This window comes from Xenopus tropicalis, chromosome 1 (genome assembly GCF_000004195.4).
Source record: "Xenopus tropicalis strain Nigerian chromosome 1, UCB_Xtro_10.0, whole genome shotgun sequence".
NCBI classification, from domain to species: Eukaryota; Metazoa; Chordata; class Amphibia; order Anura; family Pipidae; genus Xenopus; species Xenopus tropicalis.
The window spans coordinates 118889960-119011814 of record NC_030677.2 but is presented as its reverse complement, the minus strand read 5'-3'; the positions used below and the strand labels follow the sequence as shown (position 1 = coordinate 119011814).

The following is a 121855-nucleotide window of genomic DNA, read 5'->3' as shown; positions in this document are numbered from 1 at the left end:
CAAGGAAAAGCTTCATCACTAAGGGGTCTCTCATTTATTATAATTACTAACCTCAGACCCCATTACAGTGCTCCTCTTTGTGAAAAAAAAAATCACTGCCCTGGGGTACAATTCTAGAAAGCACTGTGCCTGCTGTCTGAGCTCCCTTGTGGCTGCCCTGGGCCATGTGCATGTGCAGAAATCAAAGGGGTAAATTACCACATAGAACACTGCAAAGTAGAACACTGCATTTTTCTTTGCACCTTACACACTGCATGTTAACTGCATTAGTCAGCTCTGTATTGGGGGGGGGGGGGGTGTCACAAGGTGCAGCCCACAACAGGGCCCTGTCCATACCACCTTTTTCTAAGGGTCATACAGGGCTGATTCCTACGCTAGCATCAGCCTTTCCATGTGCCTGCATCTCTATAGGGAAAACAGCACATTCAGTGCTTCATAGGCAGGGACACAAGTATTTCCCCACTGTCCTATCCCTTTAGAGCAGTGCTGTCTAACTTCTGTTGTACTGAGGGCCGGAATTTTTCCGACCTACGTGGTGGAGGGCCGATAATGGAAGCCAGTTTTGACCACTCCCCTTTTTGAAACCGCACCCACTTGAAACCACAACCATGTTATCACATGACCATACCCATATTAATGGTTGTAGTACAGCAAAAACCTGCCATACTCTGCCTGCCCTACCCTGCCTGTGTGCCATACTCTGCCTGCCCTACCCTGTCTTGGTGTGTGCCATACTCTGCCTTCCCTACCCTGCCTGTGTGTGCCAGACTCTGCCTTCCCTACCCTGCCTGTATGTGCCATACTTTCACTGTGTGTGCCATTCTTGGCTGGTTTGTGCCAAACTTGGCCTGTGTGTGCCATACTCTGCCTGCCCTATTCTGCTGTGTGTGCCATACTCTGCTTGCCCTATGCTGCCTGTGTGTATGGCACACACAGGCAGCCTACTGTGACACAATGCTGGCACTGCTCCTACAGTCTGCACAATAACTATATATTAAAAAACGTTTTAATTGCAGTACCACCTCAGTATATGTTCTTTTTGTAGTATGCAGGGATTATTTGTGGGTTTCTACTGCTCCTGAGGTGTGAAGAAGTGAACAATGGGGGTGATTACAGCCTGATCCTGAGGTGTGAACACTGCAGGGGGATTACATATTTAAACAATACAGCCTGATTACAGCCTGAATCTGAGGTGAGAACCATGCAGGGGGGGCAGTTAATCACAGTACTGATACCATTTAAAGCTTACACAAGAGTAAGCCACCAAAGCAGCCAGACAGGTGGGGGGTCCGCCAGTTGGACAGCACTGCTTTAGAGCATCCGGAGTGGGTCATAAGCACAGGCCAAGAATCAGCCCAGTGTGGCATTAATCTAAGGGCTTGTACACACAGGCTTTTTAATGTGTTTTTGCATTTCGTTTTATGCGTTTGCGTTTCACAGAGGGATACTTGCTGCATATATACCCAATCAAAAAGACAACCTGTCACTAACAGGCCTGGATTTGTGGCGAGGCCACAAAGGCCCAGGCCTAGGGCGGCACAAATTTAGGGGCGGCATGCCACCTTGCATTGGGGACCTCTCCCCACTGCTCCATATGGGAGTTTAAAAGATTGCTGGCGCACTTGTGCCCGCGCGGGGGGTGGTTGGGCAAATGAGGGGGGCGGCCTCGGGGTGCCCAGTCAAGAAATCTGGCGCTGGTCACTAAAGGGAGTCTTAGCAAAATAGATTACTACTTGTAACTCTGGTGTACAGTGGCAAGCTGTGTTTTCTTACTTTACTAAATATGTCTCAGAGTTGTTACCTAGATATTCTACACTGCGCTGGCATTTGACATTGCCTATTCGGTTCTTGTAATCTCTGTAGCATATAAACTGACTAATTAACCCTCAATGGCAAAGCAGTGTTTCACAGAGATCAAGGATAACATAAAAAAAACAATTTAAGGTCAGAACATTCAGCTATTCATAGAAGCCTGGAGGCTCTACCAGGGTTGCCCAACTGATATTTCAGGGTTCACATGAGGATGTCCAATTTTTTTTCAACTAGACAACTCCATAACTACATATTTTAATGTCTGTGTAATCCTTTTATCATCTAACTTTAAAACAAGTGGTTCTGATATGGCATTCATTATCCAGAATGCTTGGGACCTGTGGTTTTCAAGATAAGGGTTTTCCCATAATGTGTATCACCATACATTTTCTGCTAAAAACTTTTATACAAATTAACCCAATAGGATTTTTTGTCACCAATACAAATTTATTCAGCTTAGTTGCCATTAAGTATAGGTATGGGACCTGGGGTTTTCTGCATAAGAGATTTTTCTGTCATTTGGATCTTCTACCAAAAATCACTTAAAGGAAAGTCATTTTGGCATTTTACGGCCAATAGATTTGCCACATTAGTGCAACCTAGAATAAAATATTTATTCTGCAGAAACCATAACCATACCTGAGTAAACAGCTTTAGAAGCTTCCTCTGTTTGCTTAAGATAGCAGCTGCCATTTTAAGTAGCGTCCTGCCTGCAGTCTAGACCATATAGCTCAGATCACACATTCCTAAGGGAGTTCTTAGCATTCTCGTGGGAGGGGGGAGCAGAAGAGGAGAGAACTGCACAGACTCTGGCCACCGGAACTATGGATTTTTTTGAGAGAGGAAGTCAGACACTGGAACATCATGTTTACAAAAAAGAGACAAGAAATCTTGTTTCTTTTGATAGAGGACTCAGTGCAGCATTACTGTAAGAGCTTATGGGGTTATGGCTGTATTTACATAGACCTTTCTGATAAAGCTTACTTAGTTTTTACCTTTCCTTCTGCTTTAAACATGAAATAAACCCAATAGGATTGTTTTGCCTCCAATAAGGATTAATTAACTCTTAGCTGGGATCAAGTACAAGCTACTGTTTTGTTATTACAGAGAAAATAATTTTTGAAATGTTGAATTTAAGCTATTTCTAAGTATGTTACAGAATGTTCTATTAGAAACTCTTCTAATATTTGATAGTTTTTTTTTTAATTATTTGCTTATTTCTTCTGCCACTTTTATACTTTAATATGTAGGTCAGTGACCCCTGGCAGCCAAAAATATATTGAGAAGGTTAGATAGAGTGATTAAACTAATATATACACACACACACACAGTAAAATACATATAGAAGATTTATTGATACTTAGCACAGTTGCTGAGGGACTCCACCATACACAACGGCTCAGCAGCGATCCCAAAATAACCAGGAAGTCCAGGCTGAAAAGATCTTCCCCCCAAATGAAGCTTTATATATGCTTCCCCCACACAGAATACAAGAAGAAAAAATTGCATTCCTTGACTTGCTAAAAGCTCTAAGGGTGTTGTTCTGTTCTCTCTATCTTCTGCTGTGAATCACTTATTTTCTTTACATATGTGAAGCTACAATTTTATTGTTAGTGTTATTTTCAATTTCTATTTGGGCCCTCTGTCTTTCAGTCTCTTATGCCAACCATTGTCTGGTTGCTAGGACAAACTGACCCCTAGCAACCAGATAGCTGATGAAATTCCTCACTGTAGGACTGCTGCACAAAAACCTAAATTAAAAATAAAAAATTTACAATGGAGACTAATAGCAAATTGTCTATATTTTACTAAAATTTACTTTAAAGTTGAACTCCCTTTTTAATGAAGCGTTGCCTATAGACTCAGATCAGCAACACTATAAATACTTTATGGAGTATACTTTATTAAGAAGGCTGATACAGATATAAAATGACAGGAAATGGTACACAAGCCTGAAAGTATGTATAAAGTTCAATGACCGAGACAAAGCAAAGTACACAACAGGAGATGTTGTAACAGCAATGCAACATGTGACTCACTTAGGGAGTTTTTGTGTTGGTGTCATTCTTAGTAATAACCTTTGCTCTAATTATTTTCTACACTTCTGTCTTATTTCTAAACAGAGACAGCTTTATAGGAAAGGAACCACTGAAAAAGATGTTTATATCTGCAAAGCTACCAGAGATGTAAGCAAAGTGATTTTTTGCTAATTTACTCATAGCTCGTTGTTGGAAAAGCTTCATTTGTGTCACATGATTTTACTAAAAGCAGTCTGCAAAGACCATATGAGCTGGCCTATGGATCTCTGGAAGGAAAATGCAGACATCCAATTTATATTAAAGCAAATTAATGAAATGCCAAATAATTTCAGATTGGCAGTTGCTCTGCTCATTTAATTATTGGAGTGGCTCTTATTTAACCTAGCACAAGAGTTCTTTTACTGTAAAAGTACCACAGAAAAAATACATTTACTGTATATACAGTGGAGCAATAATAGGGGAAACAGGACCCTGGGCCCGGACCATGAGCTCTGCTTCCTCTGTTGTTGCAAGCGGGTGGTGGGCAAGTGGCCAAGTAGGGTTTGCTACTCTGTGCTGCACCCCTCCGAAGTTGTTTTTTCTTTGTGGGGTTTGGGCCTTGGCAGAGATATTACACCACTGTGTATATATGTACAGGGCTGCCATAAGTAACCTTGAGGCCCCATTCTACTAAGTTTGCAGGACCCCTGTCCCATGGGGGGTTCAATTATTAGCCCACTGGTTACCTGGGGCCCACTGGGTGATGGGCCTTGTCCCTAATGGTTATAAAATAAATAGGACCAACGCCGGATTTGTACTCCGGGGGCGCCCCGAGGCCTCCCCCAGTCACACCCTCCTCCCCCGCCACGCATGCACATTCACTTACCTGCCTCCGCTCACACATGAGCATTTGTTTGTCCTTTTTAAATCACGTACGAAGCATTGGGGAGAGGTCCCCATCGCTCCGTATGCGAGTAAAATTTTAGTGCGGCTTGGGCAACCTGCCGCCCCCCAAATTTGTGCCGCCCCAGGCCCAGGCCTTTGTGGCCTCGCCACTAATCCGGGTCTGAATAGGACAGCATGTAAAAATGCTATGCATTTATTTTAATATGCATTTCTGTTTAGCACTGGGAAGGGTATTCAGAAAGGCTGTGGATACAGAAGATGAAGAGAGGAGGAGTAACTTAAAGAGTGGATAGAAGAGGCCAGAATTAAAGCTATATTTCTACCCCGTAGATTGGCATCTGTGTGTGGCTTTTTACTTCTTCTGCTATACTCTGCATTTGGTCATAACAAATGACAGTTTGACTGATACTATAAATATTGATCAGCATCAATATATATATCAGTTTTGGCTCAGGCCAACTCAAAGAAAGACAAGTCTATTGAAAGCTATGCTATGCAACTTTTTAGTTAGTTTCATAAGTATCTGTATTGATAAAGCCTACTGTCCTGGGACTTTAAACTCATTTTTGAGGGTAACCAGGAAAATCTAAAAGGACTGGATCTGATTTGCTGTGGATCATTTGATGAATACCAATGAACATCATGAAATAATCAAAGCTGGTCTATAATAATCATTGGTAAGACCACCCCATATATAAATACTGAATAATATACTGAATAGGTAAAATATAGCATTATTGTAATTAGGAGTTACAGTGATGCACAAAATATTAATAGCAGAGATAAGACATCAATAACAAGAATTGATACACTATTAATATGCTGCACAACAGCAACGTAGATATAATAAAGAACTGAAGAGTTGCAGAAATGTCAGCCGACCCTTGATCCCTTTAGGGCGAGATGGGCAGTAGTCCCGGGCCCAGTCAAATTTTAATGTGAATGTGGGGCTGGCTGTGAGTTACATTATCAACATAACGTCCATAAAACCTTCTTGACTTGTCTAGAAGCTTATGTAACTTATGTATATAGCAATGACAAGCCAAAACTGTGTGGGCAAACTCCACTGACCACCAATGAATAAAAAAATTTAAGGTAAATTCCACTGCGCCCCTCAATCGACTGTCTGACTTATTAACTCATTAATTAATAATTTTAACTATTATATGAGCTACTACTGACTAGTTATTAGGCCCCACAGCAAATCATTGGGCCCATAAACTTAAGCAATTTACGTAACTTAGACAAAAACTTCCGTATGAAGCAATGACAATTTAGAGCAGTGTCTCCAGTGCCCCCAATAAACTGACAGACTTATTTGAACATTAATTAACTGCACCAATTATGTGAGCTACTTATTGCACAGCAACATCAGCTTTTTATATTGGTATCGGTTTACTGAACAAATATCTCCTATGTGAACTTTTCCACAGTGATCACTGGGCCCCTAAACTATTGGAAAAAGACATTTACTATATATTAAAGTTGTTTATCAGTCAAAGTCCTACTGGGCCTCCAATAGTTCCAGGGCCTCCCAGCAGCTGCAGGGTCTGTTTCCTGCTCTTCAGTTAAGTATTTTGGGGGCTTGTATCATAGTAGCTGTGGTTAAAATGCACACATCCATCAAGTTCAACCTTTTGTCCTAGCAAAACCTTCTTACATTGTGTAGCACACAAAAGAGGCCTGGCCAAAAAATTTGGTACTACAAGCTTGTGGTCATGGGTGACAAATAACTTGTACAAGGCAAAGTTTCTGATGGTGGCCCCGATCAGGAGCTTAAGGGATGCACACAGTACTGATAACTATAACATAAGACATGACAGTTACTGAAGAACAGGAGTAGGGATGATGATAATAAACTGCAGTAATGCACATGGTACAAATATACTAACCAGCAGCGTTATAGCAAGACAGTAACAGACACATACATATCTCCTAACACTCCTCTTTAAACAGGGACACTACAAATGCATTGCACAGAGCTGTCAATCAAATCCAGATGGTGCAACAGATTTTTAAATTATTAACATTATTATTAACACTTATTTATAAAGTGCCAACATATTCCGCAGCACTGTACAATAAGTGGGTTTCGATATGCTTCCAGTGTCTCACCTTCCTACTGCGTAGCACCAACTGTAGAGGCGCATTGTACAAACACCAGAAAATGGTTGGTGCACGTGGCCATAGGGCAATAACACAATGAAAGTGAAGCAGTTGATACGTTGCAGTGTAGTGTTTGTAATTCAGTCTTTCCAGGCTGGACCCAGTGGATGTATAACAGGTAGTAAGCAAATGAAGCTGCAGAAGCCTGTCGTTCTGTTAGGAGCACAACCAGGGATCCTTGCACTCTTTTCTACTCCCACATATTTTGAAAGGCTTACCCAGAACCTTAATTTTGGCAGGATTTTTCAAGCATTTGCAACTCCAAGGATCTAAAGGCAGAGGAGGCTGGAAAATGAGCATTAGTCAAAAATAAATGGAATGGAATAAAATACAGGATAACCAAGCATAAAAAGTTCAGTGAAGAAATGCCTGTGATCCACAAAGCAACCCCACCACCTGGAGAAGGGAATACCACTGCTACATGAACACCACCCATGTTAAAGCAAGTGGAGCAGGGATGCCTTGCAGGGAGAGACAGACAGAGAGGCTGAAAGTCCTCTTTTTTGTGAAGTTGCCATAATGGGAGTAGCCCAAAAGAAAACATAAGCTTGAAATCAGGCACACCTATTAGAAAAAAGGAAATCGAGAAGTCACTCCTTAAGGTGTTTTAGGTTATTCATTATGCTTTTAATGTGTCCTATCAGCTGCTAGGAAGGTGGAGATTGCTCATAGATAAAGGTTGCCATGGATAGCCAATTAAAGGCTAAATAACTAAAGGCTGATTATTAGCCTTAATCAGACTGACCCATGACTTGTATTTAAATGCCATCAGCTGACCTGGATATGAACAATATTCCTATGAGCCTGATCTGCCAAATCAGTGTGGTTGTGCTATCAGTATGTTGGGCCATAATGTACTTTCATCTGCCCTTGGTTTATTTTGCGCCTCGACTCTTCGTGTTTGAGGTCAACATATTCAGTAGCGCAACCCAAGTTTCAGTGATTTAGAGAGAAAGATGTGAAAGGAACCACTTTCCCCAGTTTGCTTTGTACATGAGGTGCATGCATGCTGTTTGCCATTAAAGAGCACAGAACCAGGTCTCAAATGATGTGTTTTTTTTCTCCAAACATTTGCTTTGTTCTGCAGATTTGAATATGGCAGTAGTGGCATTCTGCAGTTTGTGCAAGTTTAGATCAATCAGTATTATTCTAAACATGTAAAAGTATGGGACCTGTTATCCAGAATGCTTGGGGCCTGGGGTTTTTCAGATAAGGGATCTTTCTGTAATTTGGATCTCCATACTTTGTCTACTTAAAAATCATTTAAACATTAAATTACCCAATAGGACTGTTTTTTCTCCAACAAAGATTTATTATATCTTAGTTGGGATCAAGGACAAGGTACTGTTTTATTAATACAGGAAAAAAAGGAAATCATTTTTAAATTTGAATCTATGGGATATGGCCCTCTAGTAATTTCTAGATAACAGGTTTCCCTGATTACGGAGGTTTTCCAAAATATAGTGCTGTGGCAGACTGGTCTAGCCAAGTACAGTGCGATGGATAAAAGCTAAATATAGTAATGAGGAAACAGCTATGTGGCATGCAGCAAGTTAAAGTTCATATGGACACTAGATATTGACTAACTGTACTTTCATCAGAAATGAGACAATCAAATGCTAAAGTTACAGCAGTGTTGTGTAACTGTCTGAGATTCAGGGAAATCATCCGATCGTGCGCTGCATGGAGCAAGTTAGAGCCGAGCCACCTTTAGATTCACATCATAAAAATATTAATTGCACAACAAACCATTACAGCAGTGCAATCATCCTGTCATGTTTCTAAACTCAATAGGCAGGGCAGTGAAGTCACCTTACTGTGTAAAAGAAATGATGACAAGCACAATTCTTGTATGTTGCCTCCTTATTACATGTTATCAGATATTCTGTTCTTTCTGTGCCTTAAAAATGAAATTCAGTGGGGTGGAATATGTAATGGGGGGGGGGGGGGGGGGAAGATGAATTTATGACAGCTGCAGCTCTGTAATTGGGGGTATGAAAATACACATTCTCTCAAGGGAAGAGGCTAACTTTCTGTCCTCAGGCCCTGCTTTGTAACAGCACAGGCACAAGGGGCAAGGTTAGGTACTTTATGCAAACAAGACACATACAGGTCCTTCTCAAAAAATGAGCATATTGTGTTAAAGTTCATTATTTTCTGTAATGCACTGATAAACATTAGACCTTCATATATTTTAGATTCATCACACACAACTGAAGTAGTTCAAGCCTTTTAGTGTTTTAATATTGATGATTGTGGCATACAGCTCATGAAAACCCAAAATTCCTATCTCAAAAAATTAGCATATTTCATCCAACCAATAAAAGAAAAGTGTTTTTAAAACAAAAAAAGTCAACCTTCAAATAATTATGTTCAGTTCTGCACTCAATACTTGGTCGGGAATCCTTTTGCAGAAATGACTGCTTCAATGCGGCGTGGCATGGAGGCAATCAGCCTGTGGCACTGCTGGGGTGTTATGGAGGCCCAGGATGCTTCAATAGCGGCCTTAAGCTCATCCAGAGTGTTGGGTCTTGTGTCTCTCAACTTTCTCTTTACAATATCCCACAGATTCTCTATGGGGTTCAGGTCAGGAGAGTTGGCAGGCCAATTGAGCACAGTAATACCATGGTCAGTAAACCATTTACCAGTGGTTTTGGCACTGTGAGCAGGTGGCAGGTCGTGCTGAAAAATGAAATCTTCATCTCCATAAAGCTTTTCAGCAGATGGAAGCATGAAGTGCTCCAAAATCTCCTGATAGCTAGCTGCATTGACCCTGCCCTTGATAAAACACAGTGGACCAACACCAGCAGCTGACATGGAACCCCAGACCATCACTGACTGTGGGGGTACTTGACACTGGACTTCAGGCATTTGGGCATTTCCCTCTCCCCAGTCTTCCTCCAGTCCGAATGACATGCAAAAGTTGCTTTCATCCGAAAAAAGTACTTTGGACCACTGAGCAACAGTCCAGTGCTGCTTCTCTGTAGCCCAGGTCAGGCGCTTCTGCCACTGTTTCTGGTTCAAAAGTGGCTTGACCTGGGGAATGCGGCACCTGTAGCCCATTTCCTGCACACGCCTGTACACGGTGGCTCTGGATGTTTCTACTCCAGACTCAGTCCACTGGTTCCGCAGGTCCCCCAAGGTCTGGAATCGGTCCTTCTCCACAATCTTCCTCAGGGCCCGGTCACCTCTTCTCGTTGTGCAGCGTTTTCTGCCACACTTTTTCCTTCCCACAGACTTCCCACTGAGGTGCCTTGATACATGCTAATTTTTTGAGATAGGAGTTTTGGGTTTTCATGAGCTGTATGCCAAAATCATCAATATTAAAACACTAAAAGGCTTGAACTACTTCAGTTGTGTGTGATGAATCTAAAAAATATGAAGGTCTAATGTTTATCAGTACATTACAGAAAATAATGAACTTTAACACAATATGCTCATTTTTTGAGAAGGACCTGTACATAACAACACTTCTAGTTTTCTTCTGGAACATCCTTTTTTTCCCTGGCTTTCAACTTTTCCTCCCTCTCCCTTTAACCTGTTCCTCAGTTATGTACTTATCTCCCAAATGTGATTGTCTTCACATTCAACTTACCCTTTTTGGAGAACTCCCACCCCCTAAATTATACTTCACACTTCCTTTCTTCTCTCACATGTACTATCCCTCCTTTATATTAATCTATGCTTTTCCCCAATCTCACAAGTAGTTAGTTATGGCCTCCACTGGCATGTCTGCCTCCAAACCATTGTACTATTAATAGCCTTCAGCAGTTTGTCTGTTAAGCTAGATCCTTGGTCCTGTTGCAGTTGCCCCACACAAAGTATTAAATGCTTTTAGGGGGGGCAATTTAAGCCTCCATAATGGTTTAAAGCTATTAGTAAAATGCACAGGTGACCTGCCCCCTTCATATGTAGTGCTTGCAGTACGAGATGACTTTTATAAGGCAGCATGCAAAAGAAAAAAAGGAACTTTCTTTACCATAAAACTAAAATGGAATTCTCCCCACAGGAACAGAAGCATTTTTTTAACCCACACAACTTGCTGAACTGTAGATCTGCACAAATTCTCTCCATTAGCAACTTGTACTTTGATTCTTGGCATCATGCAGGGGATGTGCAGCTTTGCAAGTCTGACTGATACACATGAGAAAAAGCTACATTAGGAAATTAACTAAGCAGCCTGAAACCTATTCAGTGTGCAAATTATAATGTAAAGCTTAACTATAACTGTGAAATTCTAAATTAATAAAGTACAAATGGCACATAAGTATCCACGGTTTATTTAAAAAAAAAAAAAAAAAACCATGTCATGGAGCAATGTCTTTATACTTCATATATCTATACAAAATTCTCATAACAAAACATGAATTGTAGAAATTCAGATCTGTCCAAATGTACAAAATGAGAAATACATTTCCTCAGACTACAAGCATATTATGAGTATAGGAGATACATTAAGGTCTGGACAAAGTGCAAAACTCATTGAATTTTTTTAATCTTAAATCAAAAAGGTAAACATATCTAGACTCCATTACAAACATTGGTGTAGTTAGAGTAATCCTGGTGTTCAGCTCTGAAGGCTTCATGAACTTTTGCTGGATTGAATTTGCATTCCCCATTTTTAAAGCACGGCTAGAATGTCTATTTTAGTGCTAAATCCACCAGCACACTTCTGTATGGCCAGTGGTACTGGAACTGACAGAGGCTCTTGTCTTGCACAATAGAACACTATTAAAAGTTCATGAATGTTTACATGTTACAGCTAAGAACATTTTCTAGGAAGGCACAGGTTCTATTCAGACAGGTCACAGATTATGGCGAGGAACATCTGAAGCAGCTGAAATGTGGATACTAAGAACAGTAGGGAATGTACATGATAAACTCAGGGTGAGAGGACTTTAGAAATTAAAATACATGTACAATGATTGTACCTCTACACAGCTAAGGATATCTTCCAGGGGAAATCAGCCATTGTATCTGTAGCAATACAGATATGATTAGAAACCTGAAGTATCACTTTCATGTATTAAGTGCTTGTTATTAACAGCAGGAAGTGCAAACCACCTTTGGATTTCTTATTTCAGGCACAACACCAGACCGCAAGGCCTTTAGAAAGTCAGATATTTGAGTTATTGGGCAGAACAATCAAATGGGTTTATCTGTAGCTAAGATGTACATTTAAGAGTGCCTTAAATGCCTTTTCTGTTTGGAGATGTTAATTTTATATAAAATGCAACTTTACGCTGTTCGGTTGTTGGTAAGGGACCGAAATATAAAAAGGACGTTTCTGATAAAACCCAATCAGCCACTAAAGTACTGTTTGTCCCACATGGAAGTGGGTTTCATGTAGTAGTATCATAACCTATAACAAAAAAATCATGCACTAACATATTGCATAAACTAGATTAAATGTCAGAATGGGCAAGTGTAATGCATGGTCAAGGTTTTGGTAAAAATGCCTATAACAGATTGCAAACTATTGCAAAAGAATACAAAGTGCTGTCAAGACCACAAATATTTAGCACAATGCTCTCATAACTAAGTGACATCAAAACAGATGTAAAATAACATTCTGTTTGGTCAAGACATTTCTATCTATCCACTTACAAGTTATTTACAATGGTACAATCCCCCACTTTAGATCAGAGTACACAGAGTACACAAACATTTAGCTTAATAGGGGCTGCCAATGTTCGAAGCTGGCTGGCTACAACATTCATTTTGGAATCTTATTGCTAAGACAACTCCTTTATCAGCAAGGCAGGTTAAATACAGGGGTGGGTAGAATCCTTCCTCACAGCCCTACTCCTGTGCCATAACCCACTAAGGCAGTGCTGTCCAACTTCTGTGGTACCGAGGGCCAGAATTTTTCCGACCTACGTGGTGGAGGGCCGATAATGGAAGCCAGTTTTGACCACTCCCCTTTTTGAAACCGCACCCACTTGAAACCACACCCATGTTATCACATGACCATACCCATATTAATGGTTGTAGTACAGCAAAAACCTGCCATACTCTGCCTGCCCTACCCTGCCTGTGTGCCATACTCTGCCTTTGTGTGTGCCATACTCTGCCTTCCCTACCCTGCCTGTGTGTGCCATACTCTGCCTGCCTACCCTGCCTGCGTGCCATACTTTTACTGTGTGTGCCATTCTTGGCCTGTGTGTGCCATACTCTGCCTGCCCTACCCTGCCTGTGTGTGCCATACTCTGCCTTCCCTACCCTGCCTGTGTGTGCCATACTCTGCCTTCCCTACCCTGCTTGCGTGTGCCATACTTTCACTGTGTGTGCCATTCTTGGCTGGTTTGTGCCAAACTTGGCCTGTGTGTGCCATACTCTGCCTTCCCTACCCTGCCTGTGTGTGCCATACTCTGCTTGCCCTATGCTGCCTATGTGTATGGCACACACAGGCAGCCTACAGTGACACAATGCTGGCACTGCTCCTACAGTCTGCACAATAACTATATATTAAAAAAACTTTTTAATTGCAGTACCACCTCAGTATATGTTCTTTTTGTAGTATGCAGGGTTTATTTGTGGGTTTCTACTGCTCCTGAGGTGTGAACAGGTGAACAATGGGGGGTGATTACAGCCTGAGCCTGAGGTGTGAACTCTGCAGGGGGTGAACAATGCAGAGATTAAAAGGTGTGAACAGTACAGGGGATTACATATTTAAACAATACAGGGGGATTACAGCCTGAATCTGAGGTGAGAACCATGCAGGGGGGGCAGTTAATCACAGTACTGATACCATTTAAAGCTTACACAAGAGTAAGCCATCAAAGCAGCCAGACAGGTGGGGGGCCACACAGAGGGGGGTTGCGGGCCGCCAGTTGGACAGCACTGCACTAAGGCATTTGAAGGCTATGACTGACTAAGGCAGTTGTTCTCCTCATTTGAGGTCCAACATTTGGATTGCTATATTTGACCTTCAAAATGGGCTTCTGGGAGTGTCATGAAAAGCAAACAGGCTCTCTCCATAATCTGTCTTTGGTATGGGCCCCAAACCAAGACTCTAAGGGCTCTGGCAATTTCTGCGATTTGCCGAAATGGCCTGCGCAGCGTGCGCCATCCCACCGGCGACTTACATTTTCGCCGGTGGGATGGTAGTTCGGGGAGATTAATCGCCCGTGACAAGGGAGATTTGTTGCGGCCGACTAATCTCCCCGTGTGCCAGAGCCCTAAGCCCCACTCCCAGGGAACCAATGCTCTAAGGGCAGGGGCTGGTGGAACTGGCTGGCCAGGCACACTACAGACATACCATTAACAGCAAAGGTTGCAGCAGGAGATGTCAGTGTATACTAACCATTTAAGAACCTTTGCCAAACATGTAAATTGCACATTGACATTTACTTTACCATCATACAATTACCATTTTGTGTGACAGTGTTTTGAAAAAATATATATAAATGTTTAAAGTACAATGGATTTGGTTTCCCATTCCATCCCTCTATTAACTATTATTTTGGACACATATAAAAGAAATTTAATTGTGATGATAGTGCCTCTATATTCTATGAAACCTAAAGCATATTACAACAGAACTTCTTGCCACGAAGAACAGTACAGCATTCAGCCAAAAACATAGGCATTAGGTTTCCAGCTTGCTTGTTTAAGGCAGAACATGAAGAATTTGCATTGTATAATAAGAAACAAGGTTCATGCCACCATTCGTCAAGCCCTTACCACACAGGAGCTATAGGATTAACATTAACTTTCTCATTTCTACCAATAGGCATTTCCGCTTTGGGGAAAAAAAATTCACAATTGGTAGACTGCAGACATTAACGCAGTCCTGCCCTGGCTTGTTCTAAAACATATGCAACAACAGTAATATGAATTGTTGCAAACTGCTTTCTATTGAAGAAGAAAGAGAGAGATAGAGAAATTGGCCTAAGAGTTAGTAATCATGCACTGAACAAGAGAACATATCGCTATGTGGGATATTGCAAGCCCTAACTCCTTGTTTTCAGAAGGGGCAATCTAACAAATGTACTCTCAAAAATAAATGACATGTTTCCTCTGATACTTCCAAGCAGAAGAAAATAAAGAATGATACTGCAACAAGGCTGACTGAGGCACACATATATTCCGGCAGAGGATAGCCAAAAAGAAAGGACTTATAGACTTCTATAATCTCCTGTTATGTCCTAGCCTTGATTGGTCCTCCCACATCACCCATTATTCTATAAGAGAATGCTTGTACCATACAAACGTCCTCCAGACTTGGACAGTCCATCAATGGCCAAGTGTTTAGGTTAAGCATACTCTACAAAATCAGACAATTGCTTGCTTACTTCATAGCAACATTTAAATAATTGGGGCTAGTGGCCCTACTGGCTAACAACCATGTTTGCATTAAAACTAATTCCTCTATATTTTCTTTTTTTTTTTTTTCCATATTTCAAGTTACTGAATTAGAACTTACATTTGCTTTCAGCTTTTTACTGCATAGCTATAATTATTGTAGTGGCTCGTTTTGTGTAGAACCAAATGAAGAATGTAGTGTTTTTTGGTTAAAAGACAGGACTAAGTCAATGATGTGATTCACAGCTTGACTGCATACTCATACAGAGAAACCAGGCCAAAGCTAAATTTATCAGAAAAACAAATTCCAAAAATGAATATAGAGATTTTGACTAAAATTCAATCAGCATATTAAACAGAATAATAAAAATAGAATGGTGTGCAAATTAACGGTAGCTACACAAGCTGAACAGGCCTTGAAGGTGCCTCAGACTCAGATGTACAGGTCTGGAACAGATTAACCATACATGTAAAGTATCGGCAGTGGCAGAGTTTACGGTTAGACCTTTAGATTTAGGGTGTCTCCAACATTGCCAAAATCATGTTTGCAGTCACCTGCAGTTCACCTTGTGCTTTCGTGGAGAGCAGAAATTTACAGACTATTTTAAGATACCACAGTGGACCTTTGGTATATTTGAATGGGACAGATGAAAAAAAGCTGCTTTTCTAACAGTTACAGGATCATAATAAGACAATTATGGATATTTCTCCTTGCATGACTTGCCTTTCAGAGTTTGATGCTGATACTGCTTGTGAGAAGCTTCATGTTATTACATGGTTAAGGCAACAGTGATCTTGCCACTGGTACACTTTCTTGGGAGACTATGTACAGTAATCTAGTTTTATTTCAAAATAATTAACAGTATGGCAGGTCCCACTCATACCACAATAAATACAAAGGAGTAGATCAGATATTATAAATTGCATATCCTAAGCCTGTGTGTTTTTATGAAACTGTTATATGAAAAAGTAAAATGAAACACTATCTGTAAATAAGGCATATTTTCCCTTTAAAAGGCTGCATTAAGCATTGGTCAAATACCTGTATCAAGACCAACAGACTTAATATAAGGCACGGTATCTTTTGGAGTGTAAACAACTGGTTTAAAAATGCTTTAAAAGCCTTCTACCAATCACTTGAAGTCCCACTGCTCTGGTCAAACCCTGCAGTTGGACCAATTAGCAAATTATTTAAAATAGTATTGCTTAAATTATACCCTTCTTTGTGACATTCAGATCCGGAACAAAAAAAAAATGTATATCTGCATTACAAAGACAATATTGTTCTTCATTGTTTTCTACAGTAGACTATTTCCCGTTGCATGCAGAAAAATCAGTACATTGCACAAACTCTTCTGCTGAACATCGCTGCACCAGTTGCACACCTGTATGGGACTCTGTTCAGAAGAGAGGTGGCGTAGAAAAAAAAAAGAAAGGCTTCACACTCCTTGAATATCCTCCTAGTTATGACTGGTCCAAATACATGGATAAGACTGATATAAAATAAAACGCAACTTGTGGTCTATACAATGACTTCAAGTTCAGAGCCCAAGTCACAGCTCTTACGCCATCCAAGGGACAAACCAGAATCCTTTAAAGACTACATCTGCTTTCATATTAGGGGCGCTCCAAAGATACTCCTGCAGCATTCCACCTTCTTGCTTGGAGGCTGATCAATTTTCTGCATTTTTTGCTGCATCTCAAGAGGGAGCTTTTCATAAGCGATTCTATATTCATTGTCAAAGGCCTCTGTAATAAAAGGAAATAATGGATCCCCTTTGTTAAGGCTGTAACTTGTTTTCAGAATTCACAGTGATCTTATTACCAAAAGTAAAAGCTTAACTTAAGTGCCTTGGCTAGAATCAAACCTAAGAACCCCAGCACTGAAAAGAAACAGTTCTACCCATTGCACTACTATGCTGCTATTCTGCTTATTAGCAATTGCTTCTAAACACAGGAAATCTTATATGCAAAGCTCATGGCTTTCAGAACCCATAATTAATTAAGTTTCTCTAAAATAAAGTGTAGTAACGGAAAAACTATAACCCCAAACAATGCAGGTCTCAATAAAATACATTGCATATACAAGTTCATATGTAAAACCCTGCTTAATATAAATAAACCATTTTCATAAAAATATACTTTTTTAGTAGTATGTACTACTAGGGTAATCCTTAATAGAAAACTGCCATTTTAAGAATGAAGGGCCGCCCCCTGGGATCATAGGATTCACAGTGCACACAAACAAGCCAAGGCACACATACTGCTAGGCCCCATCAGCCAATTAATGGACAGAGTTCTGCCTTTTGCTTCCACACTTCAATCATGTGATCTGATCTGAGAAAGCACACAGCCTATCACTAAATGGTGAATCAAGGTAAAGTAAAAGCATGTAAAAGGCCAATATTTACGGATATATAAATTCCAGTTTGGCAAGATTCTTTAACAGGTCACTTAACATAATATAAAGTATCTGTTGGTTAAGTATTCATTCTGGGGGTATAGTTTCTTTTAATGATGAAATACAAAATATTCATATTTTGAAATGTAGTCATTAAATGTCTTGCTAATGAACCCTCTTACCTATGTCGATATTTTCTCTTCCAAGAGACACCAAAGAAAGGTACAGTATTTCTCTATACAAGCTCCTGTTAAAAAAAAGAAAAGAAAATAATCATTAATTTAAAGCATACATACATGGCCTCTTGTTACAAACAATAAGTATAATGTTTTGTTAGTAGGGCACAAAAATACATTTCAAGATTTTTTATACTAGTGTTGTACAGGGGTTGGGGTTGAGCAGACAGATATTCTTTATTTTTTCTAAATGTTTACCTTTGCCTCTTTCCAGTTGTGCTGCATTTCTGCAGGAGCAGGCTGATAGGCCTAAGGACGTCATTATGCTGGATACTAAGCGTAATGCTTTCCAGTAAATTGTTGGTGCTTTGTTGATCATATGGGATAGGAGAAGCCTTCTTCTTGATATTGTCTATTGAGAGAACCAGAGATACTAAGGTTAAAAGTGATAAAGCTTCCATGTAATACTTTAAAAACAATAAATCTAAATCTGTTTTTTTTCCTTCTTTTTTAATAGGTGCTAGTTAAAAACTGAATTGGTTTATTATTAATTTTCGCAAATCTAAACATGTAAATTATGGTTTGGATTTGGTTTTGGATTCAGTCAAATTCAAAATGTATTTATTTGATTCATCTGTACAAATATTGTCATGACCAGTGGCTGTGAACAGGGCTGCAGTTCATCTGTATTTAAAGGCTCCACTGTCTTTGTGTACCATACAAAAACGGTTTCTAAAAAAAGGGTGCGACGGCCCACTTCCCAACAATGGGTGATGTTGTACAATGTTATATAACAAAGGGGTTTGGTAATTACATGTGCAAATAAATCATAAGTAGGAGGGCGTTAACTGTACCATCAATTTCCTTTCTCTTAAGTCAGCAACAATAATGTATAATAATAAAACTGTCTGTCTGTTATTCTCTTCTGGAGCCTCTAATAGTTGGTGCTTTTTTTACATTGCATGTACATTTTGAAAGTATAAAGGCAATAATTTAGTGACATTTATTTCAACAGCTAATTTTTTTTTTGACTCAAAGTTTATTGAGTGTTTGAGCAAAGTTACATCTTGCACAGAAAGTAGTAAACATTTTTAGATATATAACAGTAAAAAATTACAAAACATATCTTTAGTCATGTACATTTATGGAAGGTTTTAGTTCGCTTATTTCAATATAATCTAGATAGTGTTACATTGTGTTGGGTTGGAGGCAAATATATCTTAGAATTGAGTAGGCTTTCATGTGTTTGATATCGTTGTGGATTGGGCATTGCGCCAGGGATCCCAAATTAAGGCTTGTTTGTTTTTGCATTCCGGTGTGGCATCTATCATTTTTTCCATTGTTTCTCTGTAGTTGACTTGTTGGATTAGGTGTTGAAGGTTCGGGGTGGCCGATTGTTTCCAGAGTTTTGCGATGAGAGAGAGTGCTGTATTGAAAATGTGAAATAAAAGTTTTTTGTTTGGAGCTGATATGTCCGGTGGGTATAATTGTAGCAAAGCTATTTGAGGTTGTAGAGGTAGATTCCATCCCAATTTTTGTTTGATGAGGTTAAAGACCTCTATCCAGAAGGGCTTTACTGCTGGACATTGCCAGCACATGTGCAGAAGTGTTCCTTGTTGGCCGCATTGTCTCCAGCATAGAGTGGGATATTGTGGGTTGATTTGGCTTATTCTTTTGGGTGTCAAGTACCATCTGTGTGTTATTTTTGTGTGCACTTCTATATGATTTGTGCAGTTGGTTGCTCCTTTGTATGCTGCTAATATTTCCTGCCATTGTTCCGTGGTGATATGAAGTTTTTCAACAGCTAATTTAATAGATAAGTTAATGTTTACAGTAAAAGAAAAAAACAAAGCTCTTACCCAGGGCTCTAAATTTGCTGTAAAGGGGCTCCCCGGGCTCCTGGTGAAGGTTTATGTTGTCCCACAACAGTTGTATATAGACTAGCTTGCTGTCCTGAGATAGAGATGATAGCGGGAGCTGCAGATGAGAGAAGGTGACAGTTCCATAAATCACACACAGACCTGCAGCTATGAGGGTGAAGACACACTGGGCAATTAGTAGCAACTACTTTTTCATGGCTACTAAATGCCAAAAAATACCCTGCCATAGACAATACTGAGAATTGCCTCTGCTAAAACATGTTGAGACTGTTATCAGTAAATGATCAGCATTGTCTATTTTAGTAGCCACTACAAGTAGCTGTTACTAGTAGCTCCATGTGTCTTCACCCTGACTATTGACCAATATCTGCCTCGTAGCACTGTAGAGCTCTGTTAGGCAGCAGTATGTTGGAAGTTGCCAGTTCATGTTTTAAAACAAACTTGCTGCATGGGCAAAGTTTACATTCATACTATATGGATTCCTGGGAAAGAATGGTTACTCAGCCTTGAGTTTGAAGAAATGAAGCGAAAACCCTACTCAAACATTACTGCTATTTCATGTTTGAGACAACGGCTCTGCTTTGTTCACTGAGCAGTTCCATGTGCCTGAAACAGCTTAGCAATATCTACATACAGTGCCCTGAGAACCTGGAACACAGCATCAATACACAGCTGCAAGCCAGATTGTCTCTTTTGTTAGCAAAAAAAGAATTCAAGACCCCTGTACAGCCTTGATTTCATTTTATGTCAGGAGTAAGATCATTATTACACTAATATCGTTATAGGAATAAATTAAAACTACAATGAACTCAATAATGAAGGAAAAATCTTGCAAAATATCATATCTTAAAAGAGACACATTTGTGATATCACCTTAACTGCCATAAGCCCCAGAAATAAGTCAGCAGGTACCTGCACCCCTCCATTGCAGTGCTCAGATGAGAGGATGAGCCCTGGCAAATTGCTGGGCAGGTCCAAACGTCTAAAGAACCAAACCAGGTTCCAGAAGATAATAGGATGCTGGTTAATAAAAGTGGATGTGTAGATGACATGGTCGCCCTCATTCTCCAGCAAAGATTCCAGCTCCTTGCGTAGGACAAGGGGACTAAGGTAGGGGACGGAGACAGGAGGAGGGTTGTGCCGCTTTTCCAAAGGATCCTAGGTTAGAAGACAAAGTTTACACTTTGTACAGAGTACATTACTGATATTTCTCTTTTACAGAAATACTAAATAATAACAGACCCCACATTCTGACAACTGGCAATGCAGTAAAAATCTGCAATCCTTGACATCCAGACATCAGTAAATATAGCAATCTTACTAACTCCCTTCTACATAAAAAAATAACTTGGAATGCTGAATGTTCTGCAATGCATATTTTATATTACAACCACACATTTCTATGTCGGTGATTTTAAATCACTATGGTGTGCCAATATTACAGAATTTACAAAATATGAAGGAAAAAGGTAAATGTAATTAATTATTGAACATGATACATTCTAAATGTGCCTTGGTCTGTTAGCAGGGATAATAAAGCTTATGGCATGCAGGGAGAACCTACCACAGCTTCTTGCAGGCTGTTGGGAAGACTGACAGTGGAAATTCCATGAGAAGGCCTTTGGGATAAGTCAATGTTTTGTAGAGGCCCTCCTACGCTGTGACTCCTAGTCAGTGACGCTCCTCGCTTTGGTGCATTGTTTGTCTCAGAAGACTTCATGGTTCCATCTTCTTCAGCCTGGTCACTGTTAGAAGTTAAAAAACAAACGAAAGAATGTTTTGGTTATAGGGTAGTAAATGTTATATTGTGACACTATGCCCTGCTACAAGATAGGGTAGGGCAGGACAGATAAAAGATCTGAAAACATTTTGCACAGTAAAATGTTTAGGTCTGTAAACTCATATAACAGTGGAAAATGGATGTTTAATACAAGTATTGGAACAGTTACACAGTGCCAAGGTACCCCAATTTGCACGGCAGGGAGCACAAAACTAGAATTTAGCATATTGTTCCTAATTGTAGAAAAAGAAAAACCCTTGCTCTGCCAACCTCCAGCTTGAGGATTTGGTATAATGTGTCAAATTAATAGGCATTGATAATAGGTTCTGCATATTATTTTACAAAAAACAAAATAGTTTTTTTCTGACACTCAATTTTAACCCTTTAAACGCTGAGCACGTAGCTCCTACATGCTGGCATAAAAAGGCGTTAGGCGACACGCACGTAGGAGCTACGTTTTCTTTATCCTGCGCTCGTTTTCTGTGCTCGGCGCTTAATCCGAGCGCAGAGAACAATCACAGGATAAAGAACCCCCTAGAGAACGAGCAGAGGGGGGTAACTGGTGGCCCCTGGGGCGCGATCGCCCAGGGGCCCCATAGGAAACGCCAGCTCTCTTCCTTCTTCCTGCGCTCCCCCCCTCTGCTCCCCTCACTTCCTGTGCCGCCCACTGAGGATTCTTCAACGCAGCTGCTGCAGTCCCTGGGTCTGATGTCTCCCACCAGCGATCTCCAGCATCTTGACATGGGGTAGGTGTCACAAACACACACATATTACACTAATACACACTTATACTTACACACACACACATACATTTTTGGGAGGGTTTCACACCTTCACAGCACTCACACTTACTTGCACACACACACACAAAACACATTTTGCCATGCGTACACACACACTTACACACTTACGTAATTTTGTAATTTTTTTTTTTTATTGCATCGTTTTTATTCTTGCCTGAAAAAAATGTTTTATTGCCATTGCGGATAGCGTATTCGCTAAGCGCACTGCGCAATACCTTTTGTGTATTATTTTGGTGTTTTTATTACATTTTCTGTGATTTTGGTGCATTTTTAGTCATTTTATTGCATTTTTAGTCATTTTATTGCATTTTTAGCCATTTTATTGCATTTTCAGTTATTCATAGTTGTTGTTCGGTTGACTTTGTCTGTAAAACTAATTTGCCCAAGCCAGAATACTCAAACTGTGATTCTGACTGCAGATATCACTAGGAAAAAAACCCATTGATTTTATTTTTTATTTTTTTGGATTTTCATATTGTTCTTTGTTACTTGTCTTGCACATGGACATTTTGTCTGCTTTATTTCCATTTGGCTTCCTCTGTACCCCATGTAGTTTGGTAAATCTAGGCATATTGGGCATCAGACTGTTCAGCAGACCCCTGGCATTCATATTTAGAGTGTTATGTTGGTACATTATGAAATGTGGTGGTACATAATGGGGCAAAATGCAAGCTTTGTGCCAATTTTCAGAAATGTCACAAAAACCATTCTGTTTAGGATAGCTTTGTAGCTTGGTAGTTTGCAGTAGAAAGATGTATTTACCCATTTTTGTTTTGTCAGAATGTGTACTTTCGGAAAATGTATGGTTTTCTAGGGTCTCCATACTGTTAGGGGGTCTTATGGCACATAATGCACATACCGGGTGCAAAAATTGCCGGAGCGTCATATGTGAAAATTTATATGCACTATTTTTATTTGGGTGCCCCTGTACTCCGCATAGTTTGGTAAATCTATGCATATAGGGCATCAAACTGTTCAGTAGGCCTCTGATGTTCCTATTTGGGGTGATTTGCCTTTGTAGGCAAGAAATTGTGTGAGATAAATGCGGCAAATTGCAACATTTTTAGGCAATTTTCTGAAATGTCATAAAAACCACTAACATTAGGAAAACTTTGCAGATTGGTACTTTGGTGTAGAAAGGACTCTTTACCCATGTTGGATTTGTCTGAACGTGTACTTTCCAAAAATATATGGTTTTCAAGGGTTACCCTACATTTCTGCAGTTTCTATCCCACATAAAACTGCCATGTGTTTATGAATTAGGTAAAGGTAAGCCATGAAATTAGTGTGCACAAGGTATATTTTGGGGTCTCTAAGTGCCATGTGCTTTGATAAACCTATGTACGCTGGGCATCAAACTGCTCAGTAGACCTCTGGGGTTCATATTTTGGGTGTTTTATCTTGGTACATAATGACCTATAGAAAATAAGATGATGCATATTGGAGGTTTGAGGTTATTTTTGGAAAACCTTTGCGGCTTGGTACTTTGGAGTAGAAAGACATGGGTACCTATTTTAGATTTCCAAAAATATATGATTTTCTGGGGTGAGCGTACTTTTTACCAACTTTATCCCACACAAAATGATGTAAATGTGTTGATTTTGCAGAAGCTGAAATGACAGAAATGATGGATCATATGGGGGTATGTTCATATTGGGGCCCCTATATGCCACATACTTAGGTAAACCTATACATATTGGGCATCAAACTGTTCAATGGACCCCTGGCATTCATATTTAGGGTGTTTTATTTGGTTACTTTATGACCTGTAGGAGATAAGATACTATAAACAGGAAGCTTTGAAGCGATTTTTAAGAAATTTCACAAAGTTGGATAAAAGCCAATAACTTTAGGAAAGCATTGCGACTTGGTAGTTTGGAGTAGACAGACAGTTGTACCTATTCTGGATTCCATAGAATCTGTTCTTTCTAAAAATGTATAATTTTCTGGGATAAACCTTCTGTTAGTGGAATTTTTGGACCTTGAAATCTAAAGTATGCAGCTTTGTGAAGCAGTGCTTTGGAAATTTGGTAGTGTACTGCTGGGAGTTTTTGACCGATGCAAGTGAAAAATCTCCATAAAACTATATATAATTGGTATTGGCACGTTCAGGAGACTTGGGACATTCCAAATCGGTTGTATTTTCATGCATAAAATCATTTTTGTTTCCGGTGTATGTGTTTATATTATAGAAAATATTATTTTTTTTCATTTTTTAGACATTTAGAAGCCTATATCTTGTTACATAATTGGAATTACAGAAAAATTCCACCATATTTTGAAAGCTAAGTTTTCCTGGGTAAACTAAAAGTCCCCCCAAGGAAAGGCCCCAAAAGTTAAACAGTGCAAAATGTTCAAAAACTGTCTGGCAGTAGAAGTTCCACTTTGTTCAAAACAGCTGGCAGTGAAAGGGTTAAAGCATGAAATGATAATAGATCTTTGTTCTTTCTGTCCTTACTAAGTCCTGCTTTAACCCTTTGTAATCCAGAGTGATAGGGGCTGATTTATTAACGCTCTACTTTTGTGGTGGAAATTAAAAATATCAAGCAAGTGTAAATAAAAAAAACAAAAAACTTTTTCTGATGACAGAGCCACTTGTTAAACAAGTTTATGCAAATTATTAAATGAAAAAGTGTTTTGTTTTTTAAGTTTTCTAGTTAGTTAGTTAGGTGTATGTTATCAGTTACCTCTGCTGAGTGTCTGTATTACTTTCCTCTGCTGTGGTTTGGGGAGTAGTGGAAGATTCCCCAAAGCTGATCAGGTCACTGGCTGTAGATTCTGATTGCAGTTTACGCTCTGACGAATCTGCCATTACCCGAAGGTTACTGCCATGAAGACTGTCTCCTGAGTTACTTGGCTTAAGAAAAAAGCTGAAACAAAAGAATGTGCTTACTAAAACAGTGCTATATGGATATTAAATATTATCATTTATTTATAGAAGTTAGCAAGTTACACAGCGCTAGCATTAGATTTAAAGTGATACCACAGTGTGAGGAACATGTCACATATGGTGTTTTATCTAGGTGTGTTTTTTAGCCCTAACAAGTACACAGTCAAACTTAATGCATTTGAAATACAGCTCTTCCTAGCGATTAAACAGATGAGCCTGACATTTGTTGGAGATAAGTTTTACTGTTTTGACTGCTTTGGATCCTCTGCTATGAGACAATGGAACCTGCAGTAGCACACACATCTTAAGTCAATCCGGGACACAGATTCAACTATACATGTTCCTGCTAGCAGCAATTACAGAAGAAGTTTGGAAGCAGTGAAAGATGGCACCTGTTAATTTAACCCTGGTGTGCAACTCAGAATTTTTATATAAGGCACATACATAGGGACACTTCAGACAGGTGTTACAGGGAGAGGTGGTCAATGGAGGGGGCCTGAGTTTGGGGGCAGGGATAGGTCCCCCTTAAAGGTGAAATAAAGCTTTACAAAGAATTATGCTACATACAGTATTATGTTTTGAGCTTCTTAAAGCAGAACTAAACCCTAAAAATGAATATGACTAAAAATGCCATATTATACAGAAAACGAACCGCACCAGCCTAAAGTTTCAGCATTTCTATAGTAGTAATGATCCAGTCCTTCAAACATGTCACAGAAGCTCACCATCTTGGATTTTGTTAAAAGTGTCTGTGACTCTCACATACTCAGTGTGCTCTGGGCAGCTGTTGCCAAGCTAAGCTTAGGGGTTGTCACAAGTTATCAAGCAAAAATTGAGGACTTCCTGTCATAGAAGCTGATGCTACAGGGCTGATTATTACATCTTGCACTGGTATCTGCCAGCTGTAACTAAATTACTTACTAATCAGCCTTATATTGTGACATTTATATTCTATATATACAGTATATTTTGAGTCAGTCCCTAAGCTCAGTAACTGACAGCAGCACAGAGCATGTGCAGCAATTCAGCAGAAAAGAAGATTGGGAGCTACTGGGGCATCTTCAGAGGCACATATCTTCTCTGCTAAAGGGTTGAGTTTGCCTTGGGCTGGTACAGAAGCCCAAAACATAATGTGCAACATTTCTGCCCTACGTCTTTAGTTAGGCTTTAGTTCTCATTTAACTATCATGGGATGACCACAGCACTTTAGCATAGAAAATGTATGCCTCCAAAGAAGCTCCAAGTACTTTAGAATCTTCTCTAACAATTCTCTGGGCTGTTGTTAGTTACCTATGGGCAACACCTGGGCATTTATGTCCTTTTAATTAAGAGTGCACCACCTGTGGGAATGAGAGTATATTATTACAAAGCTAATTAGTTTTTAATTTAGATTTGCATTTCCTGACAGCTCAGAAACCAGCTAATTTTCTGCTTAATTCTGCTTTTTATTCTGTTTGACTGCCAATTAATTATCTTCATGATAAGTAAAGCATGCAGGAATATAGTTTGTTTACCCCATGCTATGTTCTAGCCCTTACATTTGCACATGTAATTTAGCAAACTCATTTTGCAGAAAAAACTAACATACAAACCTTGCAGTACCACGAAGGTCTTTAAACTCAATATTAAGAAGTGGTAAAAAGGGTCTTTTACAAAAGGGACAAGTAGTATTTAAGTTTGAGTCATCAAAAGTCCATCCAGCCATTATCTCTTCATCATACACAAGTGCATCACAACCTCGGCACTGAGAGCAACTAGACATCAAGACCTGCAAATCAAAGATGCAAGCATGACTTAAAAGGTCTAGGGCCAACAGTAACATAATATTATTTACATTTAAATACTCTCCTAGACAAATAAATAAACATAATTTAGAAATCACCACATTTAGAGATACTTAATGCCAAAAACAAAATACTTGTTATATTGGTGCCTGATTGAGTCTAATGCAGCTCTAGCATTAATCAAATATTTGACACTGTCACTGGGCTGCCTGCCACAGACATAAACTTGTGATGAAGACTGGCAGATCTTGGCCCAAAAATTCTAAATTTGTGCTTTTATTTGGCCAAATCCATCTTTCACTTCAATGGCAGACAGTCTCAGTTGTAACAGGCATTTCTCCACTGGTATGTCAGCCTAATGTGCTAAAAGCCTTAGGCCAGTGGCACACTAGGCTAGTAAGATCATTGTTATTTTCCTATGGTAAAATATTGATGATCAACTACAGTCACTGCTTCCCATTATATGCAGGACTTGTGGTACCGATATTCAACCTGAAATGTGAATTTCTTTGGTTATACCTTTTCCTTTCGTTTTACAATATTATAGGAAATGATCAGCAGCAATTGGCCAAATTTGCTTCCAGGACCATTCACAGTAAATATTGGAGAGTGCCTTAAATGTACTCAACCTTCCTAATGCCGCAACCCTTTAATACAGTTTCTCATGTTGTGGTGACCCCCAACCATAAAATTATTCCTACGGCCATCAGAAATATGTGTTTTACGATGGTCTTAGGCGACCCCTGTGAAAGGGTCATTCAACCCTCAAAGAGTCGCGACCCACAGGTTGAGAACCGCTGCCTTAAAGTATCCCATAATATGTTGCCTTGGGATTTGAAAGGAGACCCAGTCCTCTGCATACTTATTTGGAACTGGAAAACTAAGATATACGGAATGTGTTAACAATGGACTGTGCGAGCAATGTAAAAGACAGCGAATTGCAACAATGGATACATCTGTCTTAAGCAGGTGGATTACAGCAGTTCTGGTATTTATATAGACTTCATGGTATTTGGAATTCATAGAAATATTACAGGAAACATGACGACTTGGAGCCAAGGCTGTGTAAATTTGGGGCTGATATTAGCTTACCTTGTGTGTATTATTTTGCTTATATTACATACATAAAAAAAGTTTTGTGTTCACTGAGTGTGCTTTAATGCAATGGTTCTTGCAATTATACACTTTGACCATGAAAGGAAAATATATATATAGTATATAAGATAAGTGATTTACCCCTCTAAGAAAGGAACAAACTAGTAATTTACATATTATTACTACAAAATAATCCAGTTCAAAAAGACAAAGACAAAAATGCACTAGTTGGAGTATGGGTCCAGGTGCCCATGGCCCAGACCTTCATTTGCAGTGACTGACACAGGCTGTAACCCAATTTTATTCTGCTTTTATGAATAGAGTGCCATTTTATGACCGGTCACTTACTGATTATGTCACTTTTGAAGAAGCCCTGGGTGTTTTTTCTATTTGTTTTTATATTAACTGGCATTGTTTGCGTTTTTGTACTTTTGTGGTTGTAATTTATATTTAAAGGAAAACTATACCCCCTGAATGAACACTTAACCATCAGATAGTTTATATTATGTTAAGTGACGTATTAAAGAATCTCACCAAACTGGAATATATATATCAGTAAATATTGCCCTTGTACATCCTTTTCCCTTGATCCACCATTTAGTGATGGGCTGTGTGCTCCCTCAGAGATCACATGACCAGAAATAATGCAGCTCTAACAGAAACAGGAAGAAGTGTGGAAACAAAAGGCAAAACTCTGTCCATTAATTGGCTGATGGGACCTAGCATGTATGTGTGCCTTGGCTTGTTTGTGTGCACTGTGAATCCTATGATCCCAGGGGGCAGTCCTTAATTTTTCAAGTGACAATTTTCTATTTAGGAGTACCTAATAGCACATACAGGTTTGGGACCTGTAATCCAGAATGCTCGGGACCTGGGGTTTTCTGGATAAGGGATCTTTCTGTAATTTGGATCTCCATAATTTAAGTCTGCTAAAAATTATTTAAATATTGAATAAACCCAATAGGATTGTTTTGCATCCAATAAGGATTCATTTTATCTTATTTGGGATCAAGTAAAAGGTTCTGTTTTATTATTACAGAAAAAAAGAAAACCATTTTTTAAAATTAAAATTATTTGCTTATAATGGAGTCTATGGGAGATAGACTTTCCGTAATTCAGAACTTTCTGGATAACAGGTTTCCGGATAAGGGGGTGCCATACCTGTACTTCTTAAACGTATATTGTTATGAAAATGGTTTATTTAGATAAAGCAGGGTTTTATATGTGAGGTTGTTTATGCAATTTATTTTTATAGAGACCTACATTGTTTGGAGGTATAGTTTTTCTTTAATAAGCTTTATTTTAGAGAAACTTAATTATTTAAGTTTAATTTTGCTACTGGATATTTATGTAACAATTACTTAAAAAAGCAGCACTATCAGCAAAAAACGATAAACGTGACCTATACGTGACCATTCATGCAACTCTAACAAGTAACACCTGTTTTGAAGAGTTGCATGATACTTTGGTAATCCTTTCAAAGTAACTCCGCAGCATTCACACCTCTGTGAGTTTCAGATGTCACCTCTCTGAAGAGTTACAAAGTGCCATTGTGATTGGATTAGTGGAAGAGTATATATGCTGAGGACTTCCCATACCAGTCAGTTGAACTGAAGAAGCTGCTTGGATGAGTAGTGAAACGTCTTCAATGATTAATTAACAAGTCCAGTTGCTTTAGATTTATTTATACTAGATATAGGTGACCTATAGGTAACTTTTTATGTAGATGAATATTCTGAAAAGTAATTTTTTCATGTCAGCATCACTTTAAAGATTTACTCACCTCCATTGCCCAGTTCTGAAATATGCTTGACAAGCTGGTGCTGTGAGAGGATCCTTGCTCTGATTTTTCAGACTCTAGAACCTTTGATGCTTTCCCCTGTACAGATTCATCTATAATCAAACAAAAGGTAAGCTATTTATATATTTCCATATAGCTAAGCTAAGATACAAACGCTTAAAGAAGTTGTTCACCTTTAAATTAACTAATAATATAATCTAGGCAGTGATATTCTTAGACACATTTCAACATATCTTAATTTTTTGTGTTTTTTTTTATTTAGCTTTTTGCTCAGCGGCTTGCCAGTTTGGAATTTCAGAGCTATTGGTTGCTAGGGTGTTTACCTTAGCTACCAGACAGTGGTTTAAATTAAAAGAGGGACTGAATAGAAAGATACATAAAGAAAGTAACAATCACAATAAAACTGTAATCTCAAAAAGAAATAATTTTTGACTATCTGGGTCAATGACTCCCATTTGAAGTGGAAGGCATATAATTCAAAAACTATAAAAAAAAATAAATATCAGACCAATAGTAAAGTTGAAACAGGACATTCTATAATATACTAAAAGTTAAAGTAAAGGTGAACCATCCCTTTAATTTATTTCCTGAATATCCACATCAGCTCAGTAAATTACATCCTGCTAATCTCTAATATTTAACTAATAAAAGGTTTTAGCACTTCTACGACTTGACTCCAGAAATAGTTTAGTGCTAATATATCTCAAACTATATGCAGTAAATAAATAAGAGAAGGATACATGAGCAGATGGGTTTTAGAGCTTATCTTACATTGCATTTAGCTGTTGGCTGTGGAATATTTTGCAGTATTCCTATGCCAAAGAGAAAAGAAGAAAAATCTAAATTGCCCAATAATGAGACCTACTTAAGTAGCTGTGCTTGCTTGTGTCTCCACTGCTGCTGCTGCCTAAGCTGGTATTGCTCTGTGTCAGCTCATTGCCAGAAAGTCCATTTGAAGGCATCTTGAAGGAAAGATTGTCACCAACACCAGACTCTTGAGGTCTTACAGGAAAGTTAGACTGACCTCTCTGACTTTGACTTTCCTCCTAACAAATTAAGAAGCAATATCACTTAAGTGTCATCATATATTAATCATTCATTTAATTGGGTTTCCTGTGTGTCAGGATTTGGCCACAAAATTCTTTTCTATACTGATTAAGAATTTGTAGCTCTTATAAGAATAATGACATTGGTTAACGTGTCATTAAAAATATTTTGTTTTATATTTTTGATTTATTAAAAAAAAAACCCACAAATCAAGGTTAATATAAAATACAAACCCGGGGTATATAGTTTGTAAAATTAAGCTCTAATAAAATACATTAAATACAACTACTGTTTGTATCAGGCTAGTTACTATGTAAACTATTTAGAGCATTACAGATATTACATTTATTTAATGAACTCAGTGATAACATGAAATACACAAACAAAAGTTAATTTTAAACCTTCAAAATAAGATATTTAACATTCTTTTGAAATTGCTGCAGGATATTGATCAACACAAATTCACTGCATAAAAAGTATGATACTTGCCTCATCATCAGAGTAGCTATAAGCGGATGCAACAGCCCCCCAAACTTTACTTGCTACAGTGGCTGCCTGCTTCATGCCTGATTTCAGCACATCCATTTTAGGTCCTGTCAGAAGGTTGTCAAATTTTAGCCCAGGAAAGGAGTTAACCATCGAACCCAAAGAGCCATGTGGGGAGCTGCGGACAAGGGCAGTGAGTGAAACTGATCGTTCCTTTTGGTTGCGTAGGTGATGCTTTGGACTGCTAGTAAAAGTCTTGGATCTGGATACAGCTGAGTTCTTCTGGTTTTCACTCTGCACTTCTGATGGAGGAAAAGAGTCTACGGGTAAGCTAGAGCGCCGCTCCAGGCCAGCTTGGCTGTGGTTCCCAGATTCCCTTGCATTGCACTCCTGTCCTCCTAGCTCCATACTTGAAGACTTGGAGCCAAGAGGACTTTTCAGGTTCATGTAACTTTCAATCTCATCGGCCAGATTACGTGCCACAACAGGGGAAATGTGCTTTTCCTCAGATGGTGATGGCTCTTTCTCCACTGTCTGTGAAGCCATTAAAGATAGAGGGTCAAGACCCTTTTCTACCCCTTCTCTTTCTACGGATTTAGTGAGGCCATAAAAACTATGCCTTTTATTAAGTTCACTTATAAGTTTAGGAGTATCCCTGAGAGCAACGCTGTCTTTCACTGTGCCTATAACAGAGTCCCCAGCATCCACTGTGCTTTCCTCTTTCACCGTATCTAACTGATCAGATGGCCCCTGCAGTCGTGAGGCTGTTAGCTCCTCAGTCTCTGTGTCAGGTTTTTCATCTTGTTCACAAGCTGTGCTATCAGATGTCTGACAGACAGACTGTTCACCTATACTTTCAAAGCAGAATTCATTCTTAGCATGCTGGGGTGGTGGTGTCTTTGAAAGAGCTGCAGTAAGTATTTTTGCATCCGCTCCCATCTTTATGGCAATTTCATTAGTGGTTAGGTCAAGACTGCCTTTCTTTAGTAGCATACCAGCTCGGCTCTCTGCGCTGAAACTACAGCTTCGCTCAGCAAACATTTTCTGCCTCTTTTGAGCTCTCTCACTGGACTTCTTGTTTTGACCTTCGCTGGAAAACACATGGTCTTCCCCAACATCTGAAACCGGGGATAATGGTCCAGTTCCACCTCCTGCAACCAGTTAATTGTCAAAAGTTTGTATATGGATGAAAAAATACTTGATTTGAACATACAAGTAGATGACAAAAAGATGGCTCACCGGTACTGCTTTTCCTTCCTGTGCTGTCAAAAATTCCAGAAGGTACTTTAACAATGCTACTTGCACAAGGAGGTGATTCAGGAGGATTTGGAACCTCAGAGGTTGAATGTAATTTTTCTGGATGTCCTTCACTAGATACTAAAAATACAATAACAAAGTCTTTCTTAATCACATGCTCCACAAGACACTCTAAAGACAAAACAACACAATAAACAAAATAGGAAAAATGCATTAAATTATATTAACCGGCTGTCCATTTTGGGATTAATACAGTTACTTGTTTGCTAGAATGGCCAGCCTGGTTTTTGGTTGCTGAGGTTGCTGCCTGGGCTTAACTGTGAAGCATAATCCAATTGGAATTTACACACACTATCAATGATAAAACCTTTAACTTGTAAAATAAAACACAAACCGTAACAAAAACCTGAGATATTTCTTAATTCAAAGAATTCACCAGTTCACCCCAAGCCATATCCAGTCATGTTGTCCCTTAACCTACTGCTATCTGTGATGTGAAATGTTTATTCAAAGTAAACCTCCCCTTATCTGTGATAAGAGTCAAAACAAGGTTTTCTTCAGATAATAAATATATGATTGGAGTTCACAGATATTGATCTGGTAGGCTGAAAAATCCCATTTGGCGAGGACAGCAGCAGATTTCAGATGTGACCCATGAATCTGTACAGGCCCTCCATGTCATCTGATCACTTGCCTGGTGGCCAAATGATTTAAGCGACTCATCTGACCCACCACATGGGTGTCCAGATCAGTGAAATATGTGTTTGTGTTGCATCCTTGACAGACAAGCAGATCCTCCAAAGCAGGGGTCCCCAACCTTTTTTTACCCTAGTGCAAAGGTTGGGGAGCATGCAAGCAAGAAAAAAACTTCCTAGGGGATGACCAATAATAGCTGTGACTGGTTATTTGGTAGGTCAATGTGGACTGGATAATTACAGTAGGCTTTGTTAGGCAGTTTAGCAGGCTTTGTTTGACTCATTAAAAATGAGCATCTGCTTTGAGGCCACATTAAAAGGGTTGTGAGCAACATGTTACTTGCGAGCCCTTAGTTGGGGATCACTGCTGCACAGTATGGGCAGCTGGAATTGTAAGCTTCACTTGTAATAAGTCCAGTATAGCAAGCCGTTATTGCTTTTATCATATTCTTTTCAAATACACTGCTATTTCCTTTTTAGCATATACACAATAAAAGTAATGTATGAAGTAGGGATGCACCAACCAATTTCTTTGAATTTGGCCAAATCCATGATTCTGTATGTAGAGTGCACACAGCTTTTCTGAATACAATTTGTACCTGCTTCTTTAACTGAAGGCAATTTGGTCTTTGGCTGTTTGAGCCTTTGTGTACTTGAAATGCCAGGGCCTATTTTGGACCTCAGTCTAGACCTGACCCCTACAGCTGTGTAACTAGGCTTTGAGCTTTCTATTACCCCATACTTTTAAGCAGAAAAATTCACTGCCATTACACTTGTGCACAGGCTATTCTATCTAAATTCTATACTCAGCTGTGCACTGAAAATACAAGTTAAACATTTTCACCTGTTGGATCCATAGAGGAAAGTGAAGGCTCATCACAGTCTGGTGTGTGTTTCTGCTTTGCTTTAGCGTCTGTTTCTGCTTTGTTTTTCTGATCAGAACCACTCTGAGCATCATCTGTCTCGACCTTGTCTTTGGAGCCATTTTTAGATGGACTCTCTGAAAAAAAAATGTGCTCAGTTTTATTCTGTATAATTTCTAAATCTCGCAACATCTATTCAGCAGTGAGTAAGCTGGTACATAATGCTTCAAATGTGTCTATAAAACACCTATTGAAAGAATGAAAGAAAGCACTTTGCGAAGAAAAACAAAAAACCCCACACAAGAAAGGTAAGTGATAGTGTGAAGGATGCTTTCCAAGCATAAAGTGTGTGCACATGACACAAAAAAGACTGTTAACATTAGATATAGAACAGATAAACCTGGGACTAAAGGTGGCCATAAACAAGCAGATTTAAGCTGCTGATTCAGCCCCTTAAGTCAGTAGCTTGTGGGGCATTTCAAAAAATTGGTCACATATTGATCAGTCTGGTTTAAAAATCCCATCAGGGAAAGGACAACATTGGCTCGTTGATGTTGTCCTTACTCTGATGGCCCACATTCCTGACACTTAAATAATCATTTCGCCAGATGGCCATAAAATCAGATCAGCCCAATATCACCCACCTCAAGGATCCTTCTTTGGCGACCTTGCCAAACAAGTGGATCTCTTAGGGGCAGATTTACTAATCCACGAATACGAATCACAAATGGGAAAAATTCGGATTGGAAATGAAAATTTCTCAAGATCGCAAATATCCCGAAAATGCTTACGAAAAAATCGTATTACTCATGATAATATCATATTGGCGATCCGAAAGTCACAAAATTTTTGTGCTGACCATTGTTGTAAACAGTGGCAGAGCCTTTCTGAATTTTTCGTGTGAGCGCGAAAAAAACTGCAAGAATACGCTCAGAGCGTTTCGTATGAACGCTCCGAGCATTCGTGTCTTAGTGAATCTCCCCCTTAGTGTGTTGCCAGCTACGTCAGATCGTTTGTTAAAGTCTGGAACAGGTTAGAGTTGGGACAGGGATATATGAAGTTGACTTGAAATGTCCTGGGGCAGATGCTTTGGCAATGCCTTTTACCATTACGTGGTGGATTTCTGTACCATTTTGTTGGTAAATTTACTGTAACTATTTCTTAACTATATTATCTGTCATCTTCCGTTGAAGGCGCCCAAGCAAAATCTGTGTCTAGGGCTGAATCGTCAGGTGGAGGTAGAATCTCTATTGTTTCTACCTCCACACCATATCTGATGATTCAGCCCTGAACGTCAATGGAGGGAAAGATCGCAATTGGTACATGTATCTTATGTACCTTAAGCCAAATTTTCATGTTAGGAGCAGACACGAAAAAGCATGTGAAGTGAGAAATTAGATTATAGGTTAGCAGCCCATCACAAATACCTGTGCTAGAATGGTTATCAGTGGAATCAGTTCTGATTAGATCGCGCACGAAAAGGGTGTGCTCCCCAGAGTTAGAATCGTTATAATTATCCACTTTTTGTCGGCTCACAGCATTGCCATCATTTGCATGTGCAGCACTTGGAAGCGCTAGAGAGATAAGAAAGGTTATCATATGCATTAAATAGTTAAAGCAGCAAAAAAAAAAATCAAATCAAGTCTTGTAAGTGGGTAGGCTAGCTACAAAGGAGAGCAACATGACTTCAAAGTATTGTACATGAAAGGCAGGTGGTAACATATATTAAGGGGCAGGTACTTACTGCAAAATTAATGAAAATGCACATATATTATCATCCAGGGGGGTCTCTGATGACAAAGGAACATGTACCAGACATTAAAGGGAACTAGTGACAGTTTGTGAATCAGTGAGTGAGTTAAAAATTGCCCACCAAACAATCAAACACAAGCCTTTTAAGCAAAGGGACATTTTTAATTCTAAGAACCATATTGTGAAATGCAGATGGAGGCATCATGCAATATTTGGGGTTTCTTCACTAATGATCACTTTACCTGATGCCGAAGAGGACTCGGAAGATGTCTGTGGCTTCTTCGTTGCCCTTCGGAACTGAGCCAAACCAAACACCACATTGCGCACTTTTGTCCATAGGAAGTTTCCACTGCGATTACTGCTTGGCCATGGGCTGACCAACACAACCTGACCCACAGAAAACAATCATGTTTTTTTAAACTAATTCTCATTTAGAAGAGGGATTGAAGACCTACCGTAAGTAAAATATCAAGGTGATACTGACACATTCCTTTCACTTTACCACAGCTTGTTGGTACTAACCTAAGGTTTGCCATCAGCTTGAAGCCCCCCCCCCCCCCCCCCCCCCCCATGCCCTTCTTTCTTATCTATGTCAGACACCAACACCTCTTTCTCTTACTGTGTCAGTAAGATCAGGCTTGGCAGCCAGACAAACTGGGACATTCTATCAGTGCCCTAACCATTTGGTAGCACTAGTGCCTTGCAGTGCTGGAAGAGCTGGGGAAGGGACTATAAGACCATGGGCACACAGAGCATTTTCTCTGCTTCTTTCAGCCTGCGTTATTTTGCAGCCTGAGAGAAGCAGACAAACTCCTTTCTGCATTCCTGTGTATCGGCATTGGAAAGTACAGCCTCTGCTTTAGTGCAGGTACACGGAGTGTTGGCTCAAAAATGTCTGCTTTCGCATTTTTTAGGCCGATCTCTACTCCTCTCCTTGTACCTGCACTCAAACCGAATCTGTACTTTTCAGTGCCGATAAACGGAGATTTGGAAGGGATCGAATCCCCTTCTCTCAAGCTGCAGAAGAAACACAAGCCCATGGCCTAAGGCACTGTGTAACTGTGTTAGTGATATATAAATAGCAAATATAGAACAAGAAAAGTATAAGACCAAAACCTTGTTCTTTGAATACTTTTATTAAAAGTTCAAGTGGCCACATTACTTTATTCAGCAAAGGCATTCTCCATTTAAAGCAAAGACAGCTGCACCCTACAAAATATAGGACTATGCTGCTTTTCTGTTGTTGTTGTGTGAAGACAATGTTTAAAAATGACAACCCACATGTAAAAATGCAAACTGAAGAAAAGTTGTGTGTAAAAGATGTAAAACATTTTCTTTTTAGATATTATCTATGGAAAGCACAACAACAATATTTATAAAAAGGGTATATTTTCCATATTATCATATGATAACCTGTCCTATTTACATAATGATTTCTTGCATTTATAAAATCTGAAGCAACATCATATATTAATAATATGTTTTTATATTTACATTATATATTCTAGTGATAATGAGAACTGTGCAAATTTTAAGAATGCTAGGGAAAATATCATGTGATAAGTATAAAAAAATAAATAAATATTACATTATATATATATATATATATACATACACATACAGCTTATCCTGTATATTATTTTATGTCTTATAACCATACCTTATTATAGTAACCATAGGTAATTGCATTTGGCTGTATCCCAGCGTTTTTCATCTCAAATAATACTCTCACTGCCAGAGCAGGGTTCTCCCAAATGCCACACAGTTGCATTACCACTCTGTAACACACCTTAGCAAAAAATGAATAAATAAATAAATAAAAATAAAACAAGATAAAAGGCTATGGTTAAAGGTTTTATTCTTTAATTAAACAACCTATAGGTCTTTCGGTATTTACCGGCTAATATTGTGGAATTTCCTTGCATTCAAATGCAATTTTACAATTTATAGCTGTACCTCAGACAGCATGATTTGCATGAAACCAGCAGAGGTGTTCATTTCTCACTTACCAAAGGTAAAAGCCTTAGTGAGTTATGAACATACCCTGCTGCTAAACTACATGTTCTATGGGTGACAAACCATTGTATGTAACATTGCCCTAAAAGAGGACAGCCAGCTGCTGCTAAGAAATCTTTGCAAACTACTTTAAGAGCAAGTTCATTCTTAGAGGTGGGCAGTTTGTTTTTTTCCTTTACCAAAACAAAGCAGATTTTTTAATGCAAATATATTATAGATACTATAGTACTACTATTATTATACTATCAAAAAATATATATATATATATATATATATATATATATATATATATATATATATATATATATATATATATATATATATATATATATATATATATTATATTATTAAGGAAAGGCCATCTCCCATAGAGTTAATTTTAAGAAAACAATTACAATTTTTGAAAATGATTTCCTTTTTCTCTGTAAATAAAACAGTACTTTGTACTTGATCTCAACTAAGATATCAAATCCTTATTTGTAGCAAAACAATCCAATTGGATTTATTTCATATTTAACTGATTTTTAAAGTAGAGTAAATGTAAACATACATAGCAAGATTTGCTCATTTGGCATGGTCACCAAAGCAAATCTTTCCCATGGTATGCCCACCTTGGGTGGCCAATATCGTGGTAATTACACTTTAAGGGGATACAATGAAATGGATACAAGAAGTCGGAGGAAGGACCACATCAATGTGCAATCCTCAATCAGTCAAGAAAATCAAGCCTGCCCAATTAACCTCTGGATAATTTTCAGCCAGAATATCATTGGGGGAAGGCCTGTCGGAGGGCCCTATACACATGCAGATAAGTTGCAGATAAGTCCCTTAAATCTGCCTGTGTCCGGCCACCTTAAAATATGTATACCCCTTATGCAGAAAACCCTAGGTCCCAAGCATTCTGGATATGCTTGGATAACAGGCCCATACCTGTAATATTATAATATTGATGGGAGCCTATAATTAATTTTTTAGTTTTTGACTTGACTAGATCCCTTTTTCAAGCTGACTATAATCAGCTTGAAAAAGGAACTAAAATGTTCTGAAAGCTTGCTATGGTTACCGTATTTTTCGCCGTATAAGACGCACTTTTTCTTCCGCAAAACTGGGGGGGAAAAGTTGGTGCGTCTTATACGGCAAATACACTGAAGGAAAGTGAAAAATTGTAAATGCGCTTACTGTATTTACTCGCGCAAGCACAACTTCCCATATAACTGTTGTGTTGCTTGTTGTGCGCACAACGTGGAGTGCGAGCACTTTCTGCCTGCAGGACATGCCATTGAGGAGGTACATCTGTACGTTCACAGGGGGTGGGGGCACGCCAGCTAGTGAGGCAGTTAGAATCGGCTCGTGATAGCTGCAGGTAGGAATGGAGAGCACACACGCTGTGACACTGGAGGGAGAAGGGGGGTTGATTTGGGCAGACTCTTCGTCACAGCTCTGAGAGCTGTTATTCATTCAAGGGTTAACTGTGGCCGGGAGGAAGGAGGAGGGGGGCTGAATCGGGCAGATATCCTCTCACAGCTCTGAGAGCTGGTATTTACTTAAGAGATAATCGCGGCTCGCCGCTACTCAATCAAGTGAGACGGCAGTAGTCAGCTGGGGATATGGTGGTTTTGTATTTGGTTCAGAATCTTTTTTTTGTAGATTTTCCTCCTTTAAAATTGGGTGCGTCTTATATTCCGGAGCGTCTTATATGGCGAAAAATACGGTATCTTAGTTAGCCAATAAAAGTATCACCTTTATTCCACTTGTTATTTTTTATTTCAAAAGGGTTAACCTGTAAACATTTTGACTGGCTAATACAGTACATCACCTTTTCCTGCATCTTAAATTATTGCCATATTTACCTTGTTACACACAAACTACATTTGTCCCATACATATAACACACCAATAAAATATATTGTTAAAAGTGAGTTTTTAGTATTGCATATTCAAATTTATTTAATGGAGGAACTCTGTATTTATACCTTGTATAATTAGAAATGTACTGATATTTCATAAATACTTACCTCATCCAATGGATCTACATCAGTTTTCCTCATCTTAACCAGCACATCATAAGCCTTCTGAAGTGCACGTGCTTTTGAATGTGATACCTTAACATAAACAGGCAGGCAAATAAACCACAAACTGAAGCACTGGCTGAAGAGACATTTGCCCCAAGCAGGATCGTTGCTAAAATATTTTCTAGCTAACTTGTGAGCCGTTTTGATTTCCTGAAGAAAAAAAAAAATCTTTAGTATTCTTATTTTTAAAAGTCTAAATAACTTATTAAAGATGTTACACAAAAACAGCTGATTGTATTAGACAAATAACATATAAAAGCACCATATAATTTGACTGGTGAAGTCTTAGAGAGCCATGCTGAAAGATTTTTTTCTATATGACAGATATACCCCACTTGTCTACAGTGCTATAAAGGGGAATTGCTTTAAATGTACATCATTTAAATAAAGCACCATTTTATGCACTCTTATGCTCATCTTGTTTGCTTAGACATGGGGACCAATATATAAACAGATCATAAATAATAACATACATAAAAGATTTGTAATAATATGTGGGATCTATCACACTGTTTTGGATTTATATGCTTAAATGATGCTTTGCCCTCCAGTGCTATCACAAGGAATGGAGGAATGCTTCCTTAGCTTAAAGGAGAATGCAAGTCAAAATTTAAAAAGCATACTGCCCAATAGTCCTCCTATTGTTTAGTAAAAACACCACACTTTTGGCTCACCTAATCAAATATTTACTCAGTCACACTTACTTCACATTTTCTAGAACAGGCAGCCATTTCTAAAAAGGTATTCTTCCTTCCTTTCCCTCCTTGCTTCATACTGCACATGTGTTTCATTCCCTCCCCCCCTCCCCTCTGCCAGATCCGCTTCTGATTGGCTGGTGGGCATGTGTAGCTCAGAACAGGAGACAGGATCAAGTTACACACATGCTCAGAGAATAGGAAGGCTGCCGCTGGCAGCCTACAGTAAGGACAGAGAGATTTCAGTGATGTCACTGTAGTCTTCACACTGCTGTAGGCTGCCAGCACCATATCTCAGAGAAGCAAGCAGGGATCTGGGAATTTAGATATGCAGTAAGTACTTAAAAAGAATGCCTTTAGACTTACTTTTAATTTATATTAACCTTTCCTTGTCCTTTAAGTAATAACACCAAGCAACTGTTAGCCATACATTTTGTATTACAAAGCAAGAATATAATACACAACAGTTAACAGTTACCTAAATCTAGAAATATACTAAACCTGTTTTGTCCTTTTTGCAATAAATGTGGGGCTGCTTGCTGCTCTGCTACTCTTAGTATTCCCATTGAAAGTAAGATATTGATCACGTATTCGGTCAAAAAGAGCGTAGTCTAGTCTTGGAAAGTTTTTGTAGCTAGTTGTGAGAAAACATATATATTTTATTAAAATTTACATAAATATATTTATTCCTTCAAATAATATTTTCACATTATTCTTTTTCTTTTTAAAAACAAAAGAAGCAAGACAACTCTTACAAGTGACTACAAGGAGTAACCCCTGAGGAAAAAAACTAGAGCATCCCCCAAGGTTGACCAACATTTCGTAGGCATACTTTAATGACACAAAGGAATGGTGATCTTGAAGCAGCAGACCATACAAGGGCTGAATCTGCCTGCAAAACACAGCATATTGGCCCATGCAATGTCAAAAGCAAGGAATTCCTAACTGGCATCTAATCAGAGCTCAGCCAATCTAAGTGGCTGGAAAATACCATCAAGTAAGGACAGCATCAGGCTGAGGATGCAGCAGGCCTCCAAAGAACAACCCCAATGTGATCTAATGGCTCACCTATATCTTGGGTGAGGGTCAGGTCCATCTTCCGGCAGAGGCTCAGGTGGCATTATAAACACAGTGTGCTCGCTCTTCTGTGAGTCATCTAGCTCAATCAGACGAGTGTCTTCTGGAAACTCCAGATCCCCCTGTTAAGTAGGGAACAATACTTACTCAAAATATCAGAGTACAAAGAAATGAAAAAGAAGTTGGAACTTAGAAGAAAGGACAGCAATGGCATTTAGTAATCTCTCTTCCCTCTTTGCTGAAGTAAGTTAATCAAGGAGTGAAAAATCTGAAAGCAAAGCTGTATGAAATAAGAGAGGCTCAAATAAAAAAGGCTCCTTTCGCTGCTGAATGATCCTTCACCAATTAACCATATTTTGGAAAGAGCACATGAATGTAAGGTTAATGACTCAAAGGGCTGCTTTAGGCACTTTTAAGTAGCCACACATTGTTAAAGAACTCAAAACATCCCCCATGGATTTAAATTGCAATCACGACATGTGTTCTTGCCAGTGCTAGTCAGGCACAATTTTGGGCAGCTATTGCCAGACAAGCCTTCGTATGAGCACTTATCAGGAGACTGTAATGCAAGTCTGTGGGAGGCTGTTTCAGGTGATATTATGAAACATTTTTCCATTACTAAAAATGAATCACTTTAAGTGCTGGAAACAGCCCTGTGTGACCATGTACCCAAAGAGGTGGAAGAAGAAGATATTCCATAGTAACTCTATTTACATACCTTATCACCTCTCTCCACTCCTTTATCAGGAAACAACTAAACAAAGTAAAAACTCTGTTAATTACTTTATCCACACAAATACTGTGCAATGTCTCCTACTAGTGGCAAAAAAATTAAATGTCACACTGTATTTCCATTTTAACAGTTGGATTCCATCTTTCCTTGTTTTTTTTGTTTTTTTTTTTTAACATCTACAAAGAAGTGTAGTAATTCTATTACAAGAAGCCAAGGAGACACCATGCCTGTCAATGGAGCTATAGGTGGGGGAGTGCAGAACAGCGGATGTGCTTTCCTCCATCTAGGTAAAAGAGTAGAGAGTGGAATGCATATGATCCGCTATTCCTGAATATGTGGAATAAGAAACTGCAACCTTAGACACCTCACACATTGTTAGTGGGGAATAAAATCTGCCTGTTGCAGAGCATTTTTAAAAACAAAAAGAAACTGAGTAAGAAAGTTAGTTACAGAAGCATTTTGGCGACACATGAATAATGCCAGGTAGAACCTGGGATCAATACCAAGAACAGACCTTGCTTTATTTTGGCGACAAATCTTTCCCCGATATGCCCATCATGAATAGGCGAAATCAGACTAATTTGATTGTTTGGTCCTACAAGTACACCTGTCAGGGCACATGGCGGTTTTGTGTGCAAAGATGAAAGTATGCATTTATACACCAAAATATGCAGTGTGTATGCCCTGACAGGCTGTTGCTATAACTGTTAGTGCATACAGAACACAGGGTGGAAGCAGGCTGTCAATAGCCTCAGAATAAAGCAGTAACACCAAGATAAACTATACAAGTCCAAGTCTACCAGGCATGCCTGGTAATAACAGGTATGACAGCTGCAAGGTGCTACATTTAAAGTAACCTGGGCCAATGCATTTTTTTTCTTCTGAAGAGAAGCACCAGCCTGGGGACTGAATTCAGATGAAGGGCAGTGAATTTGTCTTTGCTTGTCCTTTAAGGAAATTTATAAACAACTACTTTTGCATGCTTTCAGTAAAACATTTAAATACATTGTTAAGTACTATTAAGTACTAATTATACCTTATCAATGCAGTCATCAAAGAAGGCCAGGCTGGTGTCCTTATCACTGACAAAGCTGCACTCTTCAATGAAGCGGATGAAAATCTGGGTTTTTGTCAGTGAAGTGTAGAATTTTATGTGTGCACGATCCCTACTTTTCAAAAACCCTAGACAAAAAAAAAATTGGAAATAAACCTGATTTTTGCAGTACAAAAACCACCCACAAAACTATATGAGCATTCCATCAGGGAAAAATTAAGAGTCCAAAATAACTCTGCTCGGCATAACTAAAATTAATAGAAAGCTTTAGTTTAAATTGTGTTTTGATTATTATTTTAAAGCTAAAAATAGTCTATTAGTACAGGTATGGGAAACTCATTATCCAGAAAGCTTATGGGAAGGCCATATCTTATAGACTCCATTTTAAGTAAATAAATTAAATGTCAAAAATTCATTTTCTCTGTAATAATAAAACAGTACCTTGTAATTGATCCCAACTCAGATATAATTAATCCTTACTAGAGGCAAAACAATCATTTTGAGTTTATATAATGTTTAAATTATATTTTAGTAGACTTAAGTTATGGAGATCCAAATTATGGAAAGATCCCTTATACAGAAAATCCAGGTTCCAAACATTCTGGATTACAGATCTCATGCCTGCACATAAGCATGCAATGGAAGGATATATTGTACAGTGGATATAACAATTCTACACACCCCTGGTAAAATGTCAGGTTCATGTGCTGTACAAAAATGAGACAACGATAAATCATTTCAGAACTTTTTCCACCTTTAATGTGACCTATAAACTGTACCACTCAATTGAAAAACAAACTGAAATCTTTTAGGTGAAGGGAAGAAAACCAAACCAAAAACTAAAATAATGTAGTTGCATAAGTGTGCACACCCTTAAATACTTTGTTGAAGCACCTTTTGATTTTATTACATCACTCAGTCTTTTTGGGTATGAGTCTATCACCATGGCACATTTTGCCCACCCTTCTTTGCAGAAACACTGCTAGATTGCAAGGGCATCTCCTGTGCACAGCCCTCTTCAGATCACCCCACATATTTTCAATCGGATTCAGGTCTGGGCTGTGGCTGAGCCATTCCAAAACTTTAATCTTCTTCCGGTGAAGCCATTCCTTTGTTGATTTGGATGTATGCTCTGGGTCGTTGTCATGCTGAAAGATGAAGTTCCTCCTCATTTTCAGCTTTCTAGCAGAAGCCTGAAGGTTTTTTGCCAATATTGACTGGTATTTGGAACTGTTCATAATTCCCTCTATCTTATCTAAGGCCCCAGTTCCAGCTGAAGAAAAACAGCCCCAAAGCATGATGCTGCCACCACCATGCTTCACTGTGGGTATGGTGTTCTTTTGGTGATGTGCAGTATTGTTTTTGCGCCAAACATATTTTTTGGAATTATGGCCAAAAAGTTCAACCTTGGTTTCATCAGACCATAACACCTTTTCCCACATGCTTTTGGGAGACTTCTGATATGTTTTTGCAAAATGTAGCCTGGCTTGGATGTTTTTCTTCGTAAGAAAAGGCTTTCGTCTTGCCACTCTACCCCATAGCCCAGACATATGAAGAATACGGGAGATTGTTGTCACATGTACCACACAGCCAGTACTTGCCAGATATTCCTGCAGCTGCTTTAATGTTGCTGTAGGCCTCTTGGTAGCCTCCCTGACCAGTTTTCTTCTCGTCTTTTCATCAATTTTGGAGGAACGTCCAGGTCTTGGTAATGTCACTATTGTGCCATATTTTCTCCAATTAAATTCTTACATAAATTCTTTTGTACCCTTCTCCTAACTGATATCTTTTAACAATGAGATCCCTCTGATGCTTTGGAAGCTCTCTGTGGACCTTGGCTTTTGCTGTGAGATGTGACTAAAAAATTGTCAGGAAAGACCAACTGAGCAGTTGAACTTTATTTGGGGTTAATCAGGCACTTTAAATGATGGCAGGTGTATGCTGACTCCTATTTAACATGATTTTGAATGTGATTGCTTAATTCTGAACACTGCTACATCCCCAGTTAGAAGAGGGTGTGCACATTTATGCAACAACATTATTTTAGTTTTTTTTGGTTTTCTTCCTACTCCATCTAAAAGATTTCAGTTTGTTTTTCAATTGAGTGGTACAGTTTATAGCTCACATTAAAGGTGGAAAAAGTTCTGAAATGATTTATCTTTGTCTCATTTTTGTACAGCACAGGAACCTGACATTTTACCAGGGGTGTGTAGACTTTTTATATACACTGTACTTATTTCCTTTTGTTGATTCTTCCAAGTGAATGGGAAATCAGCAGATGATTTCAAGCCATATGCCTTCTCTCCGTAAAATATGCCAACTTATCTATTCTGCCACCATAGTACTTAGAGGAAGGAGATCATTTTATAGAGCTCCATATTTCTCATTACACAGGAAAAGCACCACGCTGAACACAAACCTATATGTTAATCAAAAGAATATTCCACAATGCTGCATAAATGCTGTTATGGGTTGCATGTAAAATGTTATTGCAACTAACTAGTGATGTGCCAGGATGACACTATATCATGCTTATTTAGAGTACAGGTAATTAACTAAACTTTATTGCAACCATAAAGTATATAAAGATTTTGCAGTAGTGAGTATGCAAAAAGTTTTTCAAGTTTTTCCAATTTTATTACCTTGACGGTCAAACAGTGAATCTGCAGCAGTAGCTTTGTTGGATGGTGCTTGAGTTATGGGTTTCAAGTAAGCCCTATAACCTTTGAGTATGGATGCCATGAACCGTAGAAATGCCTCTTGAATTTCCATCTCCAAATCTGTTGTTTTCTTTTGCCATGAGAAGTCTGCCTCAATTGGGGCCATCAGCACAGCAGACTCTTCTGGAGACTTTTGGTGAACTGTAGAAGTATAGTGTAGAGCAAAACTAGAGTGCTGATTTATTGAAACATTTTGGATAGAATCATGTATTACAGTGGTTAAGTTTCTAGATATCTGAACATTTGGCCATGCACACAGATTGGCTCACTGAAACAACTCCATGCATGCAATGAATTCGGACATTAGGTGATCTGCCAATCTATTCGGTATTAAGTTAGATGACTGTACCGTTCAGTCAGAAACACCCTGAAAAGCTTTATGTTACCAGTTTCTACTTAGACCAGTTACTTTAATGTCATCAAAAATTATTAATTTTAATATATTATTAATTATATAAATATTATTATATATTTGCTGCTCTACAATGTATTTTATTTTTGTGAGTGCATATTAATAATAAAGATATGCATTTTTGATTTAGCCAATACTCAACCACCCTGCAAACAGAAGTCCATCTGCAAAGCAGTAAGCTATTAATAAGAATCTCACAGTTACTGGAAGAACAGTCAAAACACGTCTCCATGAATGTAATGTCACACAATCTACATTTATGTTAACCTTTCCCTGTCTTGTTCCTATGGTCTTGCAAAGCCACATGCAGCTAAATAGCACATCGAAGAAAGAACCGGATTCTGTAGATTTTGGAGTCTATGGCAGGCAAGCAAATAATGGCATATGTGTCCCTCCTTAAATCCAGCTATATCTGGCTTTTAAAACTTACCTGAAGAGAGTCGTGGGTAAAGCTTTTTTAAGACGCCAATAAGGTTTTTCACTGGTTTCTTGGGAAGCTGTTTCCAGCTTAAATTCCTCTTGTCTTCAGACCTGAAGAGAAGCAACAAAATTATTCATCAATTGAGTGAGTTTTCTAAAAAATTAGAAATATTAAACTAATAACATACATGATTATTCTGTGTTTGGACATTTTTTTTTTGCATAAAGTGAAAAGTGTTTTTTGTTTAGAACTTTTTGCATAAAGCAGTGTGGGTATGCTAGTTTAAATAGCAACAATCTTCACAAAAAATAAATTCCATAAATGCTAATATAAAATTGAAAGACTACTACAATCATTTATTGGGCAGATTTATCAAAATGTGAGTTTAGAGCTTAATACATAAAAACTCACCATGTTCTATTCATCCCTATGGGATTTTTAACTTTGTAACTTTCACCTATTGATAAATGCGCTTCTAAAAATCCCATAGGAATAAATAGAACGTGGGGGAGACTTTATATATTAAGCTCTAAACTCATTCTCAGTGCTTACGTGTAAACCATGCTTGTGTCCAAGTCGATGCAAACAACATCCTGAGGCGGGTCATACAAATCAAAGTATCGAGAATCCACTCCCACAATAAAGGGAATAGGTGCACTAAGCACATCCGCGAGAGACAGTGGGCACAGGGGGATGTAAGGGCACTGCCACTGGAAAGGGAAAATCATCTAGGCAGCAAAGAAAAAGATAAATATAAGTGATAAAAGATACAATTCCAGGAAGGGTCTTGATTAACAAACACAAAACATAAATACTGTATGGGAGGACTCATATGGGAGGACTCATGCTGTTACACATAGCGTATAAAATTAAGGACTACAAATATATTACATAAGATTACAACATGGGGGGGAGGTAATACTTACAGCTACTACAGCCTCAGCAACTCCAGTCAGCACTGCTGGCCTGAGGGAGTGAAGGAGAATCTTGCATTCTAGCAGTACGAACAACAGCAAAGAAGCACAGTTTTCTGGTCCAAGATTCATAAGCAGTGTACTAAAATTTGCTCCACTACACAAGAGATGGATAAAACGTATTAAGTTTGTAAATAAACACACAATTGAGTGATTTCTGTATAAAACTGAATAAGAAGTATAATAAAAGGAGCTGCACTTATACAAAAAAGGTCCCTTGCAGTTTTTAATGTAAGACCTTAAATATGCTTATTTATACAGTTACTTATACCAGTTACACTCCACACAAATCTCAAGCCATAGAAGATAAGATAAATCTGTTGAACTGTGGAGACAAGAGTAGTTTTTATCAATACTCAACATAAGTACACACTTTATGATTGGCTAGTGTGGCAGCATCTCTGTGAGAACTGCAAGAAGAGTATCAACCACTCTCCTAGAGGTTCAATAACTTTATGACTTTGGAATGTTGGGGGCATAATGTGGGCTTGCTCTTACATTCTTCTGTGTTGAATACATTCACACAACAGCTTAAGGTGGCCACATACGTGGCGATTTTTGATCTAGGGCTGAATCGTCAGATATGGAGGTAGAAACAATAGGAATTCTACCCGCTTCATGCGATTCAGCCCCAATTCAGCGCCTTCAATGGCGTCAATCAAAATCTTCTAACCCACCCGATCGGCGAGTCGTCCGATATCAGCAGCCTCCTGCGACATCGGTCGACTCACCAACTTGCCATACACACTCCGAATATCGTACAAGAAGAGGTTTCGTATGATATTATCGGTGCATGTCTAGCCAGCTTTAAACAATAAAAGAACAGAATAAAGTTCTGTGAAGCCAGAATTACCTTAGAGGCATTGGTGTTGCTACTGGCTGGGACAGAACTAAGGCATCATGAGCAGAGAGCTGTAATAAAGAGGAAAAGAAAAGACAGAATTATATATGGAACAAACATATTTCTCTTGTACATTTAATTAAACCAAGCAGTGTACATACAGACATGTATCCTTCTCACCGATTACTCCAATAAACCTGCATGGAGGCAGTTTTTTTTGCACCTACTGAATCATGAGTGACTTCCTTTTTTGTATTTTGCATCCAATGCTAACAAGCATAGTATAATCAGTTAACCTGAAAGATTATATGGTTTCCTAAACAAAGAACAGAATAACCCACTGGCTACTACAGCCAGCCATACAAATCGATAAAAATATAGAAATGACTCATGGTCTATGTATTAAAAAAAACCTTTGGTATATATGCACAGCTTGAAGTCCTCTTCTTAGTGATCACTGACAAGAATCTTGTGCAGTTGAAGACATGTCCAGATCAGTTTCAGGCAGAGATTGTACCATCAACCCCATTGTGTCATTGTGTTACTTTGCTTCCTTAAATCAAGCAAATAGGGTAGTACTTGTGTGGTTTGGGCTTAAAGGAGAAGGAAAGGCTAATAGAGAGTTAATCTCAAGCTGCAGGCATACCTTCAGTTGTCTCAATAGTGCCCTTAAGTCTCCCCATATTTCACCTGTTCAGAAGATCAGAAGCCAGACAGGAAGAAAAAATGCGCTCAGCATTTTTTCTTCCTGTCTGGCTTCTGATCTTCTGAACAGGTGAAATATGGGGAGACTTATAAAACTGAATAAGAAGTATAATAAAAGGAAGAAAGTTCCCATAATGCCTCACTCCAGCACAGACACCCAGACCAAGTGAACCTGCTCAGTTACTAAGACTATGAGTCAGCTTCCTGCTGATTGGCTCAGATCCACATTCCTAAGGGGGGGGTGATTTCTTAGCATTCTTGAGGGAGGGGGGAGCAGGAGAGAGCAGAAAGCTGTGTGTCTGTGGCACAGGAATTACAGACACAAGAAATCTTTTTTCAGAGAAGTCAGTGCAGCGTTTCTTTAAGTGCTTATGGCTGTATTTACATAGACCTTTCTGATAAAGCTTACTTAGTTTTTACCTCTCTTTCTCCTTTAAGGTCTTTGGAAGGATTCTAGAGTTTTAAAAATGATTAAATTCTCCTTTAACTTTTTTTTTTTTTTTTTTTAATAATTTTTGACCAGGAACTGCTTCTTGTTTTTGTATCTCAAACCCACACAAACACATACATGTCACCCATAGCGACCAACCAGAACTTTGCTTTCATTTTCTAACATTTAATATAATAATTGTATATTAAATAATATATAACAATATAATAATTGTTGATAAAACACTAATGGCTGCTGCGCACCCATATAAGATATTAGCCCCAGAACCACCAAACACTCATCTTAATTACCTGAACAAGAATTCTTGGCCTCTGTGGTGATGGGAAGGGAACATTGTGCATAAAGTGCGATATGTGCCTATAAATAAAAACAAACATTTTGATTGATATTTAGTTACAGTTTAAATACAGTAATAAAAAAAAAAGATTTCATGTGCTACTGTACACAGTGTTTAATCACAAAGTATGGGATGTGCATTAATATTTATTATTCCAATAAAAACCAGGAAACCACAAGTGCCAAGAACTCTATAGGTACATACTGTCTAACAACTGTTATATGAGTGGCCAAGGCCAAAGTACTATGAGGAACTTAAAAAACACAAAAGAAAAGAAGGCCTAAAATACCACACATAACACAGATTTATAAAGTCATATAATTCATTGTAAAGCATTTATGCATCAACATGAAAATTGATTAAGATGCAGTTCTTCAAAACATTAATATAGTGCTAGCTGCTATTAAAAGAACGCACAAGCAAAAAACATATAAGCAAACAGAGAAATATGGTTTTATATATCAAGCACTATATGCTTGTGGCCACTGTCCTCTATGATTACCTCGAGTTTTTATCCCAATATTTTAATTATTATACAAATAATGTGCATCCTACTAACACAAATAATAAAGACAGTATTTTGTCTTTCCTCGCATATAATGAGCTATACGAATAGGTAACATTTATTTACTACAAAATACAGCTTTAGAGATAACTGTAAAACTGAAATATAAATAGGGATACTGTAAGAACTGAGATGGAATAAAGTGTCAAAGCATTTGGATAATTCACAATTTAAGAAAAAAATGACATTTTAGCAAGCACACATCCCACTCAGAAAGAGCACAGCCTATCACTATTAACAGAATTAAAGTCAAGGTAAGTCTGGATGATTGAAACACTTGCACTGACATGCATGGCAATCACCTGCAAGCACTTGTCAGCAAATGCCATGCAAGTCAAAAGGTGCAATTTTGAAAGCTATGGCACTGAGTTTTTGGGCACTAGCCCCTAATTGGGGCCCTCCGCCTGTCTGATTGATATCAGTCCGGAAATGTGATCTGACTATTCGGCCATCAGCCCAATACCACCAAGCTCAAAGTAAGCACATTGGGGAAAGATTTGCTTGTTTGGTGACCCCACCAAGTGCATGTCTGGCTTTAGGCTAAATGGTATGGCCACCAAGATGTCTGTAATTACAGTATAGGTAAGCAAGTACACCACACCAAAAATCTGCTTAAGAGCAAGGTCACATGAAGCGTAGATCCGCTTTTTCGGTCAGGCTGAAAGAAGGGGATCTGCTTGCCTATGCTGCTCTGCGTGCCTGCACTAAAATGACAGGATCCACTTCAGTGCAGGCACACACACAGTAGAGCAGATTGGAGGTCAGCCTAAAAACGTGAGCCAGGTGTTTTATGCTTCATGAGCCCTTGCAGAAAACTGACATCATGCAACTTCTGGTGTAGGATTAATAATAAACTAAAGTAATAAGGCAAAATATTGCCATTAGCTTCAAATAATGTAATCTGATTTATATAGAGCAGGTGTCCCCAACCTTTTAAACCCATGAGCCACATTCAAATGGTAAAAATGCTGGGGAGCAACACAAGCATGAAAAAAAGTTCTAGCTATGATTGGCTATTTGGTAGACCCTTTGTGGACTGGCTGACTACAGAAGGCTCCATTTGGCATTACACTGTTTTTTATGCAAGCAAAACTTACCTCCAAGCTAGGAATTTAAAATTAAGCATCTGCTTTGAGGCCACTGGGAGCAAAATTCAAGGAGTTAGGGAGCAACAGGTTACTCTCAACCTACTGGTTGGGGATCACCGATATAGAATATTGCTCTATTTGTGCCTTCATGCAAACAGGCCAAATCTATTTTCAAAGGGCATTATACCTCCATGTTCAATAAATAGGGCTTGCGATTAAATACTTTTACCTACTGCTTTAATTAAGAAATGCACTACCCCAGAGTACTTGTTCAGTTTGAAAATGAAACTGGGTAAATTGCACACAATTAAAAATATTTCTAATGTAGTTAGCTAGGCAAAAATGTAATCTATAAAGGCTGGAGTGAATGGATGTCTAACATAATTGCCAGAACGCAACTTGTTATATTTGACAATGTTCATTGAATAATATTGGTGAAAAAGACATTGATAGGTATCCAATCAATCTTTGGAAATCAGCTACCAACTGTCACTGTCACAAACAATAAACAAAGAGATGTTTGGGAAGACAGTGTCACTAAACAAACAAAGAAGAGAGTCACCTTCCCCAACTGAATCCATGTAAACAATATTGACCATCTCCCAGAAAACTGGTTTATCAAGAATATGGTAAGCTTGGAAATCCCATGGGACAGTGACAGCTATGTGTGACATTCAGTATAACAGGTCATTGGAAATGAATGGAGACCTATGGCAAGGGAAATATCCCTTGGTCTACAGCGACTACTACAGGGCAGTGTTTCATTCTAGTTACGGGATGTTTACATGCAAACATTGAGGGGCTGGGGCCTGGTTGTCATGGAGGGCAAGTGGATATAACTTGAAGCCCTTCCACTTGGTGGAGCAGCAGAAGAAGAAAGAAAGGAACAAGGAACAGGTGATGTATCTGGAAGAAACACCTTTAAGAATAGCTGCACAGACATCATACCTTATACATGCACACACAGACAGTAGCGCAGTATAGTTAGAATATATTTATTAGAAGCCTTGTATGCTGGATGCTTCTCTTCCTATAGGATTCAATGTAACTGTGATAATATTGTTTGATTGTACTGACTGTAGTAATTAAAGTTCTATGTTTATAAGATATCAGAGTCATGGATATGTTATCACAGGTTGATAGAATATATGTGTTATTAAACAAAGCCTGACAGGTTAAAGTCGCTAACCCGGTACTTAGGGGGGCTTATATACATATATACAGTGTTCAGAGTCAAGGAAAGCCTGACAAGTTATAGTCAATAACCCGGTATTTAGGGGGGCTTTTTACATTGGCGTAGCCAGGCAGTGAACCCTTCTTCTGAGAAGCATTAAAGAATCTAAGTCAGGATTCTGGAAATCAGATGTATGACCTTAAATTCTATATTTGGACCTAGATCAGCAAATTTAGGATTTGAAATTAGCAGACGAGATGGAAGCTATAAGTTATTTTGCAGATAATGCTACAGTTAAATATGTGTGTAAGGAAAGTTTAAATGCATTGGAATTGTTAAATGATATGTTACATCAATATGAAAATGCAAACAGTAAAATAGGAAAATTAACATTGCATAAGAAAAGGAAATATGTTGGTAATTTAGCTCAACTTGTGTCTCAGTATAAGACATCATTAGAAAGTAGTAAAGATAACATTGTACCTAACAATAACAAACAAGACGTCTCTTCTGAAAAGTTTAAAGTTGAAGGTGTTTGTCCAATGTGTCATCTTAACAGAGAAGAAGTTGAAATTCTAGGGGAACAGTTTACACAGAGAGGACAAACCATAGCAGCACTTACAGAGCAGCTGGGTGAGGAAAGGTGTAAATATCAGAATAGTTTGCCTGCTGTGACAGAATGGGAAGACAGTAAATGTTTTTTCCCTCTACATACAGCACAAGTGGCACATCCAGTGACCAGTAGTGTTAGACACTCACCCTCCAGCAACTTACATAGCTCTTCATTTACAGTGGAGGAGCCCCATAAAAGATATGCTAGGGAGATAAAATCCTTAATTACTCCCTTTAATTCCAGTGTTCACATTGCATATAACCTTGTAATATTTGAGCAATTTGTGGCTCAGTACAGTCTAGATGATCAGACTGCCTGCTATCTTTTAAGAATATGGCTACCTCCTCACTACAGTAATGCATTAGCACTTGGGCAGCAGGATAACAGGTGGGCTGATAAAGAGGAGCGCAGCAATCAGATTTTAGCTCTTCCAGGGGTAGATGCTATTGATATTTCGTTCTTAAATGATATTGTCCCTGGAGAAAATGAAGATGCATTTGCTTTCTGTACAACATACCATGCATTATTTTGTATGGTTACCCACAGGCAAGATTTAGAGATAGGAGACCCCAGAATGTTACGAATACTTGCAGGGAAATATGAGGGCATGGATTTCATTACACGCAACCTGCTTGCTAATGCACGCACTTTTCCTGAATTTCTCTATATTTTAAATGACTGGAGAAAGCATAATGCTGTTACATCTTCTTTAACCTTAAAAGAGGCCAACATACCCAAAACAAACCAGGTTTGTTTTGCTTGTAGGAAAATTGGGCACATAAAGAAAGATTGCAGATACAGGAGGGGTAATAATAGACGGAACAGGAAATATGTAGGGAACTGTGATCTCAGTGATCAGAAAAATTATGTAGCATCTAGTGAGGTATCTGACTATGCAGGGAATGATATAACCCATAGTTTCATGCCTCAAAGAATTCCTAGTGTTTCCATTGGCACAATAAGTCAAACAGAGAATTGCCCAATTGTGTTGGAGGAGGAAGTACTGCAAACGAAAATCATTACACAGGTAGCCCCTACAGTAGATATTGGTGGGGAATATGAAGCATTTTCACCAGTTACTCGTAAAAAAGATTTGTTATGCATGGAGGATGGTTTTAATTTAGGAAGCAGCAATGAACTTACAAAGTTACCCCAAAATAAAATGAATTTGCAAGATTTAAACAGTCAGTCTTGTAAGGAAAGTGCAGAAAACAGACCAGCATTTTGCATGCAAAAAGTAGGGAATAACAAAATAAATGAATCTGATCACACAATAAATTTTCCTGCAAAAGATAAACCTAGGGAAATTTGTGTACAAAATGACAATTCTGTAATACACCCCCAGTTACCGAGCTTACCCAATGTATCTGCTAGTATCAAGGGCCTATTGTTAGAAAAACAGAATAAAGATGGAGATCAAGTGTGTTATTCAAAAGATCAGTTTCAAGTTTCAGATGTTAGCATAGGAAATGTTATTTCCCCAGACAAGGTTCACAATTTTGTTCCAGAACCTACTATAAATGCTTGTGATTATACAAATGACATACAGGTCCAAAGTTTTGATACTGTGAATGGGTTTAAATCATGGTCAATGGGATTATCTACATCTTTTCCTTTATTCACCACAGCAAGATGCCTAACCAGTATATGCTGTCAAAGTAATATCTTACAGGATCTCCATTGTCCCGCAGAAGGAAATGGCTTTGAAAATCTCTTTGCTAAAAGGCAAACAAGCACACCACGTTTGGAAAAAAATTCAGGGGAGATTGATACAACACAGGAAAAACAAGGGATTGTTCTATCAGCTCAGGTCTGGAATGGCAAAAAGGAATCCAATATTAAACCAGAGATTACCATAAAAGATTATCATTTTTGGTATATCTTTTTCCAAACTGTGGTATTGGTTTTGCGGTATATTTTCCCTATCACACAGTACAATTTATATATGGACCTGAAGCCAGAATTAGAATGCCTTATTTAAGTAATTAATGTCAGTACTGTGGGCCTTAGCAATTAAATGTAAATAAAATGTGATAAAAGATTGCACAGCAAATTAATATGTACAGTATAAAAATTATATGGCCACAAGAAAAGAAATGTTTATTTGAAACAGTGTTATACAATAGGGTTTATTAGTTTTTCAGAAAAGGTGAATTAACTTCGCATCAAGGAGGTGTATATTTATCAGGACACTGTAGTGGCTATTTCTGTTTTCTTTCTTAAAAAAACAAACAAAAAAAAAAACTCTTTTTGCAGTTTATAGTATGGCTGTTGTTCAAACATGAAGTTTGTACTCAAAAAGGTATTATATGTGTTTAAATGCAGGATAAAGAGATGGGAATATCAATTTAATGAGATGAGTAAATGCTAAGGCTAATTATATGTGTTGTTTTTCAGGATATAAAGCCAAAGTAAGAGAATGGGAGGCCTTTATAGGAAATTACTACATTTTTCTGTCCTTACAAGAGCAACACATGGTTCATAAGATATGAATATTCCTGTATTTATGAAATATTAATTCTAATCAAGTAGACAATTGCCTTTTAGTAATATAGCCTCATTGTCAGAATGTTTGATACAGATTGTTCTTAGTTATATCCTAATTTGAGAATTCTTTAAAAGGAAATACATTTAATATGGGTAGCAGATATATTATTGCCAACTAAGGGCAACTTAAAGTTTTGCAATTTTCTTGCAACAGTAAAGAATTTTCTTGTAACAGTGAAGTAAATGAAATCAAGTACCATGAATTAATATTTTTATGAAATTAACAGCAAATGGGACATATAATGGATACAGATGTTCATAAAAATACGTCTTCAATACCTAAGTTTGCTTGCAGGAAAATCAATGAATCCATAATGGGGCTTCCCAGGCATAGTCTAACTAAAGGGATGTGTACTATTGTTCCCATTATTTAACAGTCTCCAGTTTAACATATATTTACATATGTATGCAAGCTTATGTGGCTGTGCTGGTTACCTTTTGGACTTTTTTTTTTACAGTTTGGAAGGCTAGCAATTTTTTTTTTCTTCCCAAAGATAATTGTCTGAGTTGTGCAAAACCTTTACATTAGTGTACAAGCAGAAGAGTAGCATAATGACATGTAAAATGTAGCAAGTGATTAAGATTTTCAAAAGAAATTTGCCTTTACATGGATTATAAGTTTAAATATTCTATGGTTACGTGATCTCATTTGACTTGAGAAAGTATTTAATGTAGCAATATAAATGTTTTTAATTTGGTGGTTTGACTATACAAAAGGTATACCTTTAAATTACTAAAACTAAGTAGAATCTATCAGCCTAGTATGCACTAAAAAAATGAATTTTGGCAATTTTTTCCCCTTATTTTTTGTACCTATTAGACAATTAAAAAACATCCAGCTGTTAAATTACGGATTCTGTATACTTTGCATTGAATGGTATATATATTTTGTTTTGCTTTCAAATCCACATATGGTTTGTTGTATAACCCTTTATGAGTCCCATTGGTAAAATGTAAACAAAAATGTTTATTTATGAAGTGAGTTACCTGATCTTCTTAGTAACTGTAAGTAAGAGTCCTTAATCCATTGAATATACACTACATAAACTTACAATGGTTTTGAAATATTTGTTGACTGCCAAGGATGACTTTTAATGATGTGTATGAATTGGTCCTGAATGTTACGATATATTTAATTCTAAAATATGTAATATATATTATACACACAGTAGTTACAAATTACAGCAAAAATAATATATATACATATCAGAGGGGAATGATGATAATGATGATCATATCTTCTAGTCAAAATCAAATGTTTTAAATTTGGAATTATAGAGTTCTAGTTTGATTGAAACTATAAAGGTAAATATGTATACAGGTGTGGGATCCAGACCCATTATCCATAAAGCACCAAATTATGGGAAGGCCATCTTCCACATTGATAAATTATGTAAAAACCTCCTATCTGGAAAACCACAGGTCTCAAACATTCCAGATAATAGATCATATTCCTGTACTGGCTAAGAATATTATATAATGGGTTGAATTTAATATACAAAATGCCTACTTCACACCAATAGTCGGTATGTATATTTAGTTAAATTTGTTGGTATTACTAGATATAATGAAAATAATATATGGCACTAATGTTCAACTGTGTATGTTGGTTCAAAACTAGCCCATATATCTTTATTGTACATGTAACCTGGTCTGTCATCATATAAAATGCTAATGGTTTTTCTCTGTTACTTCCTAACATAATAATTGCCTTAACTTTACTCAGGTAGGGCAGTGTTTTGTTGAGCAGGATACACAACTTGTTTAAAAAAATAAAAGTAAAAAAAATAAAAAACACTGACAATGACTAAATAATTGTTATAGAAAAGAATTCAGTGATATTGATCAAATTGCTTAAAAGAAATTCTAGTTTAACAAATTCTTTTTGTATATTTGGTTCTTAGGAATTATTTTCTGCAAAACCGTTTTTGTATTGTATTTATTGTTTGTTGTATTTGTTTCAATGAGTGTACAGCTCATGCTTTGTGTTAAATGTGAGTGTACAGCATCCAAGGCTAGCCCTATTATTTATGAATTTTAGTGTATACATTTAAATTATGTACACATGCCATCAACTGTTCCTACACCGTTTGACAAGTTTGAACACCTATTTGCCCATCAGACCAGAGCCCAGATATGACGTCCCACAGAATTCAAAGCTTCTGGAACTCTGCAAAATTGGCATTCCCCTATCTTTGATGCAAAGGCGGGAATGTTATTATGGAAATGCTACAGTTAAGACTCTGTGTCTTTTTGACACAAAGGCGGGAATGTTATATTTGACAATGTTCATTGAATAATATTGGTGAAAAAGACATTGATAGGTATCCAATCAATCTTTGGAAATCAGCTACCAACTGTCACTGTCACAAACAATAAACAAAGAGATGTTTGGGAAGACAGTGTCACTAAACAAACAAAGAAGAGAGTCACCTTCCCCAACTGAATCCATGTAAACAATATTGACCATCTCCCAGAAAACTGGTTTATCAAGAATATGGTAAGCTTGGAAATCCCATGGGACAGTGACAGCTATGTGTGACATTCAGTATAACAGGTCATTGGAAATGAATGGAGACCTATGGCAAGGGAAATATCCCTTGGTCTACAGCGACTACTACAGGGCAGTGTTTCATTCTAGTTACGGGATGTTTACATGCAAACATTGAGGGGCTGGGGCCTGGTTGTCATGGAGGGCAAGTGGATATAACTTGAAGCCCTTCCACTTGGTGGAGCAGCAGAAGAAGAAAGAAAGGAACAAGGAACAGGTGATGTATCTGGAAGAAACACCTTTAAGAATAGCTGCACAGACATCATACCTTATACATGCACACACAGACAGTAGCGCAGTATAGTTAGAATATATTTATTAGAAGCCTTGTATGCTGGATGCTTCTCTTCCTATAGGATTCAATGTAACTGTGATAATATTGTTTGATTGTACTGACTGTAGTAATTAAAGTTCTATGTTTATAAGATATCAGAGTCATGGATATGTTATCACAGGTTGATAGAATATATGTGTTATTAAACAAAGCCTGACAGGTTAAAGTCGCTAACCCGGTACTTAGGGGGGCTTATATACATATATACAGTGTTCAGAGTCAAGGAAAGCCTGACAAGTTATAGTCAATAACCCGGTATTTAGGGGGGCTTTTTACACAACTTTCTGCTTTAAACTCTCCTAGCTGTTAGCAGTCACTAACCCATCAATGACTTGAGGGGGGGCATATGGGACATAACTATTCAGTTAGTTTGCCTTTGAATCTGACCTGTGTGCTCACAAACTAACTGAACATTTCTGTCCCATGTGGTGCCCCCTAAAGTCACTGACTACTAAGAAGTTAGGGAGGTGAAAGCAGGAAGCAGTGTTCTGGCTATTATGTTAGACATCTGCTCACTCCAGCCTGAATTCATTACATTTTGCCCAACTAACTACATTAGAAATATTTTTAATTGTGTGCAATCTGTTTTACCCAGTTTCATTTTCACACTGAACTGTTTCTTTAATTAACCTATCCTGGGGCCTTGTTTACTATAAAAGTGCTTTTGAGTCCTGGAAAATTATTCATTTTCCTTAGCAAAATGTGTTGATTTATTAAATAAAAAAAAAAGACCCCAGCTTTTTAGCTCATCAATATCACAATCAGAATCAGTTTAAAGACAAGAGCTAAATAAAGCAGGCCATACATGAAATGAACAGCAATAAATTGAGGAATGTCCTGTCTTCAACTGAAAAAAGACTGATAAGCCCCAGTAATATGAGCATAAAGCAAACTAAAAAAAATTACATAAAAAAATTACACTATAAACAAAAATTACATTTCAAGGCCAACAGTTGGAAAGGGTAGCATTAGTAATACTAAAACATTTTTAAAGCATAAGAATAGCATAAGTATGATTTAAAAAACAAAACAAAACATGGTTTTCTATTTCTCTGATCCTCTCAAGATCACTGTTTAGACAACCTTATACTCTTAAGTGTGTAGCTCCAGGAGTATAAGATGTGTAGGTGACCCAGAAGATACCCATTAATGGGTAAATTTCAGCTGACTATTTGAGACCTTTAGTCTGCAGCCTGTGTATTGGCATCCCGACAGGCCTACTTGACCGACACCTGGCCTAACACTGGCCAGATCTCCATCGGCAGGTTTTATTTTTTGTCGGATCGGGACCGCATTGGCTCGTTGATGCAGTCCTTGGTCCAAATTCTTGTTTTAATTCAATTGTTTGACCCAAGGGCCAAACAATCGAATTAACCTGATATCACCCACATTAGGTGTGCATATCGAGAGAAAATATGCTTGTTTGGCGACCTTGCCAAATGAGTGGATTGCAACGTGTATGGCCAACTTTAGGGTGGAGAAATCCTCCCACAGGCTGGAGAACAAAGGCAAAACCTATGTGAGGATCACATAAAAGTCACTGGTAGTATAACAAATTTACAAACAGTAAAGACTGAAGTACTGTGCCTATCAGTGCATTTGTATGTACTATAATTACTACTATTAATCATAACTTAAATGGTGAATTAAGAAAACAATATTAAACCCACTTTTCAATAGGAAGGGTATGAGGGCCAGACACAGACAGCTTGTAGATGAACATAAGAAACTTGCGGAAGGTCTCAAAGAAAGGCCAGTGAGAAAGCAAACATATGCACTTCTTGGAGTTAATATTTTTGTAGGTGAGCACTTTCTTCTCCACAGCTGTGATCAGTCCTAACTGAATCATCTGCTTCTCAGACAACATTTCACGTGGGTAAGTCTCATAGAACTGAATAGCAGCACCATAAACCTGGTATAAGAGAAGAAGATATGAGGGGCAAGGTATAAATTAGACAAATGCAAAATGCATGGCAGCCAGTTATTAAAAAACCCCATTATTTAAAGGAACAGCAATTAAATTATTAATATGACAAATGAAAGGAACAGTATTACCAAACAATTAAAGTGTATTCAAGTAATTAAAACATTATGTACTAATGCCCTATACTGGTAAAAGCTGTGTGTACATTTAGGGTAGAGCAACTAGTTTCTTAGACCACTGGCATCTCAGGGAGAACAAAACTTCTATTAATGCATGTAGTGCCTTCCAGTTCTATAAAATTCAGTGTCTATTGCTCAGGAACCCTGATCAGAGAGGCAATTAAAATGATGATCATTTGGCTCTGACAAGAATTAGCTTATTATTAATTAATTAGGTTATAATTAGGCAATTATTGTTGCATTAAGTATTTTCAGGAAATAATGTTAATGCCGATTAAGGAAAGTACCTTTTCAGCTGTGGAACCTGTCAATACAAAAGTAGAGAAAACAGGGAGAGGATGTCGGATTTGAGGGTCCCAGCATTCAATAGTGGCTCCCATGGGAAGGCAAAAGAGTGGCACGGACTCTGATAGAGGAAATGACTCGTTATCCTCCTCTGGATATCTGAAAATCAAACCTGACAAGGAAAACCAGAAGTCAGTTTCTTTATAACTTGTGTAATGTTCTGCTAACAGGGAAATCTTACATAGTTGTAGCTATTTTTCAACTAAAATCAAAGCCAGGTTGTAAATGGGACCAGTAAATTGCAAAATTTTAAGGGTGAAGACACATGGAGCTACTAGTAGCAGCTAATTGTTATGGCTACAGAAATACACAATGCTGACCATTTAATGATAATTGTCTGTACAAGTGTTTTAGCAGAGGCAGTTCTCAGTATTGTCCATGGCAGGACATTTCTGGCATTTAGTAGCCATGAGAAGTAGCTGCTACTAAGTAGCTCCATGTCTACACCCTAATAATAACAGTTAGGAGCTGATTAATTAAAAACCAAAAAAAAATACACCGGTCTGCTTCAAACGGAACCATATTCTTGAACTATTATATGGCAGCATATGCAGCCCTGGGGTGGTCCTTGAAGTGTACTAAGCAGTGTTTGGGAATGGTTCTATGAAGCAGTTTAGCAGTGCAGATATACTCCAAGTTCCTCTACAATCCTTAGGGTGATGGCACAGGGGGGAATTTTTCACCCTCACAGGAAATTGGTGCTACCCACAAGCAAGAAATTTCCTGAAAATAGCTTAGCACTGTGTCAGAGTGAATCACAGGCTTCTTCTACATTTTCCAGACACCATGTAATTCATATGTTTTTACCCCGGCGGCCCAGATCCGATACCCCCCAAGGCACTCCCGCGATCCACCGTCTCCCTCCCCTGACATGCTGCAGGCAATTTTCTTCTAGGAACACTCGGGGGAGGGGATCGGAGGGTGTTGGGGGCCTCTACAGGGGGGGGTGCAGGGGCCCCTGAGGCAGAAGCCCCGGTGGGCCCTGCACCCCCCAGTCTAAACCTGATAATGAGTAAGACTTGGTTAAGAGCAAAATACATTGCAAATAATATCTGAAACTAGGAAATTAATGTATATTGGAAAGTCACTTAAAAAATCTTTTTTTTTTTTCATGTAAAATGGGTGGAATACCCTTTTTTGTGTTTCTGTAAAAAAATTCTCAGTTGCCACATATTGATTGTAGGACAAAATTTCCCTTGCCAAGCAAAGTTTTTATACTGTGCATATAAAGGAACACTGTTGCAATTTCTTTTAGAATTTTTATTGTAAAACGCAAACCTCGGAACAATAAACAAAGTATATTATAAAAGTGCAGTTTTAAATTAAATAGACAATGTTAAAAAGTAAATGGCATTCCATCTTTTAAGCAGACTTCAAATGGTGAATACTATCAAGTCTGCCAACACTGGCAGAATGTTTCTGAAAGCTTACATTTGCTAGAACAGGTTGAGCAACTTCAAATATGTAAAATAAGGCATGAAACATAAATGTAAATTGCCTATTAAGTATATTCATACATGTATTATACTCTGTTGTCAAAGAGTGAAACACATAACCTGCACATTCATGCCCTACCTGTCAACAAACATAAACTGTATATTGCTACCAATTATAAATTATGTTAAAAAAAGCAACCAGACACCTGCCTGTCCAATAAAGCATTTCTAAACAAAGGTTATTAATGTGAAGTTGGTGTTTCCTTTTGCTGCTGTCATAGCCTCCACTCTTCTGGGAAGGCTTTCTACTAGAAGTTGGAACATTGTTGGTGTAATTTACTACTTTTTGGGCCACAAGATCATTAGCAAGGTTGGGCATTAATGTTGGGTGATGAGGCCTGCCTAGCAGTTGCCATTCTAATTCACTGCAGTTATCCAGTGAAGTTGACATTTGGGCTCTGTGCGTGCCAGTCAAGTTCCTCTTCTACACCTACACTATAACTATACCCGAGACACACACTGTTTATGAATATCCCTCACAGTCCACCTAGGAACATTTCAAATAATAATAATAATAATAATTTCTATTTGTAAACAGAAACTACAGGTATAGGACCCATTATCCAAAATGCTTGGGACCAAAGGTATTCCGCATTAGCGTTTTTTCTGTAATTTAGATCTCCATACCTAAGGTCTACTAAAAAAATCAATAAACCATTAATTAAACCTAATGGGATTGTTCTGCATCCAATAAGGATTATTTATATCTTAGTTGGGATAAATTACAAGGTACTGTTTTATTACTACAGAGAAAAAGGAAATCAGTTTTAAATATCTGAATTATCTGATTAAAATGGAGTCTATGGGAGACAGGCTTTCTGTAATTCGGAGCTTTTTTGGATAAAGGGTTACCGGATAAAGGATCCCACATTTAAACAATTTTATCTGAAAAAAAGTAGGGATGCACCAAATCCAGGATTCGGTTCAGGATTTGGCCAAGATTCTGCCTTTTTCAGCCGGACTCGAATCTGCCCGAATCTACATGCCTGGCCAAACCTAATCCAAATCCTTAAAATCACGTCACTTTTTGTCACAAACACGGAAGTTGACAATTTCTCTCTGTGCCCTCCTTGGCCTAATTTGCATATGCTAATTAGTATTTGGTTCAGTATTCGGCCAGATGTTTCACAAAAGATTCGGGGTTCGCTGGGTCCCAAAACAGCAGATTCTGTACATCCCTAATTCTAATATATTTAAAATTCTGAATTCACATGCAATTAACACAAAACTTGGATACCATTAAAATTTGAATGCCTTACACTCAAAAGCACATGCAATATCAATATATACAGTACCTAAGGGTCTGGTTCTGGTCTTACCAAACTTTACTAAACTTACTCACCAGCTTTATAAGGAATTGAGTTAGATGCAGGGACAGACTTCTTATAACACAGGAAAACATTGGATCCCCACTAAAAGACAAAAAAAAAAAAAAATTATGAATAAGGGGGGGGATTTTATTTGGATTTTTATGATGACAGATAAATTATAGCACCAACACAATTTACACAGAGATTTACAGAAATTATACATCATTCACAGGCATAGTAGTAAGCTTTTTCAACATAAAAGACAAAAATGACAGCCCCAAAAACCTAGGGTTACTCCACTTTATAAGTGAAGTATGGAAAACAGGAACAAATGTCAGAAACACTATATGGTCAAAAGTAACCTAACATCTTATTGCCAAACAGAGCATTAAAATTTAGTTGACCCTTTGCTGCAGCATCCTCTACTTCAGGGATTCCCAACCTTTTCTTACCCGTGAACCAGATTTACCTTAAATTTCCAGAGCAACACAAGCATGAAAAAAGTTCCTGGGGGTTCAAAATAAGGGCTGTGATTGGCTTTTGTGTAGCCTCTCTGAGGACTGACAGCCTATAGGAGGTTCTGTTTGGCAGTACACCTGGTTTTCATGCAACCAAAAATTTGACTCCAAGCCAGGAATTAAAAAAAATGAACACCTGCTTTGAGGCCACTGGGTATGTCTTCCTAATAGATTTTGGAACACTGTTGATGGTATTCTATTTATCACAATAGTATTATTACTGAGGTTGGGGACTGTTGCCACAAAGTAGGAAGAACACAACATAATTTTATGCTATAGCCTTATGGTTTGCTTTCAATGGACCAAAAGGGGCTCTATCACATACACAATAAAAAATAGCCCCAAACCATTATTCTTCTTTAGTGTCAGCATTATGCATTCAGGTAGGTATAGTTCATCTACCTCACCCTAAATGATCCATCAAACTTCCAGATGGTGAAATTACATTTGCTTAAAAGAGCAGGTTTCAAAGTGCTCCAAAGTTCATTGTTTGTGACCCTTTATACTATCCCAGTTTACACTTGAAATTGCATGTGGTGATGTTAACTGCGTTCACCTCGGATTACCATGGAAAACCTACTCTCCCTACAAACAGTTGTGCTGACAATTCTGCCTATATAGAAAAGATGCTTGGCAAAGGTGATATGCTGAGCAGATTAGTATAAATCCACAATACTAGTGATGATAATGGGCATTCTAAAATTGAGGAATACATCAGAACAAATAACCTATAACCAACCTAATAACCTATAACAAACAAAGGTTGCTATCTTGCCTCCCGTCCTAGCACTGCAGCAGCTGCCCTGGGCCATGCACATGTGCAGCAGAATAAAAGTTTCAATATCACACACAGATCAGTGCAGCTGCACGTATCACTGTAACAGGGGACAAGATGGCAGCAAAGCTCTCACAAGAATAGTTTCATGAACGGTTAAGTATTTTAAGCAAAAAGGCGTACTGCCCAGGGTCTGAGATTGCCAATTATTATCACTGGGGTTCTCCAACAAATTAACACCCCCAATAATTAAGCCTTTCTTTCTCCTTTATTCCTTAAAGGGACATACTTTGTCAGAAAATGGCTGACATGCATCCAGCCAACTCACCATTCCACAGTTGAGGTTTTTGTCCACCTTACAGAAGGTATGGGGTGGTGTCTCTCCTTTATTACTGATGATTATACATATGTCAGTTACTGCCAAGGAGTTCTGAAGGCGAACAGGTAAAGATCGTCGGTAAGTTAGAAATATCCTCATGGAGGTACCCGAGCTGTTATTGACATTTGCGCAGCGTCCATATGGTGTAGCCTGGATAACCTCACAGCCTTTCAATAGGTGTTCTTTTCCTTCATATAACACACTAAAAATAAAAGAAAAGATCAATATTTTTGCAAACTTTTGTTTTTAGAAGCAAAAATATATTCTACTGCAGTGCTGTCCAACTAGCGGCCCGCGGCCCCCCACCTGTCTGGCTGCTTTGATGGCTTACCTTTGTGTAAGCTTTAAATAGTATCAGTACCGGCCCCCTGCATGGTTAACACCTCAGATTCAAGCTGTAAACCCCCTGTATTGTGTAAAAATGTAATCCACTGTATTGTTCACACCTTTTAATCCCTGCATTATTCACCCCCTGCAGTGTTCACACCTCAGGCTCAGGCTGTAATCACCCACATTGTTCACCTGTTCACACCTCAGACAGACTGTAGGAGCAGTAGAAACCCACAAATAAACCCTGCACACTATAAAAAGAACATATACTGTGGTGGTACTGCAAATAAAAAGTTTTTTAATATATAGTTATTGTGCAGACTGTAGGAGCAGTGCCAGCATTGCGTCACTGTAGGCTGCCTGTGTGTGCCATACTCTGCTTGCCCTATGCTGCCTGTATGTGCCATACACACAGGCAGCATAGGACAGGCAGACTATGGCACACACAGGCAGGGTAGGGAAGGCAGAGTATGGAACACACACAGGCAGGGTAGGGCAGGCAGAGTATGGCACACACAGGCAGGGTAGGGCAGGCAGAGTATGGCAGGTTTTTGCTGTACTACAACCATTAATATGGCTATGGTCATGCGATAACATGGGTGTGGTTTCAAGCGGGTGTGGTTTTAAAAAGGGGAGTGGTCAAAACTAGCTTCCATTATCAGCCCTCCACCACGGAGGCCGGAAAAATTCCGGCCCTCGGTACCACAGAAGTTGGACAGCACTGTTCTACTGTATTTAAAAAGTACAGCAGTTGTGTGTACATTCTTTTCATATACTATATTATGTTATCTAACTTTTTTATGTTGTGGACCCATAACCTAAATGAAAATAATTATTTTAAAATGGTGAAGCACTAAAATAAATTCTAGAGTCCAGGAGCAGACTGAAGGCCACAAAAATACACTGGAGGGTTGCATTCTTATTAGCAAGTAATAACATTAAGTGATCCAGGAAATTAGTAAAAGGAATACTTTTTTGCAGAGAAGTGGTGATCGACCAGAGGGGTCACACTGCATTTCTCTTGATAACAACTTATCTGCTTTTTGTTTTTTAGGGGTAACAGCCATTGGGTCACATGCAACAGCAAAAAAAATGAATAGCTAAGTAGACAGGCAAAAAAAAATAAATCTAAACAGTCATTAGCATTGATTCTCTAAATGAACTAGATACATAACTGCATATGTTATCGTATATGACCCTAAATATTTCCTAAACCTGTTGTAAAATTCTTCACTTTACCTTGCTAAACTTTCCTGTCTCAACTATCACATGAAGATTTTAATTTTGTCCTTCACCATTTTTTTTTTTTTAATTTCAATATGTTTTTTATTTGAAAAGGCAAAAGACATACAGGCTACTTTCCAAATATCACCGTATATACAAGCATAGTTACAATATCATAGGGTACCAAAGCTTTATGATGAGATACAGGTAGTAAACATAGTTTGTCCTTCCCCATTTTAATATATTAAATGTGAAATTGGTGAACTCTTAACCTGACAAGCTGTAGCCTACTGCAAACAAACCAGTGAATGTGAAAGTCAGCAGACCCAGCTGATACACATCTACTGGCACATTTGATAGATAACATTTTTGTAATCCTATTTCGGATAAAAAGAATTGAACTTTATTATAAGTTAGTTTCAGACAAAGTAAAAAAAACAATATATTATTACAGCGCCAGTGGTTAAACCCTTTCACCACTAACCAATTTTTACCATTTATACATGGTATATGCTTTTGGGTACAAAGGTATAATCTTAGGGTACCAAAATGTGGCTTCAAAAGACCCCAAAATAGAGAGGGAAGCATGGTGGCACAGAAGTTAGTGCTGAAGTCTTTGAAGGTCTTAGGTTTGATTCTATTCACATTCCAGAAAAAAAAAAAAAAAAAAATCTACAGTAAGGCTGTGATCGGCTAGTTGGTAGTCTCTATACAGAAGGCTATCGGCCTACAAAAGGCTTTGTTTGGTAGTACATTTTGTTTTTATTTTACCAAAATTTGCCACAAAGCCAGGAATTCAACAATAACCACCTGCTTTGGGAGCAACATCAAAGAGGTTGGTGAACAACATGTTGCTCGTGAGCCACTGGTTGGGGAACACTGTGATCATATAAAAAAGTGTCAGGGACAAAAGCTATCATGGCAGCCCTAGTAATACCAGCAGCTGGAGCCACATCCTAGTAAAACATGTGCCTTTATGGCCTTTTTAGTAGATAAAAAGGTAGGCAGAGTCATTCTGTGGCTACTAAAGCAAATCAAGTTCTGTCTTAAAAAAAGGGGATTGATTCAAAGGATGAAAATATTATTTTGCCTCATCTTGAGTATGCAGTGCAGTTTTGTGCTTCAGTCCTTAAGAAGGATATTAATGAGCTGGAGAGAGTGCAGAGACCAAACTGGTAATGTGGATGGAAGATTTAAACTATGAGGCCTTTTTTCCAAACCTATGTAACTTTATATTCATTTACAAAGTACTTACAGTATTATTTTATTCTCTAGTACGCAAAAAGGACATTACTGAAATAGAGAATGCTCACAGAAGAGTAACAAAGCTGAGGGTACAGAAGGTCTCAGTTATAAAGTGGCACTTTAAAAATGTAAAGTACTGACATAAATGTTACTCTAAATGAATTGAATTTAAAAAAAAATAAAGCCTCAAGCTGAAGCAGGAGAACAGGAAGACAATTGTGATAAGGATCACAGGATATAAGAATTTATTAGATTTGTATCAGTGCAAGAAACCAAGCTCAAATTTGTGAAGAATTACAAGAGATTTTTATTATTCAAGTATATTACTTACTGGGAAATGAAAAGGAAATTGGACTCTGACCAATTTATCTTGAGGCTAAAGTAGGTGGTATGGTTATGAATCAGGGGTTGCCACATACAAAAAGGTGTTGTCGGGAAACAGATATTTTTTTTTAGTAATGAGTCCTAAATGTAGACCCATTATGAAAGTGAGCCCCTAACTGAAGCTTCACTGCTACAGCAAATAACAGTGGGGAAAGAGGGCACTCATGGTCATGCCCCTGGACAATGAAAACAGAGTTTGGTTAGTTCGTATACAAACTGTTGCTTGTTGCTTTACATAAGGCTTTTACCGGGGTAAAACATTTTTTGAAAGCTGAAATCTCTTTGCATCCCAAAGATACTTCAAAATCAACTATCGTATGCAGCTATCACTCTCTGCCCTGGATTATCCTTAGATTTTTTTATAAAATGCACAAACCTAAGGAATAACTTTACTTCTTATTAAGGGGATGGACCTCTACTCTACAAGGAACTGTTATTGGGGTCCTTGTGAGGTTTTGAAATTAGAGCTAAAAATGCTGTTTGTTGATTAAAGAAAGGGAATCACACACTTCTAACAGAGACAAGTAGAAGCCTGGGATTAAGTATTCACACCCGGAGGCAGGACAGAAGAAGAAACAACTTGGGGCTCCAAGGTGAAATGATGCCATTTTCCATGTGAGGAATTTAAAGCCACAGGATGCAAATTGTTCAAAGGGGTGACATTATAAGGCCATTAGAACTATATAAAGATACCAGAGTGGTGTGGTGTCTTTACAGGGTGGTCTGGTTCTAGCTACACCCTGCAGAAACTGGACAAGGTCTGGCTCTCTACCCACTGATGTTGCAGTAATAGTAAAAGGCATAGATGTGACCCTTGAGTGTAGCCAAGGAAAGACCGAGGTGGAACTTCCAAGTAAGGAACTCGATAATTGTCTAGGTAGAGGCATTTGTTGCTAGGTGAATATCATTAAATACAACAATACCAAACTTGCTCTAAGCCACCCCGCACATCAAACCTAATTTAAAATTAGAAACAGCCTTTCAATTAACGTTCGCTCACCCCTTCACAAAGTTGGTCCAGGTGCCTTGCCCCGGGCCCTTCACCCAGGGAAAATTATTTTCACGGCTATTTCTTCATTAAATTATCACGTAAATCACAGTTTTTTATGGACACTCACCCCACTGATCCGGACTTCTCGATGGGTACGCACTCCACCTTCACCCATGTCTGGAGTGCGTACCCATCGAGACATTGTGCTTCTGACTGCACGGTGAAGATCATTGGTCACTTTGGTAACCATGTAACTTAACGCTATCAGCCTCTCTAGACTGGCAATTAAGGATGCACCAAATCCAGTATTCGGCCAAGATTGAGCTTTTTCAGCAAGAGTCGCCAGAATCAACCATGTGCCCAGCTGGACTGAATCCAAATCCTTAAAATCACTTGACTTTTTTTCACGTAAACACAGAAGTTGTATATTTTCACCTATTTGCATATGCAAATAAGGATTAGGATTCAGTTAAGGATTTGCCCAAATCTTTCACAAAAGATTCAGCTGAATCCAAAAATAGTGGCTTTGGTACAGCCCTACTGGCAATATATCTTACTTTATCCCTTTCCTTAACAAAGCAGCTTATACATAGAAGCACTGAAGTCATGCTCATACTGCAATATAATAAGTTATTCTATCCTCCTATAAGTAGAATGCAGGAAAACACTTTTGTGCTGTCATGCTGGCAAGAAATTGTCTGGGTGCATCAACCCTATCATATTGGTAATAGCTCTTACTCTGTCTCTGCCTGGCAAGCAAATTAACGCAGTCCCTTTTCATTATGCGCTGCAATCTGCTATATGACGCATATTGTTTTCATACCGAACAATTCTGGTTTCAAGCATTTGCCTTTACATATGGGAGGAACACGTGTATGGCCTTTTAACGGAATAAATTGTATGCAGACATGTATATTCGCAAAATAGAAACTTTCTATTTCCATGCTTTTCTTTATACATATGGAAGTCTTTTTTGAATTTACAGAAAGACCATTTATTATTTCAGGCAGGGTTCTCAGTATACAGACCCCTAAGGATAGTTGAGATGCTCATATTCCTATGATTAATAAAACAAAGCAATACATAATACTGAGATTGTAACAGAAGAATTTTTTAATCAAGCGTTTTTAAACAAAAACTCCCAAAACAGTGAAAATATGTTTCTGAGCTTACATTGCCCATATGAAATTGTGGAAACATTAATGAAAGGAATGGGAAGAGCTCAGCCAATCATTAGAAACAGCTTAATCTCATGTACTTAGTGAGTTAAAGCTAATGAATAGGTGGCTAGGCAGCCAATTTTTGTTTCTGGGCATTCTCTGGTTTCCAGGAAACTAAGGTCACAGGAGCACTAAGCAACAGGTGCACACGTAATTACATGGACAAGCACTGAGAAGCTTAGGGAGATGAGAAGGTGGGCACATCAAGGCTTCTTATTCAGCCATCTATATCCCAATGACTAGCTATGATAACAAAGGGCTCTGAATAAGTATTGTTTTCTGAGCATATGGAAATGGGGTGATTTTACACCAGAATTGTGTAGCCATACACAGTATGTATAAATACAGAAAAAATATCAGAGACTTACCATTTAAGAAGCTATAATGATGGCTAGAGATTTCACTATTTAGCAACTTTGTGACTGCAGCTATAAAGCAATTAAAGTAGGTACATACTGCATTCTAAACAACTTAGGGTTCTGAAACGATTTACCCAGGTTTAATGTTGGTACCATCCAAAAAGTTATTAGACCCTGACAGAGGGTTAGTTAAGTTAATATACATAATACTACCCAGCCAAACCAACATCTGTAGGCCAGAAACACACATGCAGCTACAGATGGCACTACAGCGGCTACATTTGAGGTTATGCAACCAATCAGCCCCCAGGCCAGACAGTCTGATGGACAGTTAGCAAGGATCTACTTGTTATGTTAGCCATACACTAATAGATCCACTTGTTTGGCAAGGTGTCAAACAAGTGGATAATTTGCCCACCTTGAGGTGAGCAATATTGTCAGAAGGGGTTGAATCGGTAGCTTAATCTGCCTGTCACCTTTAGATCAAGTGAGATTGTAAGAACCTTGCATCCAAACTACTTCCTCTAAAGCCATAGATGTGGTCTAACATGAAGGCTGAACTCTTGTCATGTCTGTGCATATGGCCACCAAAAGTGATCCAGCTTCTGCATTCATTCAAACCAAAGCAAATACAATGAGAGACCAGTTCCATGCAGCCCCCTGTGTCTCTTTCATCAAAACTATGGGGCTACACAACATTCAGATGCAAGGTGGACAAATATCCCACCACATTTATTTGGATTTAAGAAAATTTATAGCCATACTGTACAAATATCTGAACAATTTAGCCAATTATCCTAAAGGTGTGTTAACTCCAGATTAAACAAGACAGAATATCACTATGCCTTAAATTCTGCAAATTCCTGCATAACATAAGAAACCTATATAAATAAAAAAGGGCATATATCAACTATAACAGTAGGACAGGTTGAGAAATGCTATGTGTTGCAATTGTGCTCTGTTCGTATAAGGTTAAATTATTCCTTTGCCAGTAGAGAGGAAAGTGGAAAGAGGTAAAGAAAGTTGTCTGTCCTGTTAGCTTTACCAATGTGACACATCACTCTCCCTATGTGGTTTGTGATTCAGAAGCAAACTGCCCTGTTACACTGTAATGTGCATGATATGGCTTTGTTTACAAGAAATCTAAAAAAAAATCTAGGAGTGGTGCTTGCAAAGTGAGATTAGCTGCATGCTCAACAATTCTTAATACACGTTTCCTTTCATCTACAGTATTCTGTAGTTCCTTTACAGAGGAAAACATACTAAATTGTGTTAGTATTACTTAAGTGAAGTACTCATAGGCCTATGTATGCGAATGAGTGCACAGATATCAGATATGCTGAAAGAAAAATAAGAGGGAAAAATAAGTTAAATAATTGTTTTTAAAATTGTGAGCAGTTTTGACCAAAGGTGGCCATACAAGAGCTGACTGGGTATAATCTAAACCCAGGACGAAAGCACAGAAAACATACAAGGAGCCACATACAGTATGACCACTTGTTCCAATCATTGGTGCAAAAAATCAGCAGGCATTAAAGAGAAACTGCAGCTCAATGAACTAGCCAAAATGAAACAATAACAGTTGTTATTTTAAAACATACCTCATTCCCAAACCGACAAATATCCATAGTACATGGATATTGGTCAGGATTGGCAGGCAACCACACACGTGCCAATGATGACAGGCAACCACACACATGCCAATGAAAAATTTTGTTCAATATTAGTACATTTATGACCAATTTAATGCACTTTTGTTTTTTGATGACAGTATGCTGAGGGTAAAGCCTGCTCTCTGTCGGTCCATACAGCAGGGACTTGCTAGAGCAGTGGTTCTCAACCTTCCTAATGCCGTGACCCTTTAATACAGTTCCTCATGTTGTGGTGACCCCCCAACCATAAAATTATTCCTAAGACCATCGGAAATGTGTGTTTTCCAATGGTCTTAGGCGACCCCTGTGAAAGGGTTGTACGACTCCCAAAGGGGTCCCGACCCACAGGTTGAGAACTGCTGTGCTAGAGTGTACATAACATCTAAATTCAATGAAGTGGAATGTGTACACACTGATGACATGTCTACGCTCTCTAAGACAAACCTAACACACTTTGTTGCTACACTGAAATATAATGCCATTCTGTCAGGTTGTGATAGATTTAGGGCTCTGGCACACAGGGAGATTAGTCGCCCGCGGGAAATCTCCCTGTTCGCAGGCGACTAATCTCCCCGGATTGCCATCCCACCGGCAAAAATGGAAATCGCCGGTGGGATGGCATACGTGGCGGCGCGATTTCAGTGAAATCGCGGAAGTTTCCTCTCAAGGCAACTTCCGCAATTTCACTGAAATGGCACTGTCGCGTATGCCATCCCACCGACGATTTCCATTTTTGCGGGTGGGATGGCAATCCGGGGAGATCATTCGCCCGCGAACAGGGAGATTTCCCGCGGGCGACTAATCTCCCTGTCTTTAAAAATTAAATTTCCTTTGGAAATGAAGGCTATATTGCTATATTACATCTGCTCTAAAGGAATGTAGAGCTTCTACATACTATGAAAGAGGAGATTTATCACACAAGACATAAATAACCCATTGCCCTTTACAGAGACCTCTTTGTATCTTCCAGCAAAAAGAGACGAATACTTTGCTTATAGGCACAAGCAATCCTTGAATGTATTTATTTTTCTTTTAATTCATCAGCACACAGAAGTATGTAATAATTGTTCATGATTGTTTTTATGATTTGTTATTTCATATGCCCTTCATAAGTACAGACCCACAGCTCAGCTTGAAATAAATAAACATTTTTTTTCTGCTGGATGGAACAGGTATCTATGTGTTGACTTTGGGGGAAGATATTAAGAAAGCCATAGCATGGGGACAAACAAGTCTTTACTATAGGAGAACAACAGGTCATAAAATATAGTGGTTATACAGCCTGGCTAACTATTACCTCTGTTTTGAAATGCCTTGTTCAACTTGCTGTACAACAAAATGTACTCAACTTAACAGTAGAGTTAAAACATACGTGGACATCTAGTTTTGTTACAAACCTGTGGCTCAAGCAGTCTGAGGTGACTGAGAGCAAAAGCAGCTAATCAACTTTTTGGGTTAACTAGACTTTATGGTAATGGCTTAATTACTTTTAAATTGTGTAATGTGTTCTATGCTAATCTGTTAGTTATACAAATAACTACAATTACTGCAGTTACAATAATGTAAAATAAATATTGATAGGGATTAACCCTTACAAATATCTACTTTTCAGCCAAGCTACAGTTTTATTAATTCAATATTGTTACATAAATTTGTGCACACATAATGAATTTGCCATGCTGCTTTACATACAAATGCTGTTCTTTTATAAGCCTAATTGCAGTCAGTAGACTCGTATGTGAAACAAAAATGATTACTCGAACCAAACCGAAATTGGAAAAGGAATGTAATACATTGACTGCTTCATGTTTATGTTTATGGCTGTTCATGGCTTTGGGCTTTTTTCTGTGGCTGACCAAAGTCAGCAGGTCCCCTACAAAAGAACTAAAGGGGAGCTTAAGGGCAGTGTTCAGATCAGACTGATTCAGACTAGCACTTCTTAAATATATTTCCAGCCCATTAGGTCTTTTTAAAGTACAGGTATGGGACCCGTTAATCAGAATGAGGTTTTCTGGATAAGGGATCTTTCCATAATTTAGATCTCCATAACTAAAGTCTGCTAAAAATCATTCAAATATTGAATAAACTCAGTAGGTTTGTTTTGCCTCCAATAAGAACTCATTATACCTTAGTTGGGATCAAGTACAAGGTCCTGTTTTATTATTACAGAGAAAAAGGGAATAGTTTTAAAATTTTTTAATTATTCCCTTATAATGTAGTCTATGGGAGATGGCCTTTCCGTAATTTGGAACTTTCTGGTTAACGGGTTTCTGGATAAGGGATCCTTTACCTGTACATGTGTATTTTATGTAGTGTCCACAATTAATGTGTTTTCCAATGAATTCATCATTTTAATAAAAGCCTTTAGGTAAGCCAGTAACATGAAACAAGTAAAGGAAATACATTTAAAAACAGCGTGCATTGCACTTTAATATTTGTAAAATATTTCATCACATGCAAGAGGCAGATAACAGTCCCTGCCTGAGTTTACATGGGTCTGAGCTCACACAGAAGCAGCAGTGCCAAAAGAAAAATAGTAGCCTTGCTGTTTAAATAAAATGAACATTCCCATATATTAATAATAAGCAAGTTACATGTTTACATTAAAGTCACATGTCACACATTCTCATGGCTTATGTGTAAAATAAGCACCTCTACTTTGCTATTTTACCAAGATGAACATTGTAACTCTCACCACATTTTATAAGTAACAATAAAAATAACTGTATAAAACAAGAAAACATTTAGCATTAGTAAAAACACATGCATACAAGTTCATTTATTTAATGACAGCTGTTTAAAATGATCAATTGGTTTTAAAAGGAACAGTAACACCAAAAAATTAAAGAGTTTTAAAGTAAATTAAATATAATGTACTGTTGCCTTGCACTGGTAAAAGTTGTGTGTTTGCTACAGTAACTCTACTATAGTTTATATAAATAAGCTGCTATGTAGCCATGGGGGCAGCCATTCATGCTGGAAAAAAGGAGAAAAGGCACAGGTTACATAGCAGATAACGGATAAGTTCTGTAGAATACAATAGTGTTTTATCTGTTATCTGCTATGTGCCTGTGCCTTTTCTCCTTTGAATGGCTGCCCCCATGGCTACACAGTTGCATTCTTTATATAAACCATAGTAGTGTTTCTGAGGCAAACACACCAGTTGTACCAGTGCAGGGCAGCAGTACATTATATTGGAATTTCTTTTATACACTTGAATTTTTTGGTGTTACTGTTCCTTTAAGTTGGGGCTTAGAAGTTTTAGACGTATTACCATTTCATGACTAACAGTCCAATAAAAATACTGTACTGGAAGAGTAAAACTCACCCAATGTCTGTTAGTGGAGGTTTCCCTTTTTCTCGTCTGTAACAGATAAACATTTCTGGACTCTTTAAGCTTCCATGGTTCAGATTTGCCTGCAACCCACTTTGTGTGATTTCAATACATGTGTAGCCCTCTGGCACGGTCTCTCCAGCTGTCTTGTTGATAACAGCAATATCAGTGATTGGAGCTTTGGGACCTAATGTCTTAGTTTCTATCCGACCCATGTCATGATCTAATAGCTTGAAGGTGTCTGTCAGTCCTGCCACAACAAAGTAGTCTGCTACCCGAGGCCCTTTGTCTTCCATCATGTCTGAAACATAAAACAAACTAATCAGTGTTGATGCAAAAATAAATAAATAAAAAAACAAAACAAAAGAACCAAAGTCTGAATACCCTCAGCATCAAAGAAGTGCTTCAAGGGCACAGAATAAGAAACAAATAATTATGAAATGACATGTGCTACACTGCTGCCTGAAGAGGTCTTTGATGCATGAGTGGAACAGAGCACAAAGAATCACTGCACTGAACTGCATAAATATGTCAACACTAGGGATGCACAAAATCCATCATTTTTGGATTCCCCCAGAACACTGGCTGATTTTTTTTTCCATAGACCTGGCCAGTTGCAATCCACACTACAGCAGGAGTTAAATTCCACTCTCTCTGGTGGTCCCTCGCTGCACGATTGGAGAAAAAGGTTTCAATAATTCTTATACACAATCTACAAATAATTTGGGCACCAGTGGTTGTTAAAACATAATTACCAATTTTATTTGCTAGAACTTCACAACAACATGTTTTTCAGATATCCCCTCAGGATATCATATATCCTTTGCTTTATATTGCTGACGACATGGGCACAGACAAGGCATTAGTTACAGCCAGTGGTAGCACCCACTGGGCATCAGTCCAGTCCCCAGTCTAAAAGGACCTCTCAGTGGAGCGTCTCTTGGATCTCTCCAAACCTGAGCTTATCTGCTTCTTTACCCATCCTCACATCTGGGGCTTTTCCACCAGCAGAATCCTGCATTGAAATCCATTTTTCGAAAACACAAATTTTTTTATATTTAATTTTGAAATCTTACATGGGGCTAACCATATTCTTCATTTCCCAGGGTGCCACAGCCATTTGACCTGTGCTCTGATTAACTTCAGTCACACTTTACTGCTGAGCTGCAAGTTGGAGTGATATCACTCCTCTTCCTTTCTGCCCCAGCAGCCAATAAGCAGAACAGTGGGAGGGTAGCAAGATAGCAGCTCCCAGTAGATATCAGAATAGCACTCAATAGTAAGAAATCAAAGGCCAGCTTGCAACTCCAGTTCAGTTACACGGGAACAGGAGAAACGATAGGTTATCTGAAAGCAGTTCTAATGTCTGCCTAAAGACATAGGCCAGTTTGAGGAACAATATCATTTTGAAGAGATTTATTCTTTTAAGAAGAGATAGTGGCCTGTCATTAATAGGCCTTAATCTTATGTCTATATAAACATGACCACTGGTTTAAGATTTAGTTATTATATTTCCCCAGATCAAGGTGGACAAGATACCAAGAAGCCTAAATACAAGAAGAGCCAGTGGATCCCTCTTGTGATTGGGAATGGTTTGGATTTATCACTGATGTTAATTACCATATAGTTTGTGCCAAATGGCTACCATGCAATATATACAGTGGTGTGAAAAACTATTTGCCCCCTTCCTGATTTCTTATTCTTTTGCATGTTTGTCACACTTAAATGTTTCTGCTCATCAAAAACCGTTAACTATTAGTCAAAGATAACATAATTGAACACAAAATGCAGTTTTTAAATGAAGGTTTACGTTATTAAGGGAGAAAAAAAACTCCAAATCTACATGGCCCTGTGTGAAAAAGTGATTGCCCCCCTTGTTAAAAAATAACTTAACTGTGGTTTATCAATTTCAATTTTCAATTTCAATATCAATTTCTGTAGTCACCCCCAGGCCTGATTACTGCCACACCTGTTTCAATCAAGAAAGCACTTAAATAGGAGCTACCTGACACAGAGAAGTAGACCAAAAGCACCTCAAAAGCTAGACATCATGCCAAGATCCAAAGAAATTCAGGAACAAATGAGAACAAAAGTAATTGAGATCTATCAGTCTGGTACAGGTTATAAAGCCATTTCTAAAGCTTTGGGACTCCAGCGAACCACAGTGAGAGCCATTATCCACAAATGGCAAAAACATGGAACAGTGGTGAACCTTCCCAGGAGTGGCCGGCCGACCAAAATTACCCCAAGAGCGCAGAGACAACTCATCCGAGAGGCCACAAAAGACCCCAGGACAACATCTAAAGAACTGCAGGCCTCACTTGCCTCAATTAAGGTCAGTGTTCACGACTCCACCATAAGAAAGAGACTGGGCAAAAACGGCCTGCATGGCAGATTTCCAAGGCGCAAACCACTTTTAAGCAAAAAGAACATTATGGCTTGTCTCAATTTTGCTAAAAAACATCTCAATGATTGCCAAGACTTTTGAGAAAATACCTTGTGGGCCGACGAGACAAAAGTTGAACTTTTTGGAAGGTGCGTGTCCCGTTACATCTGGCGTAAAAGTAACACAGCATTTCAGAAAAAGAACATCATACCAACAGTAAAATATGGTGGTGGTAGTGTGATGGTCTGGGGTTGTTTTGCTGCTTCAGGACCTGGAAGGCTTGCTGTGATAGATGGAACCATGAATTCTACTGTCTACCAAAAAATCCTGAAGGAGAATGTCCGGCCATCTGTTCGTCAACTCAAGCTGAAGCGATCTTGGGTGCTGCAGCAGGACAATGACCCAAAACACACCAGCAAATCCACCTCTGAATGGCTGAAGAAAAACAAAATGAAGACTTTGGAGTGGCCTAGTCAAAGTCCTGACCTGAATCCTATTGAGATGTTGTGGCATGACCTTAAAAAGGCGGTTCATGCTAGAAAACCCTCAAATAAAGCTGAATTACAACAATTCTGCAAAGATGAGTGGGCCAAAATTCCTCCAGAGCGCTGTAAAAGACTCGTTGCAAGTTATCGCAAACGCTTGATTGCAGTTATTGCTGCTAAGGGTGGCCCAACCAGTTATTAGGTTCAGGGGGCAATTACTTTTTCACACAGGGCCATGTAGGTTTGGATTTTTTTTCTTCCTAAATAATAAAAACCCTCATTTAAAAACTGCATTTTGTGTTTACTTGTGTTATCTTTGACTAATAGTTAAATGTGTTTGATGATCAGAAACATTTTGTGTGAAAAACATGCAAAAGAATAAGAAATCAGGATAGTTTTTCACACCACTGTATTTGTAATTCTGGCCACTTTATGTGTTGATTATTATTTATAATTTACTTTAAGACACAAGAGTGATGTTTTGGACACACCATGTTTTCATTCTACTTCTTTAAATTTGTTCTTTCATTAAAAACAGATCTTTACTTTACTTGTAAAACCCATGAAGACCTTCCCTTAATTTTACATACAAAGAAATGTTTTTCTGGCCCTTAGTGTCAATCAACTGCCTGCATCGTTACCATGTCTATAATTTGGCATTGAAGTCTCTCACTACTCCATGAATAGCTGGGGTTACTGCAGGTCAGAATACGGCATTGTTCAGGCTGTGTAGGACTGCAGTCTTTGGACTGGGAGCCTGTTTCACAGCAAAAGGGTAGGTACATTCCTAAAGCCTCTTGAGGATAAAATGGAAGGAAAAGCGATAAAAACATTACACATTTATTCCATACAGAAATATGAAAGTTGAAATATTGCAGTGATTTATTTATTATGCCAAGGAAAAAGCACAGCTCGATATAGGACCGGTACAGCCCATTAAGACACAGGGTTCATCTACCTGCTTCCAATATAACACAGCCCCCACAGCTGCTGGACCAACTCCTAAACCAGTAATTGGTTTTCAACAGTTTAGGATGCCATTTTGTGATCAAAGAGTTAATTAGGCAGCTTCCCTCTCTATTATAACCTTCTGTCAAATACATGTATCTTTTGCAAGCATTGTTTAAAATAACCTACTGTTACAGATTTGAAGGCACCATTTGTGCCTTCTAACTTGCTTGGCTGCTGGCGTAATGTGTTATGGGCAGTTACTGAACTATTAATAAAGCTGTAGCCTTATTTTTTCCAAGCCTCGGTTCTGAATCATTATTTTAAAATGTTGCATCCACAGCTGGGGCATACACCCTATGGATGCTTGATCCTCTTGGCAGCCAAATTGGGTCAAGCTCAATTTGCCTGCCATATTTGGCCTTTTTTGATTAGCCATACTCATAGCAATAGCAGAACACTAGGCTACATTGTTCCACAGCAAAAGAACAATTACACTGAGCAAGACTGACAGAATAGACTGATAGAATAAAGGGAAAAACACAAATAGATTAATCGCTTAACATTTTCGGTACACAAACACAAAGTGTGTGGGGCCAAATGGTCAGCTATGTTGTCTACACTAAGGGGCATATTTATTATTCTGTGTAAAAAAACAGCGTAAAATCTGCATAATTTTTACACGTTTTTTCTTCCTCCAGAAGTTATGTAATAAGTTATGTAAATAATGACGTAAAATCTGGCGTTCGGACGCAAACTTCTCCATTTATTTTACACAGCTTTTTACGCCGATTTTTCAGCGGATTTGTTTTACACAGCTTAATAAATAGACCCCTTATTGTATGTCTGCCCCTGCATCTCATGATGATCTAGAGCAGTGCTGTCCAACTTCTGTTGTACCGAGGGCCGGAATTTTTCCGACCTACGTGGTGGAGGGCCGATAATGGAAGCCAGTTTTGACCACTCCCCTTTTTGAAACCGCACCCACTTGAAACCACACCCATGTTATCACATGACCATACCCATATTAATGGTTGTAGTACAGCAAAAACCTGCCATACTCTGCCTGCCCTACCCTGCCTGTGTGTGCCATACTCTGCCTTCCCTACCCTGCCTGTGTGTGCCATACTCTGCCTTCCCTACCCTGCCTGTGTGTGCCATACTCTGCCTTCCTTACACTGCCTGTGTGTGCCATTCTCTGCCTTCCCTACCCTGCCTGTGTGCCATACTTGGCTGGTTTGTGCCATACTTGGCCTGTGTGTGCCATACTCTGCCTGCCCTACCCTGCCTGTGTGTGCCATACTCTGCCTTCCCTACCCTGCCTGCGTGTGCCATACTTTCACTGTGTTTGCCATTCTTGGCTGGATTGTGCCATACTCTGCCTTCCCTACCCTGCCTGTGTGTGCCATACTCTGCTTGCCCTATGATGCCTGTGTGTATGGCACACAGGCAGCCTACAGTGACACAATGCTGGCACTGCTCCTACAGTCTGCACAATAACTATATATTAAAAAAAACTTTTTAATTGCAGTACCACCTCAGTATATGTTCTTTTTGTAGTGTGCAGGGATTATTTGTGGGTTTCTACTGCTCCTGAGGTGTGAACAGGGGAACAATATGGGTGATTACAGCCTGAGCCTGAGGTGTGAACACTGCAGAGGGTGAACAATGCAGAGATTAAAAGGTGTGAACAACACAGGGAATTACATATTTAAACAATACAGAGGGATTACAGCCTGAATCTGAGGTGAGAACCATGCAGGGGGCCAGTTAATCTCAGTACTGATACCATTTAAAGCTTACACAAGAGTAAGCCATCAAAGCAGCCAGACAGGTGGGGGGCCACACAGAGGGGGGTCGCGGGCCGCCAGTTGGACAGCACTGATCTAGAGTTACAATGGGATAATGCAAAGATGGTATAAGCACTATACATCATATATGAATAAGTAAAATGAAAGCATGCAGAGTATATAGCTTACTGTACATTTGTTTCATAATGCTGATACACATCAAACACGAGCAGAAATTTGTATTTTAATTCCTGTCATAGAATAGCTCTCACTTTATATCAAAGGGGAGATATAACACAGAGAAATAGTGTTAGTAATGAAAAGTGTTCATCATCAGTGTTTAGATTTTCCCTCTAAGTATTAATACCACCTCTTTAACCCATTGGAGTCAGAGGGTTAGTTAAAAGCAACACCAGAAAATAAAAAAGCTTAATATCTGCCAGGCATGGCAAAATATCCAAATGGAGGAGGATTGTATTTGCCACTTGAAGGAGGCCACAATGATACTATTATAGGCCCCCGTTTATAACAGATTGTAGCCCATGGGTCAAAATATCAGATCAGCCTGATTTGATCGGGAAAATGTTTGCTGATTTGGCAAGGAGCTAAATCAGTGTTTTTTTTCTTTTCAGTAAGTCAGAAAATCTTCTAGTGGGATAGACAATAATTTTCCTGTTGCATTTCAGTTACTAGTAAATGTATTATGCTTAAGGGTTAAATGAGAGCTAAAGATTAATCACTGGGGGGGGATAATACATGGGACATCTCTCTAGTGAGTAAAATCTTTTGGCCCAGACCTGATTTTGTCTCCATAGCCTAGGGTACCTTCTTGTTGGCTCCAATCAAAGGAAATGTTGAAATGTACACTCAAGAACCAATATGTCAAATATTAGGCTCAAAGGGCAGCGCAAGCACATAGTGGCAACAGTACCCCCAACAGGCCCCAATACAAATAAAGTTTTCAACTCCATGAGGGAGCCGGTAAGTGAAAATATAGGAAAATTCTACTTTTTTTTTTTATTCCCACAACTAAACAGCCTAGATCCTGCCAGCATCTAACCTGACTACAGATACAATATTTCATCGGCATGTGGTGCCATTCCTGCCAGTGCTTAAACACGGCAAAGTTTGGAGGGTATTATTTTCTCTAGCAATCAGAGAAAATGTGTAAGGTGTTGCCTTAGGTCTACTGTTTTATTTTGTAAAATGTGTTAATTGCTGATAAAGAGAATAACAAAATAACACTGTTTCTTAAACCATAATGGGCGTTTCACAAGAAAAAATAGAGTATAGTGCAACTATGAGGCAAATGTCACATGAAGATTTATTGCTATGAGGTGGCAGCTGGCAACAAATGAAACTGTCATTTATGGGTGCAAACTATGCAGAGCATACTGTGTTACAAAGTGGAAATAAAATAATGTAACTGGAATTGATTTATACATTTGACACTCTGAAGGTGCAAAATATTTACCCCTGAGTCAATTACAGCTGTGAAGGTTTTAAGTAAGTCTTGTTCTGCAAATTTTGCAAATTCTTCTAGGTAAAATATCTTGGGCTTATTCAGGTTGGATGAGGTTTGGGCTTTCACTGGGCTATTCTAAGACATTCAGGTTTTTTTGTTTTTTTTTTGTTTTAAGCCACTCCAATGAAGGTTTGGCTATATGTTTATGATATTATCCAGAGAATCTCCACTACAGTTGATGCAGACTTTAATTGGTCTTCTTCTAGAATTGTAAGTTCTAGAAGACACTTTTGTGTAGGATCCACTCCACCCCTTGTATCGGTTATTGGTTGCTTTGTATGCAATTCTGTATGTTTATTGTATAAACCCATTTATTGTAAAGCACCGCGGAATATGTTGGTGCTTTATAAATACATGTTGATAATAACTGCCCTGTATTTGGCTCAATCCTAGTCAGTTTTGCAATATCTGTCAATGAAAAGTTTCCCAACAATATGATAATACCACCACTATGCTTCACTGTGTTTTGTGCTAATTAAGATTTGGTCTTACAAGGCAAACTCAAAGCAGGGTTAGATTTAGGTTCTTTGTGGAACAATCCGGTTATAGTTGTTTCATGGAATGTTTTTACCACTGACAGTAACCACTTACCCCTTTTTTTTTTTGGAGGATATTTAAAATTTGACTTTTTAAAAAAAATATCCATTACAAAAACAGCTTACAACATTAATTCAGTGAAATCCACCTTTGCACAATTAGTCTAATGATGGTACATTTTTGCACATCATTTTATAAACTGTATATCAGTGACACAATTAAATTTAAATTCCAGGCTAAACACAACAAACACAGGCAAAATTCCAATGGGGGTGAATTAACAGCCTTAGGGGTGCTTAGAAGACACAACATACAATAAGACAGAAAACTGTTAGTGCTTTATAAATCATAATAAAAATGAGAGAATACTAGGGTATACACAAGGTACAAAAGAAAAACAATTAAAATTATTAGGGGAGATACATATAAATCTCTTTAATTTTAATGTCAAATCGAATTGACATAAGTTATTATTAACTGAAAATATAGTAATAGCAGCACAGGCAGAAAATGACTATACCATGGTCAAAGCAAGTGGTGAGTAAAAGATAAGAAACCTGTAAACTGCCGTCTCAGTGGTTTTAGTGATAACTATGATGCGTTTTAACCAGTTAAATAATAGTTGCTTTCAAAAATGTACTTTAAATATTGAGCTTAAGACCTAATTAGCCTGATGCTTAAATTCTTACATTTCTCTTTGAAACTTGAACTTTAAAGCTCCAATTTTTTCTCTACCATGTATGCACAGACTCCAGCGGGAAAGCAGAGGGGATCATTGGGACTTGTAGTGATTAATGGAATAGTACCCCAGGGTACCCCCAGTTTGAAGAGGAACACTGGTGTCAAGTCCAAAATTAGATAATATATCCACTGGTACAAGCAAAGCAACAGGTTGGAATACCATTCTAACATAAATCCCTTTTATTTGCACATTACATTTTAAGTGGAGTCTGCCATACTGTTCCGTGCTCCAGCGATTAGTAAAAAAGCATCCATACATTTGTCTACAGAAACAGTAGTCAAAATTCATTGATAAATGATGGTTTAAGCTTGCCATACATGGTACAGCCTGTAAGATTAGACACATGCTCAACAGTTATATTAATATCACACAGAGCACCATTCAGATGCATTTTGAAGAGGCAGTTATTTTGGCCCTGTACATAGGCTGATAAGTTGCTGACATGGTCAAGAGTGGACAAGTTGGTGGGCAATGTTTAATTCAAGTGGATACTTATAGAGTAATGCTAACTGGTGGAGGGGCAGATTACTGACCAGCTTGGCTACATACACTGGAAGTCAATCTAGCTGATAAAGACCCAGGACACTTCTCCAACCACCTGAAGAAATAGATAAGACAGGAGAGTAAAAACAACCTAAATGTAAGATTTTTTTCCAAATTTAGATTTGGAAAAAAACACAGAATTTATTGTACCTAGAAGTGCTTTTAGCTTATACAGAAAGAAAACCTAAACACATCTTTATAATTTTTAGATTTCATAAAACTTAATTAGGCACTATAATAATTAGAAGTGATCTCGCACCAACTCAGCATAGAGAGTTCTTTGCAAAGGCTGAACTTGATATGTCTGTCAACCTCACTAATGAGGTCACTGTTTATTTACAATGTATGTCCACAATATTTTTTGTTGGCAACCTTGGGACAACTCCACAAAACTTCACCCACTTGCCAGATCTACAATGGATCACAAAAAACATTTATCACATTTTCTTTGCACATATTCAAAGCGCTGTTAAGTCTCATAAAGCCAATGGCATATAGGTTATCACTGTCACTGCCATCTGGCGGAATATAGCAAAGTCAAATTGCCTCTGTCTGTCTTTGCTTTTGTTACCACACAGAGTGGGAACAGTAGGACCTCTACTCTCATTTTGGGGAAGCAGTGGTGATACTAAATGGACCAACCAGGTGACAGATGAGGAAGCATTACTACTGGTAATTCAGCCTCAGTATGGCCATGCTCAAGCTAAATAATTTTTACACATGTACAAATCTTGGAGTGAAAGCTAAGGAAAAAAAATCTGAAAAGTCAACTGGGATGAAAATATGCCCACTGTCTTGCAGACAATTTAACCAATTTACAGTGAATTCCCTGTGATAGACAGTTAAATTAAAATAAAAGAAGTAAAAACTATTACTGCATCTTCAGAGGCTTAAATGACTAGTCACTGTGCTAAAGTAGCAGCAGTGGCTTCCTCTAAAGCAGTAAAGAAATCTTCGCTCTCCTACCTGCAAGCCGCGAGTGGAAAGGCAAGGGGCCAAGTAGGGAACGCTGTGCATCAGGCTCCTCTGAAATTGTCATAGACATAAGGAAGCTGCAGTTTGGACAAAATATGTTTCTTTTTTTTTTTTAGGTTAATTAGGGTGAGATTATATAGGATGACTTAAGATGGTGATAAATGGAGCAGTTTTTAGGATATATAATCAAGGAATGTCAAAATGTATTGGTTTAATCAACTGGATTAACCTGCTACAGGTTGGCTTATGACTACTGGCTGACACATGGCTACTGGGGAGGTTCTCAGACAATGGAAGCATTCAGATTGGCTTCTCAGTCTAGGTTGTCCATGTGTAATTAAGGCCCTCTTTCCTATTCTTGTTCAAGTTTTTTAGGGCTACAATCCATGGGAGATTTTGTAAGAGTTTAGCCCTTACCAGCTGCGTAACTATATGTTGGAAGGCCACACAGCAAATTCAGTTTAGGGCCCCCAAAACATTGATAAATTGACCTAATCTACACTTCTGGGTCCCCCAGCAATTGCAGGGTCTGCTTTCTCTGCAGCTATGCCCCTGACTTTACTCAAAACCCTAACCTGGTAGCTATGGTATGTTAAATCCACCAAGATAGCTGCCAAGGAGAATAAAAAATTAAGACCAATTGCAAATTGCCTCATAACTTTCTAAAGCATTTTAATAATTACATAATTATATCTAATTAGATGTTCTTTGTGTCTTTGTTTGGGCTCTTGATTAGATGAAATAGCACAGAAACAAAATGTATAGTTTGATAGTGCTGAAAACTCGGAACTTGCTTGCTTACTACAACTTTGTAGTGTAAAGTTACCAGGGAAAATTAACCTCTTGCCCACTAAAATGCACAAAGAGAATGTTCCTAGCTACTACCAGAGTATAACAGGAATTCGAGATGATTCCTCTTTATTCAGGATTAAATTGAGATTGTCTATTGTCAAGTATAATATTAACTTACAAACACACTTATCTTAGACTTGGTAATTTAAGCAATTGCCAATTATTTGGGGGTCTTTGGCTTCCAATGCAAAGCATACATGAAAAACAGATGCAGAAAATGGTGTTAGTTTTAAAAATTCTAAAATCGATTAGGTTTGGGGAATTACTGTGAACAGAAAAATCTAGTATAGTGATCTCTGGATGCATAGTGAGGTAGCTCTCACTTTCTGCTGCCGATCTATGCACCTGCACTTAGTAACATGATAAAAAATCATTTGTTTTGTTTATGCATTATAGTGTTTGGAAAAATATGCAAATTCCTACCACACTGGTAAGACTTTACAAGAGGTGGCCTTTCCCTTTAAAAGCAGCAGCTGTGACACAAGAATTTTATTCTGGTAAAATGGCCATTCACCTAATCTCACCCTAGATTAAAAGTCTACTAACGTAAAAGCTCTCTTAAAATCCTTAGACCTTATTGCATTTGTAAAACACCTGGCAGTGACACAGCTAGTGGAAAAGTAAGCAGATCTCGCCATTTAGCCAGCTTTGCGGTATAAAAGATAACTAGGTAATAAGAAAAACAAGCTACATTTTATAAATAAGTCAGTGTGTCTCAAAGGCCAAGCTAACGTGTTAACATATCATACAAACCGCTGCAACCAGTCACAAGTAGCAGTGAGCTAGTGTTACATTTCAAACCAAACATCAGTCATGTACACCACGTCATTAACGCTCCACATTACACTAAACAGTACACACACAAAAAAGTTTATGTGGCATTGAGTGAAGATCACAACAGGTAACACCTATATTCGAACAGCAAACGCCTAGGCAAGGGACCCTCTGCCCATCTGTAGAGACTACTGAGCCCCAGCATGACAGCATTCTCCCATAAGTAAACCCTGAGAGACTTGTAATCTGAAGCCTGAGTGACTCGTGATAAATATCACATTGCATACACCTGCACTGACAACCAACTAGCAGGCACAAAGGGCTTCACTTTCATGGAAACCTGTGCACAAAGGGGGCAGCGACAGTGGCATTTGGCAAACTGCATTTGTTCCCTGCTCCAGTTTAACCACAACTGGCATTACTATTCGCTTACAAAATCATAGTTTACTGTAAAACAATTCAATTATATTAATAACATTCCCGGCCCCTCCTTCTACTTAAAGTGTCTCCTTAATTCCCTGCTAAAGTGCTACAGACAGGCCCCAGAGTGGTTTAAGCTTTCACTGACTTCATTAGACGATAGCCCCTCACAGTATTTGGCCCCAGCCCTGCTGTGTATGTGCACGTACCCAGTCTGCCTGCACTTGTTGAACACCAAGTCAGTACGAGTGCCTGTAGTTAACATCCCGAGATCCAGAGCGCAATGAAAGTCAGTCAAAGCAAGCTGGGCTGCACTTACTTCCATAACTTCAACCCCGCCTGGCTTCAGGTTCGAATTTGCGCCCAGCTCCGCACCTTGTTTTTACTTTCTAATGACTTACCTGGAAGGAAGCGCTGAGCGGAAACGTCACAAATTGAAAAGATGTTACTCGCACTTGAACGATCACTTTCAAAACAACCTACAAGCCAGAGTTAGTGATGCAAAAGAGTCCCAGATACCGACACCACAGCAGGGAACGGTGCCTCTAGCGCCATGATCGTCACTGGCTAGAAGCAGGATACTTCCGGGATTTTCCTCCTTGCTGCCCCCCAATGGTAGCTCGCAGCAGCTCATATAGTGTATATATGCGCACACATACTCCATTTTACAACAACGGGATTTTGGTTCAAGCCTCATATTAAGGCCCTATATTTATATGGGGGGTCCCCCTCAGCCCATAACCAAGTTACAAACCTTAGAATACATTAGTGCGCTAGTCATTCAGCTATAGTCCAGAGAACATCTAGGGGGACCTGTAAGTGTTCATTCACAGTCTAGCTGTCATTGACCTTCTAGAGGACCTTTAAAAGGTATCCTGAACGAAAAAGGCATTCTTCCCAAATACATCAGCAACTTGATCTTTAGTCTGGATTGCTTAGGCCAGCTGTGAACCCTTTAGAGGGCCTAGTCCTGCTGTTTGAGACCCACTGGTTAGGGGTCTGGACTTGAATTCAAAATCCCACTAAATTGTGACTGTCTATGGCATTTTACCTCTGGCATTTGCCAGAATCCACATTTTCCAGTCAGGCTCAGTTTAGGGGGAATGATATCATAAAATGTAATGCTGAAGGTTGGCATGGCATCAGCATCATTTGGGGAAAAATTGCGAATACAGGAAGGCCAGTGTTTTTTTCCTAGAAAAGTTTGGAACCCCAATGCTGACAAGTATGTATTTGGATTCTACAACTAAACAAAATGCAGGTATCCATGAGGCCTATGGCCCATGAGAAGTTTTGCGTACCTCCCTCACAGTATTTTTGTCCAGTGCCACCCTGGGTCAAGATGTGCATGTGCAATATGGCCATGCTTTGCCATACAGAAGTAAACACCAGTGACCAAAATGCCCTGTTCCCTTGTCACTTTTTCTGTCAATTAACAGAAAGCTCCCTAGCTGATCCAAACACACTGCTGATTCACCTGTCACTGTACTTTCCATTTGACGACATTCAGAGTGGCAAGTCAGACAGGTTATTTTGTCTGCTGCTGACTGCAGTTGCTTTTCCCTGTATGGCAGGGTACAAAATATCCCCATATACTAGTAGTCTAAAGGTGGGCCTACGTCAAATGATCAAAACAAGGACCACATCAACAAGCAGATGCGGTTCCCAATCCGACAGAAAATTAAACCTGCCTGATCGAGATCTGGCCAATTTTAGGCCAGATATCAGTCAGGTAGACTAGTCGGGGTGCCCATAAGCTGCCAAATCTAGTGTCACTTGGTGCATTTTTTCTACTGGTGTAAATATACCAGAAGGGAAAATGCAATACACTGCCTGTCAGTGCACACATAGAGGCCCATTTATCAAAGTACGATTGCTTTTGAATACAAAAAAAATTGTATTTTTTCTAAGTTTTCGTACTGTGCGTATTTTTGCAGTTTTTTTCGCTAATTTGCACAATTTTTTCCTACTGTGTGTCAAAATTTACGCAACATAATCATATTTGTCGCAACGAGTATGAAATTTCGGATTCATTCAAGCTTCGGTATCGTGACTTTCCTTGGGCCAGGTTGGAGCTGCAGAGTGCCATTGAGTCCTATGGGAGGCTTCCAAAAACATGCACAGATGGATCAAAGTCAGAAAGGTTTTCCCAACGTTTACGATTGTTCGGATACGAAAATTTTGTGACTTTCGGATTGCCAATACGATATTATCGTGACTATTACAATTTTTGCGTTAGCATTTTCGGGACATTTCCGATCATCAGAGATTATCGTATCTAATCCGAATTTTACCCATTTCGGGATTTGAACTTGTACTTTGATGAATCAGCCCCCATGGGGCAGATTTCACTGAAAAAAAATACACACCTTGCGACACTTGTCTAATATTATTGCATTAATTGTATGAACATTGAGTGCAGTTTGTCAGTTTTAAAATCCAGGATGAAAGTGTGAGCACTAGGAAGCACCAGTAGAAACTAAATTGGACTAGCAACGAAAGATTGTAACGACAGGTCATACGAATGTCATTTTAATGATGTCAGAGTAATATGGAACGCACTTGTAAGAATGTAACCTTGATAACTTGCACTTCACCTGACTGATCTTTAGTGAACCGAAGGTATAGACCTTCATTTCACTAATCTATGAGTAAAACAGCAGCAAGAGACCTGAGTAGACATGGGCTACTATTTTCCGGCCTTACACTACACATTGCATCGTCTTTAGCCAGGAACTAGAACACTGGTATAACAGTCATACTTCACAAAAACTGCAAACTTCCCTGATCTCAGAATGCGTCACGTTAAGCATAATAGACACCGCCCATGTCCCTTTTTCCCATTGGTTGGAAGTCAAAGTCGACTCCGAGGGACTTATTCCATGACTTGTGTTCTGCGTCACTGGGGAGTGATTGGTGGTTGCGAAGTTGTGTTTTGGCGGGGAACCGAAAGGAAATGATGGCTGCCCCCGTTCACCGAGCTCTACGATTTCGTCCAACTAATGATCCCTCCCCGTTAGCGTTTTACGCAGTTCTCTAATGCCGTTCGATTATTTTCAGAGCAGTTGTAGCTGCAGCCTTACTGATTGTTTTCTAGGCACGCTAGTCGAAGTATTTTTCTGGTTTTGGTAGTCGGTACTGACCCGGTGCTTTGACAGTATGCAGAGCGGCACCCGCCCCCAGCTTGCTTGGCAGAGGGAGCATATGTGGCTGGCTCTGCAGGGATTGGGGTTCGAGTCGGGCGTGGCGGCAACTATTGCAGGCAAGACCCTGGCCCATGTAACGTTTGGAGAGTGAGTATCCAAGCTTGCAGTGTGCCTAATGCCTAGCTTGATGTACTTGGTAAAGACAACTATCTTGCATAATTAAATAAAAAAATCCCAGCAAAACAAAAAAAAAATCCCTGCAATTTTCCATTTTATATTAATTTTTAATGTTCTAGTTATTTGTATCTAGTTTTTGCTTTTTTAAAGCAGTATTTGTTCTTCCATTTCTGGTCTTTAAGTCTGACTTTTGGAACTGTTATTGTCTAATAAGCAGTTGGCCGTAGCTACATTGTTTCATGAGTCAGGTAGACACTGTTTATAATTACAATAAGATTTACAAATACATTTAAAGCCATATGCTGAAAAGTTGCCTGTAGTTAATGTTGTATACAGTGAAAGAATTATTTGTGTTGACATTTAGGGGCACATTTACTAATCCACGAACGCTCTGAAGGCGTCCGAATGTGTTTTTTTCGTAATGATCGGTATTTTGCGATTTTTTTCGTAGTCAAGTCTGAAAGTTTTGCCCACCGTTTACGAGCGCTCAATACGAAAAAGTCACGACAATATACGAGCAAATCGTAACGGCTACGAAAAAGTTGCGACAATTCGCGCAAGTCGTAATGGTTACGAAAAAGTCGCAAAAAATACGAAATTCGCAAAATATTCGTTTTCCAATCCGAATTTTTCCCATTTGGATTCGTGGATTAGTAAATCAGCCCCTTAGTGTGTGAACCTGACCATTCAGTGTGAATTTGCTTCTGTGTTCCACTGGTGTGTCTGGGTTTGGAGATTCTAGTAGTTCCTTGTGTGTGTGTGTATATATATATATATATATATATATATATATATATATATATATATATATATATATATATTTATTTATTTATTTTTCACTTTGTAAAGGGGACACAACCCTTCCAAAGCTATACTAAATGTTTCTCTCTTCTTTTATTGTGAAATAATAAATGTTAACATTTTTGATAGTTTGTGACAGTTTGAACATGGTATGTTGTAAATCTTTAAGTGATCTTATTTAAGTTTTGTATTTGCATTGATCTAGAAACATGTTCGACAAGCCAAATAAGGATGCATTTTATGTGGTCTTTCACTTTCTTTTTGGAAAGCTGGATAATATGCGATGCAAGGAGGTTTTCAGGTAAGCATTTTGAATTCACTGAAAATATTTTTATGTTTTCTTGTGAGGCTGCAGTAGAGACAGTATTCGAAAAGCATCACTGCAAGGGCATGCAGATCCTCTTAATCGCCTGGGTGATAAGGCTTTGACATTACCACTGAGATTCTTCATGAAGGAGCCCACCTTACCGACTAGGACCACAGTTCGACCATTGTTGACACCAGGTCCACCACATAAGCGAAAGCTACTGTGGATTTTATTTCAGCAGTTAATTTCTATGTTCTCTGATGACATATCCCCTACTGGTTTCAATTTAACTCCATCTGCAGGCAGCCTGCTAGTATTGGGTTATAAGATTGCTGCTAATAGGTATGCTTAGATTGTAAGCTCTAGGGGGCAGGGACCTTCTTCCTACCTCCTTCCTACTTCTTCTCATACCACCTGGCACTTATTCCCTGTGCATTTATATATATTTATTGTATTTATTTATTATAACACTTGTCCTCACTGTGTGTAATTTTCTATTTTGTAAGATTGTACAGCGCTGCGTACCCTTGTATACATATGTACCCTTGTATACATATGTACCCTTGTTGTACATATGTATAAGGACTCTGGCACACGGGGAGATTAGTCGCCCGCACAAATCCCCCTTGTCACGGGCGACTAATCTCCCCGAACTACCATCCCACCGGTGAAAATGTAAGTCGCCGGTGGGATGGCACACACTGCGCAGGCGATTTCGGAAAATCGCCCGTGTGCCAGAGCCCTAAAGGGCCATGAAGGACATAGACCGACTCTATGTCCTTTATAATGGCCAAGCTTCTTTTTACTACAGGTCTATTTTCAGTTGTTAGCAAAAATGCCTTTGGTAAAATAAATATAGGAGAAGATTTGTTAATAGTAGGGCACAAACTCAGACAACACAGCTTTCTTTTAAACTGCGCATCCTTTCCCATTTTAAATAATTTATGGAAAAGTTACTGTTACTTCATTTCTGTAGGAAAGACCATCCATTTTTTTTTTTTTTTTTTTTTTTTTTGGAAGAGCATATCTATGGATGTAAAAAGAGAATATTTGTCCTAACTGTTTTAATATATTGGGGCTCAGTCACCAGGAATTAAAGGTCCACACTTTTCTCTGCACAGCCAGTTATCTGTACTCATTAGTAAGCTCCCTCTTGAAAAAATAATTTACCTCTGTTTCATTGCCTTTACACCATAAGAAAGGGATTAACAGTGAGCACAAACCCCTATATTTAGGTGCAGTTCAAACCAGATATACTAAAAGTGTAAACAGAATTATATATGATACAATCACTTGTATCCTATACTGCACCACTCCACTAAAGGTATATCGCCTAACAGCCTGAAAGATTGTGCACATAAAGGGCAGTACTGACTATATATTATAATAGAAGGGAGTATTTCCAAGCACCACTAGGTGAATGATGAAATTAAAGGAGGAGATAGTAATCCCAAACTGAGGTTCCCTTAATGATTGTATACTCAGTAGTAAGTTTATGGTCATCGAAGTTACAGGCCTTCATGTAAGTCGCAAATGCTTCAGCGTGTATACGAATAATAAGAACAGGAAAGAGAAGACAATAGCGTAACTTTATTTATTTTTACAAATAAGTAAAGGAAGTGCTTGTTGTCTATTCACAAATGTCTTCCCATATGAAGTACTTAAAACTACCATGACACAGGATCCAGGGCAGTTTGTGTATGATGGAACAAGGATTCTGGATTATGGAGGGCTAAACATATTTATGTTCTGCCAGACAAGTCATGTTAGCTCAAAAAGAGAGGTGATAATCAAACTATAGTTTTCACAACATTTGTTTTCCAGGTATTGTTGGCCTCCAATAGAAAAGAAGAGAGATGCTGAATTCAGAAAAGCATGCTATGAATGGCTTAAAAAAATTTCTGTAAGTTGTTTTTGTTTAATAAAACTTGCCTGTGTTTGTTATTAACCAAATTAGTTTCATATAGTTGTTTTCAATTGAGGTATGCAAAATGTCAGACAACTTTATGTATTATTTGTGCTATTCTTAGCAACTTAAAAATGTGCTAGTCTTTGAATTTGCTTTCCTCTTCTGCCTCCCTTTTTTTTTTTTTTTTTTTTTAAAGCATCCAATTGTGCAATTGTGAGTCACTAACACCCCCCCCCCCGCAGTCACACACCTATTGCTCCATGAGACTACAATTTTCTTTTTATTGCTATTTAAACATCTCCCAGTTTCTAATTCAGAATGCTGCCTTAGCAACCAGATAGCCACTACTAAGAGCTACAGACTTGAATGCACAAACTACAAAATTAAAATTGTCTCAACTGCATTAGGTATCAAAGGTATAACTACACCTTTTATGTGTTTGTTTTTTTTGTAATGGCCTAAAGAAAACCCAGGTCACCCCCTCTTTAGGTATAGCTGTTCTTAGTGCCCATAATTAAAGGACATTTAATAGTAATGCTGCAGCATCCCATTAATCACTTAGATTTCCTTCTCCTCCTGTAACTCACTCGGCCCCCTCCCTCAGGAATTTACTTTGGCTGTTGGCTCCTGGGCATGCTCAGTTTTTCTTGGCTCAGATTACTAAACACATCTTCCATTCTAGCAGCCAATGAAGAGACTGCATTGTTGGTTCCCATGGAAACTCAGCTCTAGCTGTCTGCTACTATTTTTTTTCTCCCGGCCTCCTGAGCTCAGCTTAATCATTACAGAGACAGTTCTGCGTATATGAGCCTGCATTTTTTATGAAATGTATGCTGAATAAGGGCCTTTGTGTGTGCTGTTTGCAGGTTTAAAGTGAACCTGTCACCCAGACATAAAAAGCTGTATAATAAAAGCCCTTTTCAAATTAAATATGAAACCAAAAGCCATTTTAACACATCCATGCCCCTTATAAAAGCATTTAAAAATCACAGCTGTCAATCATATATTGCTTACCCTGCCTCTATGCCTAACAGTTACTTTCACTTTCAATTCAGAACTTATTAGATGTTGCTGTGCCCCTCACATTCCCCCTCCCTCCTAACCATCTAATTTCGTAACCAGTGCATGGACATGGGTTTCAGGACCCCCCATACTGGCACAGAAACAAGATTTTGGCAGGATGCAAAGCTTGCCTTAATAACAGTGTCCACAAAATGGTGCCTGCCTGCTTGCTGCAATTGTGAATTCCAAGGCTGAAGAAAATAAGATTAAAATCATTTCTACAGTGTAGGTGAAGTTTATTTTGCTTGACAAACACAGTAGAAAACAATTTTTGGAATTATTTCTTAGGGTGACAGGTCCCCTTTAAGAAAGAAAAAAAATGGCCACCGGGAGAAAGCTGCTATTTGTTTTAGAAAAATGTGATGGTGCTGCCAAACAGAGGGGATATATGCAGTACAAATGATGCCATTTTGGTGGGGGAGACATGCCCAACTAATATACATTGTAGGAAAATGTAAGCTTTTCATGTCCTTTAAGTCAGACAAGGAACTTTCAAAATAGTGAAGGTCCCTTGCGTATTTGTTTATAATAGATCCAGTGTTTGCTTGGTGTTTCTAAGAGAGTCTAATACACTTTTATTTGTAGGATGAAGTTGGTGCTGGCTTTCCTCAAGTGGTGGCTTCAATATTTCTCTCACCTGGTGGTCCCAAGTTTGTGCATCTCTTGTATCATTTTGCAAGATATGTTATGTTACAGCATATTAAAAGAGATGCTAATGGTGAGTTTTGTTCTTATAGTCCAGTTCTTTATATTTTTTTTTTATTTAACTATAGGTAAAAATTATACTTTGCATTTTTAATATGTATTTTTTTTCTCTAGGTGCCAGTGTTTTTATCTCTGAAGCTCTGCAGTGTAAAATTCAAGACCCCCAGAAAGCATTGGCAAGAAATAAGGTGGCTCGCCAGAAGTATTTAATGGTTTTGCAGAGAGAGAACCTTGTTATCAAAGAATATCAAAGAAAAGCCCAGTATGTGTTAAATCTTACTGAAAATGCTGAGTAGGGTCCTTGGACAGCTATGTTTTAGTCATAACTCTTACTTTTAATAGGGGAACCTTTCTATTTGCAATACCAATCTTGTAGCCAGAACTGTACAGTGTTACCACAAAGCTTTGCGCTTCAGTGCCTGCACACAAAGTTTACGATGCCCATGCGGTTCAAATTGTGAAGTGCAAAACAAGTTTTGTGTGCTTACAAATAATTTACTACTGTTAAACCCTGCCTACTGCTGTGTGCACACTATTTTTTTTAAAAAGTGTGCATGATTATTTATGGGATGTTGATCTCTCTGGGTGCTTGCAATGTAGTCTGTCACCAGCCAATGCACTGCAATTCTGATAAAATAGCTTTTGATTTTTACAAAGTTACTACTACTGGAGTTTTCTGGTGACTGACTAGATTAAAAGGGAACAGTGAATCTGAAAGAAGGTGTTACACCACATTCCAATAAATAAATAAACATGGGGAAACGAACACTTGTGCAGAAACTGGGCTGCTGTCTTCTTTATTTAACATGTTTCGAGCTGTAAGCTCTTAAATTGACAATGCACAAATATGGAGCTGCGTTCACCTTCTGAAGGTGTTCTGAAGCAGGAAAGTTAGTGGCCACCTTCTTTCATAGCCATGATGCTGTTTCTCCCTCCTTTATTCGCTGCATGTGCATCTCTACTAATAAACAAATTTATTGGTGCCAGTATGCCACCTATAGAGAATGCAGGAACTTATCTTCTGCTGTTCACAATAATAATTTTCATGGAATATTAGGACAGGGATTGCTGTTTTATAAGTCAGCATTTTACAGATAGATTACTGGAGCAACTTAAATCTAACCGCTATCTGTATAACACATCCCTTAATTTTGGGTAATATTCATTTGTAACTTCATTATCCTTTAAAGAGGACTTAGGAAGGGTTTTGTTTTTTTTTAAATGCGTATCTATATAGGCCCGATGCTATACATTTTTTATATTCTGACATCCAAACCATTGCTTGGTTGATAGCGTAAATTAATACTGAAATATTAATCTGGAGAGCCGCAAAGCAAAACTTATTTAAAATAAAGACCCATGGCAAATTCTCTTAGAATACCATTTTCTACATACAAATACAATTTTTAGGTAAACTACCATTTAATTAACAGCAAGTTTTGTTTTATGAAGAACATTCTGCAACCTTTTGCCTTAGTTTGCATGTACATTGTTTAGCTTGCTAGCACTTCTAAATAATGCTAATATTTAAACTATGCATTATAACTTGAATTCAAATTTCTGTTTACATTTTTCTTTTGTAGGTTACTCATAAAACAAATAAGGGACATGCGTTCAGAACATGTTGCATTGCAGAACCAACAAATGTATGTAGTGCTTTTATCTTTGTGTGGTCCTTTTTATGTTTAAGTTAACTATGGCTAAAATAGAAGATGCTCCTATTTGAAAATATGTTCCTTTATTTACAAAGTTTTAAAACCGTTAACTTCAGTGGCATATTTGGGGATTCCAAATGTTTTGTCACCACAGCAATGGCTTTATGGTGTAAAAGGGCTTAAAGGGGGAATAATGTCAGACCAAAAACAGCATTCATGTTCCTTACAAAAATAAGTTACTTTGCATTGTACCATTTTCATTTTACTTTAACAGATCACTCCCTTTTGGAGTTTTGGATTACAGGAAAGCATCACTCATGTCTGTTTAATAAGCATGGTACTTTTGTGTAGTTTGAGACTGAGTGCCAATGATTACCCATAAATTGCTGAGGGCAAAAGAAGTGTTCTGTCAAAATTAAAATGAACATGTGCATAAAAATGGTACAATTTTTAATTAAAATAAATTGCACTCATCAAAGGCCCACATCTTTCCATTTGACACTGAAGCCCCAAAATATCTGATGCCAAATTAATCGCACTAACTTGGTTCCTATACTCACAAATGAATAATCAGATGAGGCTGTTATATACCTAGATAATGGTTTTCCCAACTGGACTTGAATATTAAAATGTTTTTTTGATTGGGGAAAAGGTCTAGGTTATCTTAGCAATACAAGTGCCCTCATTATGAGAGGAAATGGCCTTGTCCCATTAGAAAGCATATTACCTAGCATTTGAGTTACAACATATACAGTATATTGGGAACAAGTGGGAGCAGCTCCTAATGTGACTCTGAAAACCTTGTATAACTTTAAATGGTCAATTCATAGGCATTCTACTTAAAGTGCAGAGACCTACTTTAGTTCTTATGCGGCATTGTGGCATGTCCCCAAGTACTACTTTTTAGGAAAACTAACTCTCCCACTCCCACAAGATTTTGGAAGTATTGGTAGGTGCTGGGGCCTCAATTGGTAACAATATTTCTTGCTCTTAATTGGCTTTCTGAAGACCTCCCAGCTGGGACAACATGTGTGATTAAATAATTTTTTTTTTTTTTTTTTTTTTTGTAATAGAATGATTGAAAAGGTAAACGGTAACATCAGTGATAAGGATGAAAATATTCTTAAGGTATGTTAAACTCTTTAAGTTCCAGAAGAATTTTGTTCAGTGAACATTTTGTTCTTTTTTAATTTTTAGTTTACCTCAGGCTAAAAGTAGTTTATTTGTTTTGGAACAACCTGAGCTTTCAAATTTTCTCCAAATGTTTCTTTAATTCCACTTCTGTACCAAGGAGCATGAGTTGAACCAAACTGAATCTTGCTTCCCAAGACACATTACAGAAAGTAATACTATTTCAATTTACACACGTGTGTGTTCTTTAAGTAATACTGCCATGGGAAAACACAATTTTTTTCAAAACGCATTACTTAATAGAGCTTTTCCAGCGGTATCCTACCCAGGGTGCCACAACCTTGTGCTCTGATAATCTTCAGCCACTCTTTACTGCTGAGCTGCAAGTTGGAGTGATATCACCTCCCCCCCCCCCAGCAGCCGATCAGCATAACAGTGGGAAAGTAGCAAGATAGCAGCTATCTGACACCTGTATTGCTAAAAGTGTTAAATATCAGACTAGCCCTCAATAGTAAAAAATCCAAGTCCTGCTCATAACTCCTCTAGTTATAGTAGCTTATCTGAAAACAGTTCTAATGTGTAACGCTGGCTTCTTCTGAAAGCTCAGACTCGGGCACAATGAACTGAGATGGCTGCCTAACATACCAATATTACAACTAACAAAAAATACATTTGTTGGTTCAAGAAAAACATTTTAAATGGTAGAGTGGATTATTTGCTATGCAAGCAGTATAATTTATAAAAAAAATACACCATAAACATTACGACAATCCCTTTAATGTAAGAGCAGCTAGCAATATAGCTATTTTCTCCTTTTACTAACCACAATTATTTATTTTTTTCTTTGATATCTATAAAGATACGGTGTATGTGGAATGCTGTTATGCAAATGTTAAAGATGATTGAAAAGGAAGTGGATGTTGTGGATGCTGTGGTCAGAGGTAACATCGATCAGTATTCTTTAGATGGAACAAACACAACCTTAAACATCCCAAATCTGCTGATATCCAGAATTGAAAGTGAAATGCACAGGGTAAGCAATATTATGTCAAGTCAGTATTTTCTCAGATTTAATGTTCTTTGAACTTGTATGATGTAGAGAGTAATATTCTGGGACAATTTGCAATAGGTCTTAATTTATAGTTTTATTTATAGTTTTTTTAGTTTTCACTTTTTGTTCAGCAGCTCTGCAGTTTGGAGTTTTAGCAGCTATGTGGTTGCTAGGGTCCAAATTACCTTAGCAACCAGGTAACTGTTTGAATGGGAGCATGGTAAATGAATAGTAGAGGAAAAGTAACAATAAAACTGTACGTTCACTGAGCAATAGTTTTTTGGCTGCTGGGGTCATAAACCCCTATTTGAAAGCTGCAAAGGGTTAGAAGAAAAAGGCAAATAGATTAAGCTAGGGATGCACCTTATCCACTTTTTTGGATTCGGCCAAACGCTTTGTAAAGGATTTGTCAGAGTACCGAATCCTAATTAGCATATGTTAATTAAATTTTGGAAGGGTTAAATAAGGAAAAATTTTCAACTTCCATTTTTGGATTCGGTTCGGCCAGAGTCATGAATTCGGCCGAATCCAAATCTTTGCCAAATCCCGAACCGAATCCTGGATTCGATGCATCTCTAGATTAAACACTAATAATGAAGACCAATTGAAAAGTTGCTTAGAATAGGCAATTCTATAACATTGTAAAAGCTAATTTAACTGTGTTATTTAAACCTTAGCAGCCCAATAGCATTTGAAATACCAAGGCTGGCAGTTGCAGAACAAAAATGTTAATGTTTCAAAAACCATAAATTCAAAAAGTCTTAATTGCATATCATTTTTGAATTCTGATAAATTGGATAATTTTATGGGGCTATAAAAACCAAAGGGATACCCAGTGATGAGCGAATCTGTGTCAAAATTTGCGAAACAGCCCGTGTCGTTTTTTGACAATTTTTTTTACCGCGGGCATTAATTTTTGACCGCTTTCCTTTAAGTGACATCTCAAGGCTACCACATCCCTTTAGCACTAAATATTTGTGCCTCTGAGGATGCCCTCAGTAGCTCACTCATTCATTTATGCTGCTTTACAGCTGATGCTATCAGTAACTTGAGCTTAGAGACTGGAGTATAAAATACAGTATATACAACATAAAATTCACAATACACTGACTCATGCTGCCATGTAATAAGAATCTTTATTAAAGTCTGTATGATAACAGTGATCATAGTCATGATGATAATGAGTTAATATTCAGCCTTGTAGAATGGGCTACTGCGCCATACACAACCTTTCTGCTGAAAAGATGTCCTAAGATCCAAGATGGTCAAGATAGCTGGCAACTGAAGGCATAGATCTTCTGTTTACATTGCTTTTTATGATAGTTTTTTTTTTTTGTATTCTTAATAATATAGTTGCAAATGGAGAATGTCTATGAAGCCGGAAAAGTAAATCTTTTAACAGTTGTTCAGTTGCTAAATGAAGCTCTAAAACTGGTAAATGGAGAACGCTGTCTACATGACTGCAAAGAAATTCATCTAGATCTACAGTATCTTAATGGGAAAGCAAAGTTTGAGAGTGAGGTTTTAACAAGACTGAGAAATATGAGGTAAGGAAACAATTCTATTTTACTGGATATAATTATTTAGCAATATGGTTGCATCAGATAATTGTGTTTGTATAAATTATACAGTTCTCATGGAAATGCAGGTGTGGTGTGTCTTAAGTTTTTGTTTTTGTGTACACTGTGTGCATCCCTTGCAAGGTAAGTCCATTTTTAGTTAGCGAGGGTATTGTTGTATAGAAGGATAGCTTTTTGGCATAGTAAAGAAGCTGGAGATAGCACAGTCTGTCAAGGTGAGTAAGTCCCAAGTCCATTGGCACCCCTAGCAGGCAAACCAGTAGTGATAAAATCCATGGAAAGCATCAGAAATATAGGGGCCTATTTATTATCCTGTTGCAAAAACAATGCTGTAAAAAGCTGTGTAACATAAATGGCAAGTTTTATTAAGGTTTGTTTTATTTTATGCTGTCTGAATGCCAGATTTGATGCTGTTATTTCCAGCAAAAGTCTCTAAGAAAAAATATAAAAATAATTACTCTGTTTTTTTACACAGCAAAGGCTGCCGATGTGTGGTGAATTTTGTTGCCATTTCTTAGATTTCATATTGTACCCCATAATGTACAATGTCCTTGCAGAAGCACTGCACAGTTGGACAGTTCCACAACACATGAATGTATGAGCTGATTTCACATTCACACTTTTATATATGTTATAGCTTTTAGGGAAACATTTTGGATACAATTTAATATCATACACAGACTTCACCTAACCCCCCTGATACTGCATCGCATGAACAGGCATGAGTCACCCCAGTGCCCCAAATGCAATGCCCCGGAGGCAAACTTTATACATCTCTGGCAATGGCAGACCATCCAATCCTACTGGGCACAAGTAATGAGTTACATCCAAGAGAAAACCTCCCTCCCAAACCACCTAACACACAAGGTCTGCCTATTGGGAGTGGTCGATGACCTTATCCCAACAATCCACAGGAGAACCCTCTTTCACAGTCTACTGTTCTATGCTAGAAAATGTATACTAATACACTGGATGGCTCAAGCCCCCCACATTAGATAGATGGTTAAATCTCTTCAGAAAATTACTCCCCCTGTTCCAATTTGCATGTGCTTTCTTATATAAAAAATCAATGATGTAAAACTGCATAATGTTTATTAACGTGTTGAAAATGCAAAATAAAAACAAAAAAAAAGAGGGATTGTTCAATGCACATTCCCTCGTCTTGTTTCACTAGTCATTTAGTATCTAAGCAAGTGCACAGAGGAGTGCTTCCACCACCCCTCTTTTGTGTAAATATTTTGAATATTCAATATGGTGTACAGCAGGGGTCTCAAACTCGCGGCCCTCGGTACAGTATTTTGTGGCCTGCACCAACGCCTTCTCAAAAGCAATGAATGGATCACGATTTTTATTGCGATTCAAGGGATAATGCAAGGCACGGCGGGCGGGAGCTGCTGATTGCGGAAATGACGTTATGCCATCATAACAGTTGTTATGGGAAGACGTTCTGTGTGCACAATTAGCTGCTAAGGAGCAAACTGTGCACACAGAGCGTCTTCCCATAATAACTGTTATGATGGCATAACGTCATTTCCGCAATCAGCAGCTCCCGCCCGCTGTGCCTTGCATTATCCCTTGAAAGCTAATTTTTTGTGAAATCCCTTATGCGGCCCAGCCTCATCCTGACTTTGCCTCCTGCAGCCCCCAGGTAAATTGAGTTTGAGCCCCCTGGTGTACAGTAAACTTAATTTGTAAGTACCTGTCCTCTACTGATATTGTTCCAACCCAACAGTTTAAACATTTAGCCTACCATATCACTTCAGTTTGCTTTACTTGGTGCTAAGTCTACCAGGTAGGGACTGGATCCCCATGTTGATTTTTTTTTTTCTGGCTGTGTGAGCAAAATTGATCTTCTTTTTCCATACAATTTTTGTGTACTGGAATCAAGAGTTTGTGTGTGGATGCTCTAGGAGGGAAACTTTCCTTTGTGGTTCTGTCTTAATATTTTTAGTGTACTTTTTATTTCTAAATTACACTGTTGTAATATTGATGCATAGGCAGCCCTCTCAGTGCATTGCACCTTAGTCTGAACTTTCAATAGGAGTCAACGCTACACATTAGAACTGCTTTCAGGTGTCCTACTGTTTCTCCTACTCCCATGTAACTGTAGGAGTGCTATTTTGATATCCGTGACAGCTGTCTGGGAGCTGCTACCTTCCCATCAGAACTGATGGGCTACTAGAGGGCACAATATCACTCTTAAGTTACAGCAGTAATGAGTGACTGAAGTTTATCAGAGCAAAAGTCACATGGCTGCCGCGCCCTAAAAAATGAAAAACATGGCTAGCCCCGTGTGAAATTTCAAAATTAAATATCAAAAATTGGTTTGCCCTTTTAATAAACATAATTCAATATAGGATTCTTCTGGAGAAGCTATATTAACTGATGCATTTTGAAAAAATCATGTTTTCCCATGACAGTATTCCTTTAAAGGGGTAGTTCACTTCTAGGTTAACTTTAAGTATGTTTTAGAATGGGCTTTTTTTATCATATTTTTTAAACCGTTTTAAATTTGTTGCCTCCTACCTCTTTCCAGGTTTCAAATTGGGTTCACTAACCCTGCCAGCCAAAATACTATTGCTCGGAGTGTTTACTGTTTTGTTTTGCCATGAATTGCTTTACCTGAAGCATACATTGACTTTTATTACATTACATACTAAATCTACTTGTACAAAATGGCCAGATTTGTTTTGATTCAGAGATGACTGAGTTCTTTCAGTTCCACCCAGTCATACCCACACACAATTGGATGGAAGGGATCAGCAGGCCTAATTTTTTTTCTGATTAGCTAGATAGAAGTACATTATTATAAGAGTGGGTCTGTCACCTCAGGTACCCACAACACACAGATGGTTTTTTTTTGCGTTAGTAAACATTTTATAAATTGTATGATCATGCTGATCTCTGTTTAAATTGCTCTAGCCCTTCTACTAGTTGCTTTTATTTCTTTTGATCTTTACGGTGTACATAGCATTGTGACATTGTTGCCATTTCTTGTCCTTGCATTTTGTTGTTACTGGAGGCCTATGAAAAGAATTAGCATCTGTCAAATAGCCTTATCTTTTTGTTTTGCTTTTTTACTGCCTATAAATTTCAGTACAAGCTATTTTTATTCTGGGACATTGCTCAGTGCAGCCTTGCCGAGTCTCTTTTTTAAGGTTGTGTTGCTGTAGTATGACACCATTTAAATTTTTTGAACACCGCTACCCCTGCTGGGCGGCTTTATTCATCAAAGCATAGTAGGGGATTTATTTCTTCCATCATTATAGATGTTTGCATTATGTTTTGTTTGTGCATCTTTTGTGGTACAGTTCTGTGATGCCTGTCTGCTAGAGTTACATAAGTTACCTATCTGCTAATATCACATAAGGCAGTGCTGTCCAACTTCTGTGATACCAAGGGCCGGAATTTTTCCGGCCTCCGTGGTAGAGGGCCGATAATGGAAGCTAGTTTTGACCACTCCCCTTTTTAAAACCATACCCACTTGAAACCACACCAATGTTATCGCATGACCATAGCCATATTAATGGTGGTAGTACAGCAAAAACCTGCCATACTCTGCCTGCCCTACCCTGCCTGTGTGTGCCATACTCTGCCTGCCCTACCCTGCCTGTGTGTGCCATACCCTGCGTGTGCCATTCTCTGCCTTCCCTACCCTGGCTGTTGTGTCCCATACCCTGCCTTCCCTACCCTGCCTGTGTGTGCCATACTCTGCCTGCCCTACCCCCTGCCTGTGTGTGCCATACTCTGCCTTCCCATCCCTGCCTGTGTGTGCCATACTCTGCCTGTCCTATGCTGCCTGTGTGTATGGCACATACAGGCAGCATAGGGCAGGCAGAGTATGGCACACACAGGCAGCCTACAGAGACGCAATGCTGGCACTGCTCCTACAGTCTGCACAATAACTATATATTGAACTTTTTAATTGCAGTACCACCACAGTATATGTTCTTTTCATAGTGTGCAGGGTTCATTTGTAGGTTTCTACTGCTCTGTCTGAGGTGTGAACAGGTGAAAAATGTGGGTGATTACAGCATGAGCCTGAGGTGTGAACACTGCAGGGGGTGAATAATGCAGGGATTAAAAGGTGTGAACACCACAGTGGATTACATTTTTAAACAATAACAGGGGGTTTACAGCCTGAATCTGAGGTGTCAACCATGCAGGGGGCCAGTTCTGATACCATTTAAAGCTTACACAAAGGTAAGCCATCAAAGCAGCCAGACAGGTGGGTGGCCACACGGGGGGGGGGGGGGGGGGGATGTGCTCTGCTTGTTTGTTAGTTTTTGTGAAGATTGCTAATTTATTTTGTTTTTCATTACAGGCAAAAAATAAAACGTGAAGATCTGATGTCTATTGAAAAATCTATTTCAGACAAAGAAAGAGAATGGGAAAGAAAATGGGAAAAGATCCTTGGGAAGTCTCCTTTCAGTCTATTAAAAGGACTAAACCCAGTAGGTTTCTGTATCTGGTTTTGTTATATTAAAGTTATACTATACTGTTCTAAAGGTTTTCTTTTTAATTTGCTATAATAAAGGTTTATTTTATTGTAATAACTTACTGTACCTATTATTACCTGGGACATATTATTTTTTTATATATCATTAAAATAAATGATATTTTTTCCCTTAAAGAAAAGCATTGTGCAATTGAGAAGCTCTCCAATGCTATCAAACACTGTGGTTTCATTATTATTCAGATAGCTAGTCGGGTCTTTACTGCCATTATTGGCTGGACTTTTGTACAGGCTCTGACGAAATTACATGGATTTTTATGTTTTGTTTTCCCTCACTCTATTGGTACTATATGGCATATGGAAAGTTGTTTTGGGAAGGAAAAAAGCCGCTATAAGCAAAAAAAAAAAAAAAAAGGATAAAACCCTGCCATTTGGCAACTATTTTATATTCATAATGTCAAGAGAGTAATTCTTAAAAAATGCAGAGAAATAAGGTATGTAACTTCTTACAAGAAGTATTGAAGTCACAGTACACAGGAAATAGAATTACAACCACGTTTCAACCACACTGATCGAATGTTGCCAAAAATGGACAGTTGGAAGGGCATTGCCCGTTTGATTTGTAGGTATTGATGTGAGGGAAAACTTGATTAAGATTGATTAGATACATTTTTTTAATCCCCCAGTGTAGACCATATTCCGAAATTGTAAATATTGTAGGGTTGTTGAAGTCCTGAATTAGCCCATAAGTGTAAGTGAAGTAAGAGACAAGGCAAGTGTATGTTTCAGGCTTTTCAGAGCTGCCATCCATGTCTTATGGGGCATTTTCAGGGTGCCTGGCAGGGTGACTATATTGGTAGGATGACTGTAGGGGTCATTACTGAGCCCCTCCACAGAGCATTAAAAAAATCTGGAGGAGCATATATAAGTTGTAGCGTGTCTCCCTTAGTTTCCGGGGAAGGTAACAAAAATTATTGTATTCCGTGCTTTAGATATGCTCTTTTTATACTGCTCTGTGGTACTTAAAATCTTCAGTATTTGGCTTTGTCATTCCAGTTTTTCTCTTATGTCTTTTCTGTGTGCATAGAAGTACAGGTAAGGCTGTATGTCTTACCTTTTTAACAGAATTACTTGCATATCTATGGAGGGGGAACATAATGTACTGTGTGTAGAACTAGTTTACATTTATGATACAATTAATGTTTTTGCTTTATTAGGCACTAGAATTGAACCCTCCTATGGCCCCTTTTTCATTTGACCCTGCTTCAGAGGAAGTACTGAAAAGTAGTGTATTTTGTCATTACCCAGCTTCTTTGCCTGGTAAGTAGACTTGTATACAATAAAATAATTAAAAAATTTTAACTCTTATTTTGAAAATGTAATGTTGTTGTACTAGTTCCTAGTTACAAAACATTTGAGTTGCTTATTCTGTCTATTTAGAAAGGTAATTAAGTTACTTTTAGCAACAACATGCTGGTACTGTGAAATTTACTTACTAATTGGAGTCAAGACTTTAAAGGTAATGTAATAAAGTATCTTAAGTTTGCCCATATGTAGTAACCCATAGAGACAAATCAGATATGTGGATTCCAACAGCTGACCAGTAAATGCTACATGCTGATTAGTTGCTTTGAGTTACTAGTCAAGTTGGTTACAAATCTGGCATCCTGAATTCATAGGATGCTCATCTTCTAGTGCTGGTCTTAATAATAATAATAATAATAATAATAATAATATTATATATATTTTTTTTTTTACTGTTGCTGTGTGTTGTCGTCATACATTACAATTTTTGTTTATACTGTTAAAGGAACATAATTAGCATATTTGGGCTAGTGTAAAAGTTTGGCTTTGGTTAAAATTCAACTTGTACCTATTTTTGAGGGTGAAAATCCTAGAGATCTGGATTGTATTGCTATGTATCTTTTTATAAATCTTACAGAAACTTTGCTTGCAATGCACTTTAATTTCCCATGAAATTTAAGTGAAATCTTGCATTTTTTTTTTGTTGTTGTTGGGCTATTGAAGTCATGTAGACTTCATGAATTCACTAATGCCCCAAAGCTTCCCAAGGAACAACTCCTAGTATATTGTTTAATAAGCATTTTTGGAACCATCCTCAATCACTTGCGTTCATGTAGTTTATGTAAATATGTTTAACAGATTATTCTCACAAAGAGAAGGCCTTAAAGGACTTAAATCAAGATCATGGCGGAGAGTTATTACAAAGGTTAATCGGTGCCACAGTTTTAACACCCTCTGGAAGGTATGCATCTATAAATGTATATTCAAAATATATATTTCAAACCATTGGATTTAAAGGGAAAACATTATATATGCTCATTTGGATTAATTTAAAAAACGCATAAGCACTATAACTGCAAAAAAAGCTATATATATATATATATTTTTTTTTTTTTTTTACTCCCCCTTCTCTCCCCCCCCCCCCCCCCCCCCCCCCAAATGCAGAGTGTTGTACAATGTTGGCCATTGATTGAAACGGGAAAATGTATTGATAACTTTTATTGGTCACAAATTTATGCAACTGGTACAGGTATAGGACTGGTACAGGTATAGGACTTATCCGGAAAACCATTATCCATATTACGTAAAGGCCATCTCCCATAGACTGTTATAAGCAAATAATTCTAATTTTTAATAATTTCCTTTTTCTCTTTAATAATAAATCAGTACCTTGTACTTAATCCCAACCAAGATATAATTAACCCTTATTGAAGGCAAAACAATCTCATTGGGTTTATTTGACATTTATATGATTTTTCAGTAGGCTTAAGGTATGGAGATCTAAATTACAGAAAGACCCCTTATCCAGAAAACCCCAGGTCCCAAGCATTCTGGATAACAGGTTCCATACCTGTACAAAAATTATTTTAAATCCAACATGTATGTGTAAAATGCATTTCCTTACCTAAATTAATTGGTCTACCTGAGCTAAGATTTCTATGCAGAGGCTAATAAAGTTAACACCTAGTTGTGAGGTGACTGCAGTGCTGTGGCAAATGTTAATAGAAATGTAAGAGTTTTTTTATGTTAGACCTCAAATTCCCCCTAGCTGCATCAAGGTGATGTTAGCAATATATCACAGTAATTCCTCACGAATAGTGCAGTAGGTACTGAGGACTCCTTCCTGCAAGGACTTACAGTCTGTACAATTTTGATTTAATTGTTATGCTATGCCTGAAGCAGGGATTTAAGCTGGCCCGGAAGCTCACATTTTATAAACTACAAATTCAGCCAAAAAAGGGGTCGCTGTATATTTCCCCCTTGGAGAATATGTCAGATCCTCCCTTACCTTATTCCTTGTTAGTCATGTATTCTGGTGTTCTCTGCTTTTCAGAGAATTTGTGCACAGCCCGTCATGTCTTATCCAGCTTACAGCGAGCACTAGTAGTAATGTTCTCAGACAATTCAGCAAATGAGGTGGGTAGGAAGAGTAGTCCCAACCTGCAGAGTAAAATGTAAGGTGGTAGAAACAGAAGTAGTACAGCAAAGTGCATAAACTACTATAATTATTGCACTTATATCCTGCCCTGCATGTTTTAGTTTTCCCCATTAATGCTGAAGTGCCTGCATTCTGCAGCACTTCTAAGGGGTGCAGTAGGCAACTGTGCATCCCCCTAATGATCCCTTTTCAGTCATAGTCAGATTATTACGGTTTCCTCTCAGTCTGAGAAATATTATATGCTTAATATTTAGTGGTTTTTCTGACAGAAGTTTTAAGATGGCAGAGAAACTTCTGATTTGGCCCCAACCTTCCCAATTAATTATGTGCAGTGACAGGTATCCAGTCTTAATGTGTGCTGTACATGTGATGAATTTTGGGCCAAAAATGCTTACACCAGCTTTGTTTATCCCAAAATCTGCTCTGATTATGTGTGCAGTGGCAAGTGAATAACTTTCACTGCACACATAATTAAGATGGTTGGAGCCAAATCAGCTGTTTCTCTTACACCCCAAAAAAACCCATAGCCTATTTCTGTAGAAAAAAAAATCTAAATTTATTGCAGATAGTGTGTATGCACATTTTACATAAGCTCAGCTGAATTAGTTCCTTTTTTTTTTTTTTTTTTTTTTTTAACTGTGCTCTCATACTTGCGGACTCAAGTATCTTTCAACATGTTATCAATTGTTAAATGAGCTGAGAGTGCTAGACCAAAAGGACTAGGATTAATAAACTTTTTTTTTTTCTATACCTGTAGTGCTTATTGCCATCTACCTACTAAAGAAACATGCCTTTTCAAACTTTATTTAATAATTGACTCATATTATATGATTTTTTGTGATAACTGCATAACTAATCGTAAGAAGACGTTTTATATGTTATTTCTATAGATCTAGGAATTTGAATTTCATGACAAACATGTTCTACAGCTTTTACTGAACAGTAATCCCACCTTAATACCTGTTAAATAAGTACTGTATTTTGCTTTATTCTCCCTTTTTGTTTTTCATTTTTTTTTTCTTTTGTTAAGGAACTCTTCACGTGGAATTGCAACTCCAATTAGACGCAGAATGTCTCTAAATGAAAAAGTATGTATGTTACTGAATATGAATGAACACTGAGATAATAAAAGAAAGCTATTCTTAGTTAGCTGCTTTTTGAAATTATTGCAAACATTTTATGTCCGGGCAAAATGTTTGGTCTGGCCTACCACTTGTATGTGAGTCAATGGCAGACCAAGAAGTGAAACAGGCCACACTTCTTTTCCACTTCTATTCATAGAATGGAACGGTATTTGGCGTTCAGACTGGGTTTGGAATTTGATCAAATCTTCTGTGGAAATTATGGATTTTGTGCATCCTCAATATGAACAACACTGTGGAATGCAAAATATAATGCAGATATGAAAATAGCATAGATCATGTGACCTGAATATTCCGAATGGATATTATAAATACCGTATAAATATTTGGAAAATCAAAAAACTGCTTATCTATGGAAAAAAAAAATTCCTTTATTCAACCAAATCCCTGCATAAAATGCTTGTATTTTTTGCATCCTAAACCATATCCTGGGCTTTTTAAATGCTAAAAGACATGGAAATCCTTATAAAATGTAATTTTGCCAAGTTGTAGTCCTCCACCCCCTTGAGAATTTTTAGTTTTTTCCACCCTAATACCCTTACTTTTTAGATCAATCTGTTGCTGAAATGCTTGCACAAGCTCCATCTTGGATCTGCCAATGTCTTTATTTCACCAATGCTTTCTTTGGCTGCTGCTGCTGCTGCATACAAGGGCATTGATACCTGCCTTATTAGTATTATGCATTTGCTTTCATTAACTATTACTCAAGATTGTTTATACACCATTCTGACATGAATGTGCTAGCCATATATTATAACTTGTTGGATATCTCTATATGTTGATATATATGTCATTTAAATGTTTATTTTGTCGATGTTGTGATTTTTTTTTTTAAATGTTTCTCTACTTTGCAGGATTTTAAGACTCCAAACATGAATGATCGAACTGGGTTCCAAAGAACTCCAAGTTCTTCAGTACAGAAGAGAAGGTCTGATGTGAGCTGGAAAACTGCAGCAAATAGTCCATTGCCCCATACACCAACACCTTGTAAACAAGATCCCAAGAATATGGCACGGCAGCAGCTTGCTCAGCAGGTTAGAAATAGCCGTTTTTTCAAATATAAAATTAGTTTGCATGCTGTTTAGGTTCACGACTGCCTGAAAATTGGGAGATGTACTGTCACCCTTTAAATGGGGTAGTTCAGTCATTTTGAATGTGAACTACCCTTTTTGTTTTTCCAAAACTTAGATTTAAAAAAAATACATATTTCACTCTCGTATCGGCTTTGTAAGCTAGGTCAACAAGTTTAACTTGAAATTTGGTACATCAGGTGGTACATTTAGCTGCAGCAGCATTATCAGAGTTATCTCAGCTAGGAAAGTATACATGATAAAAGTTGATCTGTTACAGAATATAGTAAAGCTTTAAGGATCATTGTCAATAGGGACTGAAGCTGCATCTGCTTTTGATGTATTACATTGTAAAAAGTTAGAAAGTTGAAATACCTATCTGCACTATTAAAGGACATGTAAACCCCACATACAAAAATTTAATCAGTGAATAGCCTCTTTGAAATCTTTCAATACCTGCCACACTGGTTGTGCAGACGTTAGTAGTAAGGCTGCAACATCCCCTTAATCACTTAGATTTCCTTCTCCTCCTGAAACCCACTCGGCCCCCTCCCTCAGGAATTTGCTTTGGCTGTTGGCTTGCAGGCATGCTCAGTTGTTCTAAGCTCAGATTACTGAACACGCCCCCAGTCTAGCAGCCAGTAAAGAGATGGCATTGCTGGTTCCATAGAAACTCAGCTCTAGCTGTCTGCTTCAATTTTTTTCTCCTGAGCTCAGCTTTACCATTACAGTGCTCAAACAAGGCAGAACTTTTATCAAAGACAGCTCTGCCTGTGTGAGCCGGTATTCTTGATGAAATGTATGCTGATAAGGGCCTGCATGTGTGTAGGCTGTTTGCAGATTTAAATGTATCCAATTATGTATCAGAGAGAAAATGGCCGCCAGGTGAGAGCTGCTATTTGCTTTAGGAAAATGTGATGGTGCTGGCAAACGGAGGGGATATATACGCAGTACAAATGCTGCCATTTGGGTGGGGGAGACATATTTGGAAATATGTTCTTTAATTATGTTAAATGTTTTTTTGCTTTTGTAGCAAAACACCAGTTAGCATACTTTGTATGTAATACTATTTAGGCATAGTCCATTTTATGTGCTGCAATAAGTTAATTTTGTTTTTAACTTAATTTGGCCAGGTTGCCGACTACATTGTTTCTGAAACGCCTAGATCATCAGGAGGAAGGGGAATGGAGCTGGATGACTTATTAGGCATTTTATCCTCAGATCCCTTCTTATCAAGGAAAGAGATCCCTAGAACTCCTGAAAATTTAAGTAAGGTTTTCAACAATTGATTTTTTTCATATAATATACACTGAAGACTTTATAATGGTAATTGTATCTCCCACTTCTGTAGAGCATTATTTTTTATACCTGGTGCTATTTTTTGGCCTCCAGCCATCCAACATGTTATGCATGGTCTAGTTTCTCAGCCTAGAGAACAAAGGAGAAGGTGATAGTATAAAATTTGGCCAGACAGATATTTCCCTGTTCAGGTCACTTGCATACTGCCCATGCTATCCTCTGGGTCAGCCAGTGATCCTAACATGCAAACATGAACAAGGGGTTTATTAGGGGCAGCATTTTTTTTTTGCTCATTTGACCGGACTGGTACCTAGCTTAATCTCTGTCCAGCCGTATGGTTTGCCACAACTAAAGCATATTCCTTTTTTCTGCACAGTTAGTTATAATTTTAAGAGTGTATCTTATACAATTTAGCAACTTTCCAATATGCATAAATTATTTTCCTTGGTTTTAACGTTATTTGAAAATGTAATTGCAATTGAAAGCAGTATTTGTTTATCCCTTGCTAAAACCCTGTTTTTTTTAAAAAAAAAAAAAACCTAGCAAAGCCAGCAGGGCTTCTTCAGGTCTGTTAATCATCTGGCTTTCAGTAGTAATTACTGCAATTGATAATAGCAATTACATTTATAAGTAACTTTAAAACCATTGAAAAATTAATTTATATTGGGAAGTTTAGAACTGCAGTATCTATTATTATGCCAAAGACAATGCAAATTTTTGTTTACCATGATTCTCCGATAGCAGTTCGGCTGTCACAAAGCATATCTGCCTCCCTGAGGTTTTGATGTCTCAAGCACTTTCATTTATAAATGCATCCAAACAAGTAGAAAGAAATTATATCCTTTAAAACACTATCTACCTCCAATGGTACACTGAATATGTCATGGTAAAATTTTGAGTTTTTATATAAGCGTTTCTATTTGTAGTTTCAGATATTAGAAGTTCATGGAGAAAAGCTATCCAGAGTGAAGAATCTTCAGATGTTGCAAGCCCTGTGCCAGCTCCATGCATGGATTCGACAGCAGAACTAGAATCTGCACATTGCAGTCAAATAGATTTGAGCATGGCCTGCTTTCTGTCTACTTCTCATGCTTCAGATCAAAATGATTGCTCAGGAACAAGAATTCCTCCTAATACCAGTGGAACTTGTGCTCCTAGTCTTCACAGTGATGTTGGTCACCAGGAAATAAGTCATCAGAAAAGTGAAATTGATTCATTAAAGCCAGGAGATTTGAGTCTTCCTATAAAGGAAAGTAGGCATGCTGATACACTGATAAATCTCCTTGATGACAAAATTGAAGAAAATGAGAATGCTGACACAATGATCAAACCAACAGAAAATAAAAACAAAATTGTTTTTGGCAACCAGTCAATTAGTAAATTAATTGACAAAACAATGTTTATTTCTGTCTCTGGTCAAGAAAATCTGTCTGCACATACAACTCTCTCATGGAATTCATCAAATGTGTTAACTTGTGATAGTAGTTCAGACAACCATGAGGTAATCCAGTTTGGAATTTTGCATGAAACCCTGCCTGAGAATGCTGGGAATGTAAGTCTTAATAGCACACTTGGTTCATGGGGTAATGAACATTTTGAGAAAAGTGATTTACCAGACCATGACTTTACCTTTGATATAAATGAACATTCATCCAGAAGTGTGGAGGGTAAAATGGATATACATTCTATTCGCAGTCGGTATGAAGCCCTCAAACGGACTTTAACATCTTTGACAGATGAAGAGCATCATGGTGATAATGACACCTCTAGTATGAGGTTTACCAAGCATAAATCTGAGTCAAGTCTCACACTTGGATCTGCTGTGTACAGCCCTGTGGAAAAAGCTTTAACATTGGACTTGGAGTATTTAACTACTCCCTCACCAAAGGACAGAAAACTTTCTCTCCCACAACTGATATCTTTTTCTCCAGAAAACATTAGTTCAGAGAAGCAAGCAGACCTTTTAGATGTTTTTGAGCCCCAAGGTGAGTTGTTGTTTTTTTTTTTTTTGTTTTATCATTTTCAAGAAAGCTGTGAAGTCTGTGCAGTTGTGTGTGTGTGTGTATGCAGTATATTTACAACCTTTATTTTACACAAGTACAATACAGTGCTCCTCCCTAATAGTATCTTTTTAGACCAGACCCCAGGATTGCTATGTGGAATAAGTCAGATGACACTGGTCTTCCATATACAGGTGGATCCAATTTTCTATGCTACACCTGTATTTCATGCCACTGTAAGCTTTTATGTCCAAATATCTATACACATTGTGGTATATTTTAGTAGTATATTTTAGTTGTAGTATAAGCATCTTAGCACCATTGTTGCCGAACTACAAGATCATACCCAAGCTTCTTATCACAGATGAAAAAAGTTGAGTTGCCTCCTATTCAGCCTGTTAGTTAACTGTTTTTCTTTTCCATTTTAACTCATATTAGTCTACCCCATTCATATACTTCAATTTTTCATACCTGATATTCTATTTTTCCCTATGGTAGGATGCTTTGCCATATTTTTCTACATCGCTACTGATGGTTACACTATTGGGCACTTTTAAACATAAACATGGTATACCAGGAAGTTCTTGTATTTTCTGACTACAGCTTTTATATTCAGCTGCTTTGTGCATTCTAGTTGGCCAGGCAGAACAATTGTAGAATTGCACACCCTCTATTTGTGGGGTTTTTGTACAATGCAAATACAGGTATAGGACCTGTTATCCAGAATGCTCTGGTGTGTAACAAATGTTTACAGAATGTGTGAATTCTAAATTTAAAGCAATTTGTTATTTACTTTTTTTCTTTTAGATTTCGAAAACCCAAATAAAACCTTTGATTTTATGAGCTCTGGTTTAGACCTCCATAAAAGCACAGATGAAGGCCTGGAACAGCTAATTAAATTATGAAGTTATGGTTGTATGTCTGACAAATCTGTAAGATATGTTGATAGTTAATATTTATGAATAAACAAACCTCAGTTTAATGAGTTGAAAAGCCGCCATATACCTTTTCCTTCCCTCAGTAATGAGTAATGTGCAGTGCTAAATGGCAAACACAGGTTGCTTTTAAAAACATTCCGTTATGAGTGACATGCTAGAAAGCAGAAATTGAATCAATCTCCCTTTATTAGATTTTGTTAAAGGTGTTGATAAGGTTAAATGATTCTTTCAATTAACTTATTTTGATGTGAGGTTTCATCTCTCCATTTTGCTTATGAAGAGTAAGATTAATAATAAAAGTAACTATTTTTCCCTCAGAGCAAATATGCTTTGCTGTATTTAGAAATTGAATTTTGTACACATTTCTGAATTAATATCTAATTCAAGGGTAACCACACCACCTTTGGATTAGTGAAAATTTGCACTTTTAATCTGTCAGTGAAAATATGGCAAGCTGGATTTTCTAAGTAAAAATCTTCTATATACACTGAATATTAAAGTCTTTATTAAATGGATAAAGATGAATTAAAGGTTTACAGAGTTAGCCACATAGTAACCCTTGCATTTTATAGTGATTTCAGATTTCTTTGTCATAAAACATATCCACTCACAACTCAAACTGGTAAATACCTCCCAAAAGCCCTTTCATTTGAACACTATTAAGGGCTGTCCTGAACTTTTTTTTACTGGCACTCTAAAATAGACATGGTAGGAGTTGTCTTACATTATATCAATATTTCAGTTTTTCTCTTACTTTGCACAACTTGTTTCAATAAATTAGTCATGTATCAGATGTTTTGAGCACCTAAAAACCTGAAGGAAATAGTCTTTTTTTTTTTTTTTTTTTTCCTTTGAAAGAGGTTTTATTTATTTAATGTAATTAAATTTAGACTAACTTTAGTTATACTAACTTTAGCTAGTAATGTGGCCTAAACTAAAATAGTCTAATTCAGTTTCTTCTGAATAATGGTGTGAGACAAAAACCAATAAATATTTTCAAAAGGAGAATTTTTTTTATTCTTGTTTTTTCTTTTGGCATTGCTTCGTTATGTTTGTTACATGTATCATATTACAAATAGAGCTGTCCCCTGGCTAGTAATTTAGCAGGGTGTGAAGTGTAAAAATTCTTCTTATTGCTGTTATTATTCAAAGAAAAGAAGCTGGCAGGAAGGACAGTTTTTAGTCATCTCTGCTAGTGACCTTCCTTCCATATAAAGAGTAACAAAGTATAAAGTTTCTGAGTTCTAGTATAGCAGAGCAGCCAATCAGATGCTTTTTTTCAGAGTAATTAAATGCTCTGGGCTACAAGAACTAAAGTAAACTTTGCACTTGTTATTACATTAAATTACACCCCTCTGCTTCTAAAGAGGTTAAATCTGGAAACCCAGTGTAAGAATACATTTGACAAACTCACTTTTCGAGCCAACATTTTTTTTTCTTAATAAAAATTCTGCACTTTTAATGTTGATGTGCTCTCTGAATTAGCACCCCCCTCCCTCCTGTCTGAGGGTTTTGGTGGGAGGTGCAGGGGGTCTTCATCAGTTCTGTTACCGTTCGTTCTCTAGAAAATGTATATGCTTTTTTAAATTTAATTGAGTAAAAAGTGTGTTCAGAGATATAAGGGACTTTGCAACTAGTATTTAATATTCTGTGATTTTTAAATTGTATTTATTTTTAGTCTACCTTTCTCTTGCCTGGAATTGAAAATGATGGCAAAAAAACTTTTTTTTTTCTCTCCAGTTTTTGCCTTTTACTTATCCATCTCATTCATCATTTTTTAACATCCAACCCCTCTACTTAGGGAAACAGAAAATAATTCAGGTATCAAACTGCACAGCTGCATTAAAGTTAAATGCAGGAATCTGAAAAAACCCAGTTACAAATGATCTTAGAATACCCTCTGTGTTTATCAAAATAAATGTTTTCCTGTATTTTAAATATGCTATTTCAAATCTGTCTCTTGGCTGCATCAAAAAATTGTATTATTGCAGCTCTGTGGGAAGAATTTACTGCTGAATCAGGCGAAAATATGGTAATTGCTGCGAACAGAATTTCCCCACTAGATGTCACTGTTTGCATACCCATTTTTGAATAACAGAATGCACACTAATATGGAGATTGTCACCTCAGAACAAGCTGTGTGAGCGCCTCATGCGCAAATCCTTTAATATCTTTATTGGGACATTAAATAATGCGTATCCGTTCTGTCCAACTGGCAGGCCCCTGTGGCCCCCTTTGTGTGCCCCCCACCTGTCTAGCTGCTCTGACTGCTTAACTTTGCGTAAGCTTTAAATGGGTATCAGTACTGGGATTAACTGGCCCCCTGCATTGTTCACACCTCAGATTCAGGCTGTAAACCCCTGTATTGTTTGCAGCTCAGGCTCAGTCTGTAAGTGCCCAAATTGTTCCTGTTCACACCTGAAAGTGCATTTCCAGCATTGTGTCTCACTGTATGTACTGCCTGCCCTATGCTGCCTGTGTGCCATACTCTGTCTGCCCTATGCTGCCTGTGGGAGGTGAACCTGGCAGTGGTATGTGCTAGGGGTTGATGTGCTATCTACAGCAGAGGCATATGGATTTAAGGGTATAGCTTGATATGACATAATAAACTTCTTTCACATATAAATAAAGGGTGATATCCTTACAGTAAGCACCAGCCATTTGGGTTTTGCTGTGCTACCACCATTAATGTTTGTATGGTCTTAAAAGCTCTTGTCATAACATGGGTGTGGTTTGAAGTGGGTGCTGTTTAAAAGGGGGAGTGGTCAAAACTGGCTTCCATTATCAGCTCTCCACCATGTAGGCCTGAAAAATTCTAGTCCTCTGTACCACAGAAGTTAGGCTGCACTGTTCTGAATAATACTAGGAGTCCTCTCTAAAATAATTACCTAAGAGAAGATAAAAATAGGAATTGCATTTGTTCACATAATGTAACCAGATTCACAAAATGCAGCAGTCATTGCTGGTTTTTTTTAGGGAAAAACCCTTTCATTGCTACACAGAACAAGACTGTTTAGAAAAAAACAATTTTAGTAAAGAACAAGGCATGTAAATTGTGTATGTCGTGTTAGTAGATTCTTTTAATATTGGTCCTGGAAAAGAGACATTAAGAAAAACTCAAGGAAAAAATACCTGCTTTTCAAAGGTCCAATATGTGCAAGTGTGCAAAAGGTACAATAATTCCAATAGGATATATATTCTACACAGTGCATAATGGGATGTTGTTTCATTCGATTACATTTCCTTCCTTTGCACTTTGCATAATTCAGTGAAACCTTAATTTTACATCCCCTGATTTTAAGTTTTTCTGCATTTTACACTGTTTTATTGTGGTCCCACCAATAGTGCATAGTTCATTTCCCTGATTTTTTATTTTGCCCAAATTTTTTTTTCAGGTTCCCTGGAAAATGTAAAATTGGGGTTCTACTGTAATTTAGGTCCAGTTTGTTCACTAATCTCAACACACATGAAATTATAACAGGAAACTTTGTATATCTGAACCTGTGTGTCCAGATTAACAGGTTTCTCCATAGACTTACATAAAAGATGATGAAATGCTTTGTTACATTTTTTTTCTGCCAATTATGATTCAATGGATTTTGTGACACTCTGGGTGTGCGATGTATTATCTGGATGGAAAATGATGCACTAGAAAACTCACCCTTCACCCAGCCTAAATATTTTTATTTACTTATTATTTCTAGGACATTCAACATCAGTATTGACATTTACAGACTTGTTTTTTTTTTTTTCTTCCAAGTGTCTTCCACAAGTTTTCCAAGAGTTTATTGTTGTGAACTATACTCTGTAAGCATCAGCGTTGAATCATTTGGCAGGAAAGGTATGTTCTGGAACAGAATTTGGAACACTGGTTGTTTGGCAAAAAACTGTGTTGGAGAGAAGTTAAACATTCAGAATAACTTTGGCCATTCTGAAAAGCAATGACCTGATGTTCTGGGCACTTTTAAAAAACAGCTATGGGTAAAGGAATAGAATAAAATGCAAAGACTTGATACCTGTATTCTTTCTTTGGATAGATTTATTTTTCACTTTAAAAATATAAAAACAACACATAAGAAGGATATTACACTGTAACTGAAGTAATGGCTCTAAAAGCAACACATAAACATTGCTTCCCTTGGGCAGTAGAGTTTGAAAAAAAAAAATGAATAAAAGCCTGCATGAGCCATATATGTGTAATACTTACTTAAAAGAACAAAAACACAGCTGCTTCATTTTTAGAAGATACATTCTCTAAGTTGAACAAGCAGGCACTTTCTGTTCAAATAGGAATCGGTTGGGCATGTTCACTTTGTACTATCTACCCTAATCTACCCTAATCCAAGGGGTGCATGAACATGTGGAGGGACAGGGAGAGGCAGAATTTAGAGCTTTAGATACTTAAGTGTCTGGCATTGATGTTACTACCTGTGTGGTGCAGGTGTTCTTGGTTAGCAGTGGGAGGGATAGCCTGTTTCATACATGTAGCTAAAGTCATAGTCATAGAGCATAGTGACTCAGATCAAAAGGAAGTGCACTCAAGTTTGCTTTAAAAATGTTGGCTTTTTCCAAAACCGATACATTACAGCTACATGTGGTGTCTATTACAGGGAACGCATGTATCAGCAAAACTGAAATGGGAGAAGAAACATAGAAAAAGATAGCAGAAGAGAGAGATTGTAGGATTGACCAAACTTACGAAACCATGAAAAAAAGCTCCTACCAAACTTTAAAGGAGGCATATAGAGTAAGTGAGAACTCCCCCCAAATTGTGTAGGTAATAATTTAATATATGTCAGCTTTCACTATGTACTAAAAATGATAACTTGATTAACAGTCCCTGCTAGAGCACTTTTGCAGGGGGATAGCCAGTCACTACCCTTCAGTCACAAAAGCAAAGAAAGGCTTCAGTTCTCTATCAGGTCAGCCTAGCTGCAGATTGCTTCCTTTCCTACAGTGCTGAGTTCTGCTGGCTCCCCTGCACAGCTTGGGAAAAGAGGCAGCAGGAAGTGGAACAGATGGA

General features: G+C 38.1%; 2 protein-coding genes and 1 long non-coding RNA gene across 5 annotated transcripts; 2 read left to right on the top strand and 1 right to left on the bottom strand.

Annotated features, from left to right (window-relative positions):
* The first annotated feature begins 3834 nt into the window (after positions 1-3834).
* LOC116408324 lies at positions 3835-5065 on the top strand. Its single transcript, XR_004220871.1, has 2 exons — positions 3835-3998; positions 4956-5065. It is a non-coding gene; the product is annotated as an uncharacterized LOC116408324 (long non-coding RNA).
* A 9985-nt stretch (positions 5066-15050) lies between these two features.
* Positions 15051-89563, bottom strand: dennd4c (DENN domain containing 4C). 3 transcript variants are annotated; one of them, XM_004910862.4, is made up of 33 exons: positions 89342-89563; positions 76958-77264; positions 66174-66426; positions 64585-64654; positions 61689-61858; positions 60969-61210; positions 50380-50446; positions 48946-49004; positions 48045-48189; positions 47671-47846; positions 47128-47228; positions 46208-46426; positions 43548-43693; positions 42497-42532; positions 41770-41900; positions 41203-41335; positions 39950-40156; positions 37580-37708; positions 36162-36306; positions 35595-35741; positions 34149-34304; positions 32592-32729; positions 31356-32503; positions 30685-30865; positions 29802-29911; positions 26732-26907; positions 24937-25119; positions 21231-21411; positions 20579-20824; positions 19646-19763; positions 18045-18198; positions 17793-17857; positions 15051-16958 (listed from the first exon to the last, which is right to left on the bottom strand). In XM_004910862.4, the coding sequence occupies exons 2-33, from the start codon at positions 77260-77262 to the stop codon at positions 16822-16824; spliced, it is 5874 nt and encodes a 1957-aa protein (XP_004910919.1). In that variant the 5' UTR covers positions 77263-77264; positions 89342-89563; the 3' UTR covers positions 15051-16821. The 3 variants fall into 3 exon arrangements, with proteins under 3 accessions (XP_004910919.1, XP_002935713.2, XP_004910920.1); XM_002935667.5 differs by lacking the exon at positions 89342-89563 and adding an exon at positions 89260-89315; XM_004910863.4 differs by lacking the exon at positions 89342-89563 and adding an exon at positions 89150-89245.
* A 2297-nt stretch (positions 89564-91860) lies between these two features.
* Positions 91861-117837, top strand: haus6 (HAUS augmin like complex subunit 6). The gene is given in 17 exon segments (NM_001142148.2): positions 91861-92233; positions 93270-93365; positions 95196-95274; positions 96928-97060; positions 97162-97309; positions 98631-98693; positions 99776-99830; positions 100693-100866; positions 102238-102431; positions 106789-106918; positions 108138-108240; positions 109084-109186; positions 111414-111471; positions 112380-112559; positions 113729-113864; positions 114821-115879; positions 116702-117837. Coding segments are annotated over 17 exon segments (2943 nt in total). The 5' UTR covers positions 91861-92099; the 3' UTR covers positions 116800-117837.
* Positions 117838-121855: the final 4018 nt, after the last annotated feature.

Coding starts and splice junctions, on each gene's coding strand:
- dennd4c (XM_004910862.4), bottom strand. CDS start 77,262: ATGATGGAAGACAAAGGGCCTCGGGTAGCAGACTACTTTGTTGTGGCA. Junction 50,447..60,968: donor CATACCCTTCCTATTGAAAA/GTGGGTTTAATA, acceptor TTTTATTTATAG/GCACATATCGCACTTTATGC. Junction 49,005..50,379: donor GGCCAAGAATTCTTGTTCAG/GTAATTAAGATG, acceptor TCTTTATTACAG/CTCTCTGCTCATGATGCCTT.